We start from the raw sequence: 144,179 nt of genomic DNA on the forward strand, positions 1-144,179 counted from the left end.
CAATATTCGAGGATGACCTCGCCCCTACGTAGGTATATATGGATATTTCTCCATCTCAATTATCTGGTTCCATGACTGCAAGATTATACTTATAAATACAGGTATTAATTGCTTCCCCATACGAATCGTGTGGTAAATGGGGAATTCGATCTCCAAAAGAATCACAGAATCCACATTCTTCTCCCGCTGCAGTATCACAAATTTCACAGTTAAAATCACCTGCCCATATAAGTATATACTCCCCTCTCAATTCCTTTATAAAATGGTCCAAGTCTTCTTCTAGTGCCTTAATGACTCTTGATCTGGTGCTATCAAAACTGTTATTATAAAAATTAATCAGAACAATAGCCTGCTTCCTTTCCAAATATAAATGCACCAGCTGATAATACTGTGACTTGACTTTAACATTCTTTAATATTAAGGGCGAGGTAACGGCAATTAAAGCTGCTAAACCTCCTTTTACTCTCCCCATTCTAAAGGGGCTAGCATTAGTACAAATTGTCTGAAAACCATTAATAAAAAAGGGCTCAGTATTCCAAGTTTCCTGGATCAAGATAACTGCACACCCCTCTATCGTTTTTAGCCATTCTTCATTATTCATCTTGGGCCCGATTCACAGAACTAACTTAAGACAAAATCCTAAACTTACTACCATTTTGGTATTCACAGAAGGCACTTACTCATTTTGGTATTCACAGAAGGCACTTACTCATTTCGGTATTCACAGAAGTTAGGAGTCCTAACTTTAGGACTCCTAAATGCCTTCTGTGAATACCGAAAGTCTTAAAATTAGGATTTTTCTCAGTTTAATAGTAGTATAGTTAGGACTCCTAACTTTAGGACTCCTAAATGCCTTCTGTGAATACCGAAAGTCTTAAAATTAGGATTTTTCTCAATTTAGTAGTCCTAAATTTAGGACTCCTAACTTTAGGACTCCTAAATGCCTTCTGTGAATACCGAAAGTCTTAAAATTAGGATTTTTCTCAGTTTAATAGTAGTATAGTTAGGACTCCTAACTTTAGGACTCCTAAATGCCTTCTGTGAATACCGAAAGTCTTAAAATTAGGATTTTTCTCAATTTAGTAGTCCTAAGTTTAGATTTAGGACTACTAAATTGAGAAAAATCCTAATTTTAAGACTTTCGGTATTCACAGAAGGCATTTAGGAGTCCTAAAGTTAGGAGTCCTAACTATACTACTACTAAACTGAGAAAAATCCTAATTTTAAGACTTTCGGTATTCACAGAAGGCATTTAGGAGTCCTAAAGTTAGGACTCCTAACTTCTGTGAATACCGAAATGAGTAACAGCCTCATGCATCAACCCAAAATCCAGTCGGTAAAATACCGATTCGGTAATAGCTCCCGGTATTAAGTAAAATATACCCAATCCCAATGCATCAACCCAAAAGCAGAAATCGCTATTTAAGGAATCCTTAAATAGCGATTCTTTAAATAGGGATTCCTTAAATACCGATTCCTTAAATAGCGATTGCATTTAAGGAATCCCAAAGTGAGATTCCTTAAATGCAATGCATCAAAGTTAAAAAATTAGCGATTTCGCTAATAGGGGGAGCAAATTACCATGAAGATGAACTGCATGGTAATTTGCAAAAACTTTGAAAAATGCACTTTTGTGCATTTTGCAAAGTTTCATGTTGCGCACACACATGCCCTTAGAGCATGTGTGTGTGCAACATATGTGCACATATCATTTTCAGGGGTGCAACAGGGTGTCCTTTTGACACCCTGGCACCCTTGAAAGTGCTCCCGCTATTAGCGATTCGGTAATACCGAATCGCTAATACAGACTGGCTTTACATTCATTCCTATGGGCCTCCAAGCCCATAGGAATGAATGGGTAGGTATTCCTTATTACCGATTCGGTATTACCGATTCGGTAATAAGGAATATTAAGGAATCGCTATTTGAATAGCGATTCCTACATGCATAGCCTTTTGCTATTCCTTATTAGCGATTCCTTATTTTTCGCTAATAAGGAATCGCAAATGGCATTGTTGATGCATAGGCCCCCAAGTGCCTTCTGTGAATACCAAAATGGTAGTAAGTTTAGGATTTTGTCTTAAGTTAGTTCTGTGAATCGGGCCCCTTATTTTTAATTCCTGCCACATTCCAGGACATGATATTTAGAGACTCATGGCTTTGTGTACTTGATACGGCTTCCTCCAATTCTCTGGTAAGGCTATTAAAGCTATTATCCCTATTGTTAGCCATTGGTTCACTTCGGGCCTCCCTAGTAGTTTGTCCACAGGGCACCCCATCTAGCATATTAGTTGTAGAAATACACTCCGCGGTTCTATAAAATAGCCTGCCCGCATCCACCCTGAGTCAATCAATCTCACTACACCTTCTAAGTGATTCATACCTATTATAAGTAGGAACAGTTGGGATAGATTTATACATATTAAAAGTATTTAAGTTTCTATGACTTGGCCTATAGTAAAAACTCAGAGGGACAGCAGTTATGTTATTATTCTTATTAAAATTTGTAATTGTAGTGTTATTTAGGAAGATCTCCATCAGATTCCCTACCAACTCCCTGCTATGGAAATTCACCACTATACAATCACCTGGGCATTGTTTCATGGAACTACTCGCCCAGTTCACTCTCCTCAACATGATTATATTTTGTTGTAATACATTGATACCAGTATTAGTTTTTGCAGCAATCCAATGTATCACTTGATTTTTAATGACTCATATGATTCACTGTTTTTATCTTCCAATCTAGGCACATTTTAAAGAAAAATAACGTATGGAGTAGCCTGTTACCAGGTTGCATAGTCTTACTAGATTTATCTGCCTTATTGGTTTCTTCTGGTCGTAGAGGAGGGGCTTTATGTTCTTTGGCAGGCGTTTGGTCTTGAGTGGTTTCTAAATTAATGCAATCCCTTGCAGATGGCACGGAGAAAGTCATTCTTTGATTACATTGTACAAGGAGTATGGGGGTATCAGAGTCTTCCTTTGACTTTGTTGGTGGGTTATCAGGCAAGCTCAGATTTTTTGGAGATATTAATCCTGAAACCAGGTCTGTTAAAAATGTCACATCTTTTTGGACTAATTTTTTCTCTGACATTAATCGTCATTCAATTCTGTCCAATATGGGATGTAATTTTTTAAATAGTGTTTCAATATTTAGCGACCTTTGTAGAATATCCGTTGAATTGCTCTCCCCCTTCGATGCCCCCGTATTTTTCACTCCTTTATTTGCCTTTTGCTTTAATTTAGGCTTCACTACCAGTTTTTCCTCGAGGCCATTCTTCATTTTAGGTAGTTGTTTCGCTTTTTTTGCTGGTGGCGAGACTAGGGTGCCGATCACGATCCTGTAAAAACCGGGTACGAACCGTCGGACGGAGCAAATTCTCTGTCCGACGCGTACCCGGTCGTCAAAATGTACAAATATGGAATTACGAATCGCACGGAAACACCATTTCCGTACGAATCGTACAAAACCCCGACCGACGAAAAAAAAAATACAAATGCGATCCGGGAAAGCGCCGACCTGACGTCGGGACGCTCGCAGCCTGCCATTCACGAACCAGGAATTATGATTCGCACCGACGTCATCCCGCACGGTGAATATTATCCGGCAGCCAAAAACTGCCGGGAAATCCGGACGACGCGAACAAGGAGGACCAGTACGCGACGGACAGACAGGACGACGCGAACAAGGAGTACCTGTACGCGATGGACAGACATGGACCCGAACCTACGTGTCATCCCGGCCCTCATAGCAGTCGACCTCCTCTACAGGTTACGACGCAGACGCCGCAGAAGGTCAGAACAACAAAGGGAGGGGGGAAGGGGGGGGGGTGGCAGGACCAGGGCAGGCCACAAACCCCCCACCAAAGTCACACAGCACACATGCCCTGGACATACCTGACTCCCAGGCCCTGGTCACTACGAGGGGGTGGGGGCGTGTCCAGCTAAGCCAGCGACCGCCACAACGGAAGTTCTTGATGACGCGAACCGGCAACACAACCAGACAGGTACGTCCCGTACCCACGCCTGAAGAGCGTGGGTACGAGTCGTACCACGCCCACACCTACGTCACCCCAACAATGGCGGGACGGCTCGTACCCACGTGGCAAAGGCCTGGGTACGGGCCGCACAAGCATCACATAGCGTGGGGACGGACATGTACGGACCGTACCCCCACCCCGTATTCATGGAGCGTACCCCCCATGCCAACAGTGTAAGTATGACACGTACCCCCACCCGCGTATGCAAGGAGCGTACCACCAACCCCAACAGTGTAAGTACGACCCGTACCCTCACCTCGAATGCATGGAGCGTACCCCCATGCAAGCATTGTACGTACGACACCTACCCTCACCTCGTATTCATGGAGCGTACCCCCCATGCCAACAGTGTAAGTACGACACGTACCCCCACCCACGTATGCAAGGAGCGTACCACCAACCCCAACAGTGTAAGTACGACCCGTACCCTCACCTCGAATGCATGGAGCGTACCCCCATGCAAACATTGTACGTACGACACGTACCCCCACCCGCGTACGTATGGAGCGTACCCCCACCCCAACAGTGTATGTACGGACCGTACCCTCACCCGCGTATGTATGGAGCGTACCCCCACCCCAACAGTGTATGTACGGACCGTACCCACACCCCACCAGTGTACGTACGAACCATACCCCCACCCGCGTATGTATGGAGCGTATCCCCACCCCAACAGTGTATGTACGGACCGTACCCTCACCTCGTATTCATGGAGCGTACCCCCACCCCAACAGTGTAAGTACGACCCGTACCCTCACCTCGAATGCATGGAGCGTACCCCCCATGCAAACAATGTACGTACGACACGTACCCTCACCTCATATTCATGGAGCGTACCCCCATGCCAACAGTGTAAGTACGACACGTACCCCCACCCGCGTATGCAAGGAGCGTACCACCAACCCCAACAGTGTAAGTACGACCCATACCCTCACCTCGAATGCATGGAGCGTACCCCCCATGCAAACATTGTACGTACGACACGTACCCTCACCTCGTATTCATGGAGCGTACCCCCCATGCCAACAGTGTAAGTACGACACGTACCCCCACCCGCGTATGCAAGGAGCGTACCACCAACCCCAACAGTGTAAGTACGACCCGTACCCTCACCTCGAATGCATGGAGCGTACCCCCCATGCAAACATTGTACGTACGACAGGTACCCCCACCCACGTACGTATGGAGCGTACCCCCACCCCAACAGTGTATGTACGGACCGTACCCTCACCCGCGTATGTATGGAGCGTACCCCCACCCCAACAGTGTATGTACGGACCGTACCCACACCCCACCAGTGTACGTACAAACCATACCCCCACCCGCGTATGTATGGAGCGTATCCCCACCCCAACAGTGTATGTACGGACCGTACCCTCACCTCGTATTCATGGAGCGTACCCCCACCCCAACAGTGTAAGTACGACCTGTACCCTCACCTCGAATGCATGGAGCGTACCCCCACCCCAACAGTGTAAGTACGACCCGTACCCTCACCTCGTATTCATGGAGCGTACCCCCACCCCAACAGTGTAAGTACGACCCGTACCCTCACCTCGTATTCATGGAGCGTACCCCCACCCCAACAGTGTAAGTACGACCCGTACCCCCACCTCGAATGCATGGAGCGTACCCACATCCGTGTATGTCATGAGCGTACATATTGTGAAATAGGAGGGGTGTGTGCAGAGTTCTCCCAGCAGTGCCCTGAGACAGGAGGGGTGTGTGCAGAGTCCTCCCAGCAGTGCCCTGAGACAGGAGGTGTGGGGGCCTATCACTCCCAGCAGTGCCCTGAGACAGGAGGGGTGTGTGCAGAGTCCTCCCAGCAGTGCCCTGAGACAGGAGGGGTGGGGGCCTATCACTCCCAGCAGTGCCCATGGAACGCTAAGGGTGGAGTAGCCACAGATACCATGCCCACAAATGTCAGTCAGGTGCACAAAGACCCTGCAGTACATGTACCACATGTGTGCGAGGCTGGGAGTATACACATGCATAGCGCCGAAAAGAAAACATGTACACATGAAGTCATGTCAATAGTCCACATACACAAGTACAATGACTACCAAGGATGCCACGAATGATGCAGGTGGAGAATGGCTCAGCATGCATGTGCAAAGTTGAAGGAGTCCGTCACACACCCAGCTAATGTACACACAGCTCGGCGCTAAATATTGGGAACACCCTGCAGGGAAGAAGTCAGGGTACACAGAGGAAGGAAAACACCTTGGGACAATTGCAACATGCAGCAACTGCTTACATTAATTGAGAAAGCTAGCTAACACCGTGTGATGGCACACAGATCACATGGTCCCCCCTATGAGCAGCACACTACTACATTTCCCACACACCCAACACATGAACACCACCCACAACCATGTAGCAGCCCCACCGACAGCAATGCCAGCAAAGCAGGAGTGTTCCAAGGGCAAAAAATAAATAGCTTTATTCAGCATGATCCAAAAACTGGTATGTAGGAAGTTCAATATTTACAAAGCCCATAGGGCAGTCTAGGAGTCACAGCTGGATGGGGGACACAGTGGGATGCGTGTCCCCTAGCTTGCCTGTTACAAGCCGTTGTCTTCCACAGGGGTGAGGGCATCAAGTGGGGGGGAATGAACAGGCACCGCAGGGACAGGAGGGCGAAGGGTAGGCGACGTGGGTGCAGGGATGGAGGACTCCACCACAGGGGGTGGGGCAGGGCCAAAGGCGGATTCTAGGAGCGCGCTGCACACCTTGGCAAGGTCCTCCAGGGACTCCCCTGCACCCGAAGGAACCACAGGCCCCAAGGAGGGGGGGGGTCAGAGGGATGGGTCGCAGCGCCACTGGGGGAGGGTGTGGACAGGGGGGGGACTCAAGCACCCTGACCGGGGACTTCCTTGACCGCTTGCGGGGTGGTGTCACTGTGGGGCTCAGGGACAGAGCGGCCATGAAGGAGTCTTTGGGGGAGATGTGGCCAGGAGAGCTGAGGGGAGGGGATTTGGAGGGAGTGGATTGGGTGGAATGCGGACTCCCACTCTGGCTGCGTGTCACACGTTTGCCCCCCGACCCAGTGGGTGTGCCTACTTCACCCTGTGTGTGCGTGTCAGGAGGTGTGCGGCGGACCTTCCCTGCTGGTGTGGTGGGTGCATGCTTACGTCTGTGTGTATGTGGGACAGGCATGGGAGTGGGAAGTGTGGAAGGAGCAGGGGTAGGGGGTGGGACGTAGCGCTGCAGGAGACCCACTGCTGCAGTCAGTGTGGAGTCTATGGACCTCAGCAAGTTGCGTTGGTCAGCCTGCGATGAATGAATGCCCTCCAAGTATGCCTCCATGTTGTTGAGGACCTGGCTGTGGCCATGGAGGACATTAAGGATCGCAGCCTGACCAATCTGCAACTGCCGCTGGATGTCCACAGACTCAGCATTGGCGGCAGCAGTGGAGACAGGGGCAGGGGGTGCGGTGCCTAGCAGGAAGGAGACATGTGGTGACCGGGCACGTTGGGAAGGGACACAAGCAAGTGGGAGGCGGCTGATGCCAATGGAGGGGGCGGTGCGAGATGTAGGGCTGCTGTCAAATGGTGGTGCAGCCACCGCCCACTCGGAGAGATCATCCTCGGACCCGTCAGCTTCATACTCTGTTGTGCCAGTTGACAGGTCCCCGGGTTCACTCTCCTCCGCCTCTGTCCCACTCGAAGTGCCAGGCACGATGCCACCGCTGGCACTGGTGCTCGGTTCCTCCGCGCCGTCTGTGTCCATGTCTCCCTCCGTGTCCCCCGACGATGCTGTGGGCAGGGTGAAGAGACAGAAATTAATCATACACCTGTATACATATGTCACATGAGTCAAATCTACTTAGGTCACAGTGCATAGCCTGAAACAAAGGAAGAGTTACATCTACAAAACAAGGTACATATGTAGGCCATGCAAGACACAGTTTTTTGACCCACCATGCCATGGAAAAACTATGGAGAGCATGACACAATAGCAAATGAGATGACATGGAATTTTGACTGAGGAGCAAGGCCCTGGGGATAATCCAGCACTGCATCTGCACCACACAGCGTGGCAGGAAATAGGGATGAGCAGGGACCATAGGCAGGAACTAGAGGCACATGCAGCATAGGTAATACTGATAACATGCCCACCCTGACTGGCACACTGCACCTTGAGTGTATGTCCAGGCAAACATCACACACTGGCCAGTCCTAGCAAGGAGACATCAGGTCTTGACATGTCGGCCATGCCCGCACCACCCACCCCCTACATGAGACAAATCTATGGAGACACAGGAAGCACGTACATCTCTTAGTCAGGGTGAAATACACATGGGATGCAAAACTTCTATATTGCACACAAACTACCCAAGGTGCGGCTGTCCAAATCATCATGTACAAATGGGCATCATCAGATGATAGCAACAAGACACAAAGGCAATGGCCACCGTGAGTATGTAATAGGAAAATCAGGTCAGGCTGTACAGTGGACACTTGTAATACATCTCACGTCAATATACATGGTGCCAGGGGACAATAGCACAGAGCACAACCTATGCTGTAGACACAGAGATTGTCGACATTCTCGGATTACACACATGATACCTAGGAAAAGATGCCCCTGGGGACAGTAGTGGCCACACAACTCCATGCTCCTCAATGGGAATGACTGCAACACACGCTAACATCCCTGCACTATGCGTAACGCACAATCATGCACATCATGTCACAGGCCACCACATGGGACATGCCTGCTGGAAGGCCTCGCACTCGAGAGATTAACTCCCATGTCTGGAATCAGCATTAGTGCCAACTGACAGGGAACCCACAAGTCCAGAACTGGACAGGGCACAGGCAAGGACACTAAACCTGTTACACACCACCCCCACACATGATGCTGCAGGCATTGTACACTTGGAGAAGGTGTCAGGCTACATAACTTTGTGATGGAGTGACTACACAGAGACCAGGGAACACATTGCAAGGTGGGGAAGGGAGGCAGGAGAGCCCTGCAACACTGTGGGTAACAGGATCTGCACATCACCATAAACCATGGAAGTGTATCCATGGAACAGTGCACTTACAAATGCTGGTGAAACACAACAAACACACACATGTACCTACCCCCTTCCGGCTGCTGCATCTCCTGTAGGCGCCTGTCCAAGTCAGGAAAGACCACCGCCAGCACACGTTTCTGGATGTGGGAGAGACGGCGGCGCCCGCGGTTCTTATGGCTCTCAGGTGAGTCCCCCAGCAGGACCCGTGCGATCCTCCGCGTCCAGCACCGGATATCCTGCCAGCGTTTCCTCACCTGGGACAGGCGCCGCTTCCGACCATCCGCACTCCTCACGGCGCTGACGGCGTCCAGCCATATCTGCTCCTTGGCAGAGGCGTCTACCTGTGAGGATGGACAAGTGACACTACATCAATACACCTGGCACATGTCACAGGGACACAGATTAGAACACATTTGCTGTTTACAACAAGGCATAGTATGCATCCAACGCATTGCACCTTTGTCATAGGGACATGATCCTCTGGGGAAGGGCAAAAGCAGTACGTGCCATTGAAAGGACACAGGTGGAATGAGGGCAGCTACACAATCAATGATCCAGGCTCACACTGTGCATCACACCCACCCCTCCTGTCTCAGGGCACTGCTGGGAGGACTCTGCACACACCCCTCCTGTCTCAGGGCACTGCTGGGAGGACTCTGCACACACCCCTCCTGTCTCAGGGCACTGCTGGGAGTGATAGGCCCCCACCCCTCCTGTCTCAGGGCACTGCTGGGAGGACTCTGCACACACCCCTCCTGTCTCAGGGCACTGCTGGGAGTGTTAGGCCCCCACCCCTCCTGTCTCAGGGCACTGCTGGGAGTGATAGGCCCCCACCCCTCCTGTCTCAGGGCACTGCTGGGAGTGATAGGCCCCCACCCCTCCTGTCTCAGGGCACTGCTGGGAGTGATAGGCCCCCACCCCTCCTGTCTCAGGGCACTGCTGGGAGTGATAGGCCCCCACCCCTCCTGTCTCAGGGCACTGCTGGGAGTGTTAGGCCCCCACCCCTCCTGTCTCAGGGCACTGCTGGGAGACATCAGGCATTCCCCCCCCTGGGACCCCCCCTACAGTACATAGCATGTGTGTCACACCTGGACACAATGGCAGAAGTCACTGTCATTAAAAAGGGACACAGTCTGTGGAAGTGGACACTGCACTCACCTGATAACCTGGTCGCCCGTACAGCATGGGGTACCGTGGGAGGATCACATCCACCAAAGCCATGTTCTCCTCCAGGGTGAATGGCTGTGACCTCTCCACAGCCCTTGACATGGTTCCAGGGAATCAGTAGCAGCAGCTGGGTCGTGGAATACAGAGATGTGCAGGCAAGTGCTCCCTCATGGGACCTGGCTGCCTTATATCTGCCTTGCTGGCCCATCTCATGCACAGGAGTACAGAGTGATTGGTCACTCACATTTGCATCCTATGTTTCCTCCAATCCCTTCAAACCTAGCAGTCTGTGGGTTCTCAATCTATTTTTTTCTCCTGCATGATGTCAGCCCCACAAACACATTGCAACAAAGTAGATTCATTCCAACTGACTTCTGCCGTGCAGCTTCCTGAACAAATGCAAAATTTGAACTTGGTCTCCCTGACAACCAGCATGCATGTAGGCCTTAATACTTGTCCCTCATGTGTCCCCTATGTAATTTGGAGCTTCACACACAGGTACGGTGCGTTCCGGGGCCCTAGGGCACCCCAAATGCATAGCAACGGCCCGTACACGCGTGCCTACGTTCACTATCACTCTGGGTGTCCACGCGTATGCGTACTCGTAGTGGTACGGGCCGTACACACGCCTGTACGCTCCATATCACTATGGGTGTCCTCGCGTATGCGTACACGTAGTGATAGGGAGCGTACAGGCGCGCGTACGGCACGTACCACTACGAGTACGCATACGCGAGGACACACAGAGTGATAGTGAACGTAGGCACGCGTGTACGGGCCTACCACTATGGGTGTTCTTGCGTATGCGTACTCGTAGTGGTACGGACCGTACACACGCCTGTACGCTCCATATCACTATGGGTGTCCTCGCGTATGCGTACACGTAGTGATATGGAGCGTACAGGCGCGCGTACGGCTCGTACCACTACGAGTACGCATACGCGAGGACACCCATACTGATAGGGAGCGTACATGCGCGTGTACGGCCCTACCACTATGGGTGTTCTTGCGTATGCGTACTCGTAGTGGTACGGACCGTAAACATGCCTGTACGCTCACCATCACGATGGGTACACATACGGCAGCACTCCCATAGTGATAATGGAACGTACACAGGCCCTCTTAGCAGCAGTACGGCGGTTTTCACACATCACAGTGGTGACAGGCAGCACACAGGAAGGAATAGGGCGGACATACTTGTCCATGGATGGACATCAAGGCATTGTCTGTGCATTACTACATGTGTGGGGCACAGGTGTGACAGGCTGTGATGTGGAACATTACTCCTGAGTGGAGAAGGCACCAGATGTATGATGAGATGTGTACAGATGTAATGTGTGATGGTGCAATGTGTGCCAGGCATGCCCTTGACTCCTTTGACATGTGTGCATGTCGTACTGCACACTTGTGATGAGCGTCACTGGCATGGCACGGACACCAACACACGCAAGTGTCCCCTGATGGCCGGAACAGGGGTTACCACACCTGACTTGTCACTACCCACGGTGCACGATGTGACTATGTCATGTATGTGTGGGGGGTTCCCATTAGGTTGATGTTGGAGCACCCTCAAAAGCTGCAGCTGTTGCAGCAACCAACATGTGTATGTGTGTAGATTGACATTGGACACTGTTCCGCACACCATGCCACATGTGGTATCGGATGTGAGGTGCGTATGTATGCATGGGACACGGATTAGCGTGACAAGGACATGTCTGCATCCTCTCTATGAATGTGTGGTGAGTCATGACATGTGCACCTTCATGGCAAGGTGTGTGGGCTGTCCTAGTGTAATGTCATGTGACCTGTGTCTCTAGTGTTCCGCTACCAGTCTCTGCAATCGGCATCCTACTTCTGCTGATGTGTGGGTGTATGTCACTCCTGTGTTGCGTCTGGCTGTTCTCTTGCACTGGGACACAGCTAATCCCATGGCATGGCATGTGGAGGTTCTCAATCTCCGTGTGTAGCTGGGTCTTGGTAGGAGTGTCACCTGGCAGCCATACGTGTCCAGGGCATGTGGCACATACCTGACTCCATATGTAGCATATGTGTATAGACAGATTAACATGTGCTCAGTACAAATTATTTGTTGTTGTGGGGCACTCACTCTTCCTTGTCACTTCCAAATTCCTGCAGAGCGCCGCCTCTTCCTCGAGCAATTCCGGACTTGGCTGCCATGCGAGAGAATGATCGTATCCGGTGCTACCGCTTCCCCCGACGGTTGATTCTGGAGTTGACGGCGAGACTGGCACCACACCTGGAACCGCTGTACAGGTATCCTACGGCACTGACACCCAAGCTGAAGGTAATGGCAGCCCTACATTTTCTAGCCACGGGTACCTTTCAAAATACCATAGCTCATGTTGGTGGCATGTCCCAGAGCATGTTCTGCCGTGTGCTGCATGATTTCTTAGAGGCCATGTTGATTCACCTGGATGACTTCATCAAGTTCCCAACCCCTGAAATGTTGACTGGGGTCAAGCGTGGATTCTATGCCCTGGGAGGGATGCCCCATGTCATTGGGTCCATAGATGGTACACATGTAGCTTTGGTACCACCAGACGCACGGGAGGTAGCGTACCGCAATCGGAAGCACTACCACTCCATCAATGCCCTTGTGGTGTGTCTGTCCAACATGGTGATTTCACATGTCTGTGCTCGTTTTCCAGGATCAGCACACGATGCCTACATCATGAGGCGTAGCAGGATGCCTGAAATGATGATGCAGCTGCGCAACGAACGAGCATGTGTTGTTGGTGGGTACAGTCTGTCTGTCCTGTATTTTGCATAGCCTACCAGCACGACCGCTTCACCAGTTCTAACGATGTCCATGTGCGTCCCATGTAGGGGACGCTGGCTATCCCAACATGCCATGGCTGCTCACACCTATCCGCAACCCCATCACGCCGGCCCAGCTCCGCTACAACACCGCCCACGGCCGGACAAGGCGAGTGATAGAGAGGACGTTTGGCCTGCTGAAGAGCTGATTTAGGTGCCTCCACAAGACCGGCGGCGCGCTCCCATATGCCCCTGCGAAGGTCTGCAAAATCTTCATGGTCTGCTGCATGCTGCACAACATGGCAGTTGAGAAAGCTGTGCCACTCATCCTGGATCAAGATGATCAGGACCATCCACCCGTGGAGGACGAAGGGCTTGGCAATGGGGCTAGTGATGTGGAGGATGTGGAGCCGCAAGAGGACATCCGGACTCGGCTCATACGCGACTTCTTTGCTTAGTGGTGAGTACCAGTGTCTGAGTGTGCACACATTGCTCCACGTGTGGCATGTGTTGTGATGTGTGTCTCCACCTGCATGTATGGCACGTGAGTCAGAGGTGTGTGTGGGTGTGTCACTGGAGTGATGGTGGCAGTGATGGTTGTATTTCCCCAGTCATAATTGTGACCTAGCATGTTGTCATCCATACATGTGTCGAGTTCATGCACATGCAAGTGGCTGTGCTTTTTGTGGCTGACTTCTTGTGTGTCTCTCATCCCCAGGTACTTGCGCATGGCGTCTGCTGGTTGCATTGTTGTGGCACTGCTATTCCTCATGGACACGTCATGGTGTGCTGACTCAGCGTTACACGCACGGACAAGTTTGGAAGTCTCCTTAGGGTAAGGGATGCATCAGGAGTGTATTGGGTGTGGCAGTTGTTCACGATGTATGCACACTGCCCCTGTCGATGTTTGGTTCCTCTGCAGCCATGTAGCATCACCATGGGACACGACATGCAGCTGTGTACACCTGAATAGATGGTCTGACTGGTTGACAGTCATCAGTGATGGGATAGTGGATTGTGATGATGGCATCAATGTGTGTAACACTGCCCTCGGACACATACGGTTTGCATTGGCTTGACATGGTGTGGGACTTCTACATCAGCGGATCAATGGTGTATGGCAGTCTCTCCGTGTGCAGCTGTGGGTGTTTAGCTGTTAGCCGACAATTGTGTGCCAGTTCCATGGCTAACACGCATTTGTGCTGCAGAAGGGGGGTGCCAGTGTTGGACCCACATGTTACTCCACAAGAAGTGTTCATGTGTACTTCAAGTTGCCTCTGCAATCCCGATAACATGACTTATAAAGGTGTCCCTATGCCTCCAAGGTGCCTCTTCTCAGTCAATGCTGGTGTGTTGCCACGGTGCATCCAGCATGTCTGGCATGGTTTTCCCGGATAGTGGCTATGTGTCGATGTGTCGAGTAGCAAGATGCAAGCTGTGTGTGTGAGCTGAGACTGTGTATTGGGCATGATGCCCATGACTGTGTGGGTATTGTGACATGTGCCATCCCCATGCATCCAACGTTGGCCAGGCCCCCATTCTCTGCATCCACCGGACTCAAGCTTGCAGGACATGGTTCTGCCACCTGTCTACACATACCTGGGTGCCCCCCAGGACACTCCACATGATCCCTGACCTCTGCGCATGACTGTTGCTGTACTCAATGTGTCTGTCAGCACGGTTGTGCGGCCACCCCCTCAGCTGGTTGGGCCCATCACGGGTGTGTATGGTGCTCCATGTCTGTCTTGCCTAATACACTGTGACCCGTGTGTCCTGTGCCAGACTCAGGCCCCAGGGTGTGGATGGTTGAAGTCAAAAGATAACTCAGGCATGTTTAGACTTTACAACACACATGTAAGGTAATAATGCAACCAGCAGGCATCTTCTCTTCATGGTGTGATTTTTTATTTTTGTGGGGCGGGGGGGGGGGGGGGTATAACGTGAGGGGCTTTCCGGGAGTTTGGAATCCAAAGTTCAGTAGGGGAGTTGGTGTCCTTGCCATTGGAAATCCTCAGAGTCCATGCCACAGTCTTTGTCAACATTGGTCAGACAGTGACCAGCAGGGCCATGTGGCAGAGAATGTCTCTTGATGCTGTGATGATGTTGCGCCAGTGGGCCAGGTGCCAGGCCAGGTGTCCTGGGAGATGGTGATGTAGCGCCGACCCTCACGGTCCTTTCCGTGGACGACCCGGCCTCCTGCGGGGACCCTCAGAAGCAGGCCGTGACGATGTTTGGGATGCTCCGTCGGATGTCTCCTCCTCCTCCTGATCCCTCCCTGTGGGTGGTGATGTTCTACGCCGTCTGGCACAGGGAGGGTTGCCCATGTTGTCGGCCATCCGACGGAGTGTATTGTGAATCCCCTGGAACACCGTCACTTGCTCAGCCTGTCTGTCCTCCATCCTCCGTTGGTGTTGCAGTAGGCATGTTGCTCCGCATGTTGCTGGGCCTGCTGGGTCTTTATCTCATCGAGGGTCCCCTTGATCTCATTGAGGGTGGACACAACCTGGGCCATGCCCGTGGTGTCCTGCCGGTATGTGTGCAGGATGTTACGGACATGGGAATATACCGGTTCCACAGCCAACTGGTCAGGCTCGCGCCTCCGCCGTCCTCCACTCCCGCCACCCCTGCCCACTTGCACCTGGCCTGCCCTTGTGGGCACATCGGGTCTCCGGGACCCCTGAGGGGTGGCATTGGCATTGTCGCCTGCCTCCTCCTGGGTGCCCGGGACACCGTGTCCCTCCTGGCCAGCCTGGCTGCATTGTGGTGGTGGGGCAGGGATCCTGGGTGTCTCCTGGGATGTGGCAGGAGTGGGGGTGGTGGTTGGCACAGTTGTACCTGACGCAGGTGCTGCAGGTCGTTGGACACCAGAGGGGCCAGGTCGGTCGGGGTCGGGTTCGTCCACAGAGTGGTGAGAGGCGTCGCTGCCGGTGGCTCCGTCATCCTGCAGAGCCGGGTCCTGTGAGTCTTCCCCCCCAGTGTTGGGGGGTGAACCACGAGGTTGACCTGTGTGTGAGAGAGACAATGTTAATTTTGGTCCATGCAACATCCATGTTTCATCAGTTTCAAAGTTGGAACATTTCCTCTGGGAATTTGGATCTGTCTGGCATTCCACTCACAGTGCACTTGTGCATGGGTGTGTCCCTTGGGCACAGGTTTGGCGCCTTTAACTATGTGTGGCACAGTCTTACTTGCTGCGTCAAGTGTGACTGCAGTCAGCAGTGGAGTGGGCAGGTGTGGCGAGCCGTGCATTGGCGCCTTCCGTGTTGCACTGTACGTGGGCACATGAAGTAGTTACACACACTTCAATGATGCAGGTAGCTGTCATTGTGATCGTGCACAGGTTGTGACATGGCCCTGTGTTTTGCCATGGAGGAGAGGGGGGGTGCTGGCACTGGCCACCCTTGTCTACATGCACGCAGTCCACCTGCTGACGAGCAGACATTCCCACACACCAAAGGACTGATTTGCTCTCCCTGTGTCTCCCTCCCTCTCTGTCCCCCTCTCCCTCCCTCTCTGTCCCCGTCTCCCTCCCTCTGTGTGTCAGCCTCCTCCCTCTGTCCGTCTTCCTGTGTCTCCCTCCCTCTCTGTCCCCCTCCCCCTCCCTCTGTGTATCACCCTCTGTCACCTCAGCCCAGCTTCCTAGACACACACTTTTTCCAGTCCTTTGAATGGCCCTTGGCTTGTTGATGTGAGTTTGTTTCTGATCTCCAGGCACCCATTGGGTGTAGTGTCTGTGTGTGCGCTGCTGCTGTGGTGGTGTGTGCTGCCACTCTTTCACAGTGTTGGCTGTTCATTAGCTGCTGTCATGTGCAAAACAGTGCCTTCACCCCCATGTGTTGATGCAAGGCGTCCGCCATTTGCTGGCGAGTCTTTCCTGTGTGGGGACACACTGTTTGTCTGGCTGTGACCTGGGCCATATGGGCAGAGGGCATTGTTGTCTGCTTCTGAGTTGCACTATGTGATTTTTGGGGCCCACCCTCCCGCCATCCGGGTTACCGTGTCATGTGTTGGTGTCTTCTGTGGCCTGTGACTTGACATTGTCCAGCTGGGTGCATGGGGCATGGTGGCGGCAGTGGCATGTGCATGTTCATGGAGTGTGGTTGAGTCATGCGATAGGTTGGGGTGGTTGCGTGTCTGTTAGTGATTTTGGTTGTGGATGACGTTCCCCCCATGTGAGGTGCGTTGTTTGTGTACTCACCCGGGTCTCGGAGTCCTCCTAATCCTTCGACTGCCTCCACCGGCTGTATGGCCATCACCCTCTCCTCCCAGGGCTGGTAGTGTACGGGTCTGCGGGACGGCCCTCCTCCAGTGGCGTTGGCCTGGTTGTGTTCCTCCAGCATCTTGGCTCGGACCCTCCTCCGCAGATCGTACCACCTGGATTGGCATTCCTCCCTGGTCCTTCTGGTGTCCGCAACAGCATTCACAGCATCGACGATGGTCTGCCACATGGCTGTTTTTGCTGCCATGCTGGTCTGTCTGACCAATGTTCCAAAGAGCTGTGGCTCGACAAGGACCTCCAACTCTCGGTTACTGAACTTTGGATTCTTGTTAGTGGGCATGGTGAGGGGTGTGGGTGTGGATGGTGGGGGGTGTGTGTGGATGGTGGGGTGGGTGTGTGGATGGTTGTGGGTGTGTGGGTGTGGTTGTGCAGGTGTGTGTGTGTGTGAATGTGATGAGGGGGTGTTTGTGGAGGTGGTTGTGTGAAGGTGTGCAAGTGTAAGGTGTGGTGAAGCTTGTAGTATGGTGCTGTAGGTTGTCTGTGGTGTCTGGCAGCAGTGAGTCTGTTGCAAAGGCTCATGGTTTGTGTGTGTGGGCCCTTTTTATTGGTCCATTGGTGGGTGTGGCTGTGTTTGAAGTTTGGGTAGGTGTGTTATAAGGAGTGGTGGTGTATTGGGCCTCTGTTTGTTTTTGGCAGTTGCAGGTCAGTGAATGTGTTATTTTAGTGGTTGTTGGACATGTTTAGTGGCTTTGTGCCATTCAAATGGTGTATTCTTGTGTTGTTTTGGTTTGTGCTGGTTGTGTACGTGCGTTTTTAGCGTGTGTACGGTGTGTACATGCGCCATTTGGTTGTACGGTGCTGTCCTTGTGTGTGGCTTGGTACGACTCGTACATGCGGTTGTGATGTTGGGGCATGGGGTGCGCTCCGTACTTAGGAGGTTGTGGTGGGGGTGTGACTCTGACGTACACGGGTGTACATACAGGGGGGTACGACACGTACAGGGGTGTGGGTACACGGGGGTACGACACGTACAGGGGTGGGGGTAAGACTCGAACGTACAGGGGTGTAGGTCCACGGGGGTACGACACGTACAGGGGTGGGGGTACGACTCGAACGTACAGGGGTGTGGGTACACGGGGGTACGACACGTACAGTGGTGGGGGTAGGACTCGAACGTACAGGGGTGTACATACACGGTGGTACGACACGTGCAGGGGTGGGGGTACGGCTCGAACGTACAGGGGTGTAGGTACACGGGGGTACGACACGTACAGGGGTGGGGGTAGGACTCGAATGTACAGGGGTGTAGGTACACGGGGGTACGACACGTACAGGGGTGGGGGTAGGACTCGAACGTACAGGGGTGTAGGTCCACGGGGGTACGACACGTACAGGGGTGGGGGTACGACTCGAACATACAGGGGTGTACATACACGGTGGTACGACACGTGCAGGGGTGGGGGTACGACTCAAACGTACAGGGGTGTAGGTACACGGGGGTACGACACATACAGGGGTGGGGGTACGACTCGAACGTACAGGGGTGTAGGTACACGGGGGTACGACACGTACAGGGGTGGGGGTAGGACTCGAACGTACAGGGGTGTGGGTACACGGGGGTACGACACGTACAGGGGTGGGGGTAAGACTCGAACGTACAGGGGTGTAGGTCCAAGGGGGTACGACATGTACAGGGGTGGGGGTACAACTCGAACGTACAGGGGTGTAGGTACACGGGGGTATGACACGTACAGGGGTGGGGGTAGGACTTGAACGTACAGGGGTGTGGGTACACGGGGGTACGACACGTACAGGGGTGGGGGTACGACTCGAACGTACAGGGGTGTACATACACGGTGGTACGACACGTACAGGGGTGGGGGTACGACTCGAACGTACAGGGGTGTACATACACGGTGGTACGACACGTGCAGGGGTGGGGGTACGACTCGAACGTACAGGGGTGTAGGTACACGGGGGTACGACACGTACAGGGGTGGGGGTACGACTCGAACGTACAGGGGTGTAGGTACACGGGGGTACGACACGTACAGGGGTGGGGTTAGGACTCGAATGTACAGGGGTGTGGGTACACGGGGGTACGACACGTACAGGGGTGGGGGTAAGACTCAAACGTACAGGGGTGTAGGTCCACGGGGGTACGACACGTACAGGGGTGGGGGTACGACTCGAACGTACAGGGGTGTAGGTACACAGGTGGGGGTTCGACACGTACACGGGTGTACATACAGGGGGGGTGTACATTCACGGGGAGTACGACTCGAACGTATGGGTGCTGGGGGGAGTGTTGGGCGCGTATGCGGGCACATGTCTCCATGGTTGCAATGGGAGTTCGGTGCGGACGGTGTTTTTTACCATACGGTTGTGAGATCGGACGCACGGGTAGGATCGTGATTCCTCGGTCGTACTTCACTTTTCACGTTTGTACGGTAAATCGTCCAAGGACGTGTCGGACACATTTTCCGACCCGAGGACGTGTGGGGAATGATTCCCAAGGCGGTTCGTATGGACTTTTTACCATGCGAATCGTAATTGGCAGTTTGTACGGCACTTGTACGATTCGTACGGTAAAAAGACCGGATACGAGTCGTACGGGGACATTTTTTACCGGATCGTAATTGGCACCTTGGTCTGTATTATTAGATAGTATTGAAATCTCCAATGTGGTTGTTAAAATACACGGGTTGTCTACATTTGGAACTATGTCCTTATTGATTATATTATTAGTAGATGGCTCTGCCTCTGAAACTTTTTCATTCCCTTTGCACACAGGAGTCATTGTATCAACTCCACCCTCAGGTACAGATTCCTTCAGAGCGGCGTCTAGTGAGCTTATAGTAGCCGCCAGTTGTTCCTCCACAAGGACAATCTCACTATCAATCATCCCCACAGCAGTTTTTAGGTACTTCGTAATGGGGCATTGTCTGTATGTGACCTCACCACAGAGGACGGTAGTTTCCTCTTGCCCATTTCCCGTGAAGATAGAGTCTCAAATGGTTATAGGACAGAAATTGATTCTCCTCACCAGTCTCTCTGGTGGAATTCTTCAGGAAATCCAAGGGGGGTGGCCCAGCCCAGCCTTGTCCTGCTGCGGACGGGCCCAGACGGGCCCACCCTTGGCCCAGGCTTTGCCCGGGTGCGTCCCGTGCTGCGGGAGCCCTGGCTGTCCTAAAAGCGCCTCCTGGCGTGAAGCTGCTACGTCGACGGCGTCCTTGCCACTAGGCTACCTAGGAGCTGTAGTTCCTGCTCCAAGGTGATGCAGAAGGAAGTTGCTGTTCCTTTCACCTGGTCAGCGTGGCAGCATGGCAGCGTGGCAGCGTGGCAACAATGGCAGGCAGAAGAGCGCTCCTGCTCCCCACGAGCTGGTGGCAACAGAGGCTGTGTGCAGATAAGGTCTCCCGCTGCTCATGGATAGTATTTAGAAGCAATATCAGCCACATGTGACTTTTCAAAAACACTTTCGCATGGTAGATAAAGAGGCCTGAATACCATCATGGTACAGGTAAATATAGTCCTGTCCCTAAAATTCTGTAATTCTGTCAAACTTCACGTGCCAAAAATAACAACATGTTCAGTAATATCGCGGATGGTTTTTTCAGTATAAAATAAATTTTGCCAGAAACAAACAATGATCAGACTTTCATTGCAAATTTTCTAATGAAGTCTAAACGGAATAGAAAAAAATAATAAAAAGATACTGAATGTAGAAGACAAAGTCTAAGCAAGTGCCTACTGAATCCTATTTAGCCGAGTTCAAAATATATTTCATTCTAAGCAACACAATCATTCAGAAAATCGTATACTTCTTTACATACTATAAAGGGATACCATCACTGACAAGATGCAACCCTTCCTCTTGCATTCTCATTTTGGGTGTCATTCAGGGGCGGCTCCTCCTTTGGAGCGAAAGAGTGTAGCCCCACCTAAATTACCCCAAAGATGAAAAATAAAATGGTAATTCATTGCCATTTCAATTTTCATCCTTCCGACCTGAACCAAGCATTAGGACAGTGGTAGGGCCGCTGCTGAATGTCAGCAGCAGGGAGGAGTGTGGGCTTTTGTGCACTTTTCAAAGTGCGCATGTCCCTTTGACCGGCTGTCTTGTGCCGGCCAGCCAGACATGTGCAATTTGAAGCCTCTAACCCATCTGTCTTAAGACAGCTGGATAAATAGCTGGGTTAGAGTAAGTGCTGGCCTCCAGGGTGCTGGGGAGTGCCGAGTGAGGCCGCTCCCTTCAATCAGGGCGCTGCTCTCACAGCATGACAAAAGGGTAAAGGTGCCGTCAAGGGATTTGTTCAAAGTACACAGTGATACACTTTCAAATTCTTAATATAATATAAGCTTTCATCAATTGCTTATTAGTAAATTAATTCTTGAATTTCATTTAAACAATATCAATCAATTTTAAACACAAATAAGGAATTTTAGTCAAAGAATATACAAACACGGGTGTATATAATTTTTTTTTTATATTTTTCAAAGAGTTTTTTGAGGGTACTGTGAGTATACACATGCAATGTAACAAGAGGAAATACGATAATAATTCAATGGTCCTACAATATCACATTTGTATACACTTTTCCTTATATAAATGAATTTTCCAAAAAGTGTCTTAAGTCACTATTAAGAATTTGAAAGTGTATCACTGTGTACTTTGAACAAATCCCTTGACGGCACCTTTACCCGTTTATCTAACTTTGCTCAGGCCCTCAAGGGTAGATTGGGTTTTCCCATTTTCTTTAAACACACAGCATGACAGCAGCACCTGGATTAGTGCCTGCGCTGAATCCACTTCCTGAAAAGAGGTCCGGAGCGGAGGACGGAGGTTGTCAGTTCAGGTAAGTTTTTTAATATTAATATTTGCACAGGTCCCCACCCCCCCATAGATGCCAGCCGCCACTGGTGTTGCGGGACTTGTTATGCGGTATTCATACATAGAGGGGCTTATTTACAAGCCTCTTGTGCTGCCAGTGCGTCACTTTTAATATGGGGAAAAAAGTGACGTACCGGCGGCGCAAGGGGCTTATAAACAAGCCCCATGATTATCATAATTTGTGCTGGTTTTCAGGGACATATTTCAGCCAGTTTTCCTGGTGAATACATCCTCAAAAATATTCATTCAAATTCAGCCGCAATGGAGAGATATTACGGCGTGCGAAATTGCATCTCAGAATCCTGATTCGGCCGGTAAGTAACATTAGCCATCCAATCAGGTATCAGGAGAAACTCACATTAAAGGCTTTATCATAAATTGCTTTGTGAATCAGGCCCCAAATACTTAGCTGCAGGAATGTTGTCAAATATGAAGAGGATGTCCTTTATCGGTGGTAGTGAAGAAATTACCATACTGCATAACAGAGATGACAAGAACTGACCAGTTTTGGATTAGGGATTCGAAATGTTTGGCTCAGTTAATCTCTCCTGGCCAACCCTTCAAATCCTCCATTTAGCCAACCCCTTACTTCTTGTGTCAAGTACTCACTCGGGGTTCATTACATGCCTGTGGTTGCCCAACATGGTCCTTAAAACTATAATGAAAGTGGGTGTGTAAAGGGCAGCAAAGTTACTGGCACATGCATCAACAAAGACTTTTGCGATTCCTTAATTGCAATTTTTAAGGAATCGCAATTAAGGAATTGCAAAAGCCTATGCATGTTGGACTCGCTATAAAAATAGCGATTCCTACACATTCCTTAATTGCGACTCGTAAATTGCGAGTGGCAATTAAGGAATGCCGTCCCAATCATTCCTATGGGCCTCCAGGCCCATAGGAATGAATTGGAGATTGCATGAGCAAATTGCGAGTACCAGTAGGTACTCGCAAATTGCTCATGCAATTTTAAGGGTGCAAGGGTGTCAAAATCACACCCTATTGCACCCCTGAAATTGATCTGTGCACATATGTTGCACACACACATGCTCTAAGGGCATGTGTGAGTGCAACATGAAACTTTGAAAAATGCACAAAAGTGCATTTTTCAAAGTTTTTGCAAATTACCATGAAGTTCAACTTCATGGTAATTTGCTCCCCCTATTAGCGAAATCGCTAATGTTTTTACTTTAATGCATTGCAATTAAGGAATCTCAATTTGGGATTCCTTAAATGCAATAGCAATTTAAGGAGTCGCTATTTAGAGATTCCTTAAATTGCGATTTTTGCATTTGGGATGATGCATCCCAAATGCAAAAATACCGGTCGCAAAGGGGCAGATTCTGCATGTGGCCCTTAGTGCGCTAAATTACACCACATGAACAATGATGTTTGTTCTAATGTGAAATTAAGCTTGTAGTCAAATCAAAAGGTCTGCAACTGAAAATAATCTACCCATAATCATCATGATGTTGCTCCTTAACTAGACCTAAGTGAAATCTAAATTACACCATGATAATTCTGGTATGTTTGAGAACTTTGCGCAATGCTTGTCATGTTAAAGTCCCGAAATTATGTCATTATCCCACGCCACAAAAATTATGCCATCATTCGCGGCAAAATAATAGTACAGAATTACAGGAACAGTTTTTCTCACTATTTGTTATAGAACAAAATGCATTCTCAACCCAAAAATTGATGCAAGAATGCATTTTGCGCTAAAATATAGCTCTAAATAACTGATTTGGATTTTTCGTAAATAATGGATAATTTTGTGTCATTTTCCTGAAATTTCACATAATTATGCAAAATAAAATTATCCACATTTTGCACCCCCGATACATAACCTTAATGAAGATGCTTTGCTTCTGTACGCCAAGCTTTTCAGTGAAGAGCAAGACTTTGCCTTCATGCTAACCATGATTTTAATCAAATAAGAAGTGGACTGTGCAAAGGAAATTATGGTATGGCCTAAAAAAACAACATTGTCCTCAAAATTCACATTAGATTAACTCCTAAATGTACATCACAGGACAATGCTGGCTTAGCTGAACTGATTAGGTGGCGAATGTAAGACTCAGTCTCCTACATGAAGAGCATGCCTCAGGGACAGCTTGTGACAAAACTCAACTCACATGGGTGAGGTTGGAGGATTGCAAAACTCCCATTCCTGGCTTCAAATAACACCAAAGGTTAAACTTTCACTTTAAAAACCACACCTCAAAGGCTAGCTCCAGGTAAGAGTCAATTGAATTTCCCATCCTTCTCCCAATCGAGTCCTGTGTCAGGTAAGCCCACAACTTTAGGTATCATTCCGAAAACCTAAAGGCCTAGATAGCAAGGAATGGGGTGGGTGGAATATTCCATTCCTCTCTGCGGAATTTGGTGACTCCATGTTACTCTTGTACAGAGAAGTTCCAGCCAAATTCTGCCAAACGCCACGTGGCATAATTGTTTCCTGCCCGAGGCTCCAGAACAGTATGTTGGCGAGGGCGTGTGAGATTTGACATCCTCTAGCGCGATTTCCTGTAGGAGGACATCCAGCAAGATTTTTCTAATGCGGGCGGTCGCATATGGTCACAAGCATTCACGGTCAGAAGACTGCTGCTCAACTAGAGAATCTACTCGAGTAGCAGCAAAATCAACTTGAGTAGCTGTACCCTCTGGTGCTCAATGTGGTGCAGTTTGCACTGATTTTCCAGCACAGAACATGTTACTGGCGCGAAAGCAGATCATGAGCAGTGGATAGCCACCCATACTGCTCAAATGAAGCAAAGGGACTACAAAACCTGAAGCCACAAGAAAATGCTGGACAAGAGCCCTATAAATATACAAGTTTTTAATTGCAAGAGATACTGTCATCCCGGGGGTCGTGGCTTGCAACGAGCAAAGATGGCCGCTGCCTGAAGTGGCTCCGCAACTCAACCCTCAAGATCCCCCCGAAATCCTTAATAAATCCGAACTATACCCATGGCAGAAGGTGGAAAGGGGTAGCGGAAATGTAAGAGCAGCCCCGGAGAGCCGGCTGGCAGCTTCCATACCACCCAAGTAGGCTACGGGAGTGTGGCCTGTCTCGCCCATCTGGAGCCCCGGCCTCAATTTCAGAGGTACGGCGGACTCCAAAGATAGCGCCCGATAGCGGCCGACAAAAGGAGGCACGCATCAAGAGAAGCGGCAAGGGTAGCTGAGCAGGAGCCACAGAGAGAGCTCAGTGATCCTCGGGCGAACCGACTGCAGAGCAGGGGCTTCGGGTGGCCGTTGCATGCAGTGCAGTACCCGACAGCAAGAAGCCGGCTGCAGGGAAAGATGCCAGTGGGGCGGAAGGTAGGCCGGGGACGACACAAAAGGCTGGACGGTGCTCGGCAACAGACCTGGACGGAAGTTCACGGGGAGCGGCGAGGTGTGGCCACAGGAGGCAGTGAACCAAATTCTTGAGCCAGGGATTGTGGCGCGGCAGCATTAATAGACCGGGAGCCACCCGTGTGGAACCCCATCACAATTCTAGCTACCGAATCCTGCATTAAGTGGTGAGGGGACTCACAGATGCCCAAAAGATTGAAATGCATGACTGAAGCTCACCCCTGCTACTATAATGCGGCCTTGAGGTTCCCCCCAGGTTAAACACAGCCTGCAAGTAGGGAGTGCTACCTTACGCCTCCAGGGAGGTATTGCACAACAACCTGTGGGAAGTTGAGGCCAGAACTAAGTCACAGAGGGACGACCTGACAGGCCGCAGGGATTACCTAGGTGACTCCTGGCTGGCGGAAGCGGCTTTCTCTGTGTCCACATAGTCTCAGATCCTAAATTCAATGGAGGTCGCACTCCACCATGACAGGGGGGGAAATATGAAGGCCAGTCGCCAGACGAAACTGGACAAATTTACCCAAAAGGCGCAGAGGCCGAGGAAAATGCTTAGGAGCGCCTGCTCCCTGACTCCATGTCCGCCTCTGACAGAGATCCTGTTTCTCTCCACGACATCATGGCTGCTATCTGAGGGGTATAGACAGCCTTGGAGAACTGACTAGATTCAGTCTCGACTGAAGTGTCGCTGATTCGAGCAGACCTGCGCAATATGGAAACGAGAGTGCAAGTAGTCAAAAACACCATCAAAACTTCAATGCAGGATACTTGAGTGCTCAAGGCCCACATGAAGGAAATGCAAGCACCCCATTCCAACTTGGAGGCCAGGCTAGAAGATCAAGAAGGAAGGTCACAGCGCAACAACGTCCGAATTCTTGAGACCCCAGAGCATGCGGAGGGACACGAGCCTGACCTATTTGTTGAAAATCTCATCCAACATCACCTCCAACCAATGGAATTATCCTAATTCTTTTCACAGGAGAGGGCCCATCGGATACCGGGTGGACGACGCAGGCGAGGGTCATCACCCAGGCCAATCTTAGCGCATCTGTTTAATTATGGAGACCGGGATGTGATACTACAAAATGCCCGTGCTGCCCCACCAGTTCTATTTGAAAACATTCAGGTCCACTTCTTCCCGGACTTTACACTTAAAACCCAGGGGCTGAGACACAGCTTCATAGCAGTGAAGAAGGCACTCAGAGACAAAGGAGTGAAGTATTCTATGCTCTTCCCTGCACGTCTACGGGTGGAATCAAAGGAACACCGAAGGTGCCAGGAGCCCACCCAACAGAGGACACATACCTGGGGGAGGAAGCATAAACGTCTGGAGAGTGATTTATTGGGCAAATGCTGGGAGGATCAGACTGGAAGTTTCACACCCATTGAAGGACTTAAGTGTTCGCAAGTACAGTGGCCCGAGGGTTTTCTTCCCCCCCCGCTCCTATAATAATGGCAGGAATATAGGAAGATTTAAAGGCCAATGGGCTCGAACCTGGGGAGAAGCACCATCCTCTGACTGTATACAATCCATCTTCTGTGCGGGAGGAAATAGCCCAGAAACAAGGGGGGAGGGAAGAGTTGAATGGCAGGCACACGTTCCCTATGTTTGTTAAGTTGGGGAGGACAGAAACTCTACTGAGTTGGGGCGCGGGCAATTAGGGCTTCGTCAGGCAGGGATGCGGGGTGGGGGTGGATCAGGGGTAGGGAGGGGAAGTTTTCAGAATGATATAGCAGGTACGCTATGGAACTTTTCATGGTTAATAGGACAAACAGGGAGCAGCAATGAACAGGATTCAAACATAACAGTTCACACTAAGACTTTGGCGAGGATTCACAAGGATACAAATCCAGCAAAGTTACAATACAGTACTAGATCAGCAGAAATACTAACAGCCGGATGACAGGGCATTCTTCTGCTGACCTTAAATTAATTACCTGGAATGTAAAGGGTTAGGCAATAAGATCAAATGGGGTAAAGTACTGCAACATATCAAAAGGCACTCCCCAGATTTGGTATTGCTGCAAGAAACCCACCTCATGGGAAACAACTGTAACGCTCTCAACCAGTAGGGGTATGAAATGAAAATACACGCAGGGTACACATCAGGATCCAGGGGCACAGGGATCCTTGTAAGGAAAGATTTCCCCCTGATAATTGAAAACACGGGGTTGGATTGACTGAGTAGGTATGCAGGACTCTCAGGGACCTGGGCAGGAGAAGTGATAAATATCCTTTCTGTCAGGGGCCATGGAAAGTAGCCACTGCCAGGCATGTGAAACGGAGCACGGGAGAACTACATCTCCCAGCGGCAGCAATGGACATATGACGTCAGACGCACCATCGTGCGTGACGTCTGGAAACCACGGAAAACGGAGGATTCGGCATGAGACGCTGCCGACTATTCATGAAGGTCCTATCTTTTGTGCTCTCGAGGTTCTGGCAGACTTTGAGTATCCTGGTTGGGTAAGGGTGCCAGTGGGCACCACTTATATTCTTTTGTGTACTTTGGTCTGAGGAGTGCCTTTCAAAACTCTTTCGGTGTGGCTGATCATTCCTGCAGTCTTACATATATTTCCCTACGTTGGAGAGTCCTCGCCTTCCAGTCTCATGCGAGGCACATATTTTGATTGCTCTTGAGTGTTAGACCTTGCTCTTATCATTTAAGCTTAAAGGGGTTTCTCCTTTCTTTCCCTGTTGGCGAGTCCGTGGCTGAACTCATGCAGGGAGGGTTCTGTTTGTCTCATTATTGACCAGGCTTTCTACTCACGGAGAGTGATTACAAACTCTCATAACATTGTGCTTTGTTGCTTTATATATGGATACAGTATATGATGGTGCTATGAACTATGCCATGAGTGTATTTTACATGATTTCTGGCTTATGATTTTGAACCTCATGACAACGAGCATTGTTTCACTATTTGCTCCGTTTTGTGTTCATGTATACACAGGGGTGGTTCATGGCAGGTGGTTCTTTCTTTAGTATTCTCGGCCATCTTACGCAGATGCAAAGGGTAGGCGTTCCATGCAGGGAGAGGTATTTCATACACTAAAGGGATATTGCGGTAAGGTAGAAAGTATAACAATTATAATTCTCCTATCTTGTTTAATTGCAGTAAACTGTGTAAGGCAGCAAGATCACCTTCTCACCACCCATTTCTGCAAGGAAGCATTTTCTTTCTTTACAGGTTAGTTGAAGATGGGGTCCATGCAGTCCTTGAGGGAGTAGTCATAGATATCTCATATGGATGAACGCATATTATAATATATCCTTTTGTGTTCACAGGTCTCCCTCCGCTGTCCCCATCCTTCCCTTCTCCCGCTTGACCATCCTAAAGTCTGCGTGTATTCATATCCAGACTTGAGGCTGTCGAGAGGTGGACCCGTAAGAGCATCAGTTCGATCCTGAGGATACTTTCAGGCCTGGGACACTTTCGATATACGTCCCTCTGACTTTGAAAGACTCGACTTTGGCAGACGTGGGGACCCTAATCCTAGAACTCCCAATGGGATGCCTCCTCATGGAAGGCGACTTTAACATGACGGGTTGCGAGCGTCTAGACCGCCTACCATCTGAGGCCCCAAACCCCACCCAAACACGGCTGACGGGGTTTCTCTCGGCACTGAGCCTCATTTACATTTGGAGGGTGCTAAATCCCAACAGGCGGGAGTATACTTTACACTCAGGGGCACATGGGAGCCACTCCTGAATAGACTTCTTAATCTCTCTTGCCTCACATCTCCCCTACTTTACAGACATGAAGCATCTGGCTAGGGGGATCTCAGATCATTCCCCCCTATGGATAAGATATATGGTGGGGCACCCGCATAGAACGGGCCCAGTTACGATTAACCCCTGATATGTCAAGATGCCGACAATTAGGAAGGGACTTATTGAAGCCACTGAACACTATTTTCAGGAAAATACTCAGTCAGTCGCATCAGCGCAGGTATTGTGGGAAGCATACAAGCAGTGGTCAGGGGCCATGTCCTTTCCCTGACCTCAGGACACAAGCAAGAGAAGAGAGTAAAAGTGTATGAGCTCAAGCAAGACCTCGAACTTAAGATAGTAGAGAGGGAGGAAGATAGCTTGCAACATACATTAAAAATTAAACAACAAGACTATAAAGACTGGGTGACGGAGGAGACCAGAAAAAAAATTACGGCGACCCAGCATCAAGTGTATGATTGTGGCGATAAAACAGGAAAACTGCTAGCGTGGCTTGATCAGCGTGAGAGAGCAAACCAGTGGGTGGCATCCATCACTTTAAATTCCGGTGTGGTCCTCAGGGACCCCGAGGAGATTGCCGGACCTTTGCTGATCATTACTCGGCGGTTTATTCCTTTGGGACGAGGGCTATGGAACAAGACTCCATGGAGTTCCTGGTAGATATTCCCCTCCCAGTTTTGACGGGTGAAGAACAACAGCTTCTAGATGCTGAAATTACTGAGGAAGAAGTAAGGCAGGCGCTCAGAGCCCTACACTGGGGCAAGGTGATTGGCCCAAATAGTATCCCTATAGAATTGTACAAGCGCACAGCACCCATGACGGTATCAAATCTCCTGAAGATGTCTGAAGAGAGCAGAACACAAGGCTGACTCCCCACTGATCAACGGCTGGGTAGCATAGTGCTGATCCAAAAAGAAGGCAAGCCCAGGGACCAATGCACCTCATACTGACCCATCTCGCTTCTCAATGCGGAGGCCAATATTTTAGCAAAATTATTAGCCTTAAGGCTGCTTCCAGTGCTCACCACCTTAGTCCATCCAGCTCAATCGGGCTTTATGCCAGAACATTGTACCGCTTTAAACCTCAGTCGCCTACATGGGGTGTTGGGACGTGCCCATAGGATGAGGGAGGATGCTGCGGTTCTCTCCCTGGACGAGTGCATGACTTTTGACACAATCGAGTGGCCCTATATGTTCGCGGTGCTTAGACGAATGGGCTTTGAACCCTGCTTCCTCTCTTAGATCGGTCTCCTGTATGAAAGTCCCCTAGCGCAAGTGGTGGTCAATGGGAAGACATCAAGATCGTTCCCTCTGCGGAGGGGTACGAGACAAGGTTTCCCCCTATCCCCCTTAATAATCACACTGATGTTAGAGCCAGAGGCAACCTGGATCTGGGGGACCCATTAATTAGAGGACTTCGCTGGGTGGAGGACTGGGAAGACAAAATATTGCTATATGCAGATGATGTCCTCCTGTATGTGGCCTCACCCCGTTCTATCACCAGAATATTAAACATTTTTGACACGTTTAGTAGGTACTCGGGGTACACAATCAACTGGTCAAAATCAGTGGTGTATGTTCCCTAAGGCCAAAGGTTGTCCCTTCCCCCGGAAGGGGAAGCTCAAATAGTGATGGAGGGATTCCGATACCTCTGCATCTATGTCACTACAGACCCAGCCCGGTTTCAGGCCCGAAACCTACAAGGCCCCTTGACTCGACTCCAAAATGATGTCCAACACTGGCTGGCTCTCCCCCTGTCCCTTTTATGGTAGTGCGGCATTCTTTAAAATGATGGCACTACCGCGATTTCTCTACATTTTGCATAACACACCATTACCAGTTCTTGAGGCATATTTTAACTCAATAGATAACACGGTCCGAACACTCCTATGGAATGGGGGATCCCCTAGAATTGCACTCATCAAGTTGATCCGTAGCTGGTATGAGAGGGGAATAGCATTGCCCCACATACAAACCTACTACAGGGCGGCCAATTAGTAACTATAAATCATTACGTCCACCAACCGCCCGCGGAACCAGTCTACAGGATGGATCGATTAAATCTTCAGCCGAGAGGGTATCTGCAGGCGCGCTATACATAACCTAAACATCTCTCACTGGAAGGGCCCACTGCGCTGACTGTTGAGGTATGGCACTCAACCCTGGCCAAGCTGGGGTGGAAGAACAAAATTGCCAAAGAGATACTGTCATCCCAAGTCTGGGACAGTGTGAATAGAAGATATGAAGGTAATGGGCCAACAAGAGGACCCATGTGCATGACCTAAGAATGGACTAAAGACTCACCAGGAAGCTGCACAGAAGCTCCCCAGACCAGAACACACCAGGTCCCTCAACAAACCAGTAAACCCAAGTCACTGGCAGAGGCATTGTCTAGAGCATGAGCATGTGTCCAAGAGATCTGCACAAAAATAGGGCCAGGGTCATGAAGAGGACAGGCCACCACAACTCAAACTTCATACACCACGAACGAAGAGAGATAAGTCTTGCAAAGAGAGAGCAACATTCCAGCTCCCTCGGAAATAACTGGTATAGAATAGGGAGTGAAATATTCAAAACAAAAAGAATCCATTGAACTACACTGTCAAGACAATCCAAAGCTGCCCGATGATATACAGCAATGTCAGGCCCAGAGCAATACAACCACAAAGAACATTTCAGAGCATTAGTGACCATCATCATAGAGGGCCTAACAATAACTGAATGCCAACCAAAAAACCTGCATCAAGAACCAAAACACCCACTGAAGCAGAATCTTCAGGACCCAAACACCACTGAGAAAGAGCACCCACCAAATTTAGGCCCAGTCATCAAGGGGTACCATGGATATCTCCTGTCAACGTCGATATCCAACGGAAACCAGCAAGGGGGGCAGAAATAGGGCCATGGATAATGTCAGGATGAGAAAAAAAGCCCAAGAACTGCATAGACCCAACACAGATGCAGAGTTAGGACACAAATCCCTATATATCCCAAATCCATCATGGGATCACAGAAAGAGGCCAATGCCAGACTGTCGCTCCAACCAATGCAGAAGGGTTGATACTCTACACTGCCATCACAACCTTGCCTAAGGCAGGACCTAGAGGCAGACCCCCATCCAGCTTTCACAGGGAATGGGAGCGAGAATTAAAGACTCACTTGCAGGAGAAACGCATCGCTGAAGAACCAACCCTATGGCAAACCCATACCCACTAGCTTACAAGAAAAGTAGAGAAACAAGAGGTCTGAGATAGGACAACCATTACAAATGTTCCACAGAAGGCAAAGTGGAAAGCCCAGTGCCACAAAAAGGGCAACAAACATTTGTACCCCAAACCCTAAAGGAGGCAGAATGGTAAGTGCAAGCCCATGGACAAGGCAACAAACAGCACACCTCAAAGCCAGCAGGAGATATATTGACAATGTATACAAATGTATTTTAACCTTTTTATCTGAGCTTACAAGTGTTCACTTCTAGAGTAGGTACCTGGGGTGTACAAAGGATGTAAGAAACATCAAACATACATCAATAAAACAAATAAACAAACATATACAAATTACAATAATCACACTGAGTTGCACATACATAAAACATATATCAAATGCAAAACAATAAATGTGCCAACTAGAACATTTCTTTCTTCAGTCTTCCAGTTGTTTTAAACAGACATGGCTGTGTTCTTTGCTTCTTACACAGTCAATATAGGAGTTAGTCTGTGGAATGTACACACGTGGGGGGGGGCACTTTTGCCCTCTGTATCCTTGGTGTGTATCATGCAATATCTTTCCAAAGAGAATTAGCATTGGATAGACTCCTCCTATTGGAAATGTTGATGTGTTTAACCCTTAAAACTGAAGGCCTCTTCAGGATGTATGAAAGACGAAGTACCTAAAGGGATAATATAAATACATATATAACAATCAGCCAGGTGCATACAAAATTGGAAGGTGCACCAGAAATTGACGCCCAGGTGAACATATTTTTTAAAAAACACACTTAACCACCAGAGTCAGTTACAGTGAAAAATGGATTAAAACAACTTAAAAATCTTAAATACTCTCCTCCAGTTGTGTCTAGTGGTACATGTGGACCTGTGCTGAGAAGCTATTGTCTGTCAATCAAGACAGCAACACCCATGGAACGCCCCTTTCACGCAGAGTAATGCGTGAAAGGGGGCCATATTTAAAAGGGCATGGACAGTCACGCAGGATGGCATTACATGGCCTTGTAAATGTGGGCTTGCACACTGTGCTGTGGGTGCGTCAAAAAAGTGACGCACTGGCAGCACAATGGGCTTATTTACAAGGTTTCCCAAACCTGCGAATGTGTCAGATTCCTACGCCTCCCCAGGAGAAGCGTAAGGGAGTTGCAATGAGGAGAAACACCTTTATTTCTCCTTGTTTTTTCTTTTTTTTATGTGTGCTGCAGAAAGAGGAAAACACCTCTTGGGATTGTTTTTGCACAGGAAGGTGCCCTTTCCTGCACAAAAACCAATCACCCGTACAACGCACCCACCCTTGCACCATGGCTCAAGGGTGCCTGCGTTGGGTCGTGGTGCGCCAGCGGAGGGGAGGACAGGAATGCGCCCTCTTCTGTAGAAACGGTGCATTCCTGCCCTTTTCTTTTGACACACGGCAGCGCAGCAGGAAGGATTGCGAATGAGGCTCTCAGATTACAAAAATGAAAAAGTTCTGATAAAGTGAACGGCAGTCAAGCTGAAGACTGGGGCCCTAGAAGTGATCCAAACAACTTACAGGCATCTGACTCCATTCAGAGATCTACTCAGCCTGTTGGTTTGCAAACAGAAACTAACAGGCTTAGGTGCCCAAAAGCATGCAGGACCAACTTAACACCAATGACTCAGAACCCACTGGCAAATACCATAGGAGAACTTCATAGAACTACTGGAGCAACACCCCAAAGTCACTGCTGCTACATCCCTCGAACCAGGACCAGCGAATGGCAGCGCTTACAACCATCGGCTTACTTATTCCAGGATTAAGCTGTGCCCCCTCTAGGAATGGAGCCTGCAGCCCACCTGGTGGCAGAGAACCCAAGATGTCAGACAGGAGGTTGTGCAGAGCCCACTCACCACCAACAGAAGCGAGATTCAAAGGAGAAGCAGCTATCATTGTACCTGGGCTGGGAGATCAGCAACAGTTAACACTCACCGGCTGAGCGCACTGCTGGTTCAGCTCACGTACCAACGACGTCAGGAAAATTGGCGCACTCCACTCACAACTCTGAACTGGTCAGAAAGGCGCCTGGGAAACGAGCCCTGCTCCCGGCAAAATGTTATTTCTTAGCTAAGATTGAGTTGAACAATAAAAGAAAGCAACTGACATGAAGGCTAGAAAAAGGCCTGGCCTTGGCAGGGCCGTTGATACCTCGGTGGGATGCAGACAACAAAAACAAGATGTTGGGCAGGTAGGCCTCGCTTTCATGGACCCTGTCAGAGGGAGGGGACTTCGGAGGAATGTCAAACGAAGGTGTAAGTTTTTTTTTTTTAGATTTAAGTTACATGATGCTGAGGGGAGGTGGGCAGACATCATGTAGTAAGGAATGGGATGCGAAAGTGTCGAGGATGTAATCATGAGGAGGATGTTGGACGTATAGTTGCACGTGCCTCTCTTCTGCTGACGTCAGGTCTGAGGAAATGCAGAGGAACGAGGTGGTCGGAAGAGCCTCGCGGATGTCTGCCCCCCCTGATTATCTCTTGTTTGTCGAGTCCCGGAGAAAATACGTTCATAAGAAGCTGAAGCACCTTCCCCTGCTGGGGACTGGGGTAAGTTGTACGGGTGCCCGCAGGAGCTAGTCTGTCACTTCACTTTTCTTAGGAAGGTGCAGATCCAAGGCAGCGAAATGCAACTTCGATCCACGCGACGTCACAACACGTGACGTGCACATCAGCTGGTGGAACAGCTGCTGCCAGAACACTTCATCATGTATTGATGGATTCCCATGCACAACAAGTGTCAGTGGTGTGCAATGTGCATAATATAGCAATTATTATCACATTAACTACAGGCTATTCTGTTTGCGGTGCATGCTATACAAATGTCCACTATTATTATTATTGTCAGCGGTTAGTCACCCAAATGTCTCCTTTTATTATTATTGTGAGTAGATAGTCACCCTTACATGAACAGATGAGCTGATTCACAAATGCTGGGAAATGGCTTGTGCTGGATAAAAGGAACTGTTCCCAGTTGCATCAGGGCTGATTCATGAGCACAGCACCAGCTGGTGCGGCTGTTCAAGGAACAGTAACAGATGTAGCTGAAGGGTGCAGTGCAGCTGAAGCAAAAAACAACTATGTGATTCATAGCAGCCAAGCACGAGAGACCAGGATACCTACCATTCTACAGCATTGCCTCCACTTGGACATATAGAAATATCTAAAGGTGTCAAATTGATAAGTACAGTAGGCAACATTTTAAGTGGGCCCATGTGGCTAATTCCACGCTCTCCTAAATAGTGTATTTGTTTAATTGATTCCTCGCCTGGAACTCTTTATGCATATTCATCACCTTAAAAAGAGTAATGGATTCAGTAAAATTCATACAATAGCCATGGTCTTCCTGTGCGCGTCAGGAGTCCTGCACGCACTTCCTGTGTGAAATCTCTTTCAGCGAGTGCAATGGATTCTGTCTTCCTATTGGCTCTTGGGGCAATCTCCAGGAGGGTGGAACAGGTGCAAAAAAATGAGGTGGCAAGAGTTTCCCGCTCAAACACTGCATACAGGCACCAAAATTAAGATAAAGAGGCAACACTACCAGGTGGAACACAGTTAGCCAAAAAGTACAAAGAGGAAACCTAAACAGGCATTCAGCAGGACACAGGTCAACCAAGGAACAAGTGTCCGGATGTACAAAAAATTATTTGCAAAAATTGACTGACTTTTTGCGAATCGATTCTGATTTTGTGAATAGACCTATGTGCTATTAGGCTGTTTTGCAAAGTCACCATTCGGAGTGGGTCACAATTCGACCTACCTTATCAATATTCTCGAGATAGGTTGCAAATGGTGACTCTTATTGGATGCCATCACAATGATGGTAGCCTACAATCTACACTTTCTGAGATCGCATTTAAATTAAATATGCATCAATATTTTTTTTTTGTGATTACCAAATAGCGATTTTGAAGAAATCGCTATTTGATAAGCGCAAAATGCAATGCATTAACACAGGCAACAAATAGCGATTCTCTAATTGCGATTCCTTAAGAATCGCAAACACAATTAGGGAATCGCTATTTGCAATTGCGACTTCATTCTTTCCTTTGTGCCTCAAGGCCCATAGATGAGAATGGTTTTGCATTACCTAATTGGTAATCGCAAATTAGGTAATGCAAAGGCCAGGGTGCCCGGGGGCATAAGGCTCCCTTGAGGCACCCCTAAAAAAAAGGTGCACATATAAGGCACACACATGCCCTAGGGGAATGTGTGCGCCACATGGCAGTTTTCTGCATTTTTCGAAGTATGCACATATTAGCATCAACTTGAAGGTGATGGTAATTAGCGTTTCCTAAATGCACAGTACGCATTTAGGAAAGGCTTCTTGCATTAGCATTAAGGAATCGCAAATTGCGATTCCCTATTTGCATTCACAATTTAGGTCATCACAAGAAATTGCGATTACCTAAATTGTAAATATCTAAAACTGTAATGCATTGCACAAGGCCATTTTGCGATCGCAAACGGCCGATTTTTGCGAATCGCACTGTTTGTGATCACAAAATACCTTGATGCATGTGCCCCTAAGTATTTTTTTCAAAACTGCAGCTTGTCTTGCTTAAAGGAAAAGGGTCTACATTTAAGAATTTTTTAAAAGTTTGTTTAAGAGTTGCCAATGGTCCACTGGATCACTGCCCACTCCCAAACTAGCATTTTTAAAAAAAACAAAAAACAAAGAGAAAGGGGTCCCAAATGGAACCTCTTCCCCTTCGCGAATTGGTTACCACCTCCATTGAGGAATTGTTAACCTATCAATGCTTTGCAACCAAAACTGTGATTGCAAACCACTGATATGAATCGCAATTTCGAAGGGACACCCTAAACACGCCCCTTTGAAATTGCAATTCGGTATACATTTCTGAACCCATTTTGTGATTTAGTCACTTGTTACCAAATTGCAAACTGGATTTAGTGCATTTAAAAAAGCCATTTAGCGGTTGCAAACGGTGCGATTTAGTGAATCAAAGACTTTGCAACCACTGTATGGCTTCGTACATATGGCTAGTGGCGACCGGTACTTTGGCAGGGAGGGTGTGGGTGCAGACACGCACATATACCCTCACTCACACCCATGCATTCACGAACGCACACACATACCCATTTACAATACTCACTCACAACAAATTAACACATGTATACATACACGCACCAAAAATCCAAAAGCATATAACGTATCTGCACTGTAGCTCCCAGAGGGGAAAGGCGTGGAGGTCTTAGTAGGGCTGGGACTGCGGCCTTCTCTCATTGGCTGATCTTAGGTCAGCCACTAAGCAGAGGCAGCAGTTCCTCACTCATCACAGAGTGGGATGGGGTCAGTGATACTTACTGACCCCACCCCACTCTGTAATGAGGTGTCACTGATTGACACTCTTCCCTGGGCACTTCAGGGCTTAGAAATGAAGGGCCCAGGCCTGAGGCAATCAGTGTTGGCCCCCCTCATCAGGCGTGGGAAGGCCTTGAGTCACTTTTGCCATGCTGAGGAGGTCATCCTCACAGAGCTGCGAATAGGGCTTTGGGGGGGGGGGGGGCGGCCGACCACCGGGAGGCATGCCCCTCCCGGGAGATTTTGGGCCGAGGGTGTAGCCAGAGCCCAATTGGGCTTGTTGGGCTTCACTTGGGCTAGGTTTGGGCTGGGGGCTACTTAGCCGGCCATTTTGAGCCACTGGCCACCATTTCGGTGGTAGTGACACGCCAGCCGGCTGGGTAGGGCAGGGGAGCGATTTTGCGGCATTTTTGTGTGGCTGTGCCTGGTTTGCAGGTTTTTTGCGTGTTGCCAATTGTCAGCAGCGCGCCATGTGTTTCGTGGAGCTGCACGTTACTTCAGGGGTGATCCAGCAATGTCGTTGAAGGTGCTCCGCCTCTTGACAGAATCGGGCCTCATGGACAGGCTGCGGCCCGCGATCGAGGTGAGACCCCCCAGGTGGGCTGTGAGCGGTGTCGCAGTGGCAGTACTGGCTTGCTCGCTGCCGCGGACCCTAAACGCCGTTCGGAGGTGGAGGGGGGCGCGAGCGCACTGCTATGGCGGCTGTGCCTTCAAGGGAGGCAGGGGGGCGCGGCCACACTGCTATGGCGGCCGCGCATGTGAGTGGGGCAGGGGGGCATGGCCGCTATGCCAAGGCGGCCGCGCCTTCAAAGGCTACGCGGGGCAGTAGGTGGGCCGTGAAAGCACGGCCCGTGTTGAGTTTCAAGGCTGGGGCTGGGGGGGGGGCACCACTGGCACGGCAACTGTTGGAAAGAGGTCGGGAAGCTGGGGGCCTCCCCCACTGAAATAGGCAGCAGCAGGGCCTCCCCTCTTTTGATCGATAGTAGTGGGGAGGAGGGCCCCGCAGGGGGGGAGAAGGGGGTGGGTGCTCAGGGTAATCGGGGGGGGGGACTCTGGGGGAGGGGCAGGGCGGCATTCTGAACGTGGAGGTGTGGGAGGGAGAGGGTGTCCGGATGGGTGGTGGGGTGGGATCACGGCCAGCGGACACCAGGCGGGGGCACGGCAGGAGGGCGGGTGTGGGTGTCCCTGGGGCATGTGATGCGGCGGCGGAGGGGGGCCCTCGATGGGGACCGATGCCGTCCCTGGAGATTGGGGTATGGTTGGAGAGGGCACGGGAGGGGCTCAGGAATAGGTGGACGGAGCGGGATAGGTGGGGGGACCCTGGGGTGGAGAGGGGTGTGGAGGATGGTGGGGACCTCAGGGGTCTGGTGCAGGTCAGCCGGGTTTGGGGCAGTGGCGCTGGAAGGAGGGCGGTGGACGCCTTGGAGTGGAGGGACGCGGAGGGGGAGGATCTTGGCTTCCCGGGGGTGGGGGCATGGGGTGCCTCGGTGGGGGGGTGGGCCGTGGTCCCGGGGAGGCTCACTCTTCAGGTACATCAGGCGCGGGTCGTGTGGCAGACAGTCGGTGTGTCGGGGACTCGGGGTTTGGGGGTCAGCGGGCAGGACTAACCCCGGCATGTCAGACTCCACTTTCTTTTGGCAGGGGCGACAGACGAGGTGCTCGGGAGAGTTGCATGGGCTCCACTCCACCGAGAGGATGGGCTGGCTCTGCCTCATGTGGGCGGCCGCACTCCCACGAGGGACGTACAGGAGGTTGCGTGCGGGAGGAGGGGCGACCGGTCGCCGGTGCTCCAACCCAGATGGGTCGATGCGGCCCCAAGGGGTCAAGACCAGGTTACCGCGAGTACATTCAGGGACACAGGCAATAAGCATGCAGGGCAGAGGAAAGGGAGGTTTGATTTAGGGGAGCTCTTCGCACTTGCAGGGAGCGGGCGGGCTTAAGCAGGCTAGAGTCCACGGAGGGCAGCCCTTTGCCAAATAGGGAATGTGCATGGGTGTCTGAGCTGGAGTCTGAGGAGGACGGCCCCTTGCTGCTGGGCTATGACGAAGAGAGCGTGGAAGAAGGGGAGATTGTAGAGGAGGGGCATTGGCAGGCAGGGGGGAGGCGAGTAATGTTGTGTCTAGTCTCTTGCAGAGCGATACGGCCGGGCGGAACAAGGTGGACAGCGTGGCAGCACCCCCCTTCACGACTGGTTAGGTGGCGGGATCCGGTCAGGACGCCGACCTTCATGCCAGGTAAGGCATGGGAGTACACGCGTGGGGAATGGGAGGGCATATGACTGAGAGGGCGGACGGGGAGCCGTCAGGTGCAGGGCTACAGGCCATGGTGTCAGTGGGCACAGACGCTCGGGGGGAGGAGGGGGACGTGAGCTTACAGAAGGGGGCGTATGTTAAGGATGCAGGAGTGGGGACTGATGCACCGCGGCAGGTGGCGGCGACGGCTGGTGCCTCGGATGGTCATCGGGGGCGGCCGCCGGGGGTGGTACGGAAGACGGAGGGGTGGTGAAGAAGGAGGGTAAAGAGAGTCATGACGTGCCAGTTAAGAAATTACCGTACATGGGCATCACGAAACCACTGGGGGCCCATCTTACTTTGGCCACCAAAGAAAAAATTCGGAAGGGCGAATTCGTCGACATGCTGAGGCTGTTGCATAGAGAGCTTACAGCGAAGGAAGGGTCCAAAGAGGAGGAGATAGAGCTGGCTAAGCGGCTGAGGGTGCCCATGACCATTGAGAATTGGTTGGCGGCTTTTCTGATTTTTGCTAGTGTGTACTGCGAGAAGTACCCCGCGAGATCCGTGGCATTGTTCAAGTACATGGACGTGGTCAGGTGAGCGCAGGTCACATATGGAGGATATGCGTGGTCGCATTACGATGAGGAGTTTCGAGCCCGGTTGGCTTGGGACCCGGAGGCAAAATGGGGGGAGATAGACTCGGACTTGTATCAGCAGACCATGGGGGGGGCCAAATTCGGGAAAACGATATATACAGCAGGCGGTCTCCCTCTCGCTCCTCGCCCCTTTCTGAACCGCCCCACCCGCGGGGGGTGGGGTCTGCGGGGAACAGCACCGGTGGTGCAGTGGGAGCATGCTGCGATTTTAACAAAGGCACGTGCGCAAGGCAATATTGCAAGTTCCGGCACAAATGTTCCAAGTGTGCAGGAAAACACCCCGTGGTGCAATGCTGGGGGACAGGAGGAGGGGGACAGGGGCAGCTGTCCAACCAGGCTGGGAAGCAGTCGACAGGGGGGGGGGCGGAAGGGGAGGACAAGGCACTTTGGGCAAAGGCTCGTACGCCCATTAAACAGGGCTGTCTTGAGGAATTTTTGGCGTCCTATCCACGGACTGAGGACGCAGCACTGTTGCGACTGGGTTTTCAAGAAGGATTTCGGCTGGGCTATGAGGGTCCGAGGGCGGCCAGGGGGCAGAGAATCTGAAGTCTGCTAAATCGCACGGTCCGGTGGTGCGGGACAAACTGTTGAAGGAGGTCCGGGAGGGGCGCATGATGGATCCTTTCAGGAGTAGCCCCATTCTGGACCTGATCATATCACCAATTGGAGTGGTGCCGAAGAAGGAATCGGGACAATACAGGTTGATTCAACACCTGTGATGGCCGAAAGGGGCGTCAGTTAATGATTTCATAGCGACCAAGTTGTCATCCGTATCCTACTCGTCAGTAGACGTTGCGAGGCAGTTGGTCACGACGGTAGGGACAGGCGCCCTCATGGCAAAATGCAACATAAAGTTGGCATTTCGGCTGCTCCCAGTGCATATGGAGGATTACGAGTTGTTGGGGATTCAGTTCGACGGGTCTATCTTCATAGACAAAGCACTGCCCATGGGCTGTTCCATATCTTGTGCCTTGTTTGAGCGCTTCAGCACATTCTTGCATTGGGCGTTTTCATGGCGCACCGGCAAAGAGACGGTAACACACTACCTGGATGACTTTTTCCTGGTGGGATTGCCTGGTTCTGCGGACTGTCAGCAGCAGCTGGCTAGTTTTGAAGAGCTCATGGGCTACCTGGGGGTGCCCCTGGCACCAGAGAAGACACAGGGTTCCAGTACGGTGTTGTCATCTGCGCATTGAACTCGATTCAGGGGCGATGGAAGCCTGTTTGCCGGGGGAAATAAAAGTGCATATGCTGTTGTTGATCGACAGTTTTCTGGCCAAAAAGAAGGTGACAGTCAGGGGGGTACAAGTCCTGTTGGGACTCCTGAATTTCGCGTGAAGGGTGGTGCAAGCGGGCGCACGTTTTGCAGATGGTTGGGTTTGTCTTTGGCTGGTTTGACCCTCCCGCACCATCATATGCGCCTGTCGGTGTGCACTAGGAGGACATGCGCATGTGGCGGTCCTTCTTGGAACACTTTAACGGCATTCCCATGGCACTTCCCGTGGACTGGGAATGAGATGTTACCATCTCCTCGGACGCGGCGGGGACAGGAGGTTTTGGCCTCTACTGACAGGGGCTTTTGTGCGCAGAAGAATGGCCGCCACATTGGAAAAACAGGGTTAAGAGCACTGCGTTTCTGGAGCTCTTTCCGCTGGTGGTGGCTGTGACAGTGTGGGATTTGGCGCACAGGAAGGTGATCTTTAAGGTGGACAATATGTCAGTCGTGCAGGTTGTGAACAGGCAATCGGCCAGATACGCTCAAGTTCTCAAGCTGTTGAGGTTTTTTGTGCTGCGATGTTTGGAGCATCATATTCTGTTTCAAGCCAGACATGTGCCAGGAGTGGACAATGACATTGTGGACGCTTTGTCTCGTTCACAGTGGCAGAGGTTCCATGGGCTAGCCACGGAGGTGGACGAGGTCAGGACGCCGGTTCCAGCGGGGATGTGGTTGGTAGGAGACAGAGGGTCGTTCAGTTGGTAAGAGGGTCGCTGGTCCCCTCCACTTGGAAAGCGTACGAACAGGCGTGGTGATAATTCCTTGACAGTGGCGCGACGCTGCGCGGGCAGCACTGGGTGCGGGAGGAGCAGGTAGTCCAATTAATTTTGTCCATGATTGACAAGGGTCTGTCCAGAGTGACAATAGCGGACAAATTGTTGGCTATAGCTTTCATGGGTAAACTGTGGTGGGGGTATGCGCCTTCGGTCGGGGAGTTGGGTACTCGACTGCTGGAAGGTTGGGCGAGGGAGAGGGTTAGCAGACCACAGAGGAGGAGCCCCCCATCAGCCAGGATTCTGTCTGGCTTGATTCGACTTTTGCCCCTGGTATGCCACAATAAGGAGGAGGTGGTTCTGTTTTCCACGTTAATGTCGAGGATGTACTTCCGGGCCTTTCGGGTTTCAGAGTTGTTGGGTGCAAGGGGGATGAGGGGAGTGCGGTGGGGGGAGGTTGAATTTTGGGGGGATGAGGTGGCGGTACAGCTCAAGCGCTCTAAGATGGACCAGCGGGGTTTGGGGACATGGGTGGTCATGGGACCGGTGGTGGACAGGGCAGTGTGCCCCGCAGCTTGGGGGGGAAGTTGGCCGGGGGGTTGGAGCGGGACGACAGGGAGGTTTTTCAGCACGAAGGGGGCTACAGGGTATCAGCGTCTCAGCTACTTTGGGTTTTGAGGCAGGGATTGGGGGAGGATCCCGGCCAATATGGGACTCATTCTTTCCGCATCAGTGCGGCCACGGACGCAGTCAAGCAGGGATGGCAGAGGTAAGACCTTATGTGCTTGGGGCGTTGGAAATCGGATTGTTTTAAAACATATATCCGATTTTTGGGGCTCTGGGGAAAGGGACGCATGTTGTTCATTTCCTTCCTCATATATGTGTCTTTGCAGGTGCGGTGGCGGGGCTTGCGGAGGCGGCATTGTCCATATTCATCGTAGGACACTCGTTTGTGAAAGGGGCTGAACGTTATGAGTATGGGAAAGGAAATGGTTTGAATCTGGGTTTGGACTCGCAGTTGTTTCGGTGTCATTGGCGGGGAAAAGGGTGTATGAGATGGCATGAGTTGTTCCCAGTTTTGAATGGGGCGATCAGAGGTGAGATTTGCCCGGATATGTTGCTTATCCACTTGGGGGAGATTCACCTGGTACAGTGTAAAGGTCTGGCCCTGTTAAAGCAGATGAAAAGAGACCTCTTAGAGATCAAACAGCAGTGTTCGGGGTGTTAAGTGGTTTGGTCAGAGTTTATTCCCAGGAGACAGTGGAGGGGAGCGGAGCGGCCAGCCGTGATATATAAAGCGAGGAGGAAGATCAACCGGGACATGCGTTTGTTTTGTGACAGGGAGGGTATTGGGAGAATGGAGCATCCGGAGCTGCGATATGCGGCAGTCTATTTTTTTAGAGAGGATGCGGTGCATTTGTCCCGATATGGGATGGAGTTGTCTATTATTCAGATCAAAGAGGTTTTAGACAGGACGTTGGACATCCAGAGATATCCACGGCGACAGGGTCCCTAGTTGGGGGGTCAGAAAAGTCTGGGGGGCAGAATTTTCTGAGTGGCGCTTTTCCTGGGTAATAGTTGGTAGGTCTGTTTACAGTTACAGTTTATGGGTTGGGAAAGATCACTCTGGGAGCATGCAGGAAGGGGAAGTAGCATAGGATGGTTACTTAGATAACTAGGTTAAGAAGTTGCAAGTTTATTTTTTTACATGGTTGCAAAGGGGAAACTTTAGGGGAGGGGGTGGGGAGTAAGGTAGGTGGAAAATATTTAGTGAGGTTTAGTTTTGTACGGCACAGGCCAAGGAATTTGTTTTGTAAGGTGCACCTGTCTTCAATAAAGCCGCCTTTTTCACACTGACAAGCTGGTTTGTGGTCTGTGCTGCACCCCCTTGTTGGCCCAATTACTCAGCCTGGCAAAGTTCAGCACAGGGAGCCAGGAGCCTGTGCATTTAGCGCATGTCTAGCTCCTGGCTGCCTGACCTGAACAAGAAGAGTGTATGTCAGGCTGACTTTTACTCAGCCTGATAGATACGGAAGAAGGTGAGGGTGTGTGGCCCCTTCGAATGTATGGACGGGCTGCTGCTGCATATGACCCTAGAATAACTTAGAGTTAACACGCTTTTTCTCTAGAGAATTGTAGGCAATGCCTGGGTTAGAACGTAGGTGGTCAACGTGTTTCAACATTTGAGAATTAACTGGGAGAGAGCAAGTGTGAGAGAAAGACTAAAAGGTAGAGGGTTTTAGAGAAAAAGAGAGTAAGAGCAAATGGAGACACATGGAGTGCGCTCTAAATTGAGATGTTTGGGAGGAGAAGGGGGAGAGGGACTGAACGAAGGGCAGAGAAAAACAGAGAGAAAGGTAAAGTAAGAGAGGGTTATACAGTAGAAAAAAATGGGAGGATCCGAAGGAAAAATGAGAAGGAGAGTGACAGAACAACTTCTGGATTTAGGTACTCAAGCCATTATGATATATCCAATTGCTTGCAAGTTATTGCATAAAGAAATATTAGGTCATAGTTGCAGGTACAGCAATGATAAGTAATAATCCCCTCCTTTATTGCTCTGAAATGACTGCCAAGCAGCATGAGAGCTATTTAAAAATTTCACTGTAGAAATAAATACAATATTTGGAACTGCATTTGGGGTTGAGAATGCTATATATCACCACACGTTCAACAAATGTTGAAAACAGTATTCTGGCAGATGGGACTGCAGCGCTATTTCCAGAGGTAATGGGCTATCTATCTGCAGACCTGACTTTAGATATCTCTTTTATTACTGCATGCTCTGTGTAGTTCTACAGCCAAATGATTCCAAATTAAATCCAAATGGTACGAAGTCACTATATATGTCTGATCGCCATTATGTGTCTATTCATCGTCCCATTTGTTAGTCTGGGTTCAGACAACTTGAGGTTTTTGGAGACCACGTGTTATCAATTCTTCAAAAAAGTCCAATTTAGGAAGTACATAGGTGGAGAAAGAGGTCTCGGGCCAGTTCACTCAGTCATTGGCTTTTATGTGCTTTCATTGGTTTGCATTGCTTTCATGAGCTGCCGATCAAAGCTGGGGAATTTTGTGGATGATTGCATTGTCCAAGTGTGTTCCCATTAAATTTTAGTTCAAGAGTGGCAGGTTGTCCTTTTGTTAGACTGCATATTCAAAATTATGACTAGCTTGTGATTGGTTGCTTTGTGTTCTTTGAAGTATTTTCCTTGTGAGCAGGAGGTGCCTGCTCTTTGGATGCCTTAGCCTCTCATAAAGAGACAATGCTAAACACTAATTGCCCTTTCCCATTCTTTATATTTACTGCCATGATAACATGCTGTTGACAATATGTATTTTTGTTCACAAAGTAAAGAGGTGTTTGTACAAGCTTTCTAAAGAAGCAACAAAAATGCTGGGCTTTGCCAAAAGTATCTTCTATGTAATATTTTGCTGCGTACGCCTTTTAAGGTCGACACTTACAATGCAAACGTCATCTTCTAACTAATTGTCATAACACTCTGGCAGTCATCCAGTCGAACTAAGCAACGCGGCCCTACTCCCAGTTCCCATATTGCTGTAGTCCAAGATGGTTCTTTATTATGGGATTCTCTTACATAGACAGCTGGAGAAAATACACACATTCACCCAACTACTAAAAAATACATCCACTGGCAAAAAGCCAGACCTATTGGTGTTTACAGTACTTGCTAATTGTGTGTTCCCAGTTTAAAACCAAGTTTGTGTCATGTCTCCTCTCCTGCCTGGTTGTGCTTCCTTCTTAAGCCGCTTTCTTACACCATGTTGTACTCCAAGTCTCTTTATCATATTCATACTCATACTGGTTTTGTTATCCCTTTCTCACTATTTTCCTATCTTTCGCTTCCTTCTTTTCGCTTCTCTGCCTTTCTCTCTCTCTTGTTTGTGTCTAAGATTGATGATGAAAAATAGGTAAATAGGTTCTGGTCCCCAATACTGAGCGCTTGGGCACACCACCTGCAAACACCTGTAGAAATTTAGCACCAGGCCTAGGTGGACTGCGAGAACTATGACCTCACCAAAGGCGAGCAGCATGTAATGTTGCAAACCCATGAGCAGTGGCTCTTGGCAAATTTGGCAACGGCTCAGGCTCTGATCATGATAATTAAGGGGATCAAATTGAGACAAAAGGTATTGAACCAAGAATAAATGTGACCTCATTTCCGAATGTGTCAAATGCATCAACGGTCTATGAGGCAGATTTTATTGCATTTTGCATACCATACAAAATAAACCTATGGATGATCATAACATGGTTATCATAGGGAATCAGTTTTCTTAAAGAGTGGTACTAACAAAACAATGGTGATACACCTGAACTCCACACATCATCACAAAGCTTGCATGCCATAGCTAAGATCTGAGATGGAAACTAAAATAGATAAACATGACAGATTTATAATGGAGTTCTTGGAGTACATAGAGGATGCCTGGTAAACCCGCTTTTCAGTGGAAACTCGTTTTGGTTTTCACTATTCCTTGGCAGTGGCGGCTCATCTGCTATGGCGGAGGTGCATTGCCCCACTGCTTTTAAGCAGTGCAACGTAAAGGAAACATAAAATGATAATAACTTTGCATTATTTTCATTTGATGTGTCTGTGCTGCTTAGTTTGCGGGCGGGTTGGTCTGCTCTGCTCTCGGAGCAGCGCAGGGGAGGAATGGTTTGCCCACTCCTAAATGCACATGACTGTTTGGCCAGCCCTCTTGAGTTGCCCAAAACAATCATGTGCACTTTCCCCGTTCCCCATGCAGGCATGCCCAGCCCCCCATTCCCTGGCTGAGCCTCGAACCAGGATGTTCAGACCAATCACAATGCTGCATTGCAGCATGTGATTGGTCAGGGGAGCCTGGGTTCTTACCAATAACAACACTGCATTGCAGCGTTGTAATTGGTCAGGGGAGTGTGGCTGTCCTTCCTGTTTCTCGAGTCAGGAAGAGGAGAGCAGGAGCAGAGATTTGGGACCCGGCGGAAGGTAGGTGGTTATTTTTTTTTTCACATTGCCCACAACCCGGCCCCCTTTTTCACCCCTCCCCCCATGCCCGCCCTGCCACCCGCGAGCCATGCCGGCTGCCACTGTTCCTTGGTGGCTTTGATGTACTAGCTGTGGTGTGCTGAATACCAGTGCAGAGGATATAACAAAGTACTTACCTTGAAGGGCTATGCTTAGTTCATTCCTGGCTATCCACAGGGATCTCAGCATGGTTTGCACGTGGGCATCACAACAACGATATCCCGTTAGGATGTTAATCCACTTTCATTGCATTTCAGACATTCATCCTCTTTTGTGGCATTTTGGTTTTTACTCAGTGACCAAGATTTCGGGCATGCTTCTAATGTGATCAGATGTACATGATCTTCAATGCCAATACTTGTCTTGTATTCTGATGTTGTCATAGAATACTGGAACAAGTATTGTTATTGAATGTCAAAACTGCATGCCTGGACATAAAGTGCTCCCTTCTCAGTCCTCGGGAGGAGGGCATGCTCTGAAAGAGTGGTATCGGGGATGGTGGCCATATAAGTACAGATGGAAGGTTGCCACTCGCACCTGATGGTAATGACCATTTCTGATTTACAAGTATCTCTATTATGTGTCCATGAGAGCTGGGCCTCACAAAGGCTATTGGTTTTTAAGCAGTTTTTACTGGTCCTGATGAAGGACAGTTCTTAGACCACATGGGCTGTCATTCACAATCAGCCAGCTCCTATGACTTGGCCACGTCTATGTATTTAATGGTTAAATCTTATTGTAGTGCATATTTGGTCACCTAATAATTTTTACAGTTTCTCCATTCATATCCATTCTGTTCTGTTTCTGGTATCGGGTTTGGTGGCAGTTTTAAGACTCAGCCCAACCATTGCTTGGATAATATGTTTCCAAAGAATTCAAGCTCGCCGCACACGTACTTCGATGTAATGTCTGGCAACAATTGCAGACTCATGGGAGTACTGCACATACACTGTGATGCTGAGATGGTGGCGCATATATAAAAATATTATCACTGGTGTTCATTATATCTTACAGACTTGTGCGAACCTCACAGATTGCATTCTGGGAAACATCTGCAGTGAAGTAAACCACTCGCTGGCAGACTTCAGAAAGAGACTCAAGACCTGGCTCTTTGACAGAGACACAGCGCCCAAATACCTCTAGGGGAGAATGTCGTGCTTTACAAATGCTGTTTGATTGACTGATTGAAAGTTCAGTCTTTCATTGTGCCTCAACTCTACATTTGCAGAAAAGGTAGTGATGTATCTACTGGCTTCTTCTGGCAGCAGTTAGTGCCAGCCAGTTTTTCAGTTTTTCAGTCTTTTATTCTTGTATCATGATTCTGCTCTTTCACCACCTTGGTTTTGCACTATGGTGATGGTGTCCACATCAATGTCCAATCATTGTGTTCTGCCATGAAGCCACAAACCTTCTTTGATGGGTAAGGTTCCATCCTAAGCACAATGAAGCTTTGGTTGAAGCTGTGGCAAACTCATGTGACGAGGTACATTCAGTCACGTGAAGAGCAGTGCCTACTCCCTACTGGGCATATATTAGCTCTGTAAGTTTTAATCACACATTGACCACATGTCCTATAGGCCTGTTCATGCTATTAGTTACTACTATTCAGGGGGTGTGCTACAGTCGATTAAGCTAATGGCATTATCTGCATGTGGGAAAAGATTATATTTTGGTTCTTGCTTGATTGTCATGTGTGCATAACAAAGAAATGAAATAAAAAACACCAACCAGAGGCCCGAGGAATTGCAACTTAAATTTGTATTTATTTATTTATTTAGGCCCCATGTGGGCAAATTGGATCCCCTTTCCCTCAACAAGGATTTAAGGGGCAGGGTAGCCCTACCCTGCTCCCTTATATCTTTAAAAAAACAATTCTCAGGACAGGGAACTAAGTTCCAGAGTCCTGTCATAGATGCCACAACATGTTTCTTCATGTTGTGACCACCAATCAGAGAGCTTGCTCCTGTAGGAACCTTACTCTAGTGGGAGCGAGTAGCCTTAACAAAAAAAACCCTGGGCTAATCAGAGTGTTCAATTTTTTTAATTATGATCGAAAGACTCTTGCGAGGGTCCCTCGAATCTAACCGTCCAGATATACAAATATTTTTAACCCTTATTTCCTTAAAAAATGACTTAACGGATTTACACCAAATAACAAAAAGCACTCTTTCTGGACCTAGATCTAATTTCCTTCCAAATTTGGTGTCATTCCAGTCAGCAGTTTTTGCAGTAGTGCTGCCTAAAAAAGTGTATGGAAAACGCATTGGCTATTTTGCGTTTTGAGACCTCCTTTTTCTCTGCCCCAGCTTGACGAATCAACCCCAACCTTTCAATGAAGAAACCAGTCATAAAAAGAGAACCTTTTAGAAAGTTTCGTGATTTATGGTGAAGTAAGGCCAAAGTTATTAGCAAATCAAAAAAGGCATTTCATTTGCAAATGTAGATCTAACTATAACTCCTCACTCGCAAGAGCGAGCTCTTTGATTGACTGACTGAAATATGAATATATATATTACTGAAAAAACAAAGGTTAAAGTGATGTTATGGTTAGGGGAAAAGGTCAGTTAACATGTAACATTTTAAACTAAAAAAAAACACTGACATTCACCAGTTATAGTTAACTGAGATAACTATAACAAGTGCCCCACCATGTCCAGTGTCATTAACAATGTTGCTATTTGAGATATCAGTAACGCCGTCAATGATGTATTTGTACATATCATGAGTGATGTAATCTATGAGGTTAGAAGGGGAGCATGGTGCGCACACAAGTTCTAGTTAGCTCAGTAAACTATAACTGGTGAATTTCATAGGTTTTTCGAGTTGAAAATGTTGCTTTTTAACTGACATTTTCACCTAAATATACCGTCACTTTCACCTTTGTTTTTGTCAGTAAATTTCTGAGGTTTTTTTTGTAAAGTAAGATATTAATACAATACCTAACTTTAACATCAAATTAACATTTGTTTTTTCAGTGAATTTCCAGGGTTTTTGTAAAGTAAAGTTAGATCTTATTACCATAACCAACCCCCAGCCATGCACAGCCTACTAGCCTGGAGTTGTGAGCTGGGCCTGGCCTGTGGTCAGGTCCTGTGGCCATCCCCCCACCTATGGACGACGTATCCCCCACCGCACAGAGCCTATGGCTGTGCGTAGCATGCGGGTGAGCGCAGGACTGTGGCCTGTGGCTAGCCCATACACCCAATCACCTCCAGTCAGCAATCCCCCTCCACAGACACCCACCCCACATATCTTTTTAATTCATTTTCCTGGTCCCTCAAAAGTCCTGGCTGGAGTGCCACAGGACTGCATTGACCCCTAAACATTTGTTTTACATTTAGGCACTAAGAACAACCCCCAACAAGGACCAGGGGTCAGGATACCCCTACCCTGCCCTCTTATGTGGAATTTTTCAAACATTTTCATGAGAGGGCACATGGGGCCAGATGTATAACCCACCAATTTGCGAGTCGCAAATTACTTCGCATTTGTGACTCGCAAATTGGGATGCATAACAGTGTCTGTGATATTGTTTGTGATTCCCAATGGGGTCGCAAATTGCATGCCTCATGCAATTAATGAGGCTGTCACAATATGCGGCCCAATTGGGAATGGCTGGCACTCCCAGGGATGGTGGTCTGCTGGGGCCAGCAGACCACCATGTCTGGGACTGCTTTTAAATAAAGCAGTTTTTTTTAGAATGCAGCCCGTTTTCCATAAAGGAAAATAGGATGCATTTAAAAAATAATAATGAAACTTTTCAGTTTAATTTTTTAAGGGCAAACAATGGTTCCTGGGACCACTGCCTGCCCTTAAAAAATATTTTGTGAGACACTCACAAAAGGAAAGGGGTCCCCTGGGGTCCCCTTCCCGTTTGCGAGTGGTTTACCACCCTTCTGTGAAGGGTGGTAAACTGCGACTGTTTTGTGACCGCAATTGCGGTCGCAAAACAGTCATACATAGCTTCAGGAGTCGCTATTAGGAAGGGACGCCGTTGGAACGCCCCTTCCTAATAGCAAGTCGCTAATCCTATTTTGCGAGTCTCAAATTGATTTGCGACTCGCAAAATAAGATTAGTACATGGGCCACGTGTTTTTTGCGGTAGCAAACGGGTCTAAAACCCATTTGCGCCCTCAAAAAACGTTAGTACATCTGGCCCCAAGTCCCTGAGTTCTGTAATGGACGCACCAACGTTTCTGTTCAAGTTGTGGCCAGTTAATCCGAGCAATTACTCTAAACAAAAGCTGCAAGCAATCAGAAGAGTTGAATTTATGAATTTCAGCTCAACTGCTTACAATATCTTTACATTTTGAATTTTAATTTCTCCAAAACTACTCAAAAGATCTACATTAAATCACAAAAAGCACAGCAAAACTGACAAGAGATTGCATGTAACCATGACTTTGCACAGGGAAATATATCTTTTAATAGGCATAAGGTCTCTTCAGTGTGATTTTACAAAACTGTACAACTTTAACCCTTTGCATCCTGGTTTCTGTTAAATCATTTTTGTTAAAACAAGTATACATGAAAAATGCCATGACATAAACTATAAATGCAGGTGCCCAAAGTATAATATGCTGTTTATTACCATTATTGTGGGAGGAGATGGGCATTGTGACTCTCATGTAACTTGGTGGGCCTTAGGCCCTTATATTGGAATAAAGGACAACACTGACGCTACTGTGATAGGTGATAACTGGCCACGAGCACGTGCACCTGGGCCCTTTTATTAACAGGGTCACCTGGCTGGTGACGCCTGTGTTGGATGGGTGTGGGGTGAGTGGGAGCACTGCCCCTAGGGAGGGGCTCCTGCTTGACATGTCCTGCAGTACACTATATTCCTCCCAAAATCCAAAAGAAAAACGATGAGTCCAAACTGTGGAACCAAAACAACACCAAACTGGATACCACTGGGTTCATCAGTCTCTAGAGTCAATCAGTAAGACAGTAGTGTGCATATAGGCTGAAACGAACTGCAACAGGACATCTCCCTCACACTCATAATTTAACCTGAGTGGTTCAGGACACAAACACTGGCTCAGAAACATCAGGGACCTTCCAGCTGCATGCTGGTTGAAGTCAGGTCCCTTATGTGGAGTTGACCCACTCTGCTGATGCTCCAGATGATTTGTGGTTAGCGTCAACAGTTCAAAAACAGTGAGCGTCAGGAGCGTTCCCGGAGTCTACTGGCAAGTATCCATCATGAAGCATGCTTTGGTGATATTGCCTAGCTCATTAAACACATCTGCGACCTGTTGAGGTCCCCACTGCAAGGCCATATCACCTCCTGGTGTCCAAAGGTGGGGCAGTGTCAAGTCCATCTCTTGCGCTTTTGGAGGCCTCTTGGATGTTTTGCTATGGGACTGCATGTGATCTGTGCTCAGGCCGCGTATGTGCCGCGTCTGGGCCACTGCAAGCCTGAAGAGGAGCCACTGCCTAGTCGCTCATGCACACCGCAGGGGTAGATGGGTCTTAGTCAAGACTCGCTCTCACCACCGGGATCAGGGTGCAGGCAGGGTGAGCAGGTTGGCTCTGGTTGACTGACTCTTCTGAGTGTCACTAGTGCTTCTTGTCTGTAGTTTTGATAGTGGTATTTGACTCCACTCGGGGTGTTCGATGCTCCGTGGATGGCAGTGATGACACACCAGACAGGGACTGGCATGATGGGGTTTCCAGTCATGTGGTGAACCTGTATGACAAGTGGCGACGACTTGCATTGATGGTCGCAGCTTTCCTTCTCGGGTAGTCAACAAATTGGAATGATGGCGCTTACATTCTTTCTTTGTGGAGGTACCTGTATCTTTCAGCCTGGATACTCTGTGGAGATGAGCCGCCATTTACAATGGTGGGATAGTTATGCTGGGAAGAGTGGGGCAAAACATTGGTACATAGCTTTGCGGTCGCTATTAGGATGGGAATGCCCCTTCCTAATAGCGAGTTGCAAAACAGTATTTTGCAAGTCGCAATTTATTTGCAACTCGCAAAATACTGTTTGTACATGGGCCCATGCCTTTTAGCGTGCACAATTGTGCACGCTAAAAAGAGTCGTACAGCTGGCCCTTTGTTCACACATGGATTGTGGCTTACTCTCGCTTCTCATGCTGTGCTGTCACCAGGCCGTCTTCGTTTCACCTCACTGGCTTCATCGTGTGGATAGATGCCTTCCATCTGTGCTCAAGTTCTCTCAAGAGCATCTTCCAGGCCTGGTCACTCTTGATCTTCCCTCCTTTTGAGTTTGGTCAGTCATTAGGTTTACCACTGTGAACTGGCAGGTCACACTTCCTTCTCCTCTTTCTCCTTGGTGGCTTCAGCATGCACATTCTTGCCACTTATGCTGGTGAGTACACCATCTTCAGTACTATGCGGGTGAGACTTCTAGTTGCTTAAGTCTCTACTCTTTTTGGGTGCAGCAGCATGCACCTTCTTTAGGGCTGGCCAACAGTGCCTCTCATTGATCGACAATCTCTGTAGTCCGGCCACTGGCCTCAGCTGTTGTCTTCCGGCTTAGAAAATGATCAGGGCAGTCGCTGATCTGGTTCTCCTTTTCTTCTTGAGTGCGGTGTGGCATCTGGCAACATGTCTCGTGTTCCCTCATCAGAGAAATTCTTGGAGCTCCTACTCCATAGATCGATATGTGTGGCTGGCCCTCTGCTTTGAGGGTCTGCCCTCTGCCTGAGGGAGGAGGGTTGGCACCTGTGCCCAGGATGTGCTTTGTTTCAGGACCCTGAGAGAGGGAGGCTCTCAACCCAGGGATTCAAGAACATGTCTGGGGGTGGCTGTTGCCACTCAGCCAGGACACTAGAGTTAAGTCTTTTTTCACAGGGTATCTCTAAGATGCCCTCTGAGTGCATTTGGCACTAAATCCCACACTGGCATCAGTGTGGGTTTAATGGGCTGAGAAGTTTGATCACAAACTTCTCAGAATTCAGTAAAGCCATTATGATGCTGTGTAGTTTGTAATGACAAACTCCCAGACCATATACTCTTTATGGTTTTACTGCACTTACAATGTCTAAGAATGGACTTAGACACCGTGGGGGTACAGTGCTCATGCAACTGTACCCTCACCAGTGGTATAGTGCACCCAGCTAGAAGGGGTCTGACCTATACCATACGCAGTGGGTTGCAGGCATGGCACATGTGTGCCATGTCGACTCCTCACTTTTCTCTGCACCACAACAGGCAGCCTACAATAGCAGTGTGTGTGTGTTGAGGTACAGGGTCTCTAAGGGTGGCACAATATGTGCTGCTGCCCTTAGAGGCCATCCCTGGTCACAGTACCCTTGGTGCCCATGGTACCCTTTACAAGGGACTTACATGTGGCCAGAGAGGTGCCAATTGGGAGTACAAAGATACCGTTTTAATGAAAGAACATGGGCACTGGGTACCTGGTTGGCAGGAACCCAGAGCACACTTAGTCAAGGAGCATCAACATAAGACAAAAAGTGGGGGGCAACCATGCAAAAAGGGTCACTTTCCTACATTGTCTTTCTTTGGCTGTCTAGGCAGGCGGTGGCTTGGTGCAGTGGCACTGTTTGGTATTAGGAGTAGTATTTGATGCTGTGGCTGTATGCCTTGATGGTGGTGTAATATAGTCAGTTTGTGGACTGAGGAGAAGAGCGGCTCACCCTTTGCTTCCATAACTGCCTGGTGGCCGTGGGACTGTAGTGCCCTCCTTTGTTTGTGACCCGGGGAGTCTGTGTCCACCATCCTATGTTTCTCATTCGGATTGTGCTCCTCTCATCTGGTGTCCCAAGGTCTTTAGATTGGACTTCCACATTTTGTGGCGGGTAGTGCTCACCTCTTTTCTCTGTTGCTAGTGTGTTGAAGGTGCCAAGAGCCTTTCTATTAATTGTAACTCTGTGTGCCCCAGTGAGTTAGTGTTGACAGTACCTCTCTTGGGTATGCTGCAGGTGTGCAAATATGCTGCTGCCCACCAGGAATTTAATTTTTCTTTTTGTGCCTTGGTAAATGATGGTGGGGGCCGCACTCTTCTTGACCTTCCACCATGGTCCCATGTATAAAAGCTTTTTGCTGATCTTTTGCTGGTATCTATTTTTTTTTTTTATTACAGCGCCATCTAGCAGTCACCTTCTGTCAGCCTATATGTTTGATTTGTTCTGCATTCAACCCATCATTTGTCTGTCTTTAGTTTTATTGCCCTAAATGTCCCGAGTATGCCCAGACATGGGTCCTGGGCTCACTGTGCCAATGGATTCAAGCTAGCGTGGCTGATGAGGGGTGATACCCTGAAACCGGTCCCAGGATGCTTGTTTCTGGTCCAGGGAGAACCTGGCTTGGCAGTTCAGGCTGGATTGTTCTCATGAAAAGCAGAGTCAAGACTGATTTGAATCTGGCTGGGACTGAACAGGGGTGGCATGGTGAGCAAAAGAACAATGGATTTAGGTTTAACCCAGATTTCTTACAGTGGGTGAATGTTTGATTTGTTCTACATTTTGTCTATCATTCGTGTGTCTTTTGCTTTCTTGAAAAAAAAGGAAAAGAAAGTGAATGTGTCCATCTGCAATGCAGCTGGGGCTCATGTAAAGCGCTCTCAAAGCTTTGGGATGAATTTATGCTACATACAACTGCAAAAACAATTATAATAATTGCGCCGGGTATACCCAGATGTGGGTCCCGGGTTCACTGTGCCACTGGATTCAAGCTACCCTGGCAGATGAGGGGTGATACCCCGAAACCAGTCCCAGGATGCTTGTTTCTGGTCCAAGGTGGACCTGGCTTGGCAGTTCAGGCTGGAATGTTCCCTTGAGGAGCAGGGTGAAGACTGATTTGCATTTTGGTGGAACTGAAGTAGGGTGGCATGGTGAGCAAAAGAACAATGGATTTAATCCAGATCTCTTGACTGGGAGTGAATGTTTAATTTGTTTTGCATTCCATCCATCATTTGTGTGTCTTTTACTTTCTCGCCCTAATTGCACCGGGTATACCCAGACATGGGTCTCAGCCTAACTGTGCCACTAAATTCAAGATAGCCTGGCTGATGAGGAGTGATATCGCGAAACTGATCCCAGGATGCTTGTTTCTGGTCCACGGAGGACCTGACTGGGCAGTTCAGACTGGATTGTTCCAATGAAGAGCAGGGTCAAGACTGATTTGAATATGGCTGGGACTGAACTGGGCCGGTATGGTGAGCAAAAGAACAATGGATTTAACTTAGATCTCATGAACTGCAGTGAATGTTTGATTTGTTCCACATTCCGTCTATCATTTGTGTGTCTTTTGCTTTCTCACTCTAAGTGCTCCATGTATGCCCAGATGTGGGTTCTGGGTTCACTGTGCCACTGGATTCACGCTAGCCTGGCTGATGAGTGGTGATACTCGAAACTAGTTCCAGGATGCTTGTTTCTGGTCCAGGCAGGACCTGACTTGGCAGTTCAGGCTGGAATTTTCCTATGCGGAGCAGGGTCAAGACTGATTTGCATATGGCTGGGACTGAACTGGGGTGGCATGGTGAGAAAAGAACAATGGATTTAACTCAATCTCTTGGCTGGGGTTGAATGTTTGATTTGTTCTGCATTCCGTCCATCATTTGTGTGTCTTGCTTTCTCGCCCTAAGTGCGTCGGATATGCCCAGACTTGGGTCCTGGGTTCACTGTGCCACTGGATTAAAGCTAGCCTGGCTGATGAGGGGTGAATCCCCAAAACCGAACCCAGGATGCTTGCTTCTGGTCCATGGAGGACCTGTCTTGGCTGTTCAGGCTGGAATGTTCTCATGAGAAGCAGGGCCAAGACTGATTTGCATATGGCTGGGACTGAACTGCGGTGGCATGGTGAGCAAAAGAACAATGGATTTAACCCAGATCTCTTGACTGGGGGGGAATGTTTGATTTGTTCCACATTCCATCCATCATTTGTGTGTCATTTGTTTTTTTCAAAACTACATAGATTGGCCCGGTATTGTTTCTCTATGTGTGGCGGGCCAACGTGCGCTGTCACTCTCTCCTCTACCTGGGTTGTTGCCACTGCTTGTGTTGCAGTTATGTTCCTCCTGGGCTTCACACAGTGCTGCCTACTGTTCTTCTCATGGCGACAGTATGCAAACCGGTTCCTTTCTGGGGCATCACCATAGGCAAGCAGGCTTGGCAGAACTCTCCTATTTTTCTGGGTGAATGATTCAGCAAGCAGGGCCGCCTTGTGAGGTGAAGGGTCTCCTTTCACTGGTGGTGCTGGCAGGTGGCCACTAGGGGTACTGTGACATGCCCGTCACGGCGTTATATTTGTCCTGCAGGAAGCTGCTCCCGGCACTGCAGGTACTTGGGTTGGGTGGGGAGAACAGTGCAGCTTTGTCCTAGTGCCACTTTGTGAGTTGGTTGAGGCCCAGTTTCTTCCACTCGGCTCGATCCCTCTGGCACAGACCTCTCTCTCTTGGCATATGTACTGGCACAGCGGGGCCTCTCTCTTCCTCTCCGGCATATCTGGTGCCCTGCCTCACCATGGGCAGCATTGCTAGCCCATTTCGCCCACCTGAGGGCCTCTCCAGAGAACATGTCTCCTGGGCTCACCTCCTTATCAAGGCACTGTCCTTTCGGCCATGATGAGAGGCCTCAGCGACCCTTGGCTGTCCTCATCACCAGTGTAACGTGGGGGGCCCTAGGCCCACATATTATAATAAAGGACAACACTAACGCTAGTATGACGGGTGATAACTGGCAACGGGCACGTACACCCAGGCCCTCTTATTAACAGGGTCACCTGGCCGGTGATGCCTGTGTTGGATGGGTGTGGGGTAAGTGGTAACACTGCCCCTAGGGAGGAGCTGCTGCATGAAGTGTCCTGCAGGATACTACAAGGCCCTCCCCTCACTTAACAATAGCAATACATAGCATATTACTGTCTTCCAATTTGCATATATATATATATATTTGTGCCACTTCTATCTAGAACAGAGCAGATGTTGGGCTAGCAGCGTCATGTCTCTAGTCATGTAAAGTGGCCTGAGGTATTTTATTTATTATATACAGTGTTAAAGCTGGAGTGATTATGCTTGCATTAACAGGGACTACTTCATCACTAAATAATAGAATAGAATCACAGTACAATAGAAGTTTCAATCTCTCAGGTTGTGTCTGTTTGCTACTTTAAGAGTAAAACCCATTGTTCGTTGATTAAATAGTTTCTTTAACATACTCACAATCTGTTCTTTGCCATTTATGGATGCATTAGGCAGTTTGCGCCAGGCCTAGTGAAATTTTGGACATTTGCTAATTTCATTTCACTGGCGCCGGGAAATTTGCGCTGAGAAAACTTGAACTGACCCCAACCCCTAGTTAGTACTCTGGACCGCAAACCAGTCCCTGTTTTTTGCTCACTGTGCTACTACAGTAATAATAATAATGCCGTTTTTGCATGTCGTCCCATAACTCACTTCTAACGTTTGTAGGGACCGTAAATAGGAGATGCTACTTTTACTCAGTTTAATGCTACTCAATTTATGGACCTTGGCAAGATAGAAACCCTTGCTGAGCTTCAAATTGGGGACCTGCTGATCACCGCATGTGCAAAAGTCAGGCAATTAACTCACTGAGCCATCCTGCTGTGGACCATCCAACTGTTCCAAATTGTTATTCTTTTTACTTTCAGGGACTGCAAATATTGAACTGTGTGTCATCAATGAAATAAGACTATTTGTCTTGATGCAACTAGCACCATTGAAGCAAAAAGCTGTGAATGATGTTTAATAAAAAATGTATTATTGGGGGAGGGGACGGGAATCATGATCCTCATGATGCCCATCCCCTGCCTCAATAATATATATCATCAATGACATTATAACATTGAGTCGCAGTGACTCATGTCATTGAGGGAGGGAGTCCCCTACCTCAATAAAATTAGTCACAGCCCCTCCCCTCACTCAACAATGATAATAGCATATTACAGTATACATATATATATATATATATATTATCATGGGCCACTTGTATGGCAAAACTCGCAGATGCTCCAAGGTATTGGATATTCAAGGGCCCGCCCCAGAACTTGACCGAGCCAGGGGCCGCTGCAAGCCGCAGTCCGTCATTGATGGAGACGCAGGATCATTGCACCTGCATGTCACGACCCGGTTTGATTCTCGCTCTGGTGGTGGTGGTGTTGGGGACCCGAGGCAGCCTTCAGCACATGAATTGGGGGATCAACTTGGCACGTATTTGCCCCTTCCCTCCCTTAATTGGCATATCTTCAACGCAGCTCCGCCCAGGACACTTACCTGACAAGTGCATGCTGGGATTCGAAGTCCTCAAAATCGGACAACAGGTGCGAAGCGGAGCATGCGTCGTTCCAGCCAATAGGAACGCAGCACGAATTATAAAGGTGGGACTAAGTGATTCCCTGTGGAAAAAGGCATCTGAGGAAGGCATGTAGCCGAAATGCATTATGCCAGCAAGCCACGGTGAATAAAGGTCTGCCACTGAGTACCCCGCTGTGTCCTCTGGTCTTTCTTCTGATCGACGTTTTCGCATTTCTTCACGTGCTGGCCAGTAGCGCGTTCACAGAGGACCCGCCATACAAGTGGCCCATGATAATATTGGCAAAACTCGCAGATGCTCCAAGGTATTGGATATTCAAGGGCCCGCCCCAGAACTTGACCGAGCCAGGGGCCGCTGCAAGCCGCAGTCCGTCATTGATGGAGACGCAGGATCATTGCACCTGCATGTCACGACCCGGTTTGATTCTCGCTCTGGTGGTGGTGGCGTTGGGGACCCGAGGCAGCCTTCAGCACATGAATTGGGGGATCAACTTGGCACGTATTTGCCCCTTCCCTCCCTTAATTGGCATATCTTCAATGCAGCTCCGCCCAGGACACTTACCTGACAAGTGCATGCTGGGATTCGAAGTCCTCAAAATCGGACAACAGGTGCGAAGCGGAGCCTGCGTCGTTCCAGCCAATAGGAACGCAGCACGAATTATAAAGGTGGGACTAAGTGATTCCCTGTGGAAAAAGGCATCTGAGGAAGGCATGTAGCCGAAATGCATTATGCCAGCAAGCCACGGTGAATAAAGGTCTGCCACTGAGTACCCCGCTGTGTCCTCTGGTCTTTCTTCTGATCGACGTTTTCGCATTTCTTCACGTGCTGGCCAGTAGCGCGTTCACAGAGGACCCGCCATACAAGTGGCCCATGATAATATTGGCAAAACTCGCAGATGCTCCAAGGTATTGGATATTCAAGGGCCCGCCCCAGAACTTGACCGAGCCAGGGGCCGCTGCAAGCCGCAGTCCGTCATTGATGGAGACGCAGGATCATTGCACCTGCATGTCACGACCCGGTTTGATTCTCGCTCTGGTGGTGGTGGCGTTGGGGACCCGAGGCAGCCTTCAGCACATGAATTGGGGGATCAACTTGGCACGTATTTGCCCCTTCCCTCCCTTAATTGGCATATCTTCAACGCAGCTCCGCCCAGGACACTTACCTTACAAGTGCATGCTGGGATTCGAAGTCCTCAAAATCGGACAACAGGTGCGAAGCGGAGCATGCGTCGTTCCAGCCAATAGGAACGCAGCACGAATTATAAAGGTGGGACTAAGTGATTCCCTGTGGAAAAAGGCATCTGAGGAAGGCATGTAGCCGAAATGCATTATGCCAGCAAGCCACGGTGAATAAAGGTCTGCCACTGAGTACCCCGCTGTGTCCTCTGGTCTTTCTTCTGATCGACGTTTTCGCATATATATATATATATTCACTGAAAAAACCATAGGTTTCACACACGTTATAGTTAGGAATTAGCATTTAAAAAACCTTGCAAATTCACTTAAAAAGCCATAGGTTTCACACATGTTATAGTTAGGTGGATATTTCACTCGTAAAAAACCAATGAAATTCCCCCGTTATAGTTAGTTGAGATAACTATAACTCGCGCGCCCGCAATCCTCTGCTCATGACGTCACATATTACATCACTCATGACATGGTCAGTGGCATCACTGATGACATCACTGATGACATCATCCTTGTGATAGAGTGGCGGTCGCGCGAGTTATAGTTATCTCAACTAACTATAACGGGGGAATTTCATTGGTTTTTTACGAGTGAAATATCCACCTAACTATAACATGTGTGAAACCTATGGTTTTTTAAGTGAATTTGCAAGGTTTTTTAAATGCTAATTCCTAACTATAACGTGTGTGAAACCTATGGTTTTTTCAGTGAATTTGTACGGTTTTTTAAAGGCTGTTATGTATGTATTATTATTTTTTTTATATATTTATTTTACAATAAACTAAGTATTTTTGGGGGGTTTTCACCGTGCGCGCACACCCCCGCGATTTAAAAAAAATAAAAAAAATTTAAATTTTCTGCCTTCGGGGTCCTTCAGGGACCCCCTGACAAAGGCTAGGGGGGTCAGGAACTCTCTACCCTGCCCCCTTTTCACGTTCGCTACCTTCCTTTTTCACTCTCGCACTGAAAACAAACAAAATGGCGGCCGACACTTCCTGATTTCGACCGATTCGAACGTTGACTAACATGTAACCACCAATCAGAATTACGCTCGCGCACGTTAGGGTGCTCGCACGGTGCGTGACTATAGATATGTATATGCTTTTAAATGCTATTTTCTCAGGAACTACTGAACAGATTGACACCAGACCTGCAAAAGGCACTTCCCTGACCTGATGACTACTTCTCTGCCAAATTTCAAGTAATTCTGTTCAGCCGTTCGGGCTGTACCTTCGACTAAAGGTCCTATGGAAAAATGCATGGGGAAAACGCGTTTTGGGACCCCCCTTTTTTCTCGGCCCCCGCTTGACGAATCACCCCGAGACTTTCAGGGTAGGAGCTGAGCGGAGTGCCCCATTAGTTTTGAAAATTTTGCGAGGATTCGTCAACCGGCGCCAAAGTTATTTAAATAGAATTTTGAGATTTCCTATGGAAACACGGTCCTAACTATAACTATCTACTGGCGATATACATAGAGAGAGAGATAGATAGAAATATATATATATATATATATATATATATTCCCCCGTTATAGTTAGTGCAGGCAACTATAACTCACGCGACCGCAATCCTCTGCTGATGCTAATACTGTATTTAGACACTTATTTGCCCATGTCTTCTTCCATAAATTTTTAGCTATACATATATTAGAAATATTTTTTTTTCATAAAGACACATATGTCATCAGCAGAAGATTGCGGTCGCGTGAGTTATAGTTGCCTGCACTAACTATAACGGGGGAATTTCATTGGTTTTTTATCAGTAAAATTTCCGCTAACTATAACATGTCTGAAACCTATGGTTTTTTCAGTGAATTTGCAAGGTTTTTTAAATGCTAATTCCTAACTATAACGTGTGTGAAACCTATGGTTTTTTCAGTGAATTTGTACATCGCCCAGAATGCCATAAGGCCACGCCCATTGGGGCGAGTGCGATCAATTTAAGCAGCATACAACCTGAAAGACGTTTTCCTCAGCCTATCCAAAGCCACTGAAGAAAGGAGAAGTTCCTGAAACGCGTCTGGCGCAATCTTGGATGTTTTTTTCCTGTAATGTTCCTGCTGGCAAGCTGTCATTAAAGGATTTACAGCTTTATCTATCTCCGTGTGGCTTCATTCCGAATGGGTTACCTGTAAGTTTTGGATATATATATATATATATGTGTGTGTGTATATATATATATCTACTGTAGTAATAACTAGGGTTGGGGCCAGTTCAAGTTTTCTCAGCGCAAATTTCCCGGCGCCAGTGAAATGAAATTAGCAAATGTCCGAAATTTCACTAGGCCTGGCGCAAACTGCCTAATGCATCCATAAATGGCAAAGAACAGACTGTGAGAATGTTAAAGAAACTATTTAATCAACAAACAAGGGGTTTTACTCTTAAAGTAGGAAACAGACACAAACGAGAGGTCGTAGATTCCATTGTACTGTGATTAGATTAGATTATTTATGGATGAAGTAGTCCTTGTTAATGCAAGCATAATCACTTTAGTTTTAACACTGTATATAATAAATAAAATACATCAGGCCACTTTACATGACCAGTCACGTGACGCTGCCGGCCCGACATCTGCTCCGTTCTGGATAGAAGTGGCGCGGGCACAAAAGAAATAAAACGTCCGTGTGAACTTGTTCCTTGGGCTGTTATTCTGTCGCACCTCTGGAATTTCTGGTGCATAGATTTCCTTTTGAGGAAGCACTCCGTCTTACACTCTTTCTTCCCTTTTTACCGCCAGCAGCCTTTGTTGCTGTGTGTGAGACCCGCAGAGGGAGAGGGGACGCCTGCTTTGAGCGGGCTTTGGCGGGGTTTGGTGCGCGCACAGCTGTGCGTCCCAAGCCTTCGGACAGGCTGTGGGTATTGTCCAGGCCTACCCAACGCCATTGAGCGCTGAAATCTGGCGGCAGCGCCGCATCAAAAGCCCTCCAGATGGCTGTACATTCCACGGCCCCGCAGCCTCATCTGTTACCAGAAGCCTGCAAGAGGCATGGGAAACTTCCCGGAGAAACATTGTGTAATTCTGGGAAACGTCATACACCTACCGCTCGTTATACCATTATAGAAGCAATGAATGCCAAATAATTAAAATTGGTAGGCACGGCACGGGGACGGCAGGTCGCGTGAAACCTTTTAAACGCCTAGACAATGTTACTGTGCCGCGAGGGCACTCTTAGCGTTTTAAAATACTTTCCTCTTACGACATTCGAAGTCATTCTATTGTTCCAACGGTTCTATCTATGGGCTAACTTAGAGAAAGCAAAGTGTGTATAATATATTTTCAAGAATATAGAGCCAAGATCTAACGTCACGCAGCAGTGGAGCACTTTACGCACAGTTGCGTAGCAATATTGGGTCCTGGTGTAAGCAAGGAAAATGGCCATTTTGACTGCTGTTGGAAAGGTAAAGTATAGCAATTATCAGGGTTCAGGGGGCCCCGTAAGGCTGTGGGCCCTGGTGCCACTGCACCTGCTGCATCAATTGTAGCTACGTCCCTGTTTATGCATATTCCCCTCTCCTCCATATCTAAACAAGAGGGCTTTACTTAGAAGAGCGTGCTGTGTAGTCTGGTGCAATCAGGACCTCCAAACTCGTGATATGGGAGAGTGAGCATGGGATTGGAACATGCAATAAAATATTCTTTGTATGTAGTGCTTTTAGATTTTACTGATATTTTGATCATGGTACTTTTTCACTATTTATGTGATAAATAGTTATGCAACTGGTTTTGCTTTAATAGGTGGAAAGTAGTAGATTTAATGATCACATTTTAGAGTCATATGCTTTTTTTTTAAACTGGTGAGTGTATTGTTACTTGTCTTTTGAGATCTCAAGCAATCCAAATAAAGTCTTTTGAAATTGTAGTGCTTTATTCCACATTGTTGCTCTTTCTCAGCACTTTAAATACCAAGGGGCAGATTTATGTTGCACTTGCGCCACTTTTGCGCCGCCGTTGCGTCACTTTTGTGATGCAGCAGCGGCGCAAATCCTGCGCCATGGTGCGGGGTATTTACAACGTGACGCATCTGGGAGATGCGTCACGTTGTAAAGCCCTGCGCCACATTTAGGCGTTCCAGGGCAGGTGGGGGCGTTCCGGCGCAGGAACCCCTCCTAAAAGTGGCTGAGTGAAATCTACAAGATTTCACTCAGTCACTTTTAGGCCCATGCTGCGTCAAAACCCTGCGCCTGCTTGAAGCAGGCGTAAGGATTGACGCAGCATTGTACAGATAGGGCCCCCCAGAGCATTGCTGGAGCTGCGTCGCGCTTGCGACGCAACTCCAGCAATGCGCCACTTTTACGGCACAGATGCGTCACGCATCTGTGCCGTTTTTGCCCCATGGTGCGCCGCATTATACATGCGGCACATCCATGGTGGCGCAGCTGTGGCGCATAATAACTGGCGCATCCCTGCTGATATGCAGGGATGCGCCAGTTATCATAAATCTGCCCCCAAGTTTCCTTCTTAACGGATTTAATGGTACAGAACTTTTACACTCTGCACATATGCCTACATAATGCATATTACAATGTTGGCAGTACAGAATCTCTCGTTTAGTTAGTCTCTCAGCAGGAAATATGGTTTATGACTATGTAACGAATGTGGCACCTTTTAGCGAAACAGTGTGAGTCTTTCTAAAAGTTTGACGAAGCTCTTTCATGGGAGCACATATTTATTTATTTTGTTTATTTATTTTGAGAGTTTTAAATAGCGCTGGCTAGACCCGGAGGTATCAGAGCGCTTTACATAAGGTTCCACAGAAATTACAAAATTACATCAGTTACACGTTACATCAGTTACTAGAAAAACATTTCAAAAGTGTAGAAGATGAAATAAATGGAGCTTAGAAGGGTAAGGGGGTGGGGTAAGGGGTAGGAGGTAGATAGGATGGAGAGACGAAGGAGAGTCTGCCCAAAGTCCGGCTGGGTAGGTGACGGCCGAGGGGGAAGTCCACAGCCCAAATCCTCTTTAGCTATCAGGTAGCTCCACCGGGCATCAGCCAAACAGCTAGGTCTCAACAGGAAAATAATTAAAGAGCAAAGAGGAGGGATAAATGGAGCGTAGAGGAGAAAGGGGGTGGAGTAAAGGGTTAGGAGGGAGAATACAACGGAGAGACGAAGTAACTTCTGTCCAAAGACCGGCTGGGTAGGTGACGGCTGAAGGGGCAGTTCACTGCCCATCTCCTCTTTAGCTATCAGGTAGCTCCACTGGGCATCGGTCAAAAAGCTAGGTCTCCATGGCCAGAGGTAGGTACACAGATTCCGTATCATGATGGGTAGGACGGATGGGGGATGTGTTCGAGGCATGATTAATTCTGCCCAGGTGCCATCTTAGGGTCAGGCGGGCTTGGGTGCTTACTGCTGCCTTTTCTGCTGTGAAAAGCCGGCTTCCAGAGGGTTTAAACCACCCTCTGCCCCGCTGGTGTAAACTCGGTGGGCCAGCCCATGTAGCCCCGTGTGGTTCAAGGGGCTTTTCTTCTTGCTGTGGTCCGGTGGGGTGAGATGGGGGGGAGGATCAAGATACTGCAGGGCTGGGCGGGTGAACGTCCTCCGCCAGTCAGCTACCTACACCCCAATCCCCCCCTGCAGCGGGTGCACTCACCAGTAAAAGTCGCTCATGGGATGTGCCCGGCTTCTCCATGTGTCTTCTGCCCATTACACTGCGATCAGCGCTAAAAACGGCATCTAGGCGCCATTTTGGGCCTGCAGGTGGATCTAATATATATATATATATATATATATATATATATATATATATATATATATATATATATATATATATATATATTCACTGAAAAAACCATAGGTTTCACACACGTTATAGTTAGGAATTAGCATTTAAAAAACCTTGCAAATTCACTGAAAAAACCATAGGTTTCACACATGTTATAGTTAGCGGAAATTTTACTGATAAAAAACCAATGAAATTGCCCCGTTATAGTTAGTGCTGGCAACTATAACTCACGCGACCGCAATCTTCTGCTGATGCTAATACTGTATTTAGACACTTATTTGCCCATGTCTTCTTCCATACATTTTTAGCTATACATATATTACAAATATTTTTTTTTATAAAGACACATATGTCATCAGCAGAAGATTGCGGTCGCGTGAGTTATAGTTGCCACCACTAACTATAACGGGGCAATTTCATTGGTTTTTTATCAGTAAAATTTCCGCTAACTATAACATGTGTGAAACCTATGGTTTTTTCAGTGAATTTGCAAGGTTTTTTAAATGCTAATTCCTAACTATAACGTGTGTGAAACCTATGGTTTTTTCAGTGAATTTGTACGGTTTTTTAAATGCTAAGTTACTTTACGCCATTTGAGGCGTGCGCGCCCACTTAACGCAGTGCGTTCCGTGCACGGTTTTTATCAACTTTAATAAGCCCTGTACATTTGGTGGCCTTCGGCCACCAAAAGCACAGGGGGTGGGGTCAATGTGGATAGTGTTTTTTTTATTTCGATTTTATAATTTCATGTTGCCAAAATATAGTTTTTTTACTGTAGTAATAAGCCCTGTACATTTGGTGGCATACGGCCACCAAAAGCACAGGGGGTGGGGTAAGTGTGGATAGTGTTTTTTTATTTCTATTTTTTACCGTACGCTTACGGTAAGCGTACGGTAAGCGTACTCGGCGAAATTGCCGAAAAAAAAAAAAACGTTTTTGCACTTGGGGGATGTTTGGGGACTCCCTCAACATGACTATGTGGGAGGGAGTTGTCAAAACAGCCCCGTAACATGTTTTTGGGCATCATGTTTGATAAATAACACTCAGTGCGAGAGACAAAATGGCGGACGCCGCTTCCTGGTTTCGGCCGATTCGAATGTTTACTAAGATCTAACAGCCAATCAGAATCGCGCTCGCGCACGCCACCGTACGCGTACTGTAAGCTTACCGTAAGCGTACGGTAAGCGTACCGTAAGCGGGCTCAGATATATATATTGATTTAAAGGCTATTTTCTCAGAATCTACTGAACAGATTTACACCAAACCTACAAAAGGCACTTCCTTGACCTACGGACTACCTCTCTGCCAAATTTCTAGTAATTCTGTTCAGCCGTTCGGGCTGTAGCTCGTTCTAAAGGTCCTATGGAAAAATGCATGGGAAAAACGCGTTTTGGGACCCCCCTTTTATCTCAGCCCCCACTTGACGAATCCCCCCGAGACTTTCAGGGTAGGAGCGGAGCGTAGCGCCCCACCTATTTTGAGAAATTCGCGAGGATTCATCGACCGGCGCCAAAGTTATTCAAAATAGAATGTTGCGGATTTCCTATGGAAAAGGGGTCCTAACTATAACTACCTACTGGCGACCGCCAGTAGGTAATATATATATATATGTTATGTTATGTTATGTTAGGGGCATTTGTAGTGCGCACAGCTGCCCCAGCTAAGGGGCGTCCTGGCGCATGACAAGGTAAACATAGCAGCACCTAACAAGAACAGAAAAAAACAAAGGACATGGCACATAGAGGGAACAGTTAAAATAACAAGGTTTTTATGGCTTTACGAAACAGAAAAAGATCCTCCATCAAGCGTATCTCCATCGGGAGAGAGTTCCACAGCAACGCTGCTTTTACCCGAAAGGACCGACCTCCCACGCGACTGAGCCTAAACCTCGGGACCACCGCAAGCGCTTGGCCCAATGATCTAAGAGAGCGGGTAGGTACATAAGAGGACAGGAGATTCGAAAGAATCCGAGGCGCTAGGCCCTTCAAGATCTTAAAGGCCAGGCATAGGACTTTAAAGTCGATTCTAGATTTGACCGGTAGCCAATGCAAGGATCGAAGAGTACCGGAGACAGAGCAGGACCTGGGCAAGCCAACTATGGCTCTGGCAGCTGCGTTTTGGACCCGTTGGAGGCGGCTGATTTCTGCCTGGTTTTCCCCTACCAGGAGAGAGCTGGCATAATCTAAGCGAGATATTATTGTTGCCTGGACCACCAGCTGCCTGGTAGGGGGATCAAAAAACTTCAGGACAGATCTTAATCCTCGAAGAACCCCAAAACAACAGGCCGCGGTTTTCTTCGAATGCCCCACAAAACTGAGAGTGGGCTCCAGCCACACTCCCAAGTTTCTCAGCTCCGTGACTGGAATTGGAACCGGCCCAAGCTCCGGTGGCCACCATCTCTCCCCCCAGAGCTCCTTCCCCTTCCCGACAACCATAACCTCGGTCTTCTTAGCGTTGAGCTGGAGACAGTTTGCATTCATCCAGCTCGCCACCGCCCTCAGTCCACTCTGGAACCTGGGGGCATCGAGCTCAGCGTCCCCGCTGATAGTGACCGCTAGCTGAGTGTCGTCAGCATAAGAGACCATAGTCATGCCCCACTGCTTGACGACATCAGCCAGCGGCCTCATGTAAAGATTGAATAGCGTGGGGCTCAGCGAGGATCCCTGCGGCACCCCCAGGCCCAGAGGATGGAATTTGGACTGATGCGGTGGTATTGCAACGCAAAAGGATGCGGTGTGAGACAGTGTCGAAGGCGGCGCTCAGATCTAATAATACTAGCGCCGCCGTCTGTCCCACATCCAGCACCATACGCAGATGTTCGGCCATGGCGAGGAGGGCTGTCTCCGTGCTATGCCCAGCACGGAACCCATTCTGGGTATCATCCAGAATGTTGGCTCGAGTGAGATGGTCAGAGAGAGCCTGGTTGACATGAGCCTCCATAACTTTTGCCGGCCAAGGAAGCAAGGAGATTGGCCGGTAATTCTCCGGTTTCGAAGGGTCCAATGAGGGCTTCTTCAAGATAGGAGAAACCACTGCCCGCTTCCATTTGGCTGGAACCATACCCATCGCTAGCGAGATGTTAATGAGCGAACGCACTATGGGGCGTCCCACAAAAGACTGATCTCTAAAGAGGGCCGGTCTTAATGGGTCTAGAGGTGACCCAGATTTAATTTTTTGGGTCACCCTGTCAAATTCCTCAGGTAGAAGCAGAGGAAGAGACTCCATGGTAAGGAGACCGGGGATGATATCCAGGGTCCCCGATGGTGGCCCCACAGAAGGAAAAGCCCGATAAATACCTTGCACTTTTTCCAAAAAGAAGGATGCCAGCGCCTCGCAGTGAGAGGTAGAAGCCAATGCCGGAGAGGAAGTTCTTTTGGCCAAAAGATCTTTGAGGGTCTTGAATATTGATTTGGATGGATTAGAGCTGTTGCGGAATTCTTCCGAGTAGAACGCCGCGCGAGCTCTGCATATGGCACGATGGTAAGCCTTAACGGAGGTCAGATACAGCGCTTTCTTAGCCGTGTCATAATCCCTCCGCCACTCTCTCTCAGCCCGCCTACAGGTGCCCTTCAAAACACGAAGGGCACTATCATACCAGGGGCTCGATTCTCGAGAGCGAGATTTACTTGCCATGATGGGAATCAATGAGTCAAGCGCCCTGGTAATCCACTGACAAAACTGGTCATAGCCCACTTCAACATTGTCCAGGGGTCCCAGCGGATCTACAGCCAAGACATTGTGTAAATCCTCTAGTCTAAGTTTATTCCAATGCCTTCTAAAGACTGATCTAGCAGGAAGAATAGAGGGAGTCTCCGGCAAGGGGATCCGAATGGCCACTAAAAAATGGTCCGTCCACCCCACGGGTGTTATGGAAGAGACTGTAGCTTCCATAAGGTTAGTAAAAAAGGGATCCAACGTATGCCCTCCTGCATGGGTGGAATGTACTACCTTTTGGGACAGTTGAAGAGCCTCAAGGTCAGCTAAAATATTATTAACAGCCGGCGTGCTCTTGTTATCAAAGTGGAGATTGAGATCTCCCAAGATAGAAAAATTGGCACGGCCAATTGCCAACGAGCTGACGGCATCAGGGAATGCTTCTCTGAATGCAACGTCACTGCCTGGGGGTCGATAAACCACCATCCCCGAGATCGAAAACTGGGGGCTGATCGAGATCTTAATAGAGGCGCTTTCACACCCAGCAATATTCAAAACCGTCCAACTACAGGGGAAACTAGATTTGACAGCAAGGGCAATGCCCCCTCCTCTAGTTGAACGATTTAGAGTAAAAATAGAATACTCAGGGGGGAAAGCCAAGTTAATAATAGCTGCATCATGTTCCTGCAACCACGTTTCCGTGATCGCAAATATATCTGGAGACTCCTCCTGAGGTCGAAAAAGGCTAGATGATGTTGAACCAAAGATCTTACATTCAGGCTAAGTATACGAAGTACAGGCACCACGCCATTACCTCGAGAGGTTATAGCGAGAGCCCCCTTGCGGGTACAGACAGGAGAGCCAAGTACCCATCTCTTACATGCGCACCGATAAGGGCCGCTTAACGGATGAATATGTGTCTGGTCACACTTCAAAGTGGTTAATCCAATAGACCGCAAAGTGTCATTGGAATAGGTGATCATCACAACACCCAATGCGCAGGAGCCAATGTAAAAGCCGCGGCGCCCCGTGCGTCCTAAGCGCGGACGAGCGCAGACGGGCAGGACTCTGGCACGACTCCGGCTAAGCGACGGTGTCCCACTTCGCGACCCCGCTGCGCGGGGGAAGTGACTTTAAATAGGTGTCCCGCGAGGCTGTCCGAGCGCAGGAACGCTCACAATGGCGCCCGCCGGGAAAAGAGAAGCCAACCCAACCAAAGATGGCGCCCAACCAGGACTACGGACCCACACGTGACCCGGACCCACCAAAACGGCGGTGCTTATACAATTTTAAGTGCGGTAAGAGGGAGGGGAGCACCCTACCTAATCCCAGAGTAAAACCAGGGCTAACAAATTAAATTAAACAAAATACAAAAACGGGAGAATGTTTAAAAATGTCACAGCAGTCGCAGCAGCGCCAGCGCAGCTATAACAGTACCTTGTTTATATATATATATATATATATATATAAAATAGGACATCTCAAAAGTGATTTTCCCCATGTTAAGTTGTATATTATAGATAGTGTTATGTGAATTGCAAAAACCACTGGATGGATTTGCACCACACTTGAATGAGGTGAAGCTTCCTGGCCTGCTAAAATACGTTTTTGGTTTTGTGAAAGCCACCCTAATGGTTTTTGTAAAAAATAAAGGTCGGGTAGGTAAAAAATGTATACATATTTCAAAAAGTTGAAATCGCTAATTTCAAATCTAAGTTCGTATCAATGAAATTTTGAATTTTTGAGAAAAATGAATGTTGGAGGAAAGTCTTCAATTTAATTTCCCCCCCATTTTTCAATGACAATTTCAGTGGGAATCATGACTTCACATTACAGAAACCAAGGGGCAGATTTATACTTCTTTCACACTGCGCAACACAGCAAGCCTCCTTGCTGCGATACGCAAAAGGGCAGGAGTGCACTGTATTTACCATTATGTGGTGCATTGATGTCCTTTCCAAGAGTCAATTCACTTTTGGGGGCTAAGTGCCAACACAGACACCATTTTTGCATGTTGCAAAGGTGCCTGCGTTGTAGGCAGGATTGTTTTTTTGCAGGAAGGGACACCTTCCTGCACAAAAACAATCCTGAGAGGCATTTTCCTCTTTCTGCGCGTGCGGTAAAATGCAGCACACATAGAAAGGAAAAAATGAGGGGGTCGTAGCATTTTGACACATTCCCAGGTTTACCACTAATGGAAAAACTGGGAATGCAGCAAAATCCATGGATGGTTTCGTGGTAACACCCACGCATGGAACGCCTCCCTACCACAGAGTAATGCAAGGAAGAGATTTGCGGTGCCTTGCGTTACTCTAGATTTATCAAGTCATTCAGAGCCACGCACTAGATTTATCAAGCAATGCAGAACCACTCAAGGTGGCCTTGCTTGGCTTGATAAATCTAACTTAGATTTTGCATCACTCCTAGGCCCCCCTGCATGGTGCAGGGGTGGTGCAAAACCTTGATAATTATGGGCCCAAAATGAGAAGAGTAATTACTATTATTTAGCTGTAAGATGGGTTTGGACTGTCCCCAGAAAAAAATAAATTTGGAGCTACAAAAAAGTAATCGTCAAATTTTGACATCATAGCTGGTTGAATGGTTACATAGGCCAGACACAGGGCCTTTCCAAAGGCCATGTTTTGTACCAGTAGCACGAGGCTAAAAGACATGCACAGTGGACTCTGTGGAAGATGTGATACGTGATGTCACCAATGATATAATTGATAGTGCCCTTTGGGATGTCAACCTTGATACCATGAGTCAGGTCTTGATAACTGAATTGGTTGACTAGGATTGCTCAGCTCATCATAACTGGAAAATGCATTGGGTTTTAGGTTTTGGTTTGCAAATCTGCATCAACTAGCACAAGTTGTTATAGATTTTATTTAATAGAAAAACCTACCAATTAAAGTTAAGGTTATAATGAGTGCAGAATACCGCACCTAAAAAACCAACAAGTATCTAAATAATCTAGTTATTATATTTAAAAAAGAAAAATGCAGCAATGCACTACACTAATATCTTAACTTGCAGTGTGTCTGTCCTTTTCAGCATTTGGCAGGGACAATTTGTTGAAAGCAGAAACCATCTTGAAAGAAGGCGTTCTCCACTCAAAGCAATGCATTTAACATGATAGTCAAATGCTTACTTGATGTATAATCTAATAAATCCTGTAAGTGTGTGGTTTTCATTTATGCTACTTGTTTTTGTTTTAGTGGTGAGTGTTACCGTTCCAAGATGACGTCTGCTATTCTGGAGCATAGCTTCAATGACGAGTCACTGACATTTTGGATCAAGCCTCAGGAATATTTATTCTTGATTACCGCTCTGCTTATTCAGCAGGTTCACATCCACGCAGACATGAATTGGAAACAGCTTCCAATGGCGGACTCCAGCTGAAGAGATCAGACTCACCAACACAGGGACCACATCACAATCATAATCCAAGCTATTTTCAGTTTAAAGAGGACACGGGGCATAGAAATAGAAGATGGACATGCTAGGCTGGAGTCCGAAGAGCACACATTTTGCAATTGTAGTTGCCATCCTTGAACTGATGATTCATCCGTGGAAATTGATGACGAACCACATATTTTCATTCAATTAATGCTAAAAAATAAATTTTTAACACTTTTTCACATGTAAATAGTCTACATTCTTTTAAATGTTTTAATGTTTTTTTCTTATTATCTAAGAGTGGAATAACAGGTCAATTACTGAAGTCTTTCTTCGATGCCTCTAGGCTAGGTACATATGTGCTGGGAGTGTCTCTCAAACATGCACACTGAGGGCTGTTAATAAAGGAGATAACATATATTCAGACACAAATTATTTACATTTTGCTGTTAATAATTTTCCACAAGCTCTATGTTGATAGGTAAGGTGTCTTTGGGCTGGGAGTGTCTCCTCCACAAACTACCTGGTGAAAGTCCATAAGGTGAGACTTTAAACCTGAAAGAAGATTTTACTCTTTATCAACTCAGGAACAGATCACCAAAGACCGAGCTTCATTGCTTCATTATCATATCTAGTCATCACTAGCCAAAATGGGGCCTCGGGGGGAAGCGGACGCGAGCCGTCTCCCCCCGGGGTTTTCGCCCGCATGGTGCAGGCGACCGAGGGATGATTAGCGCACGCAGGGGAAGATAGTAGCGGCGCGCGGGTGGCGGGAGGCTGTATTACGTGAAAGGATAGGAGCGGCGGCGGGAAAGCACGGTGACGGTGGGCGTTTGCTCTCGCCTCAGCTGTAATGGCGGATGAGGAGCGTCTGCGTGAGGCGCTGCGCTTCATTAATGAAGCTGGACGGGGAGACCTTTTGGTTCCAGGTTGGCAGGAGGTGGAAGTGGTGACACGGCGCCCCCCGAAGCGGAAAGCAGCAGGTGGTGTGAGGAAGGCGGTGGAGGCGTGTTTACCGCCCCCTCCTACGCAGAAGGCAGTGAAGAAGGCAACAGTTTTCAAGGTGAGAGCGCCTAGTGAGGAGAGGCCAAGAAACACCTTGAGAGCCAAGGGGGGGCGCAGAGTGCACTCGCTTTCTCCAGCAGCGCTAGCAGAGAGGCCAGTGGATTTGGGTGCTTCACCGTTGTCGAGAGGAGCACGGGAGTTGCCTACAAATAACGCTTTTGAAGAAGAGGACCAGACAGTGGGGAAACAGGCAGGCTATGTAAGTCGGCCGGTAAGGGGGAGGGGCAGAGGAAGGGCAGGATGGCTGCAGACTCAAGAAAAGGGCTTTGGGAAGCAAGCACTGGCTGAGACAAAAGGTCACAGTACTTTTCAGGAGAGAGAAGTGATGGCTGGGCAAAGTCGCGGGACTAAAACATTAATGTTTCAAAAGCCAGCCCCCCTGGTGGAATATTCTAGTGGCAGTGAGTTAGAGGAGGAGGTTGGCCCTGGAGATGAAGAAGCGCGTTCAGACAGTGATGGGGGAGAGGTGGAGATTTTGGGGCACGAGTTATGAGACAGGCATTTCGGCCTGTTTGGGGTACAACAACAGCATGATGGCGAAGAAGAGGAGCAGTCTAGGCATTTAGTGAGAAAAGTATTTGGATTAGACAAGGACAGCGGACACAAAGTTACTGAAGGCATGTTCAGGGAGGGACAAGAGCAATATGATTACCCAGACTTTCATAATTATATGGTCAAGCATGGATTGCAGGGCACTCGCTTTAGCCAGGAGTTTATTTTCCCGAAAGCGCGTCAGCCGCCTGGGGGGAACAAGCCGCAGGAGGATGCAGAGAACGATGTTGGGGGTCACTGGGTATGGGAGGAGCACTCGTCGGAACCTGTGCAGCGGCAGGGGAAGTCAACAAGTTGTTGTGGGCAGCGCCAGGGCAAAGACGTACAGCGGGTTCTTGGGAGCAGGAGCGGCTTTCATGAATTTCAAGCTGGTAAGCTGCCACATTGGCAAAAAGAATCAGGAGGTGTAACAAAGCTTGTTTCCGGAACGGCCTCAGATAAGAGTGCCTTTACTAGCGGACCACGAGCGGGTCAAATTTTTACGGACAGACCACTTGAGCGGGGGCCTGTTTTAAATTGGAGGACTTACGATGGGGGAGTGGGTGATGGCGAGCTCCCGGGGGGTAGTGCTACCGGTGGGGTTTCTGCAGATGACCGGAGTAGATTTACAGGTTTTCACAAAGATAAAGAAAAGGGTGTTAGGCCACAATTTGTAAGCATGAAAGAAGGTGATGTTGGGGGAGCGGGGGGGTTGAAGGGGGCAATTATTTCTGCTAGCTCTTTACAGGATTCAAGTGCTGGTCAGGAAGAGAACACAGAACGTCGTCGGGAATATCAAGAGCGGATTTCTCATACGGACTTCCAGAGGAGGGCGGACCAGCTGTCAACCGGTAAGCGTTGGTGGGCAGCTTGGGAGGAGGAAGAAAGGGATTTATTGGGCATAGGTACTCAAACTATGAGGAGGGCACGTGAGGCTGAGCCAGTAATTGGGCAAGTCGGGGAGACTCAGATTAAAGACAGACCCGAGGTAACTCCAAGGTCGACAGCAGAAAAGGAGGGAAGGGTTCAGAAGAGGTTACCATATATGGGTCTAGCTATGCCGCTAGGGTCACATCTATCACTAAAAACCAAACAGCGCATATGGGATCACGAATTTGTCGATGTATACAGGTTGCTGCATCGGGAATTGCAGGCTAAAGAAGGGTCCAAGGAGGAAGAACTAGAGCTTGCTAGGAGGCCTAGGGTGCCTCGTAGTATAGAGAACTGGACGTCAGCCTTTTTTATATATGCTAGCATTTACTGCGAAAAGTATCCGGAAAGGGCAATGGCATTATTTAAGTACATGGATGTGGTGCGTAAGGCTCATATGCATTTTGGAGGTTTTGCGTGGCTTAACTACGATGAGGAGTTCAGAGCGAGGATGTCTATTTGTCCGGCTAAAACGTGGGGGGACGTAGATGCAGAGCTCTGGTTACAGTGGATGTCGTCAGTACATCCTCCGGCTACGACTCATACTGCAAGTGGTTTGCCTGTGATGTACCGGCCTTTTCTCGGGCGTCCCGCCCAGACTGGGGTGGGTTCTTTGGGAAAAGATCAAGGAGCAGGGTCAGGAGCGTGTTGGAATTATAATCGAGGATATTGCTCTAGGCAATTTTGTCGATTTAAACACGAATGCTCACAGTGTGGGGGAAAACATGCACTCTTACAATGTTTTGCTAGGAACTCAGGGGGTGTTGGACAGAGATTTCAAGATCAAGGGCAATGGCCGCGGGGTGGAGGAGGAGGACGGGGAGGAGCTGGCTTGCCTTATGCAAAGGGCGCATACTCCAATTAAGTGGGAGAAGCTGGTTTTCTGGCTAAATAAATATCCCGATGGGAGAGCAGCGGCTAAGTTGTTTTGGGGGCTTAAGGATGGTTTTCGGATAAGTTATCAAGGTCCTCGGCAACGTCGGTGGGCAGATAATTTGAAGTCAGCCAAGCAGCATCCGGAAGTGGTAAGGGCGAAGCTCGAGGAAGAAGTGAGGTTGGGTAGAATAGCAGGTCCCTTCAAAAGATGCCCACTACAACGGTTGATAGTTTCCCCGTTGGGAGTCATTCCAAAGAAAGTCCCAGGTGAATTTAGAATGATACAACATTTGTCCTGGCCGGAAGGAGGGTCGGTGAATGACTTCATAGCTCAGGAAGATGCAGCTGTTTCGTACACAACGATTGACGAAGCATTAAAGATGGTAACTGCTTTGGGGAAAGGTACATTGCTAGCGAAGTGCGACATTCAGTCTGCATTTAGATTGATTCCAATTCACCCGGCCGACTTTGAGCTGTTGGGGATCTACTTTGAAGAACATTACTATGTTGATAAGGTGCTGCCCATGGGATGCGCTGTTTCTTGCTCCTTATTTGAAATGTTCAGCTCCTTTTTCCAGTGGGTAGTGAGGCAGACTTGTTTGAAAGGCAATTTATGTCATTATTTGGATGATTTTATGTTTATGGGCAAGTCTGGTGCTGATGATTGTGCAGTTATTTTGGGTCATTTTCAAAGGATGGCTGCTTACATGGGAGTTCCGCTGGCCCCAAATAAAACGGAAGGCCCGGCCACAAACATGGTTTTTTTGGGAGTGGAGATTGACACCGACCTTATGATGGCCAGGCTTCCCATGAATAAACTTAATGAAATAAAGGATTGTGTTCAACATGCCTTGGGAAAAGGTAAAATGCAATTGAGACAAGTTCAGAAGTTACTAGGGTATCTGGCTTTTGCATGCAGAGTGGTAAGAGCTGGGAGAACGTTCTGTAGGCAGTTGGGTTTCGCAATGTCAGGGGCCACGTTGCCCCATCACAGGGTGAGGTTGACGTCTGCCATCAAGGAGGACTTACAGATATGGTTGCATTTTCTAGAGGATTTTAACGGAGTACCGTTGAGATTTATTGAAGACATCACCCTGTGGCAGGTGCAAGTGTTTTCCGATGCATCGGGGGCCCATGGTTTTGGGATTTTCTGGGATGGGAGGTGGTGCGCGGAACAATGGCCACAAATCTGGAAAGTGCAAGGTCGCAGTATAGCTTTTTTGGAGATGTTCCCATTGCTAGTAGCATTAGCAGTCTGGGGAGAAGAGTTAAAGAACAGAACAGTGTTATTTAATGTGGATAATATGACGGTGGTCAATTTAATGAATCATCAAAAGGCCAAAGACTTGAGAGTACTCCGTTTACTCAGAACTTTTATGTTATTCAGCCTTAAGTTGAATATGGTATTTAAGGCTAAGCATATTCAAGGGGCTAAAAATAACATAGCGGATGCCCTTTCTCGTTTCCAGTGGTGCAGGTTCCGGGAATTGGCTCCTGGGGCAGATGCAATCAAAACGGTTGTTCCCTCCAACATCTGGGCCCTAGGGGACTGAGAGTGGTGCAACTCGTGGAGAAGTCCATAGCGAAGTCTACGCAAAGGAGCTACGAGCAGGCTTGGAAAGAGTTTACAAGTTACGTAACTCGTGACACTGACATGGGACATACGAATGTAGACACTCCCAAGGTTCTAGATTTTGTGCTATTTTTAGTGGGCAAAGGTTTATCGCCTACCACGATAGCGGGAAAATTGGCAGGAGTTTCATTCTACGGTCAGCTACTGTGGGGAAAAGACCCTGTAGATAGTGTTTTGATAAAGAGAATTTTAAGAGGCCATGGTAAGGAGCAGCTGAAAAAACCAAAGACTCGAAAACCCATCACTTTTATTTTGTTGAGACAGTTAATTGAAAGTTTAAAGGTTATTTGTTACAATAGTCATGAAGTGCAGGTTTTTAGATTATGTATGATTTGGCTGTTTTTCGGTGCGTTTAGAGTATCCGAGTTGCTGGGTTTGACAGAAGATTTAGGTTTGTCAAGTTCAGATGTTGCCACATCGGGCCATACCATTAGGATTTGGTTGAATAGATCCAAGACCGATCAGTTAGGGAGGGGAACATGGATTCATTTGAAAGGTTCGAATGTGGATGAATGTTGCCCGGTGTGCGAATGGAGTACGTTCAGATTGAATAGTGCTTTTAAAGAAGGTCCAATTTTTGTTCACGCCACGGGTAAAAAAGTGACGAGTTATCAACTGTTGAGTGTGTTGCGAAAAACACTGTTATGGGTGGGGCAAGATCCCTCAGCCTTTGGAACACATTCATTTCGCATAGGCGCAGCGTCAGAGGCTGCAAAGTTAGGTTTGGGATGGGATACCATTAAACGCATCGGAAGATGGAAATCTGATTGTTGTACAAGATACGTTAAGAGATAATGGGCACGGCAGGTGGTGGTTTAACTGTTAGTATTATTAGTTATGTTGATGTTCTTTCTTTCTCACGTAGGTGACATTCGGAACATCGGTGCCCATAAACAACAGATTTGGCTCTTAGGACATTCGTTCATCAAATGGGCAGGGATATTTGCAAGCCATCAGCATTATGGACGCTCCCTGGGAATACCTAGTGCGAGTCACGAAGTTCTTTGGTGTGGTAAGGGGGGTATGACGTGGGATTGTTTATTTCCATTGTTAGTTAAGCTTAGCCAAGAGAGAGGTCATCCCGATCTATTATTGCTTCATTTGGGAGAGAACGACCTGGTTTCGTTGTCAGGTTTGGTTTTAATTAAGAAAATGCAGCTCGATCTGGCAGTGTTAAAAAGCAATTGGCTGGGTACGAGCATCGTGTGGACAGAATTTGTTAGTAGACAAACATGGAAGAATGCACGGAGCAACACGGCGATGGAAAAAGCTAGGAAGAAATTAAACCGTGCCATGAAAGTGTTCTGTGCGGGAATGGGAATTAAAGTAATGGCACACGAGAACATCACTATTAAAGAGCCCCATTTGTTCAGGGCTGATGGGGTGCATCTGTCTGACTTTGGACTTTCATACTACATTATGGAGATTAGAGATCTGTTGGCACAAGAATTAAATGTTAGCTTGTGGTGTGCGGGTAATGTAGAATAAATGTTGTGGGCTACAAATTTAGCTGGGGGGGGGGGTCAGGAAAACTCAAGGTTTTCCTGAGTGGCGGAGTTGGGGGTGGGTCAAGTCAAGAGCGGATTTTGATCACCCTCACAGGGGGAGGGGGGAGGAGGGGAGGGGGGAAAAGGAGAACAAATACGGTAAAGGGAAAAGGGGAAAAGGTTTGAAAAGAATGCAATGGAAGTTTACTCAAGTTACAAGTTTAAAGAAAAATGAAATAACACAAAAGGTTTGGCATTTATGGTTTTGGCTGTTTTTACTAAATTGATTGGTTTCGGATAAAGTTTGTCACCTAGTCTTAAATAAAGTGGCCTTTTACCTACAATTGGTTGTTGGAGTCTGCATTATTTTTGGGCGATGGGGCCTCGGGGGGAAGCGGGCGCGAGCCGCCTCCCCCCGGGGTTTTCGCCCGCATGGTGCAGGCGACCGAGGGATGATTAGCGCGCGCAGGGGAAGATAGTAGCGGCGCGCGGGTGGCGGGAGGCTGTATTACGTGAAAGGATAGGAGCGGCGGCGGGAAAGCACGGTCCCACCCGCCCACCCCATAAATAAAAAAAAAAAAAAAAAAAATTAAAACAAAAATGGGTGTGTATATAGGTGTATGTATGTATATATATATATATATATATATATATATATGTGTGTATATATATATATATATATGTGTGGGTATGTGTGTGTATGTGTATGTATGTATATATATATATATATATATATATATATATATATATATATATATATATATAAATAATAATTAAAAAAAAAAAAAAAATGTAAAAAAAAAAAAAAAAAAAAAAGGTGCAAGGTCTGATGCACTTTACATTGTCATGACGGTGATTTGTTTGTTCTTGCCACGGTTAGGACAGGTGACATACCACAGAAGCTACAGAGGCGGAGTTGGGGGTGGGTCAAGTCAAGAGCGGATTTTGATCACCCTCACAGGGGGAGGGGGGAGGAGGGGAGGGGGGAAAAGGAGAACAAATACGGTAAAGGGAAAAGGGGAAAAGGTTTGAAAAGAATGCAATGGAAGTTTACTCAAGTTACAAGTTTAAAGAAAAATGAAATAACACAAAAGGTTTGGCATTTATGGTTTTGGCTGTTTTTACTAAATTGATTGGTTTCGGATAAAGTTTGTCACCTAGTCTTAAATAAAGTGGCCTTTTACCTACAATTGGTTGTTGGAGTCTGCATTATTTGTGGGCGATGTGGGTATTACATTGTACGAGTAAATGTTCTGACAATATTAGTGCAATTGTTTTCAATGACTGTTGAGCCACAAGCTTGAAAAGTCCTTCACTACAGATACTCGGCTCTAGACATAACACTTAAATGACATGTTACTGTCACTGCCTTCTTTAATGATTGGTGTGCAACAGCTGTGAGTTTTCACATCAAATTTAAATTGAGGAAATTTCGAGTTAGGAGTCTGACTCCCATTGCTTTATAAAATGCACAATAAAGGCAGTAAATGTTGAAATACATTACTGCACACTTTCCAATACCATTTGATTTTTATGCATAATGTCCCCAATATTTCTAGTAAAACGCAGCTTAAAATTCCGTTTTGAAAAATCATTCCATTAACTATGGCAGAGCAGCAAAACCATCACGTTTGTTGATTTAGATGCTGTCTCTTTGTATTTGTCGCTTTAAGTAAGTTGCTTTTATGGTATACGAGAGTATGTCAGAGTTCTTGTAGTTATTTTGCGTGCTCGTGTGCTCTTGTCTGTAAACGAGTGCTTGAAGTTAGGTTTCTGTCTATGTGTTTGTGTCTACCTGTATCTTTTAATCTGTGCATTTGTACCAGATTATATGTTGAGCTGTTTGTCTTTATGAAAACATTTAGTTGTTATGCAGTACATTTGAATGGCTATGTAGATGTAGTCTTTTGTGTGTGTGTGTAATGTATATATGCATATTTTGACTTTGTGTGCCTGCAAAGTCAGATCAATTGGTTTTACCAATGCTCGATTTGACAATGTTGAGTAATCTAGATGAGATAAGGGTTTTCATTCTAAACCACCTTAAATGATGTATTTCAATACTTTTGAGGTGACCTTTGTTTTAATTATTATTTAATCTCCACTCGTTGTTCCTTAATTTCCATTGAAACTGGTATGATAAATGGTTGACTGTGATAACGGAAGTAGACATATACTGTACACAGTAAAGAATTGTTTAGTGCTTGAGCGTGGAATATTATATTTTGTCTGATAAACATGCTTTCATCTGCGGATCCTGTGAGAATGCACATTAATTTATGTGAATGCACATCCAATACTTTAAATATGTGTTCGTTGATGTGACTGGGTATTTGTAGACGCAGATTCTTGTGTGTTTGAACAAATGTGAACTGGTGTGAACGAATCTACATTTAAGTGTCAAAATCAATAGAAGACATGTACATTAATTTCTGCTCAGTTCCGGCTGTTCCAGGAAGTTAATGATGTGGATAACTTAACACCACCTTCATCACATGGTGTCCATTTCATTTTGGCTGAATGGTAACAGCCTTTGAGAACTTTAATTACTTATGACTTTATAGAATAGTGGGGTTGGCATACTGAATTCCCAAATATGTCTTGGACATATACAATATGCTTTACTTCCGGGGCAGTCTCCCATATTTTGAGCCCAGTCTGAGCTTGTCAAGACTGGTGAAATTTGATGCAACTTTGAAAAATGTTTGCTTTAAGTTATTCTGTGACAAACCCCATGTTAAAATAGTGCTCAACGGTTGACTTCAAAACCAGATTTTAATCTATGATATTCTTGAACGACGTTTAGGAAACTATAAATGTGAATGGCTCTTCAAGGTAGCCCTTAGAAATTGGTTAAACTCTTGTCAAGGGTTTCAAAAGTATTGTAATTGTAATTGTATTTATACAGCGCTTACTACCCCTGATGGGGCGTTAAAGTGCTTATCAGCGAGTAGCATGCTACTCAGGAACCTAAAAAGGATTAGTATAGGAAAATATAAGTGGTTAATTTGAGCGGTGGACATGTGAGTCCGTTAGTGTGATTGAATAGGATAATGGAGGAATAGTGGAGGAAAGAGTCTAGAATGTGTCATTTGGGAGATCATAGTAGTAAGATGAGGTTTGTGATGAGTCAAAGGATGGATAGAGGAGGGAAGAGTCTAGAAAGGGATTATGGAGATCATAGTCATAAAATGAGGTTTGGGAGGAGTCGCAGTAGGGACACATGAGGGAAGAGTTTAGAAAGGGTTATTTAGGAGATCATAGTAGTAAAAAGAGGTTTGGGGTGAGCAGAGGAGGATATGAGGTTTGGGATGGGTAAGAGAGTGGAGGTAGAGGGTATATTGAGAGAGGTATAGGATGAGACATAGAGTAGTGCATTGAAGAGAGTCGAATTTGTTTTCTACAGTAGGAGTAAAGTAATAAATATATAGATACATAACTACATTGAAAATGTACACTGTTTATGGAAAATAATCTATTGAGATATAAAGTTGTATTACATAAAGTCCCATATTTGCATGTGTGGATAGATAGTTAGAAACTCAGACTTTCAAGTGTTGCTGTACGTGATGCAATTTTTTAAAATTTATTTTATTTTTTATATTTTCCTCAATATTCCAATAGTGAAGCAATTATAGATACAATTGTAAAACTATACAATTTTAAGTGTTATAATAGATTTTGAATTCCCTACAGAAAGTATAACATGACCAAGACATCTCTGCTGGAAGAGTGGCTCAGTGAACTAAAACTCTCACTGCTGACATTTGTAACGATATACAGGCCAAAAATGTGAATCCTGGCAATGGCAACTCATTCTTCTATTCTTTTGAGGTCAGTAATCTAAGAGCTATTCAAATGGGTAACAGGAGCATCTGTTGCTAATTGTGATTACAATGACAGAAATGCAGTATGAAGCACTATCCGAAAGACATTATTGTTGTGCGACTACCATATGTGTGTGTGTTATGTGTTGTGTGTGTGTGTGTGCATGTGTGTGTGTGTGTGTATCAGCATATTTCTGGCAACATCCTAATAAACCAGTCGTTAGTAAATGTCACAAAGTTCCTGCAACGTTACCAATTTTTTGTAACATGCTTTCGAAGTAATAAAGTGTGTGCTGAAAACTGTATTAATGAATGCAATTGTGTTAGCAGTCAGCTGTACTAATTACAAGTTTACCAGATTTACTTTTGTTTAAAATCTGTGATTTCGAGGAATAATGGATTTTCCATTAATTATGGACAGTAAATAAGAGTTTGAGCAATAACGTTAGCTACATTGAATAAATGTTTCTTTAAAAGAAACACATTAGAAGGGACATTATGGTTTAGGTTAAGACCCAAGCACTGAATTAGTTTAAATGCGGTTGGTTATGCAATCATAAGGCTACCCCAGTTTACAGTTCTTGCACTTCAGACATGTCCTGCACCCAGTAACCTTCCTGTGGAACTAACTGGGCCAGCTAAAACACCTAGTGGCACAGGAGATGTCCTTAGCTAGATTTCTCTGACTATAGTCCCAACTATATATAAATGAGTGTACGCTGTGGGCATATGGCATAGGTCATGCGCAATTTAATTTCCCAAAAGCTATTGGATGGATTCAGGCGTGAACTACCTTTTGCCCCAGAAACTGGATTGCCAGACAGTACTTTGACCTTTGAAGCTTATTAATGCATATTAAGGGACGAATCAAACATGTGCATGGTCCTCTCAGGTGCAGATCCCGGCATCTGGGCCAAGGCACCATGAATGATGGTGGAACAAAGAGCTTGCATAGGACCTGACATGGGATTTTTTGATTAGATGTAGAACCGTTTTCACACGATTTGCATTCATCTCATGGGGTGCAGACCATTATTATATACGCAAAAGCTTACAATACGCCATCCTGTTTTCGTAATTTGGAGAATAAAATTAGATCTCCAAATTTTCGAAAAATGAGCAACATTATTGTTTAACCTTTTTAGCTGTTTGTTCTCCAGTTTATAAGATTGTTTATTAAGTGTGGCGTAAATACTTCGACTTTGACGCCACTGAAGAAAATGCACGCTTCTTGGCTCTTTCTGTGCTATACTACAGTCACCCATTCAACAACCTTTTGAACATAAATGTACAAACAAATGAAAATGTAAATACCAGAGCACCTAATGAGTCAGTACTTCCTGTATTTGGGGTCAACACTGAGTCAGATTACAGTAAATTAGGTGAGACATTTAACAATGTGACTTTGCAATCAATTGATCTTATTGTCTTGTTGAAATGAATGCCTACATCTGTTGACTCACACCCTTCTTTTTCTCAGTTCATCTGCATTTCTTCCACAATCTAGCCCAATGTGGTTTCAGCATAAGAGCAGAGAGTTGTGGGTCTGAGGCAAATCCTTTTTTGTGGATCAACCAATTTATTAAATCACCACCTTGGTTACTAGTATCTAGAGACAGCAATATATGTTAAATGTTCTGGAGGGCAGTAAACTAGGTACAACAGCTCTGAAGTTCTGCATCACTAAAATGTGCAATCGTTTTTTTTAAAATGAAGAATATCTTTTTCTGTGTGTACTCTAGGGCTGAACAGTTTTTGAAATGCTATTTGAAAACAATACTAGAAGCTGTTCAGTTACCTTTTCAAGATGTAATACTTGAGATCTGTGGCCACTTGCCAAGACAGTCGTAGCAAGCCCATGAAAATCTGTGAACGTAATACCAGCATTCTTTGGTCTCATTCTCTGATAACTTCAGATCACTGGGTGTGCTGAGTGATCCTCGATAGACAGTAAATGGAAACAGGGGCGGCTCCTCCGTTTGAGCGGAGGATCGCCGCCCCACTTAAAAATCCCACAAAGATGAAAAATAAAATAATTTTTTTTTTAAACTCTTTTTATTTAAAGAAACTACACCGACATCAAGGCATAGTATCACAGCATTACAGCATAGGCCAATGCAAGCACAAGGATTTATCAATACAAAGTGTAGCGACATTTTTGAAGTCATGGAGAGGGGGAGACATCTACATCTTGAAGTCTGGGGGGGGTACATATTTCGCCTCTATATAAGTTCCAGGGGGTCCAAATCTTGGACCATTTCTGGGGGCAGCCCCTTGCAATGAATACTGATTTTTCTCGTTGCATACACCAGTCAAGGTCCTTTTTCCAGTCTTCAATCAATCAATCAAATAATCTTTATTTTCGATCATTTAGATCATCAAAGATATAAATGCATAGCAATTTTAAAATTGTAAAATTTTCGTTATTTTAGCATTTACATGTAAACAATGGCCTTCGAAAATTTCATAATACAACCATTAAAAGCATGAAAAAGTATTCTAAAATCTTTTGGCATTATACAACCCCCCCCTCTTTTAAAAGGCGGATTCGAACATGCCACATAGCCATTAAGTACTTTGCCACTGCAAAAACAATCGGAGGTGACAGATCGGTTTTTAGAATTCTGAACGCAGGCAAATATTTCCTGAATCCCATGTTTTTAAGAATGGGTACGAGCCAATACTTCCTCGCTCTTTGGTAGGCTTTACAAAAAAGGGCCACATGTAAATCACTTTCCTGTGGATATGCACAGGCTGGGCATTGCTCTGTTGTTGGGGACTGGGACCAAGAGCTGGTAAAGGCCCTCAGAGGTAGAGAACCATATCTCCACTGCAAATAGAGCTTTCTTGCCATCACAGGAGCCATACCATCCAAAACACTTTCCATTAGGTAAGAATCTTTCAATTGTATGAATGTATTAGACAATGAACCGACCCGCATACTGTCTAAAGCAGTGGTCAGCTTTGACTGGTAGTAGAGTTGTGAAAGTACCTTTCGAGGGGTCCTCCTGCTTGAGTTTACAGGGTCGGTCCATAGATCCACTAGACCTAAACTCTCACATGATCTTTTTATATATCTTAACCATGGGATGTTACTGATGTTTGGTAAGGTAGGAAGTCCTGCAGCTCGCTTCTGTAGTCACTAAGTTCCTGGCTACTCCAAAGTCGTTGCCAGAAGGTTAAAGGTTTTAAACCAAGTTCCTCGGAGATTGGCCTGAGGCCTAGGTCCAATCTCAGAGGAAGCAACGGCGTACTCGGGGGGAGAGCCACCAACTGCCTGAGAAATTTGTTCTCTGTGCTTGTTAGGTTTTTAACAGGAGTATGACCCCATAGTTCACCCCCATATGTAACTGAGCCCCGAGCTTGAGATTTATAGATCTGTATCAAGGGGCCCAGCGGACGATATATAGATTTGCCCACCATTCTAATGATACCACCCACTTTCTGTGATAGTTTCATATTTGCCTTGATCATATGTGTCCCCCATGTCATTTTCTCGTTCAGGGTTACCCCCAAATATTCGAATGTGGAAACCCTCTCCAATCGCACTGTACCTAACAAGGGGTTAGGACGTGTTGAGGGGGTAGGGTTCAAAATCATATATTTTGTCTTGGAGGCATTAATTTCGAGGCCCCTCTCGGTGCAAAATTGCAAGAACCCATCCACTATCCGTTGAATTCCCATGGGGGATTTAGACAGCAGCAGGGTGTCATCTGCAAACATTATGGCGGGCACCCTGCTGCCATTCAGTTTAGGAGCGTCAATATCTTCTATCCTGGTCAGGTGGGCGATTACCCCGTTGACAAAGAGGCAGAACAGGGTGGGTGCAAGCACGCATCCCTGCCTCACCCCCCTGTCAACGGGGAATCTTTCTGTTAAACTCCCCATCCTGCCACACCTGACCCGCGCAAAGTTATCCTGGTGTAATTTAATCAGAATAGCCAGAATATCTGGCGGGACTCCCAGGTCATCAAGGACGCTCCAGAGTTTGGATCTCGGCACCAAATCGAAGGCGGCACGCAAGTCCACGAACACCGTGTACAAGCTGCCCCCCTCGATAATTGCCGTCCTCCAATAAATAAGGTTAAGGCGGAAAATTTGGTCCGTAGTAGATACCCCCTTTCTAAACCCGGCCTGGTATGAGCTCATGGTGGCAGTTTCCTTTATCCAGCTCTGGAGACGATCTAGAATGAGCCTTCCAAAAAGTTTTTGCGACACATCTATCAGGCTAATGGGCCTGTAGTTGGATGGGAGCAGAGGCGAGCCTTTCTTAAAAATCGGAACCACCTCTGCGCCCAGCCAAGTACAGGGCACCTCCATACCCTTCAGAACTGCATTAAATAGTACCAGGAAATAAGGGGCCCATATATCTGGCTCCTGTTTAAAAAGGTCACCCGGGAGACCATCCAACCCGGGTGCCTTGCCAGTTGACAAGCCTGATATAGCAGCCCGGACCTCCTTTTCAGTAAATGGATCCCCTTCCAGATAGTTATATTCAGGTGGGGTTGTACAACCTCCATGCCCTGCTTCCACTGTATAAAGAGACTGGAAGTGCTCCTGCCATATCTTGGAAGAAATGTTTGGTTCTATTGCCGGAACAAGTTCCTCGGACCCTGTATTAGCAATTCGCCAAAACTTACGGGAGTCCATGGTGGCTAGGGAGCTAGTGAGTTCTTCCCATTTATTCTGGTCCCACTCAATCTTGGCATTAACAACCAGCTTCTTATATTCACGTCTCCTGGCCTGTATCTCAGGCCTACTTTTGCGATTCTTGATGCTCGACAAGAGATCCCTCCTTGCCTTGCGGCAAGCTGCATTATACCATGTGCACTGGTTCTTTCCACCCCCCCACCTTGGTCCATTATTAAATAAATCTGCAGTCAAAGTCTTAAGGACTTCTTCATGCGCCAACCAAATTTGTTTGTTTTTCTCCCCTGAACTGGGTTCATCACTTAAAGTGCCTATTTTTTCCAGTATAGGAATGAGATTATTATAAAACCGAGGGAGCTTATCTGTGCTTGCGACTAATTTCTCCCACTTAATTCTCCTCCTATTGTTTTCAAGGGCTAGACCCGGATTTGTCTTAGGCGGTTCTACGTCCCCATGATCCCGACCAGGAAGGAGAAAGTCCAATTCCAGGGCGTTATGATCGCTGTCTTCTCTATCTATTACCCTAAAGTCAATGACATGCGACCACGAAGATAATTGCACTAAAATATAGTCTAATCTTGACTCCCTTCCCTTCTGGTTGAACGTGGGTTTACTCGGGATATCAGATTTAACACGCCCGTTACATGCCCTCACCCCATGATTCAGAGTTAGGGCGGTAATCTGGAGTGCTAATGGGGTCCAAGCTTTAGGCGATGTAGATACTGTCGGTGGTACTAGCCATCTTGCATCTTCCTCTAAGGAAGCCCCATCTAAGAGAACAGCTAGGGGCTCAAAATGTGAGTTCAGATCCCCGCCCACTACAAATGGGATCCCCTTGGGGAGTTCGCCAAGAAGATCCAACAGTTCGTCAATGGTGGAGGATTCCTGCGAAATGGTAACCGGCCTTGAATATACATTTACCACTGCTAATCTGCAGCAGATGGACCATTCCAGCAGAACCACAAGTATGTCCTCTGAGGCCACTGGGAGACGCGTGGCCTGACATCCCAAGTGGACTGCGACCCAGGTTGCAAGGCCTCCCGATGGGCGCCCTCTCCCCCCCCATTTCGCGGGAATGGAGAATACTGCAAAACCCTGCCTCGAATGTTCCTCCCTCTCCCAAGTTTCCTGGAACAGGCATAAATCTTTAGAATCAGTATATTCAAACCATTCCTGACATTCAAACTTGTTTCCCAGGCCTGCCACATTCCATGACAGTATTTTTAGTAGCGGAGGTCTATTGTTCGAAATAGTAGTGTGAGTGGAGACATTCCCTTTTTCACTAACCATGGTCACTGGATGTGTTAGAGGGTGACTTATTGCTTCCCCCACGTTATTTCGTGGCTCACCAATAGAATTACCCAGATCTCCATGATGTAATAGGACATCGGGCAACTCAGTCTCTAAGCTATTTCCATCCACACCCTCGCATGGTACAAAGTTGTACTTCCTGCTTGTACGTGTGAACAGTCAATCTACCATGTCTAGCTGACTATACCTGTTCGAAGTTGGAAGGTAAAATGGCTGGAGAAATCTCCGGGGATAGTAGTCTTGCTCACTAGCCCCCCAGTTGCCTCCCCTCCTATGACAAATTTCCCATCCCTCATCATCCATATTTTTCGTGTGATGGGTTTGCTGCTGCCTTCTGTAGTTGGGGAATTCGCTCCATCCTCTTGCCAACCCCCCACCCACTCTCTCTGGATAGGTGCCCTGTGCATTAATTTCAGGGTGCCCTTGGTATTGGCTTCTGGGATGATAGAAGTCTCCCCTTCTTCTGCTGTCTCCCCACCCACCCGGTCTTTGCGTCCGAGCCCCCCAACTTTTTCCAGTCTGTTATTGTAGGTGCCTTGGATGCCCCCCAGAGCTGGGCGATATTTCTCTTTGCAATCATGCAAGCAAGCGTAACCCATTGTACTGGATAGGCATTGAAATCTGTGGGTTCCCAGATATTTAGGAGGCATCTAGGAGCCTCCGGCCGGATTTCAATCTCTAGGGTTTCACTAATGATAGAGTGAATCTTGTGCCAGTATTCCTGAATGAACCTGCAGTGCCAAAGGATATGTATGAAAATGCCCGGCTGGGAGCACCCCCGTCTACAGGACCCGTCCGTGTGCCCCCTCATGTGCATCAATTGAGGCCCCGTTATATATATTCTGTGCAGGATTTTTAACTGTACTAGACGGAGTCGTGCCGAGATTGCTACCGTTTTAGGGGACAAGGTCGCTGCCTGCCACCCCTCGTCGTCCAGTTCTATTCCGTCCTCGGTCCACTTCTCTCGCAAAAGAGTCAGGGGGTCACTCATGTTGTTAATTATTTTCTTATACGTAAGGGATATGGCCCGCTCAGGTAGGTACCCATCTAGGAGTCGGTCTTCCAGCGGGGAGTATTGCGGTAAGGCGTCACCCCTTGGTATCGAGGCCTGCAGCGCATGTCGGACCTGAAGGTACCTAAACAACTCTGAATCAGCAAGTGAGTATTGAGTCTGGAGTGTGCTAAAAGGCTTGACTGCCTCCGCAGCCCAAAGATCGCCGATAGTAGATATACCGATAAGGTCCCATTTGTCAAACCCATTTGAGTCGCCCAGGTACCCTAGTTTTTGTGAGTCCCACAGTGGGGTCGCTAGCGTTAGTCTGTTAGCCCAACCCAGTGATTTTGCCGCGTCGTGCCATATCTTAACTGTGTGCTTGGTGGGCCCTGTTAAGGGGAACCCGCCCGGCGCGGAGTATAATGCTCGGCCGTAGGTCCCGCCGGGAAGGAGCCAGCGGTCCATACGGAAACCCGGGGCGTCGGGGGGGCCATAAGTGCCATGGTTAATGCCTATGAGATGGGCAGCCCAATAATATTTTTTAATGTCCGTCAATCCGATTCCCCCGTCATACCACCCAAGCGTGAGCTTTGGTAGGGCAATTCGAGGCCGGCCATCCCAAAGGAGGTCTCTCTGCAGGCCTTCCACCTCTTTAAAATACGAGGCAGGTACAGGGTCAGCCGTGTTTTGGAGTGCATAGAGGAAGCGAGGCAGGGACATCATTTTGAACAACGCAGCCTTGCCCAACACGGAGATAGGAAGTTTCCTCCAGTGTGCGATATCGCGTTTAAGTCGTTGTAGGGGTGGGATCAAGTTGCGTGTGTATCGGAGTGCCGGATCAAGGGAAATAAAGATGCCTAAATAGGTGAATCCGTCTGTGGCCACAGACATCGGGCAATTGCGAGGTAGTTGCGGGGAGTCTCCACTGAGGACATATATGAGAGACTTCTGCCAGTTGATCCGGAACCCGGAATATCTGCCAAAGACGTCAAGGATGTCGAGCAGCACAATAAGGGATCTCTTGGGGGAGGCAAGATAAAGGAGAACGTCGTCTGCGTAGAGGGATATACGATCTTCCCATCCCGGCGCCCACTTTAGCCCGCGGATGACAGCGTCGTTTCGTATCCACGCTGCAAGGGGTTCGAGGGCCAGAGCGAATAGTAGGGGAGAGAGGGGACAGCCCTGTCTAGTACCATGACCAAGTACGAATGGGGTGGATTTTTTATTATTAACGACCACCTGCGCCATGGGCTCAGCATAGAGGAGTTTCACCCAACTAATAAAGATCGGGCCAAGTCCGAATTTCGTTAAGACGGCAAACAGGTAAGGCCATTCAATGGTATCAAAGGCCATAGTAGTGTCTAAGGACGCTATGACGGCATCTTCACGTATGGTAGGGGCCCTACCCAATACTCCGTGGACCCTGCGCAAGTTCAGGGCAGTATTGCGCCGAGGCATGAAGCCTGATTGGTCAGGGTGGACAAGGTCCCCTATCACCTTGATCAGTCTGTTAGCGAGCACTTTAGCTAGGATTTTGGCCTCGGCGTTCAGGAGAGAGATGGGCTGATAGGAGGCGCAATCCGTTTTGGGCTTACCTTCCTTATATATGGTGACTATGGTGGCAAGGCGCTGATCTACAGGCAGCGTCCCCGTCTCAAGACTGGAAATATGAAGCGGAGATAATGTGCCAGCTTGTCAGGGCGGAGCTTGTACAGCTCGATAGGGATACCGTTGGGGCCGAGCGCCTTACCGGGTCGGAGTGTTCGAATTGCCAGAGCGATTTCTTCAGCAGAGAGGGAGCTGTCTAAGAACTGGCTATCAGTCTCCGATAGGGTTGGGAGGGAGATATCTCTTAGAAGCCCGACCGAGTCCTCCAGTGTGTGTGGGGCCACAGACCTGTACACCACCGAGTAATGGGCTGCAAATTGAGTAGCTATATCTTGGGGGTCTGTAACGGAGTGACTGCCTGTCCCATGCAGCTCTGGCACCAGACGGCTAGCACGCTCTCTTTGATCAAGCCAGGCTATTAATTTCCCAGCCTTGTCGCCCCAGTCATATATACGGCCCAGTTTTTCTTGCCCCATGAGTTTGGCGCGATCAGTGACCAAGGCCTTGTATTCATCCTGACAGAGGCGTAATTCATGCAGCTTTTCGGGCGCGGGGTGTGAGTTAACTGAGTTCTCCAGTCTGTGGACTCTATGCTCTATGTCGGAGATATCTTTCAACCTTTCCTTCCTTGCACCCGCTATGAGAGATAAAGCCTGCCCTCGGATCACAGTTTTAAACGCTTCCCAGAGTGTTTGCGGGGAGTTAACTGTGTGTTCGTTTTCTAGAAAATAGGCATCGATGGACTTGACCAGTTCCCTGCGTATCTTGGGATTTTTGAAATGCCACGGGTTTATGGGGGCGACACGACCGACTTGCGCATGATCTAGGATGAGGTGAACCCAGAGGGGGGAGTGGTCAGAAATGCCCCTAGGTAAGTGTCTGATCTCGTGGATATTAGAGATCTGGGAGGCGGGGGCGATGATATATTCCAAACGGGAGAGGCTGCGATGTGCATGGGAGTAAAAAGTATGCTGCATCTTGTCTGGGTGGTAATTTCTCCATGCATCCACTAGGCCCAATGCGTCCAAGAAAGTAGAGAACAAATGTGCCGCTAGGGGTAGGAGACGCGGTGGACGTCTGTCTAGCACACCTGATACGACCGAATTGAAGTCCCCGCCTATGACGAGCTGCCCCACAGGTAATGTAAGTAGCAAAGCACTAAGGTCCGTCAGCGTGGTCAACTGCAGCCCTGGAGGTGCATAAACTGAGAGGAGGGTTACGGTTTGGCCCTCCCATGTACCTGACACACCCACGTATCGCCCAGTGCCATCTATGTATTTTGAAACAATTGACATCGGGAAAGATTTTTTAACCATGATTCCCACACCCCTCGATCCAGACGTGAAGCCCGCATGTGCCACCATAGTGTATCCCCATCTGCACATTGCCCCACATTTTTTACCTATCAGGTGTGTCTCCTGGAGGAGAACAATATCGGGGGAAAGCCGTTTAATGTGTTGGGTCACCACACTACGTTTGATTTGATCCCCCAATCCGTTAACGTTCCCACTCAAGATTTTAATTTCCTTGTTACGTTGCATACCCATTTGTGTGTCTGTAGTGTAGAAGCTGGTGCGTTGCAGTTAGGAACCATGTCGTCGGTGACGTGAACAATAAGAACAACCAAAAGAAGCAACAATCCCTCCCAACTCCCCCCCTCCCTGCTTCCCTGCAATCTGGGCTTCAAACTGCCCATACAAACCCAAGCTGCAGAGTGCCTGTCGCCCATCAGAAAAGGAAGAAAAGAAAAAAACTAGCTAAAGGAAGAACGTGGGGGGAAGGCAGTAACAGTCCCCCGATCCTCACTCCCAGGTATACATACATCTCCAGCATTATGCAGGGAGGACAGGTCGAACTATTTCAGGCAGTATCTGAAAAAAGGCACCCGGTTCTGCACCCGGCCCTGCCACGGCGCCCCCCAAGGAGACGCCGCCCACAGCAGGAGTCCGTGACACCAGTTTCGCACAGGCATTTCAATGCTGTCACCCTCTGCAGCTCAGTTGTCCGATGAGGTATGTCCCCGGAGAGCCCCCCGGGCGTCCAGCCACTCCGACGCGGAGTCCGGATGATCGACGAAATACGTTTTCCCCTCCTCTTCCACACGCAGTCGTGCAGGGAAGAGCATGGCATATTTTAGGTCATTGGCTCGTAGTCTTTTTTTAACATCCTGGAACGTGCGCCTATGCATCTGGACCCCTCGGGTAAAGTCCGGGAAAAAAGTAATGGTGGCATTATCCAGGCAGAGTGGGGGGGCAGCCCTAGCAGTCTGCAGGATAATGTCTCTGTCTCGGTAGTTTAGAAGACGGGCCAGAATTGGGCGAGGCGGGGCCCCGGGCCTCGGGCGGCCCCCCGGCACCCTATGTGCCCTCTCAACAACAAAGAGCTTGGAGAGGCCTTTAGGTTGTAGATTGGTCGTAATCAAGTTCTCGATGAAGAGGTCGACGGCAGGGCCCTCCATTTTTTCAGGCACCCCTAAGACGCGTACGTTGTTGCGCCTCATCCTCCCTTCATAGTCGTCGAGCTTGTCCTCTGTTATTTTTCGGAAGGCCTGCAGCTCCGCGACCTCGGTTTGGAGCTGGGAGGTAGCGCCCAGGAGTCCCGTTGTGGTGAGCTCGAGCTGCTGCACCTTCTCCCTGCATTTAGCGAAGTCGGCCCTGATCAGCGTCATCTCCGAGGATAGAGCGTCCACGGATGCACGAACGCCAGTGATCGCTGCCATAAGGTCTTTCAGCATGGGCTCAGACGGGCCCTGCTCCGCGCCATGCTGGGGCACCTCACCCTGCACTCTCTTTTCAGGTAGGTCCGTTTTCGTACATGTGTACCGATCTAGTTTACTTTGTTGGGATGCCCTGGCTCCCTTAGAGCTAGACATCCTGGAGCCCCCCGTTAGGCCAACAGAGGCAGTGAGGGCGGTTATTTTTGTTTTGTGTTTTGCTTTTTCCCAAAGTGATCAGAGGGAGGTCAGAATCGAGCCAGCGCAGCAGACACCGCCCCAAAGGGGGCACCCTGCGCTGTGGCGCAAGATAGCGCCTCCCTGTACACCGCACCCCCCGCTGGGCAAACAAGTCCGCAATGAACCACTCCCAACCAGGAAGGGCTGTCCAATGCACGTATGCGGGGGCCCGGAAGGGACAGCCAGTCCACCAAAGTTCGTCAAGCTCCCAGCCGTTATATACTCGTGGCGCGAACGGCAGGCGCAACGGGGAGTCACCACACACCAGAACGTCAATGTTCCCAGGAGGTCGCGGGTGGCAGGCCCCCCTCAGCGCCAGGGGCACAAGTCTCGTTGCTGATGTTTCAGGTGGGGGGCTTTAGAGCACTCCGGCCGCGAGGCAGCACAGGCCAGAGCGCCTCAGCCCAAGGTCCCCCGTCGCTGCACCCCCGCGCCGTACCTGACACTTGAGCCCGAAGCAGTCCGCTCCCGTGGATCACGCCGCCACGGCGACCACCAGCAGTCTCACGTCTGCAGTCCACGGGCAGCAAAACCAGGGGCTCCGGAGAGGCCTCCAGACGCCGGGGGGAGGGGGGGCAGCGGACGCCTCCCAAGTATTCAGGCCGCCTCCCGTATGCCTCCGACGCGTCGTGGGGATGGGGGGGCAGCCTCGATGATCAACAGGGCATGCACCCCCCACCTTCCGGTAGCGATCGTAGCTCAGACGCCTCTCCACCGCTGCCCCGGGAGCCTCCGGCAGTTCTCATCCGCCCATCAATCGCGGCGTGCCCACGTCAGCCGTACTTTAGTCCCCTGCTTCAGGAACACCCCCGGGCCCAAGGTGACGGGACCCGCAACTTCAAGGCATGGGCAGCGCCGGGCATCAACAAGCCGGGGCAGGCTCCTCCAGTCACGGCACAGCCAGGGGAGGCGAGAGATGTCAGGATTAATTACAGGATAGTGTATCGGGAGGAGGTTATCGGCGGAGCCGAGGCACTACGCGTCCATCCTGCCTCGCAGTTAGGCCACGCCCCCTGAATAAAATAATTATTTACCATTTTATTTTTCACCCCCCCCACCCCAACCCGGAGCTGAGCGTCAGAATGAGGGCAGGGCTGCTGCTGAGTGACAGAAGCATATCACTGAGCAGGGAGGAGGGTGGGCTGATATGGCACTGTTTAAAGTGGGTATATATTTTTGGCCAGCCACACATGTCCACTTTAGACATCTCTTACTCAGATGTCTTAAGACAGCTGGGTTAGGGAAACCTAAAGCATCCAGAGCACTGTGGAGCACCAAGTGAGGCCACTCCCACCAATCCTAGGGCTGCTCTCATTCTAGTGAGAGCAGCCCTAGGACTGGCTGAGGGAGTTCTGCTTCCAGTTCCTGTTTTGAAAGAAGAAGTCCAGAGCGAGGATGTCGCCAAGTCCAGCTAAGTTTTATTTTTTTATATATATTATTTTAAGCTCGCACATGTGACCGCCCACCCTCCCCCTGTAGTTGCAAGCCACCGATGAAATAGAAATACTATTTATAAGCTGACTGAAATAATAATTAAACAGAAATTGTATAGGCGTAGTGCAGAGTTACGTCATAGCCCTAATTGTGTAATCATTAAAAAACACTTTTCCACAAACAAATTAAAACCATTCAACTAATTGGAAAATGGCAAATATTCAAAATCATAAAAAATGTCATGCTATGTATTTTTTTTTTGTTCAGGAGATGGCCGTGCCTATGGAGCAGTGGCCCTGTACCTCTTTGGTCTTCATTTCAATATTTCTTTCTGACCCCACATATTTTCCTCTTCTGATGGTTCGTGTCACTAGGCCCATGGCAGGTGTTCTACATGCTTTGGAGCAAGTTGTTCTCCAACAAGTCATCAACTCTCTTGCAGGCGAGGCTCACTCAAAGTGAACCCCTTTTTTGGTATTACCTGCAGACAGCGCATGCACTATTTGCTGTGAGAGGTATTGTTTACTGTAAAGGGGTTGAGGCCTGCCAATTGCTTCAATATCACTAGAGAGACAGAAAGGCTGAGATCAACCCCACACCTCTCTCTAGTAATATGTCAAAACACAAACTGACGAAGTGGCCGACTTGATTGGCACATCTGTGATTCATGCTCCGCCAAAGATTTGTGTCTACCAACACAAATTCCCTATTTCAAAACTGGGCAATTCCATAAATTGGATGAGGTGGGCTCACTCATGTAATGTGGCATGCTTCATCATAGGCCACCTCATCCCATCCTGGTAAGATGGTGCTACAAGAGTGGACTCAACCTCATGTGGGACTATCATGAGGGAGTTTTAGAAATTACTAGTCTGGATAAATCTGAGATCCAGGTATCTAAACAATATCTAGGGTAAACCACAAGGATTCCTGTATTGGGTGGTACCCCTGGTATGTATAAAAAATCTTAGAATAGTATTTTCAGGGGACTCTCTTAGGTGCCATGGCCCTTACGTACCCCTGCGGTGCCAACATGTTTCTGCCCTCTGCTAGGATAGCTAGATCTAGGGCATACGTCAGGGTTTATCTTAGAATCACTTTATTTAATCTTTTTGATAAATCAAAGGAAAGTACCTAACTCTCTTTATGAGAACAAAGGTAATTTTACCTAATTCAGGGAGAAACTGGGCCTCATGATCTATTCAGGGGTGGACACTTCCATCAAGGAGAACTGCCCTCTGCATTCCTACCCTGCCCTTAACAGCCTTCTGGTTACCAATTGCTTACCATTCAATGGCATCATTGTCATTCTTCTTTGTTGCCTCCCAAAAGACTAGCGCATGCTGGCTGTCACTTCGATTTATTTCTGTAGGGCAAAAATCAAGCATAGATTGATTCATCTTAATAAAGGTCCATCCGATGCTCGCACTGTGATTGAGGTGCTATTTCTTCGTCCCATCCCACCTCTCTTTTCAGTGGTGCTTCTTCCCCCTCCCACCCAACCCCTCTCCATGTTGCTTCTTTGAACCTAGCATCTGAGAGAGTTGTCATGGAATTCCCTAACTTTCAACTCTGGAATATCGTTGGTTTAAACCAACAACAGGCTATTCAACAGCAATTAATGCAACTTTCCATAACTTTCCATAACACACAATATCAATCCACACCCTGCCACAAAATGCCAATCCATCCACTCCACAAAATACAACTCTGTTGGAAATCAGGACCTGTTTGCAGTGTCCTCCCCACTTTGCACTCTATTTGAGACCCCTGGATGCTGCTTTTCTGACTCTGAGAGTGCCCTGGGCTCTGCTGGAGAGGCCCAGGGACAGTGCTAGATTGAAAACATTCAGGGGCGTATTTTATAGCCCCTATCGCCACGACAACGTCACTCTCAGTCATGTTGTGATGGCAATAGGGGCCTTGCCTTATTTACAAGGCAGCATTAAGCCACTTAATGTGGCTTAACGCTGCCATGTAAATAAGGCACTCTTTCACGCTGTATTTAGCTTGAAAGGGGAAAGCAATGGATGTTGTGGTGGGTGTTCCACCGCAACACCAAGTGATTTTGATGCTGCTTCCTATTTAGAAGGGCAGCATAAACAGGAGGCAGCACCAAAATTAAGATCAGGGAAAACCTGGTCTTAAACAGACAAAACGAGGAGAAATGCTTTATTTCTTCTACTTTTTGCTGTTTCCATGTGTGCTGCCTTGTGCAGCATACAGAGAAACAGCAAATTACCTACGATTGTTTATGTGCAGGGAGAACCCCTTCCTGCACATAAACAATCATTTAAAAAAATGCAGTTTTGCAACTTCTATGTATGCTGCATTAAGCAGCACATATAGAAGTTACAAAACGACATTTAAAGATTGTTTATGTGCAGGAAGGGGGACCTTCTTGCACATAAACAATCTTCCCCCCAACCCAGACACCCTTGCACTATTCTTGTGAATATGCCACATCCCTGTGTTTTCAGAATGGAGAAGCGGGCGTTAGCAATGTTTGCTTAACACCACACTTCTTTATTCTGCTGAAAATATTCCCCTCAATGCTATGTTGAACACACAGTGAAACCACACACATGCATTAGGGTACACTATAATTGGCATGACCTACCCTATAGTACATAATAGGGCAGAAGATTAAAATACCTATAAGTCCCTAGTACATAATAAGGCATGGCTGTTTAGAGGCCAGCAGCCTTTTCTGCACTTGCATGTGTGCACTGCTGACAGACTGAGGTCATTTTAAAAGCAGCCCTGTGTTGCAGCACTGCTTTTAGATGTAAATTGAGCACAAACTCAACTTTGGTGGTAGGGGCACTGAAAAAGTGATAAGATACAATATTTCGACATTTTAGGTACTCCAGGGTCTCCACTAGGTGTCCCAGGGGTGGGATGTCATGTCATTATAAAGAGGGCCCTTATAAAAGATGTTTTATATGCCCTGGGGATAGAGAGATTGCACATTTCACATACCCCATTCTAGCAATGGGGGAAGTGAAGTGTGCAATTTCTCTATACCTAAGGCATATAAAACAACTTTTATAAGGACCATGTTCATAATTACATGACCCTTTACCCTTGGGACACCTAGGGGGTAGTGAACATGCAAACATATTGAAGATTTTCACTTCCTAAGTGCCCTTACCACCAAAGTAAAGTTTGTAGTTAATTTACTTTTAAAAACAGTGCTGCAATGCAGGGCTGCTTTTAAAATGGAATGGCCTCAGGCGCTCAGCGCTGCACACATGCAAGTGCAGAAAGGGCTGTTGGACTCTAAACTGGCATGCCCTATTATATACTAGGGACTTATAGGGTAGGTCATGCCAATGGTAAGTGTACCCTAATACATAGTGTCCCCTTTTGTCTGTGTGTGTTTTCACTGTGTTTTCAACATAGCTTTGACCTGATCCTGGTGAGACAGAGCCCAGGGACAGTCAGAATCAGTTACCAGCAATACCAGCCAGGTAAAATGGGGGTGCACAGGGTACACAGCATGACTTCGCAACATCCGCTCTATGCCACACAATGCCACTCCACTCCATTCCACTCCACTCCACACAATGTCACTTAACTCCACACCCCACAATGCCACTCCACTCAAAACAATGACACTCCACTCCAGTCAGTGCCACTCCACTCCACAAAACACAATGCCACTCCACTCCATGCCACACAATGCCACTTCACTCCACAACACATGTTACTCCACTCCACCTGATATGACACAGTGCCACTCATCTCCATGCCAAAGAATGCCACTCCATTCTTCTCCACTTCACTCCACACAATCCCATTATATTCCACACAATGCCACTCTTCTCCATGACACACAATGCCACTCCACTCCACACAATGCCACTCCACTCTACACAATGCCACTCCGCACAATACCAGTCCACTCAATTCAACTCTATTCCACTCCACTCACTCCACGGCACTCCACTAAACTCCACTCAAATCAGTGCCAATCCAGGTCACTCTTTTCAATTACACTAAACTCCACTCCAGAAAATGCCATTCCACACCACTCCACTCAATGCCACTCCACTCCATGCCACACAGTGCTACTCCACCTTACTCAATGTCACTCCATTCCATTCCGTTCCATGCCACTCAACTCTGTTCCACACCACACAATTCCATTTCACTCTACTTCACACCACACAATGTCATTCTACTCCACTCTCTACAGTGCCACTCCACGCCACACGATGCCATTCCACTCCCCACCAAGCCACACAATACCACTCAACTCCAAACCACACAATGCCACTCCACTCCATGTGACACAATGCCAGACCACTCCATGCCATTCCATGCCACACAATGCCATTCGGCTCCACTCCATGCAACACAATGCCACTCCACTCCACACAATGCCACTCCACTCCATTCCTTGCCACATAATGCCACTCCACTCCACTCAATACCACCTCACCTCACTCCGCTCCACTGAATTTTAATTGTATCTATATAGCACTTACTACCCCTGACAAGGTGTTGAAGTGCTTTACAGCATGCCACTCCACTCTGCTGCTCTCAGTGTGAGCACTCCACTTCACTTCGTGCCACATAATGCCACGCCACTTCACACAATAGCACTACACTCAGTGCCACTTTACTCCTCACAATGCCTCTCCACTCAGTTGTAGTTCACTCTACACCACACAATGTCTTTCTGCTCAATTCCACACAATGCCTCTCCACACAATATCACTCCAGTCCACACCATGCCTCACAATAGCACTCCACGCCACACAATGCCAAACCCCTCCATACCACACAATGCCACTACACTCCATGCCATGCAATGCTACTCCACTTCATGTCACAACACTCCACATCACTCCACTCCACCAAAGCCAATAAATCTCACATAGTCAAGACCTATTAGGTTTGCCAATGCTTATTTCATGAGTGATTACTGCTCCCATGTCCAGGCTATGGCAAGGTGGCAACTGATAGATATTGTGTCTTGTAGTATTTTTATTTTCCTCTGCTCTAAAATATCTGAGGGTTTGTCCCATTACACCCTGATAAATATGTGCAGTTAGTCATAATTGTAACCCCTGATCTTCCTGACTGGGAGACATGTGTGTGCAGAGGTCTTGTTTGTAGATAAGAAGAGATTGGTCAAGGATTTGACCCTCTAACTGTCCACATATAGAAGACATGGCCACACTCCACGACCAAGAAAGCCTGCTGTTGCTTGCACCTGAGGAAAAGGAGATAGACAGCCCAGCAAGCTCCTACACTGCCAGTATGAAATTGGGATCACTTTCCTGACTTGCTTTAGGGCCCATGACACCCTCGCTATTCCATCACTGTAAAATACTGCTGGCAGCTTGAGAAGAACATCATGGGTAAGACTGGAACACTGCTGCTGCTGCTGTCTAGTCCAAGCCTACAAGGGTAAATCTCCATGAAGATCATCTTCCCCTGCTCTTGCTACATTTCTCAGCATGAGACCAAGATCTTGGTGTGTAGCGGTGCTGGTGGGATGGTCAAGAAGCCTCCGCGGCGCACTACAACATTTTGGCAGGACTGCCCAGGGTGATCTTCCTTTACTTTGCAACTGACTCTCCTTCGCAAAAGAGCCATACTTGAGCTCTCGCCTTGTTTTCCGCTGGCCTCTTGCTGCAGGTACAGATCACATTGCTCCTGGACCCCTATTGAGAATGTAGTCCCAGGCAAGCAACTATGCCTCGAGCTTTAGCAAAGTGGTTCTACAGGAAAGGGAACACATGCAAGACAAAAACTGCACCATTCAAGACTTGATGCTTGACTTCATATGAAATGGCTCAACTCCCAGCCAGTGACCACTACCTAACAATGGAACCCATCAAGACAGCAAGGTCCCCCTGAATGTACCGCCATCCCTGTGCAGAAACCAAACCATTTAAATTTTATCACAAAGCGTGCAGAACATTCTGAACTTCTTAAAGAAGAAAGGATGCAGGCAGTGCCCAGGTGGTATTTGGTGCTCTCCCTGGTCCCCTTTTAATGGGTTGCTGCAGATAGCCTTGCTATGGCAAAGAATAAGTCAGAGGGTCCTCTAGTGCAAGTAGAATTATTTTTAACTAAATAGCTAATGTTTTTATACTGAACATTTGAACTGATAATGGAACAACATTCGAATTTCCTTTTCACCCTAATATAACTGACAAGGGTTAATTACATTAGGGGCATATTTATGAAAGAGTTGCATCACCCTTGCGCCACGCAATGGGGCCCAACAGTGACTCAACTCGTAAGTAAGATTTATCAAGCCACGCATGGCCACCTTGCGTGGCTTGATAAATCTAGAGTAACAGACCACAGTGCACATTGCACCGCAGCGCAAATCGCTACGTTGCGTTACTCTGCCCCAGGGAGGTGTTCCATGTTCCCACGTATCCACCCACGGATTTTGGCGCATTCCCAGATTTACCATTATAGGAAGATCTAGGAATGCATCAAAATGCTACACCACCCCAGGTGAGGTGTAAGGAGAAGTATCTTTATTCTATTTCTCCTTGTTGCGTCTTCTTTCTATGTGTGCTGCATTTTGCGCATACCCCATCTCCAGGCGGGCTGAGTACTCTGTTGAGGAGAAGCTTGTAACATATTTCATGTACAGCACTAGTCAAGGAACTCATGACACCAGCCTTCTGCGCTGATACCCAACCGGGTCATTCTACAAAGTTGAAGAATAGTAATGCAGGACAGGACTATTTCAATGTTGCAGTCACTAGTTAACAGGATGTGTATCACACAAATGAATGGCTTGTGTTTTTGTTAGTACTGATCAATATCAGATTTTCTGCTTTGTAGTCCTTTAAATACCACTATAAAAACAGTTTTTACGAGTTATTTGACTACCAGGAGTTTTCCTTGACGTAGCAGGGCTGTGAGCAGAGACCCCCATTTGAAAGTCTGGTTCATCCCTCACCAGCATGGATCCCCATGGGCTTTTCACTGCTGTGGATGAGGCCTGATATTGACAGCAAAAGAGACCTGTGAGACTTCAAGATTCTGGGAAGTTTGTCCATGTGTGCTGCCTAGTGGCAAGCAGGCTGCAGGGAGCCTGGATGTTGTCCCAGAGTAGTAATGCTAGGGCAAGGCCACATTGTTACTTTTACCCAGTGTTTTTCGATGTAAGGATGTAAGGATGACTTTGGGGCGCCGCAGGAGCCTTCTTGTGCTCCCCACAAATCATGCATTAGACACAAAAATTCTGAAAACGTATGGAATTAAATGCAAAATTGATTAAAATATTTTTTAAATGAATGGCCAACATTTAGGCATAAGAGAGCCCGGGTACAATTGTATGTCCTTTGTGTTTACCATGACAAACACAAGAAGAGGCAAGAGAGACAGAGGAAGAAGAAGGAAAATGGACAGAAATGCAAGGAGGGAAGCAAAAGGGTGACAAAGAAAGAGGAGATATGGAGGGAGATATGGAGGGAGAGTGAAGGATTGAAATGCATTGTTGGTACAAAAAAGATGTTTTGCAAAGTGGAATCGGGAGGTGGGCATGGAGAAAGGACAGGAAGCATGATGGGTAAGAGATGGGCAGGAAAATATGAGGAAGGTGATAGGATGGATGAAGCAAGGGAGGGTAATTAGTGGCAGAAAAGTGAGCATGAGGGTCTACTGGTGTGAAGCCTACAACCTTTTAGCAAGCTTCCGCATGGACAAAATCAAGAAAGAAACACTGCGCAGGGTGTCAATTTAGATCAGAGGTCTTCAAACTTTTGTATGTTGAGCCCCCCTTAGATGTTGTCCCCCCCCCACCCCCACCTCCACCGGAAAGAAATTTCTGGAATTGACCGCAACGCGCATATTGCGGGCATATCCAGCAAATAATGTTCAGTACAATAAGAGTGTTTAGTAAACTGCAGGTTTGTGAGCGGGTATGGTGAAATGACAGAGGCTTATTACACAGCTCAAAACACCACTTTAAGATAAAATGTGCGCAGATTGTTTTTACTAGGATGCTTTGTTTTACACATGACATAGATTAATATTAACACCCTCAACATAAATGTGACAAGGTGTGCCTGTTTTTCAGAGACGATCAGTCTGTGGATGGATTTTTGCTACTGCCATCCTCAGATTGTGCTCCACATCCAGTCTTGAACGGTACTTAGTATTTAACACCGCAAGTGCTGAAAACCCAATCTCACATAAATAGGACGAGCTGAAAGGCAAGAGAGTTTTGATAGCAGTTTCTCCCAAAGCTGAATATTCTGCAGACATTTTCAGCCAAGACAGGGACGGTAAGGGAGACAGTGTTAGATTTTTCGAGCACTCCCTAGCTCAGAGCTCATACACGAGAAACAATTATTCTCTAGAATCATTAACAAACATTTTGGGCAGCATTATAATGGGATAATTGCCCACCAACCAGTTATGGATCCGAAGACAGTTGAAAGTCCACACGAAAGTCCACACGAACACCTAATTGAGAATTCCTAAGTAGTACGATAAATTGCTTGCCTGAAGCAGTGGGAGTTTTGGACACGTGAGGTTTATGTTTAAAAAAAATAGAACTAATAATAAATTAATGATGTTGTCTATTTTACTTCAGGGTAATGTTGTCTGACAGACTTTGTGATGGCATGGACATGTTAGTAATTTTGGGTGCCCTGGGCCAAAACTATTTTGGGGGCCCCTGTTCAGTACAGCTTTGAGTTTAAATGATTTACTTTCAACTCTGCAATACCCTATTTAGCCAGGCTACTAACGGTGCACAGGCACTGTAGTCGAAATTCTAAAACCGTTTACATCTAATATTCCGAGATAGTGATGTGTTTTCACTGTTGTAACAAAGCAGCAGCCCACTCATTTTACAGTGAATAATATCTGTGATATCCTCCAATTTCTTATATGTGAGGACTCGCTTGGAGCAAACTTTTTTATGGTTAACGTTTTTATGGTTGTTGCATGAAACAAACACATTTCTCTGCAAATAGTAATAGACTCCCTCACATCAATCACATTAAAAAGAGATTAAACAAAACGGTATTTGCAAGAATCTGTTTAGGAATTATTCCAGGCCATCAAGGCAAAAACAGAACTGTCTCTATCAAGGAGCCCCTGGAAGGCTGGATTGCAGTGCATTTAGATGTCTCCTTTTGTAATTTAGGACGAAAACCTTGATGGGGCAGGACATGCCCATACTTGTGTACAGGGGTGAGTGAGGTGACCATATGAATTTGGGTGCGCATTTTGGTGCAGAGTGGGACGAATGAATGTATGGTTAGTGGTGGGCTTATTTGAGTGAGATTGCAGATTGAACAGTGAGGGGGACAGTTGAGTGAAGTGTCACGAGTGCAGGTTGAGTCGTGGGCTCGTGTGACTGCAGGGTGAGGTACAGGGTGAACAGCGCAAGTGAATTGTGAGTGCAGAGGGACCACTGTGAGTGGAGGGTAAATGGGTCAATGGTCTGAGTGCATGGTGATCAGTGTGAGTGCATTGTGATCAGTGTGAGCGCATTGTGATCGCTGTGAGTGCAGAGTGATCACTATGAGTGGAGGGTAAGTGGGTGAATGGTGTGAGTGCATGGGGATCAGTGTGAGTGCAGGGGGAGCGGGTGAATGGTGTGAGTCATGGTGATCAGTGTGAGTGGAGGGTAAGTGGGTGAATGGTGTGAGTGTATCGATCAATGTGAGTGCAGGGTGAGGGTGAAAGTGAAGGGCGAGACTGAGGAGCGAGTTGTCTGAATGCAAGGTGCAATCCCAGACACTTGAAGTAACTCAGCATGTTATTGACCGCAGCGTAGGGTTTCAAATGTGTTAAACTATTGCTATTATGGCAGTAACCAGGGATCAGGGTGGAGGAAAGAAATAGTTTGCTGATCCCTCAACAAACTTCCAGTCTTGTGATTAGGGTAGCCAGCTCATTATTTTGATGTCACAGATGGTATAAAAATAAGCAGTCACCTAAAGCCGTATTTTCAGCACTTGTTTGTGCATACTTTGAACAGCAAATATAAATAGAAAGAACTTTTAATTGTTTTCTAGAGCTGCCTGAATGATCCATGACTGGTAATAAAAGGTAACAAAAACAGAAAAGTCATATTACAAATTAATACATACTACTTTATTTATAACCATATTTAGTGTCAAGACAAGCAATTTGCATGCTGTTTAAACACCACATGGCTGGCTGGCATTTTGCGCGCCTGCCTGTGTAATTTTAAACGAAACTTTCAGGGATGTTTTAAGGATTTTGAGGGCCCTGGGCCAAATGTATTTTGGGGGCCCCTGTTCGGACCAGCTTTGATTTTATGATCCAGTCTCAGCTCTTTCATGCCTTCTTTGGTCAAATACTAAATGTGTGTACATCTGATATTCAGGGATAGTGATGTGTGTTTTCAGTATGTAACACAACAGCACTTCACTAATATTACTACAAATAATCTCTGTCACACCCTCCCATTTCTCATATGCGAGGTCCTGTATTGATCTAAAATAACTTTTTATATGGACGTTACATGATGCATAACCAACTTTTGGCTGCAAAATGTCTGTAATAGAATCTTCTTTACATTAAAAATGAATGATAGAAAAACGTTATTTACAACATTGTGTTTAAAAAAAATGTCAAGGTCATGAGGGCAAGACTCTGTAGAACAGAGCTGGCTCTTTCAGCACCCCTCCCCCCCCACCCGCTTTAAAAGGCTGGGGCCCTGGGCCAGAGCCCACCTTGCCCATGCCTTAAAACATCCCTGGAAACGTTGTCTCCTTTCTGGGATGAGCTATCTCTCCCAGGAGGGGGTTAATTCATAGACCTGAAATGCTTCAGCTGCAGTGGGAGGCAAGGGGTCTCCTCTGCTGTGATATCAAACGCGAAGGAACAGAACTGTTCCTTTGCTTTCGGTTTTAGCAGAGGAGACATCCTGCCTCCCATTACAGCTGAAGCATTTCAGCTCTATGAATTAACCCCCCCTGGGAGAGTTAGCAAAACAAAAGCATGGGATCATAAGGAAAGCTTAGAGAGGAGTGCGTGCCCCCCCTGAGATGGTGTCGCACCCCCCCAGGGGGGCGCGCCCCACAGATTGAAGATCTCTGATTTAGATAGTGGGCATATGCAACATTACATACCTCCTCAATGGAGGAAAGGGAGTAGTAAAGCTTGAAAATAAAAAAAATATATATAAAACTGCATACTAGCAAATCAACATCCGCCTACAAAGTTCTTTTAACAAAGTCACAGCTCTCTGGCGGGGGCGGGTTCAGGGTACAGAGTAGGTAGGATTAGCACAAGCGGTACTTGGCACATGAATCGGTGGGAACTGTGAGCAGGTGAGCATTAGCAGATTGCAGTGATCAAGTTGAGGTGTGATGGGTGAGGGTCCAGGCCATAAATTGTTTTGAAGATTAGGGCAAACGATTTGAGCTGGTCTTTGCCATTGGCTGAAATTCAAACACCCTAAAGGCAGGAGAGGGAGATGGTTTTTTTATGCAAAAGGGAGAAGAATGTTCAGGTTGAGAAGCTGATAGCGTTGTCAATGGGAGAGAATGCATCCTTGTTGATTTCCATGAACAATCTAGATTTGTAATGGGATTTGTAATGGGATTTATAATGGGATGGAAAGGAAGGTGATGCTATATTTTTCTAATGCTTCGGAGCTGATACTCTGTCCCTGGCTAAGTAAGTAGCACAGAACATTTAAAGATCAGAGTAAGGATTCACATAAAATAAAAAGCTACATATGTGGGTATGTTGGGCACATAGCATGACGTGAAGAAAAACATTAATTTGAGAGTGTGAAGAAGGAAGATGGACACCCTGCAAAACTATGTAGATGTACAACTATACAGATACTAATTTAAACAGATGTATGTGAAAATGTAGAAGACATGGTGTTAGAAGATGATTACAAAAATAATAAGAAACATGGGAACATGGTTGACATCCAGATGATGGCGATTAGAAATCGGATGGATAAAGCACTCTGTGTTGCTCATATATTTGAGAGAAGCATTGAAGCTTCTGTAGCTTATACACACTGATGAGCAAAGAATCATATATGCTTTATGTATCTGATGATGAACTGGAATTGCGATAAACGGCATAAGCTCAATTGAAAGTATGATCAGAGAGGTGATGGAAACAGATCACTGAATAATGTTCAAATAGTGGACAACTGCATGCATGTAGTTGAAATGAAAAGGAAATTAATGCAAAAAGGGCTGCTGATTACATGGGATGATGTATGCACAGAAAGGATTGATAGCATAAAAAAACGATTACGAGTGCAGTTCCTGTGTTGGTAATTTGGTGCCAAATGTCACACTACGTTTACATTGGATTCAATGTATTCTAGTAAAGTATGTTTTGGAGGTTTTGACCCAACTAATGGGAGAATTAAAAAAAATTGCATTTGTCTCTAGGGGAGTGAGTGGTGACATACGGTATTCTGCATTGGAGATAGAGGCATTTGAATATTGTTGGTTAAATAATTCAGTTGAAAGCAAAACTGATCCCAAACCTATTACCTACATCTTTCCGTATTTGATGGATGTGTAGCTATCAGAAGACCAAGTGTGGATCGTGGTGTATAATTGTGAGGTACAATAAGTGAAATGATGACAAAATGTAGTAGCTGGTTGCTTAATGAGATTCCTGAGCAACCAAGCAGGAGATACAATGGAGGACAAAAACAGAGAAGCAGTTAGTCATGTTGGGAGAGGAACTAGTCCAGAGTAATGGGAAATGAGATGAAGTGATAAGGAAGGACCCTTCATGATTTCCATTAAAATAATAGTGGATTGTTTGACTGATGGAGATCAATTTCCAAAAGTGAAGAAGTTTCAATCCAAATACCAGACTAACATGTCCACTACTCACATTAATTTCATATTTCCCTATACTAACTCCCCTACGTCCAAAATCCCCATCCTACAGTTATAAACTCCCTTCGCCCCCCAAAAAAATTATTTCTAGACCCTTCCCTCTTTTATCCCTCCACTATTCCTTTTCAATCCAAATAATAGACTAACATATCCACCGCTCAAATGACTTATAGTTCACTATACTAATTTACCACTAATCCTTTATGGGTTGCAGAGTAGCGTGATACTCACCGAAAATATGCTTCAACACCTCATCAAGGTGTAGCAAGCACTTTATAAACGCAAACCTTTTACCTCCACTATCCTTCTCAATCCAAATAGCAGACTAACATACCCACCTCTCACATTACTTTCATATTTCACTATACTAATTCACCACTAATCCTTTATGGGTTCCAAAGTAGCGTGCTACTCGCTGAAAAAGCTCTACAACACCTCATCAGGGGTAGCAAGTGCTATATATAAATGCAAACCTTTTCCCTCTTGTATTCCTCCACTATTCTACTCAATACAAATAACTAACATATCCACCGGTCAAATTACTCTCATATTCCACTATGCTTACTACACTAGTAGAGTAGCGTGCTACTCACCGAAAAAGCGCTTTGACGCCTCGCCAGGGGAAGTAAGCACTATATAAATATAATTACAATACAATACAGTTTTCCTGGGAAGGCACAGGATTAGATCATAGATTATATCTAGTCTGGCCGGACCAATCAGGTGCCTCATTTAAGGAAGAACTTGTAGTGGTATTAACCCGTGAAGAGTCGTATGTCTTAAGGAATAAGGTCTTTTGACAGGAGTCTTTGCACAGGGGAAGCAAGGTTCAAATGATATTTCTATAGGATCCACAGGGAATGGAGGCCAGCCAAAAGGATTCTTCGGATCACTGGACCTAAGTCCTTCTTTCTTCACATAGCTAATCCCTTGTCTGAAGATTCATTCCTTGAAACTGTCTTTTCATCTCTATGAGCAGTTATCAGAGTTCTGTTCATGTAAAATAGCGTACAAGGATGAATTTAATCAGAAAGCCTGAATTTGCTCCCGGGATGTAAATAAAGCGATGAGGGTGTAAGGACATTGTATTCTATCAACAACCAGCACAGTGTTTTTAATTATACCAGGGACACCCTCTATTAAAGAGATAGATATGTGTCCTCTAGGTATTTTTAACCTAGATTAAGATCCATGTAGGAGAAAAGCACAAGTGCTCCCTGGAATATGCTTGAGCCTATTCTGATCTTTAGGAACGAGGATGAGACCCAACGATGAAGCATGCCACTAAGAGAGTGGGTGAGAGTCTTCAGTAACAGCAAGGGTGGTTGTCTAGGGTTTTTATACTTCACTAGCATCTAATCTCCCACAATGGTGTCTGATATTCAATTTTGACGACTGGCAAAAGCACAGTCATTGTAGCATCATCATCCTCTTAACGGGTCTTCTTCATCAGGTGGAGCTGGATACCAGGTAGGGTTTTGTGGGATGGTATTCGCAACCATTCTCCCCATGCAGTGCTGCACAGGTGGGCACCTTGGTCAGAGGTGGAGTATTGCAGTATTCCCTCATAAATGAGCATGATAATTGTGAACTGTTTTGTATAAAGTTTGTATGAGTGTGTCAGCCGCACTACTGACCTGAGTTCACCTGTGTGTGACCTAATTTTTTTTGATCTTACGTGAAGTGAGGCAATCTGCCTGCTCTTGTCTTTAAAATGATGGACCAGGAATAATGTATGGCTCCCTCAGCAGCCCAAGGGTGGCCAGGATCTTTTCTGAATTCTAAATGACTTCTTCAGCAGAGGTGCCTGACATGATCTCTACTTCTAGATATGTGGAATAGTCATCCATGTATCAAGAATGAGAGATGGGGGGACCAGGAGCAGATTATGGTCCAGTGTCTGTGCTCCTAAAGTCAAACGTTACTTCAAAATTGGGGAGACACTGTTCCAAATGAGGGGTGCAGAGTGTCACCCACTCACTCAAAAGGAGTGTGAGAGGAATTTGGGAGGGTGGTGTCCTAGGTCTAGAGCCCAATAGTGAGAGGGAAGAACAAGTCTTGCCTCATGTTGCCTTCACACACCCTGAAGGATGCCATGCTTCATCATCGTGCGTTTGCTCCTCGTCGGGTCGACGCTGCAATGCCCGACGGGTCCCCCGAAGGGTCGCTTTAGCGGAGAACTTTTGCAAATGCCGTCTGGTGCATGCGGGTGTGAGGGGTGACGGCTAGATAGGAGGTGGGACTAATGACACGCCGAGGATGTTGTTTACTGAGTCGAAAATTAGGAACCAGAAATTAGGAACCAGAATTCGGCAATCTTGGGGCAGTCCCACGCTACATGCAGAAACGTGGCAGGGGTATATCTGCAGTGCCAGCAGCTGTCGTCTTCTCTGATGCCCATGCAGATATTTAAAGTGGATCAATCTCAGCTTGTAATTAGGAGAGAGTTCAGTGAGTTGCCCACAGCAAAAGGCCCATTGGGCTTCAGTCAATGGGGTTGAGAGTCTCCAATCAGAAGTTTGAATTACTTGTTCTCTTCTTTCAGATCTGGGCTTTCTCATCAACACGGAAAAATCGATCCTAATTCCTTCCACTCAGATAGAATTCTTAGGTTTTCTCATTAATTTCACCACTGCAACACTTTATTTACCCCTGTCCAAAGTCAAAGCCATCAAATCAGAGATTCTCCAAACGCTTTGAAGTTTGACCATTTCTCTCAGATCTCTGGCAAGAATAGAGAGTCTTTTGTCTTCCTCAATACAGGCCATTTTTTCGGGTCCCCTCTATTATCGAGCACTCCAGAGGCTCAAGATTCGTTACTTATGCAGGGGTCTTGCTGACTTGAACTCCATCAGTCTACATTCAGAAACCCAACTAGAACTCAAATGGTAGATAGAGCATTTATAGGCCTGGAATGGCAGAACGATCATCGCGTCAGCCCCGGTCTTGTATTAGAATTCGATGCAAGTCATAGAGGGTGGAATGCCCAATGTTGTCCGTTCTCGAACGGAGGTATATGGTCTCACAAGGAGTCCAAATTACATATAAATTGTTTAGAGATGTTTGCAGGCTCCTTTGCAGTCAGAAGCCTAGCAAAAAACAGAATTCATTGCTCCATCCTTCTCCACATGGACAACATTCAGCAGTTTGCTACATCAATTATCTCTGCAGCACCAGATCCAGACCTCTGGTCAAACTGTCAAAGAACTTTTGGGAATTTTGCCTTCACCACAAAATATCAGTTAACACAGAGGGGCAGATTTACAAGCCCCCTGCGCCACAAGTACGTCACTTTTCGTGACGTACTGGTGGCGCAGGGGCTCCTCCATATTTACAACGAGAGGAAAAGCCACCCTGCGTGACTTTTCCTCTCCTTATAAATACGGCCCCTTCACACACAGCACTTTGCGTTGAAGGGGCGTTCTATGGGTGTTGCTGTGGGTGTTCCCACGCAACACCCAAGGAACAAGACACATCTCCAGATTTACGATTTCTCGTAAATCTGGAGATGCGTGTGAATTCTACACCACCCTAGAGGTGGCATAGCAAGGCGCAACGAGGAGAAATGTTTTCATTTCTCCTCGTTTTTTTCCTCTTTCAATGCGTGCTGCATTCTACAGCATGCATTGAAAGAGGAAAATGCGTGTAGTGATTGTTTTTGTGCAGGAAGGTGCCCCTTTCCTGCACAAAAACAATCTCCCCACGACGCAGGCATCCTTGCACCATGGTGCAAGGGTGCCTGCACCGGCGAATGGCAGCAGTTTGTGCGCCAGTGCAGGGGGAAGCACAGAGATGCAACATATTCTTGTAAATATGTCGCATCCCTGTGCTTCGGAAGTGCCGCAGCATGGCGCAGCCAAAGGGATTGCGGTGCCACGCTGCTGCACTTCCTCGTAGATCTGCCCCAGAATATCTGCCAGGAGATCTCAACACCATAGCTGACTGGCAGTCATGTTATCTTCGTGACTCAAGCGACTGGAGGTTTCATCCTTCAGTATTCAGATCTCTTCTTCGCAAATGGGGACATTTCCACATAGATCTTTTTGTGACCAGACTTAATTGTCACCTTCCCCTTTTCTGCAGCTGGCACCGAGATCCTCTAGCTTTGGCTTCTTGCCAGACTGGTCGCATGCAACCAACTACACCTTTTCTCCTTTTCTTTTGATCAACAGGGTTTTGGACCAAGTAAGATGTCAAAAAGCAACCTTGGTCATCGTAGTCCCATTCTGGCAATCACAGGTTTGGATTCCGCCTCTACTAGAACTAGTAATAGATTTCCCAGTCCTGCTACTGTCACTCCCTAATCTCATTTTGGTTCTACAGGTCCTTCCTCACATTCTAGTGCTAGACAACACCATCTCTCTGTTTCTTCCTGGAAAATAGCAGGAACTCTCAGTCTCTCCCTTTCATTTTGCCAGAAGCTACAGAGTACATAAATAAATCCTGGGCTCCAGGTACAATCAAGGCTTATAAATCAGCCTGGTCTTTATGGGCAAGCTTGTGTTTGTGAAAATCTGTCAATCCCTTTTTAGCGGTTATAACTTACATTGTCAATTTCCTTGCAGGCAAAGCTAGTGAAGGGAAAAAATTCCATTAACCACCCATATATCAATGGAAAACCCATGGAAGAACATCTACTCATCTGTCATCTTTTAAAGGGAGTAACATTTTACAACCCTCCTATTCCAAAATACAGTGAATTGTGGGATGTTAATGTTGTTTTGAAATTGTTTATTTCCTGGCCTGATAATAGTGATTATTCACTCAAAATGTTGTCTGCAAAACTTACAGTGCTGTTAATTTTGATTTCAATAAAACATCTGTCTGATTTTAAATCATTAGACATTTCTTCTCATCATTTTACTCCCACCGGTGTTCTTTTTTCAATAAGGAACACACAAAAACAACGCTAACTACTGTATTTTACCCTTATCTTCCTGATCACTCCAAAATTTGCGTTGGAAAAGGTCTTAAGGTTTATGAACAAAACACAATACATTTCAGAAAGTCCTCAGACTTCCAACTCCTCATTTCCTTCATAAAACCTCACAAACCTCTTTCTTCCCCTCTCTTGCCCATTGGGTTAAGTGGGTCATGTCTCTTGCAGGGATTGATACCTCTGTCTTTGGTGCTCATTCTTCCAGGGGAGCTAAGTCATCCAAAGCCTCCTGGGCAGGTTACTGTCTTGAGGACATTCTGCGATCAGCTGATTGGTCTTATTATAATGTGTTTCTCATCTTTTATTGTAAACCTGTACACACTGCATTTTCTGTTGTAATTAACATGCTTTAAACAAGCATAATAAGAGCCTTCAGTCTTGCAATAAAGATATTCTTAGTAATTTATGAAGGAATGACTTAACAACTTAATTTTATTAAAGACACAGAAGTGAGTGTTATCCCACTTCAAAACTTCAATAACTTAGGGCCTAATTATGACTTTGGCGGTGTGGGAGTGGGCCACTACGCTGCTGCGCTGCTCCTGCACTGCCATAGCTCACTGCCATTCGCCACCAGATTACAAGTGTTTTTGAAGTCTGGGGGTGTCCTTTGTCGTTGCCACAGCAGTGCCTTTCAAAAAAGCACCGCAAAGGGAACATCAAAGGCTGTTCCTGCATGGAATGGACTGTTAAGTCCAAGCCGTGCAGGAACAGAGGGTGCATGCAAACAGGCGGGCACACCACGGGTCCCCCTGCATGTATCCAGGCCCAGAGGCTCACCCTTTGTTTCCTCCCTGCCTCACTTTTCATGGCAGGCTCACTGCTGTGAAAAGTGAGGTGAGAGGAAACTCATAATATGCTTGGCGTGCCACAGCCCACTGCCGAGCATATTGCATATATATAAGCATATATCCCCGGCCGTTGTGGCGGTCCCCTCGCGGTCCCACTGCAGCACTGGTAATAGGGCGGTCGGATCACTGGTGTGGCTGTCCACGAAGGCCACAGCAACTCCACCACGGGTTGACTGTCAAACTGGTAATCAGGTCCTTAGTGTTTTTTCCCGCACTAATAGTTACTGCTGCTCCACCGTCTTCATCCACATAAGGACATTCCACCAGGCAATCGCTCTTCTCCTTCAAAACCTTCAGATGCTGTTATGCCTGGTGCCTCCAATTCTACCAAGTTGCTGACTTTTCCTCTGGGACACAGCTTTACAGACTTTTTCCAATAACTGTTTACTTGTACTTTGGCAATATCCATTATGTTTTCTATATTTCCTTTGTTTAATAATTATCTTTAACTTCTCGCTCATGAAAAGAGGACTGTTCGCAGTCAAAATAGGTGTTGTAAGTTATGTTGTTTCCCCATTGGCCGTGCTTTGTATTATGTTTTGGTTTCTCATTGCCTAGTTGTCCCTATGCCTCATGGGATTCGTAGTTTTTACAGTTCTCTTGACTGCTGCTATCAAAATAAAAGCAAGATCAGAGAAACATAATACACGCTTCAGTGTCTTTAATAAAAACTAAAACTTTCCTTCATAAATTACTAGAAGAATCTACATTACATGAGATCACAGCAATCTTGACGAGATTAGGCAGGATTATGCAAGGAATGTAAACCAGCATTTAGTACTATTTTCTTAGTGGAAATTGCAACCTTGTGCCCAAATTGAACCAGGGAATGCATTTTGTACTAAGAAAATAGCACTAAATGAGACAGAACATGAACAGCAGCAGCCGCTCCGGCTCTGATCCCGTGCTCTGGCAGTAGGCATTCCCCCCCCCCCCCAAATTACCCTAAATTACTAGTGGGGGCACAATTGCATAATTTTGGGTAATTTCATGATCCAAGAGTAACGAGAAATTACTCCGATTACTCCAGCGTAATTAACCTTTTACCCAGGCTAGTTTAAATTCCCTTGTGATAATAGAGGCTGGAGGATCACCTGGATAGCTGCTTGGCACACTTGGCATTCTTTTATTATTGTTTGTACCATGTCTTTGAGATGGGGTAAACAGACATTACTTTTTAATCTGGCTTTTGTGTATTCTACTTCTTCGTGGCCTCCATGAGCCATCCAGAGGACAACTGGTTATTAGAAGCTATCCATCTGGGGTTGCAGCCTGCTCATTCCTCACATGGTGCAAACAGCTTAGGCTGGCCACCCTGCATAGTGCAGTGTGCGTGATCTTGTATCATGTCTTTCCATGATCCTTCACATATTGCTATTTGCAGGCAGTGATCACCTGTGGAAGCTGTTAGGGTGAATATCTGGCTATTTCTAGTATATAAATACCCCTTACCTTATCTCACTTTACCTCTGCCCACCCCTTAATCTGAAAACCCTGTATTCCACTTTACTTCTACTCGCACCTCAACCCGGAAGATCCTCTTACCTGCTCCATAACCCCCAAAAAACTCTTAGCTACATATACCTGTACCCTCCCATGAACTCTAAAAATCCCTTACATCCCCTTACCTCTACCCACCCCTAGTCCCTAAAAAAACACCTTACCTTCCTTTACTACGACTCTCCATTGCCCTTCCACAGGGGAGTAGCCCAAAAATTAAAATACCCCCTTCGATCCGTACCTTCAATGTCATTGGGTGAGCGAAGTAGAGTAAGCCCTACTCACCCTAGAAGAGGTTTTGTCATACCTCCCTCTATCCATCTATCTCTGCACCCTTTAAACCTTTCATCCATCCATTCTTTCACCATTCCATCCATCCATCCTTTCATCATTAGTCTTTCTTCCATCCTTCCACTCACACTTCCAACCATTGATCCACCCTTTCTCCTATTAAACCATTTTTTTATCCATCCATTATTTCACCCACCTTTTATCAATCCAGCCATCAATCCTTTCACCCGTCTGCTCAGGTTTCCATCCAACCATCCATCCATCCATCCATCCGTTTATCCAGCCTTTCATCATTCTGTCCATTTTTTCACCCACCCATTCAAATGTTTTTTACCTTTTCATCCATCAAACCTTTCACTCTTGCATCCATCCTTTCATAATTTTTACACTTCCTACTTAGCACGGTTTCCTCCTTTCTTAATATGTCCTTCCGTCCACCCATCATTCTTGTCCCCCCCTTCTCTTTCTCGTTCTCTCTCTTTTTGTCGGGCCTCCGTTACTATGGTTGGCTTCTCAACCCTATCCTCTGTTATGAATTTACATTACTTTGGGTTTTTAAGATCTTTTGTCTGCAGAGGTGCAGACAGATCAGGCTCATAAATAACTTATCAGCATTTCTAGTATCAACTCTTAAGGTACTAAAGAGGGGAGTTCACAATGACTCTGCCCTTTCCCATCCCTTAACCCTTGTCCATTCCTTAACCCGTACCTATCTGTTAATCCTGAAATGTCCCCTTTTTTAAATGACATATTTTCAATTAAAAAAAAACATACTTACTTGCGTAGTAAAGTACCACAGGCTGAAGTAACAAAAAGGTGCCTGCATGGTGCTTACCTGCGTGGTAACATCCTGTGAGTAAAGACCACAGGGTAAAGATTGCACTCAGTTAGCACATCAGACAGGACACTTATAGAGGTTGCCAGCCATGTACCACCAGCAAGTCATATTCTTCCACCTCTTCACTAACCTCCACACCTGTGTCAGTTATGGGATGAAGGTTTCTGTGAAGATATCTGCCTCGTTGTTGGAGCCTAGCAGATGGATGACAATGAAAGAATGCTCCTTGAGTTTTAAAATCTACTTTTTGATCCATGAAGGAGAACTTGAATGATACCCTTGAAAGAGTGGTATTAGCGGTATAGATGAATATTTCTGCATCCCCAGTGAATTACAATAGCTTCTTTCTCTGTTTGAGAATTTCTCTTCTCAAGATGTGAATGCTCATCTGGCTAGGTTCTTGGCCACATTGTCAACATGTTTGTTTCTGGAGGAGAACTGCTTAAAGTCCTTTTGGACTGGCATCGATGACTGTTCCATACCCATACCAGTGTCAAAATATTGAAGCATGGAGTCTGTTCAGCGAGCGTCATTGAAGGCTGGAAAACCTTGTGGTTGTGGACTTGTCCCTTCCCAGGCATGCATAGATTTTATAATATTTCTCAGTGGTTCTGTGAGAGATGTTAGATTCTGAATGAAGCTGTCACACTACATGCCCATGCTTACAAAACTTTGCACTTCAGACACTGATGATGATGGAGCAACCTAATTAATGCCCTATATCACACTTAATTTGAGATGGAGGTGATGCATCTTGACACTGGGTCTAGGAGGAGTTGGTAGGACCCTAAATTGTTGTTTACTTTGGAGACCTAGCAATCTACATCACATTTAACAGCAAGGTGCTGTCTATGGTTGGTTTGTGGTTGCGTTCACTCTCATGGTCTAGTGAGCGCATTCACCTGTGGTTGAGGGACAGGCGAGGAGATGCACCCTTTGATGGGTGTGCAGTTCTTTTAAGACAGAAGAGTTCTGTGGTGCATGTAGAGTTTGGCATTGCATGGAGTGAGGCAGCATTTGCGATGCACACTCTACCTGGCTGGGGTCATGACAGGCTACAAGTCCCTGATTACCAAGGGAATCTCACAAGACTTGGAATGGTGGAAGCTATCCATGTTGCTGTCTTGCATTACTCTGTGTTGAGAAGGCATTCCACGGGTAGATTGTGGGCATTCCCACACACCCACCAACAGATTTTGGTGCACTCCCAGATTTACTAAGAATAGTAAACCTGGGGATGTGTCAAAATGGTACACTATCCCAACAGAGGTGTAACGAGGAGAAATATGTTTATTTCTCCTTGCTCTTTCCTCTTTCCTCTGAGGGTGTCCCTTTCTGCAGAAAAAAATTAATCCTGTTTCAAATTCAGGCACCCTTGTACTATAGTGCAAGAGCTCCTGAATTAGCGCTAGGCAGCACACATTGTGCCAGCACAGATAGAGAACAGTAATGTGCCATATGTTAGTAAATATGGCACATTCCTGTTCTCTCCATTTGAGGTAGTGCAGAACAACACAGCAAGTTGTCTTGCTGCATTGTTTTGCATTGTGTCAAATATTAATAAATCTGGCCCTTAGTGTCTCTGTTTCTCTCTCTCTCTCTCTCTCTCTCTTGTCCTACTCCTCTTTCCTCTGACCCACTGGTGACCAGCATAGTAACCTGTTTCAGGAAAGAGTGGAGATTGTTTTGATCCAGATTAGCAGGTTAGTTCAAATCTGACATTCACCGCTGATGCTGGTGTTTGAAAAACGTATGTCTGCCTAGAGGCAGACTTCATCTTTTTTTTTTTTTATCTTATTTTTATTGGCTATTAACTGATACATACTGTTACTGCTGCCCATTATTTTGGGTTTTAATACAATACAAAATACGTGCCCATCCCTGACTTGCACTCTCAAATGTACTCTAGACTAAACATCACATAAGCAACGGGGTGACCTCAGGTCCACTGATTTTCCAGCAGAACAGGAGAACAATCAATCTTGACATAGTAACAAGATAAAAGGGAAAAGAAAAAAAGAAAAGGGCTAGAATCATTGTCTAGTATTTGTCAGTGAAAAAAGAGGGGAGAGACAGTGGCAGGGCTTAAGACCAAGCACTCCTTGGTTCCCCTTCCTCTTCAGGCTCCTCCGGTTGACTCAGCGGACTTTTTGGGTGCATATTGGAGCAGTCCGGGGACCTGCGCTCTCTGCTTCTGCATGGCATGGCATATCTGCTGCCATAAGTGCCTAACCCACTAGTTAAGGGTCACATTCGTGCTCTTGCTATGACATTAGTCTAGTCGAAGTATGTAGTATTGGCCTCTTATTAAAAACGAAGCCAACTTGAATCTGTTTCAGGGGTAGTGTACCTTTCTGATATGACTATGTGTGTGGGGGGCCACTAGGACGGGCACCACAGAAGAAAGTACGGGACGACGACTGCTCATTGATCTGGCAACCTTCTGTTTGTATTTTGTGAGGGGGATAGGCCCAGGTGCCACTGCGCACAGCAGGCCCTGTAAGAGTGGGCTTGACCGCCACCCTTGCCTAGGGAACGTTGGTGAGCCTCCCATGGCATGGGGATTTCAAACTCACTGTCCCCTTGGGAGCCATCAAGCGGATGCATAGTACCTGAGGGAAGTTCCCATTCATCAGCCACTTCCAACCAGAGGTACGCTATTGGTCTCCTGGGCATCCAATGGGCTTCCTCCCTTTGTAGATCTCTCTCTTCTGCTTGGGCCCACATGGTGATATCCCTGACCCAGATCTTCACTCTATGCCTCTCACTGGACTTCAAGGTATTACTGTGTGTCTCTTAGCCAATATTAGGGTCAAGTCTAGGAACCTGTTTCAGACCTTCTTGGGTATAGGTCGAGGGAAGACTCCCAGTATACACACCTCCATATCACTCATTATTGTTCGATTAAGGGTTATGTTTAGCCTTGTAAGGACCGTCCCACAACATGTCTGGAGTTAAGCGCACCCACGTCATACGTCTAAAGTCTGCATCCAGGAACGCACAACAGGGCACTTCCTAGACTCGCCCCATAAATGGCCATGATTTTGTGTGGGGTCAGGTACGTTGTGTGTGTAGTTAAACAGACTGTAATTTAGACGGGTGTTGAAAGACTCCATCTGTGGATATGCCAGAGTTCTATCCCATTCAGGATCAGTGATGTTGTGACCCAGCACTGTTTCCCAATTTGCCCTACGTGCATTCAGAGGTTTCCTAACCATTGCAATTAATGCTTTGTAGAAACAATGTGGTCAGGTGTCTACCTGAATTCATCATTAGCAGTAACTGGAGTACCGCATGGGTGGGGGTTCTCTTATTCCCATGTCCACAGCTCCCTCAAAGTCAGTAACAGTGCCTCGAAGGTGAGGAACTGGACTTGTGGCAGGTGAGATTGTGTGGCCAGGTTTTCTAGCGAGATGGGGTGCCCATATGATAGCGATTGCTGACTGTCACAATCCTGCTTCTGTCAAAGCGGCGAGTTGCCCTGCAGTAAAGAAGAATATAGGATCCCCGTGCAGCAGGCCCACCAATGACAGTGCTGCTGTGTAGAGTACCTGGCGCTCGATCGCTTGGCACAACTATCTCTACGCAGCACAGTGGACAGCAGGAGGCCCGGCCACGGGATCTTCAGGGCTGGCCTAAGCAGTGTGGCTAACAAGGCCCCCTGGCTCGGGTCCACACCAATTGTGCCTAACTTCAACTGTTTTGCCCCATCGAGCCATTGGACAATCCACTAGAGCTGCACCGCTACAAAATGAAGCTCAAAGTCTGGGGCTCCCAAACCACTCACCAGTGTTGGGCAGCGGAGAGTGTCAAATGAGATCCTGTGGTGGCTCTCCGTCCCAAACTAACTCCCAGAGAAGGGAGTCTAATTGTCTGAACCAGGGAGCGGCATCCTCACTGATAGGTTTGCAAAGTTGTGTGGGAGCCGTGGGAGCATCACCATCTTGTAGACCACTATGCGTGCCATAAGGGGTAGCCGAAGCGATCTCCAAAAGGGAACACAGGACTTGATGGATCACATTGGAACTCCCAGATTGCCCTCTCGCAAATCCTCCTTCTCATGAAAGATATGGATACCCAGGTACTTAAAGGTATGTGGCGCCCAGAGTATGTCAGATGGAAATCCTGTGGGCCAAAGGGCATCACAGACCACTGGAAAAACCGAGGTCTTCGACAAGTTCACCCAGAAACCCGAGGAGGTCCCAAACTCCTCAAGGAACTGCAACACGTAGGCTTTGTCTGCTTCCTCATTCATTATTTAGTCGTGAGAGGTCCCAGCAGGTGAGCCGGCAGTGCCCGACGGATCCGGGAAGTGTCCCCTCCAGACGTCGGGACTCCCCCTCATGCTTTGGAGTAATATTCCATACTCCCTAAGGTGGAGAACTGTGTCTGGCTTCTTACTCTGGCACCAGACGCCTGCCTCATTCGGTCATCTCCTATTAGCGGGGAGACCCTTCGCCCCATCGGGGTGTTTCACCCATCACTCTGGTCCTGTAGAAGTAACGCACAACGGTTGGGCATTCATGACATGAAACATGTTGACCACACACTTATGACGCTATATTGGTACCTTAGGACCATTAGATAGCGCCACTGTTTTTACGAAGTCCCGGTCCCACTGATTCGAATAAATTTACTTTCCCATGGGATCCGGTACCTTTTTTAATCACCTATTCACACTTTCACAACCACTGCCTTTTGCCCCACTGACTTCACATATGGCATCCTCAGATCAGAAGATCTCCGCCAAAGAAGCCACCAGGCCCTTCAGACATTGCAGCGCCGGTCTGACGAGGAACGCCCTATGATGAAGCATGACACCTTAACAGGTGTGTGAGGGCATTATGATCTGAAAATTCAGATCCCCCAGCGACATAACCATCAGCCAGGTAGTACTAAGTAGTGCACTGACTTTTGAGAGGAACTAACTTCTTCCCGTGATATATATGCTTCCTCGTTCGTCAGGTAGATCAGCAGGTCATCCGCATAGAGGGAGATGATGTACTCACTCCCCTCCACACTGTGATGCCTCTGCCCCTGCTACCAACCAGATCCTCTCCATTTGGCTCGATGGCAATGACAAATAGGAGGGGAGGGAGAGGGCACCCCTGTCTCATTCCCTAGTGCATATCATACGGGCCAGAGATTGTGCGTCCTGTTTTGACCCTGGCAGTGGGACTCATGTATAGAAGCCTCTCCCATTTGATCCATTGCCCTCCCAGCCCCATATGGAGCATAACCTCCTCGGGAAAGTCCCACCTTATGGTGTCAAAGGCTTTCTCCAGACCCACCGACCTGATCATGATTGGTCCTCAAGTCAGGGTTGTAGATGATGTTATACAGCAAACAAAGATTAAGGGAGGTGTGTGCCAGAATGAACCCATTTTGGTCTGGATGGATCAGCTATCACATATGCAGCAGCAGTCTGGTTGCCAGTGCCTTGCTATATATCTTAAAGTCCATTTTGAACATGGAGAGGGGTTGGAAGATAGAGGCCGTGGCCCCCGAGGCATGGATTTGGGCAGCAGAACCACCAGCGCCTCTCTGGTCAAAGCTGGAAGGAGCTTCAAAGCAAATGCCTCAGGGTACAGCACCTTCATCCTTGAAGACAGCACACAGGCATATGTCACATAGAACTCCACCAGCAGTCCATCTGGGTCCCTCAATCTACTGGTAGCCATGTCTTTGGGGGCCTCACAGGCCTGCTGCCTTGCCATCGAATAGGCATGAGAGCATCAGTCAGTCCAAAAGGGTGGGGTGAACCCCCAGCAGGGCGGTGTCTATCGGTCAGTATAGTGTGACATAGTAGTCTCAGAATGCTGAGTTAATGTCTTTGGGAGTGTAGAGCGCAACTCCTTCCAGGGAAAGCAGGCTGGGGATGGGATACCTCTGCCTTCTGGTCTAATGAGCCAGGCCAGCAGTTTCCCAGCTCTGCCCTCCTCCTCATGAGCTTCGTTAATGTATTCCTTATAGTTATGACATCTAAGGTGTTTCAGGGCTACAATGTATTGTTCCCTGGTTTCCAACAACTGGGGTAGAGTGTTCAGCTTAGGGCCTAATTCTTTATCCAGCCTATGAAGTAGCCTATCTAGTTGTGTTAGTTTCTGGTCAAGCTCGTGACAGACCCCCCACTGAAGACCTCCCACTTAACTGCGCTGTTTGAGGTGGTCTCTTGGTTTATTGCAAAATATTGCAACATCATGTCTTGCAGTGGGTCTCGGTACAGGGTGTCCACAAGGGCTGCTGAGTGCAGCTGCCATACTGGGATTGTGGGTGCTCATCTACAGGTTGGAATGTCAGTAGGAGTGGACTATGGTCTGAGAGAGTGCGGCCAAGATATTCGGTGTAGGTCACATACTGGCAGAACCCTCTTGAGCAGGCATTGTGGTCAAGCCTATTGTGGACCCTATACATGCTAGATAATAGGAATAGCCCCTGTCTGAGCCATGCGGTGTCCGCCAGATGTCCTCCAACTCCCAATATGCCATCCAGTATCTAATGCCCTCAGTCGTCCTATGGACAGGCGCCCCAGGCAGCAGAGGGGTAGAGCAGTTCAGGGTGATATCCACTACACAACTGAAGTTCCCCCTAGAAGCATGGCCCCCTGGGCTAGGCGGCTCAGCTGCACTGTCAGAAAAGGGACGTGGTCCTGATTGGGCGTGTACACACTGCCCAGCTCCATCTGTCTGCCCCACAAGCGACCCTACACTAGGACATGTGGTCCCTCCTTGTATATCCTGGCAGTTGTGACCTCAAAGGGGACTCCCAGCCTCACCCAAATCAGCACCCCCCACCCCTCTCCCAGCATAAGCCTAGTAGGTTGTGGTATGAACCTGCCCTTGCCAGCGATGCTGTAAGCGCTCTGCCTCCACCTTTGTGAGGTGCGGTTCTAGTTGCAGGTCTTGCTCTTTGCTACTGGGAAGTAGACTGCCCAGTCCCTGTCTAGCCATGCCTCTGCAGGGGTATCATTTACTGTCTAGGCACATTATTGTTGTCTTCTTTCTGGGTATATCAATCAGTAATATTTCCTGAAGGCATTGTGACATTCTACCACTGGGCTTCACTATCTGAGGCAATATTGATATGCCTTCGCCCCCTGCAACATGCCTTTCCATGTTATCTACCAATAGCAATCTCCCATCCATTCATTTTTGGCCCGAGTTGAACGTGAAGGTGCAAACATGGAAAACAAGGCAAATAACAGCTATGCCATTAATAGCTTGTGGCATTATTGTTTTTTTTCTATATCGAGCATTATTGGAGTTTACTGTCTGGGTTTATTAAACCAATCTGTCTGATGCTATTATTAAATTATACTGACCGTCTATTGTCTATGACCATTACTGGATTTTATATTTCAGGTATGAATTAAAATTGCGCTCGGGGCGAATTATTGATTATTAATGTTTGGGAACATTACTCGGTAATTTTTTTGTGTGCAGATTTATATAGCGCTAACTCGACCCAAAGTATTGTAGTGCTTTACATGAGCACAAATTACGTTACACAAGGACACATTCATTTTTGTTAGGCACGGGGAGATTAAGTGATTTGCCCGGAATCCCGAGGCTCGAACCTTGGTTTTCCAGCTCCAAGGTCGGCAGTCTAGCCATGAGACCACATCCTACTACTTCCTGCATCGCTTTTGTAGTGCTAAATTATGAACATACACATAAAAGGGCAATCAAGTCCCAGTTAGGCAAGCAATGTGCAGGCATTACTGAATATTTCTGTCTGGGGCCCTGTTCTGTTTAAGTCGTGGGGCACTGCTGAATTTCACTGTTTGGGGCATGTTAGGCTTTGCAGTCTGCATGCCCAGGTAGGAAGATGGTAAGTAGTGTACACTTGCCTCTGGGTTGCTGTGGCCTTCGCTCACCTACACGTGTGGCGGGTATGCTTTTCTGAGTGTCCATGTAAGCACTTTGCTGCGGCCTGCTCCAGAATCCTGTGTGGCAAGGGCAGTCTCCATCCCTAGTTCTTCTGTCTTCTTGCAAGTGGTGGATGGAGCATTCTTTTGCCAATGGTCGCAGTGCGGTCTTGCGGAAATAGTTACTCCATTCTTGCTGGGAATGGGGAGGTGGGATGGTGGTCATGTTTGGCTCGGCAGGTAAGTAGAAGACACCTAGAGTGACCACGATGCGTATCTTCTCCCTATCCGATTGTGGTGTATGGCAATTCCTCGACATGCCCTTCCACTCACTCTAAAAGTATTATGGCAGCAATGTTAGGAATAGAGAGTTTCTAAAAATTGGATGGGCACCTTAGTTCTGGAATCTGATTTCCTCTTCATTTAAGCTGCATTTCTAGTTCGAGACCTACAAAAAGTACCACTGACCAGATGGCATTTGCATCCCAACACAGTCAAAAGTGATTTTTCCTCGGGTTTACCACCTCCTTTTCTCTGTAATTTTCTTCTGTAATTACATGTCCTTCAGTAGGTCAAAGAAGATTTAAAAATATTTTAATTCCCATTTCCTTTTCAGACCTTTTAGGGCTTCTCAGTCTCAGTGCTTGACACTTCCCTCATCCTTTGACCTCTTTTCACCTTAGCTCTTGCCAATAAGTGTTTTGCCCTTGCAGATTTTTCCTCCTTGTGACCCTTTCAAGGAGGCATCTGTTTCTTCCACATTGTTTTCAAAGCTTGGTACAGCAAAGTGCCTAATGAAAGGAGTCAACCCTACCTCAGACAAACTACACAATGATATATGGTGAGTATTGCACGATAGAACAGTATTGCATTTTAACTGCCTTCCATTTATTGAATATTGAGATGTGGGGGCATTATCCAATATTAATAATCGTGAATGAGTGGATTTTGCGCATTAATAAATAATTGTTTCTAGGTTGTAATTCTACTTTGTAATATTATTACCTCTCACATTTTGGGAACTCGCAAATGTTAATATCAAAGAGCAGTGATGCATTGTAATGTCTGAATATTCATTGAATTGTATTGTCAAGTACTTAATTGAAATTACTGTCTGGTGTAACACTGCATTTTATTTCCTGGAGGCATCATTCAATATAACAGGCTAGGGCATTCTTTTATGTGAACCTGTCAGTGCACACTGAGGACCTGATTCACAAAGGACCTTCGCACTTGTGGCGGAGGCCCTGCAGTTGTGGGGGAGTCTATGTACTCGGGCGGAATCTGCAATGAGAATTTTCATTGTGGAGTTTCCGCCCCGATTGCTTAGACTCCCCATGACTGCGGGGCCTCTGCCACTAGTGCGGAGGCCCTTTGTGAATCAGGCCCTGAGTTTTGCTGTCTATGTGCAATATTGGAATGTCTTGTCTGGGAACGTTATTGAATTTGGTTCCACCTTCTTAGCCGGTTGCTGTGTAAATAGAGAATTTTCTCTACCATTTACCCGGCCGCTGTTTATATGGTAGCAATTATGCACTGTTTGTCCTACAGCAATTTAAATGAAAGAAAAATTCACTATTTTTCTGATTGCTAGCTAGAATGCAGAGATTGTCTACTGTTTGGCTAACAGCTGCAAAATGCGTGCAACAGTAGGGACAGTGTTGGATATCAGAGGGGTAAAAATTCCTATTCCCACTCCAGTGAGTGCAACAGTAGAGAAAGTGTTGGATAGTTGAGGGGTAAAAATTTATGTTCCCATTGGAGTCAGTTCAAAATTAAAAACAAACAAAATGTCAACTACAACACAAAAGATTTTTAAAAACAAAAAATGAAAACATATATAAAAATTTTAAAAATTTACAAAAGATAGAAACATATTATAATGTTAAAAAGATCGTATAAATACCTAGAAAGATTATTTTAATTATTATTTTTTTTTTACAAATAAATAACTATTTTTAATAGAAATTATTTATAATCAAAAACATGAATTATTACATAAATGTAATCTTTTTTCCCTACCCTGTAACATCATACAATTCACAACACACATATAAATAAAAAAAAATGTACCTCCATAATTAACGTAATTAATTATCAATTAAAGAAATATTATTAATTAAAAAACAAATTAAAACAGATAAAAATTAGTTTACTCCCCAAAACGTTACCCCTATTAAACCAAAAACCCACACACAAAATAAAACTAAGCAATTACCATAAATATTTATGAATTGATGAATTAAAAATAATAATCAACTAATTAAACATAAATTACTTTCCAGCCTCTACCCCAATAAACACCACAACTCACACCTAAAAACCATTACACAATTTCCATAACTAATTTTACAATAATAAATTAATATCAATTAACAACAACTTAATAATTAATTTAAAAGAATTTACTTCCCACCCTTTACCACTATAAACCGCACAACTCGCATCTCAAATTAATTGCCATATTTAAATTTTAATTAATTACCATTAATTAACAAATAATTAATAATTCATTATAAATAAATTACTTCCCACCCTATTCCCCTATAAACCCACAATTAACATAATTACCAATTAATCAATAATAATTAACAAGCAATTGATAAGTAATTAATATTAAATTAAATCCAACAATTAACACTTTAAAATATAAATAAATAAATATTAATGAATAAAAAATATAAATACATTTATTATAATTAAATTATTTCCTACCCAATTCCCCTATAAACCTAAAACCTGCTCCTAACAAAATGACAAAATGAACATAATTGCCAATTAATTAATTAATAATAATTAACACCCAATTAAAAATTAATTATTAATAAATTAATTAACACTATAAAATCTAAATTAAATAAATACTAATAAATACAAATGAATAATTAATTTATTATAATTAAATTACTTCCCACCTTATTCCCCTATAAACCTACATCCCACTACAGAACTAAAAAACGCAAATTAATTTAATTAAAATAAAATTAATAACGACTAAAAATTTAGCACTAATATTAAAAATCAAAAGCAAAACTTATACAAAAAAAAGGTCACATACTTTTAAAATACATACTAAAATACATAACACGGATTAAAACATCGATATTTTAAACAACTATATTTTTGCAAATGATATTATTGACTCTGATATTTTTTTAAACAATATTTCTTACCTCCAAGTCGATATTCTTGACCACAATATTCTTGCTGTCGATATTTCTGCATCACGATATTTCCAACTCGATATTTGTGTATGTCGACATTTCCAACTCAATATCCTGTCCTTGCACCGTTATAGGAGTGATACCAGGGATCATTTAGTCTAGTCCTGATGAAAAGCTTTAAGGGATAGGCTTGAAACATGTAGACCAGGTGACACACACCCATCATGGAGTGTTTCTCCTCCTCCCCCATTTCAAAAATACCAGCTACAGGATTTAATAAAACTCAGGTTCCACGTAGCCAGGTATTTTTTAACTCACCTGTCTGACCCTTCTACTCCCATATCACTAATCACTTTGGTGCCAATTACGATCCGGTAAAAAATGTCCCCGTACGACTCGTATCCGGTCTTTTTACCGTACGAATCATACAAGTGCCGTACAAACTGGCAATCACGATTCGCATGGTCAAAAGTCCATACAAACCGCCTTGGGATTTATTCCCCACACGTCCTCGGGTCGGAAAATGTGTCCGACATGTCCTCGGACGATTTACCATACAAATGTGAAAAGTGAAGTCCGACCGAGGAATCACGATCCAACCCGTGCGTCCGATCTCACAACCGTATGGTAAAAACACCGTCCGCACCGAACTCCCATTGCAACCATGGAGACATGTGCCCGCATACGCGCCCAACACTCCCCCCAGCACCCATACGTTCGAGTCGTACTCCCCGTGAATGTACACCCCCCCTGTATGTACACCTGTGTACGTGTCGAACCCCCACCCGTGTATGTACACCCCTGTACGTTCGAGTCCTACCCCCACCCGTGTACGTGTCGTACCACCGTGTATGTACACCCGTGTACGTCAGAGTCGTACCCCCACCCCTGTACGTGTCGTACCACCGTGTATGTACACCCCTGTACGTTCAAGTCGTACCCCCACCCGTGTACGTGTCGTACCACCGTGTATGTACACCCCTGTACGTTCGAGTCCTACCCCCACCCGTGTACGTGTCGTACCACCGTGCATGTACCCCCCTGTATGTTCGAGTCCTACCCCCACCCGTGTACATGTCGTACCACCGTGTATGTACACCCCTGTACGTTCGAGTCGTACCCCCACCCCTGTACGTGTCGTACCACCGTGTATGTACACCCCTGTACGTTCGAGTCGTACCCCCACCCCTGTACGTGTCGTACCACCATGTATGTACACCCCAGTACGTTCGAGTCCTACCCCCACCCGTGTACGTGTCGTACCACCGTGTATGTACACCCCAGTACGTTCGAGTCCTACCCCCACCCATGTACGTGTCGTACCACCATGTATGCACACCCCAGTATGTTCGAGTCCTACCCACACCCGTGTACGTGTCGTACCACCGTGTATGTACACCCCTGTACGTTCGAGTCCTACCCCCACCCGCGTCGTACCACCGTGTATGTCCACCCCTGTACGTTCGAGTCGTACCCCCACCCCTGTACGTGTCGTACCACCGTGTATGTACACCCCTGTACGTTCGAGTCGTACCCCCACCCCTGTACGTGTCGTACCACCGTGTATGTAAACCCCAGTACATTCGAGTCCTACCCCCACCCGTGTACGTGTCGTACCACCGTGTATGTACACCCCAGTACGTTCGAGTCCTACCCCCACCCGTGTACGTGTCGTACCACCGTGTATGTACACCCCTGTACGTTCGAGTCCTACCCCCACCCGTGTACGTGTCATACCACCGTGTATGTACACCCCTGTACGTTCGAGTCGTACCCCCACCCGTGTACGTGTCGTACCACCGTGTATGTACACCCCTGTACGTTCGAGTCGTACCCCCACCCGTGTACGTGTCGTACCAACGTGTATGTACACCCCTGTACGTTCGAGTCCTACCCCCACCCGTGTACATGTCGTACCACCGTGTATGTACACCCCTGTACGTTCGAGTCGTACCCCCACCCGTGTACGTGTCGTACCACCGTGTATGTACACCCCTGTACGTCAGAGTCGTACCCCCACCCCTGTACGTGTCGTACCACCGTGTATGTACACCCCTGTACGTTCGAGTCCTACCTCCACCCGTGTACGTGTCGTACCACCGTGTATGTACACCCCTGTACGTTCGAGTCCTACCCCCACCCCTGTACGTGTCGTACCCCCGTGTACCTACACCCGTGTACGTCAGAGTCGTACCCCCACCCGTGTACGTGTCGTACCCCCGTGTACCTACACCCGTGTACGTCAGAGTCGTACCCCCACCCGCGTATGCATGGAGCGTACCCACACCACAACATCCTAAGGACGGAGCGCACCCCAGGCCCCAACATCACAACCGAATGTACGACACGTACCAAGCCACACACAAGGACAGCACTGTACAACAAAAAGGCCCATGTACACACCGTATACACGCCAAAAAACGCACGTACACAACCAGGACAAACCAAAACGACACAAGAATACACCATTCGAATGGCACAAAGCCACAAAACATGTCCAACAACTACCAAAACAACACATTCACTGACCTGCAATAGCCAAAAACAAACAGAGGCCCAAAACACCACCACTCCTTATAACACACCCACCCAAAGTTCAAACACAGCCACACCCACCAATGGACCAATAAAAAGGGCCCACACACACAAACCATGAGCCTTTGCAACAGACTCACTGCTGCCAGACCCCACAGACAACGTACAGCACCAAACTAGAAGCTTCACCACACCTTACACTTGCACACCTTCACACAACCACCTTCTCAAACACACCCTCATCACATTCCCACACACACCTGCACAACCACACCCACACACCCACAACCATCCACACCCCCCCCCCCCCCACCATCCACACCCACACCCCTCACCATGCCCACTAACAAGAATCCAAAGTTCAGTAACCGAGAGTTGGAGGTCCTTGTCGATGAAATCCTCAGAGTCGAGCCACAGCTCTTTGGAACCTTGGTCAGACAGACCAGCATGTCAGAAAAAACAGCCATGTGGCAGACCATCGTCGATGCTGTGAATTCTGTTGCGGACACCAGAAGGAACAAGCAGGAATGCCAAGCCAGGTGGTACGATCTGTGGAGGAGGGTCCGAGCCAAGATGCTGGATGAACACAACCAGGCCAACGTCACTGGAGGAGGGCCGTCCCGCAGACCCGTACACTATCATCCCTGGGAGGAGAGGGTGATGGCCATACTGCCGGTGGAGGCAGTCGAAGGATTAGGAGGACTCCGAGACCCGGGTGAGTACACAAACAACGCACCTCACATGGGGGGAACGTCATCCACAACCAAAATCACAAACAGGCACGCAACCACCCCAAGCTATCGCATGACTCAACCACACTCCATGAACACGCACATGCCACTGCCGCCACCATGCCCCATGCACCCAGCTGGACAATGTCAAGTCACAGGCCACAGAAGACACCAACACATGACACGGTAACCCAGATGGCGGGAGGGTGGGCCCCAAAATTCACATAGTGCAACTCAGAAGCAGACAACAATGCCCTCTGCCCATATGGCCTAGGTCACAGCCAGACAAACACTGTGTCCCCACACAGGAAAGACTCGCCAGCAAATGGCGGACGCCTTGCATCAACACATGGGGGTGAAGGCACTGTTTTGCACATGACAGCAGCTAATGAACAGCCAACATTGTGAAAGAGTGGCAGCACACACCACCACAGCAGCAGCGCAGAGACACACACTACACCCAATGGGTGCCTGGAGATCAGAAACAAACTCACATCAACAAGCCAAGGGCCATTCAAAGATCTGCTAACAGTGTGTGCCCAGGAAGCTGGGCTGAGGTGACAGAGGGTGACACACAGAGGGAGGGAAAGGGGGACAGAGAAGGAGGGAGAGGGGGACAGAGAGGGAGGGAGACACAGGAAGACGGACAGAGGGAGGAGGCTGACACACAGAGGGAGGGAGAGGGGGACAGAGAGGGAGGGAGAGGGGGACAGAGAGGGAGGGAGACACAGGAAGACGGACAGTGGGAGGAGGCTGACACACAGAGGGAGGGAGAGGGGGACAGAGAGGGAGGGAGAGGGGGACAGAGAGGGAGGGAGAGGGGGACAGAGAGGGAGGGAGACACAGGGAGAGCAAATCAGTCCTTTGGTGTGTGGGAATGTCTGCTCGTCAGCAGGTGGACTGCGTACATGTAGACAAGGGTGGCCAGTGCCAGCACCCCCCATCTCCTCCATGGCAAAACACAGGGCCATGTCACAACTTGTGCACGAGCACAACGACAGCTACCTGCATCATTGAAGTGTGTGTAACTACTTCATGTGCCCACGTACAGTGCAACACGGAAGGCACCAATGCACGGCTCGCCACACCTGCCCACTCCACTGCTGACTGCAGTCACACTTGACGCAGCAAGTAAGACTGTGCCACACATAGTTAAAGGCGCCAAACCTGTGCCCAAGGGACACACCCATGCACAAGTGCACTGTGAGTGGAATGCCAGACAGATCCAAATTCCCAGAGGAAATGTTCCAACTTTGAAACTGATGAAACATGGATGTTGCATGGACCAACATTAACATTGTCTCTCTCACACACAGGTCAACCTCGTGGTTCACCCCCCAACACTGGGGGGGAAGACTCACAGGACCCGGCTCTGCGGGAGGCCGATCCCACCGGCAGCGACGACTCTCACCACTCTGTGGACGACCCCGACCAACCTGGCCCCTCTGGTGTCCAACGACCTGCAGCACCTGCGTCAGGTACAACGGGGCCAACCACCACCCCCACTCCTGCCACATCCCAGGAGACACCCAGGATCCCTGCCCCACCACCACAAAGCAGCCAGGCTGGCCAGGAGGGACACGGTGTCCCGGGCACCCAGGAGGAGGCAGGCGACAACGCCAATGCCACCCCTCAGGGGTCCCGGAGACCCGATGTGCCCACAAGGGCAGGCCAGGTGCAAGTGGGCAGGGGTGGTGGGAGTGGAGGACGGCGGAGGCGCCAGCCTGACCAGTTGGCTGGGGACCCGGTATATTCCCATGTCCGAAACATCCTGGACACATACCGTCAGGACACCACGGGCCTGGCCCAGGTTGTGTCCGTCCTCGAGGGGATCAAGACCCAGCAGTCCCAGCAACATGCGGAGCTACATGCCTGTCTACTGCAACACCAACGGAGGATGGAGGACGGACAGGCTGAGCTCGTGACGGCGTACACGGGAATTCACGATACACTCCGTCGGATGGCCGACAACATGGGCAACCCTCCCTGTGCCAGAAGGCGGAGAACATCACCACCCACAGGGAGGGATCAGGAGGAGGAGGAAACATCCGATGGAGCATCCCAGACATCGTCACGGCCTGCTTCTGAGGGTCCCCGCAGGAGGGCGGGTCGTCCACGGAAAAGACCGTGAGGGTCGGCGCTACAGCACCATCTCCCAGGACACCTGGCCTGGCACCTGGCCCACTGGAGCAACAGCAGCACAGCATCAAACGACATTCTCTGCCACATGGCCTTGCTGGTCACTGTCTGACCAATGTTGACAAAGACTGTGGCATGGACTCTGAGGATTTCAAATGGCAAGGACACCAACTCCCCTACTGAACTTTGGATTCCAAACACCCGGAAAGCCCCTCATGTCATACCCCCCCCCCCCACTAAAATAAAAAGTCACACCATGATGAGAAGATGCCTGCTGGTTGCATTATTAGCTTACATGTGTCTTGTAAAGTCTAACCATGCCTGAGTTCTCTTTTGACTTCAACCATCCACACCCTGGGGCATGAGTCTGGCACAGGACACACGGGTCACAGTGTATTAGGCAAGACAGACATGGAGCACCATACACACCCGTGATGGGCCCAACCAGCTGAGGGGGTGGCCGCACAACCGTGCTGACAGACATATTGAGTACAGCAACAGTCATGCGCAGAGGTCAGGGATCATGTCCAGTGTCCTGGGGGATACCCAGGTATGTGTAGACAGGTGGCAGAACCATGTCCTGCAAGCTTGAGTCCGGTGGATGCACCTAATGGGGGCCTGGCCAACGTTGGATGCATGGGGATGGCACATGTCACAATACCCACACAGTCATGGACATCTTGCACGATACACAGTCACATCCCACACACACAGCTTGCATGTTGCTACTCGACACATAGACACATAGCCACTATCAGGGAAAACCATGCCAGACATGCTGGATGCACCGTGGCAACACACCAGCATTGACTGAGAAGAGGCACCTTGGAGGCCTAGGGACACCTTTATTAGTCATGTTTTCGGGATTGCAGAGGCAACTTGAAGTACACATGAACACTTCATGTGGAGTAACATGCGGGTCCAACACTGGCACCCCCCTTCTGCAGCACAAATGCGTGATAGCCATGGAACTGGCACACAAGCGTTGGCTAACAGCTAAACACCCACAGCTGCTCACGGAGAGCCTGCCATACACCATTGATCAGCTGATGTGGAAGTCCCACTGCATGTCAACCCAATGCAAACCGTATGTGTCCGAGGGCAGTGTTACACACATTGATGCCATCATCACAATCCACTATCCCATCGCTGATGACTGTCAACAAGTCTGACCATCTATTCAGGTGTACCCAGCTGCATGTCATGTGCACCATGGTGATGCGACATGTCTGCAGAGGAACCAAACATCGACAGGGGCAGTGTGCATACATCGTGAACAACTGCCACACCCAATACACCCTTGATGCATTCCTTACCCTAAGGAGACTTCCAAACTTGTCCGTGCGTGTAACGCTGAGTCAGCACACGATGACGTGTCCATGAGGAATAGTAGTGCCACAACAATGCAAGCAGCAGACGGCATGCGCAAGTACCTGGGGAAGAGAGACACACAAGAAGTCAGCCACAAAAAGCACAGCCACTTGCATGTGCATTTACTCGACACATGTATGGATGACAACATGCTAGGTCACAATTATGACTGGGGAAATACAACCATCACTGGCACCATCACTCCAGTGACACACCCACACACACCTCTGACTCACGTGCCATACATGCAGGTGGAGACACACATCACAACACATGCCACACGGGGACCAATGCGTGCACACTCAGACACTGGTACTCACCACTAAGCAAAGAAGTCGCGTATGAGCCGAGTCCGGATGTCCTCTTGCGGCTCCACATCCTCCACATCACTAGCCCCATTGCCAAGCCCTTCGTCCTCCACGGGTGGATGGTCCTCGTCATCTTGATCCAGGATGAGTGGCACAGCTTTCTCAACTGCCATGTTGTGCAGCATGCAGCAGACCATGAAGATCTTGCAGACCTTCGCAGGGGCATATGGGAGGGCGCCGCCGGTCTTGTGTAGGCACCTGAATCGGCTCTTCAGCAGGCCAAACGTCCTCTCTATCACTCGCCTTGTCCGGCCATGGGCGGTGTTGTAGCGGAGCTGGGCCGGCGTGATGGGGTTGCGGAGAGGTGTGATCAGCCATGGCATGTTGGGATAGCCAGCGTCCCCTACATGGGAAGCACATGGACATCGTTAGAACAGGAGAAGCGGTCGTGCTGGAAGTCTACGCAAAATACAGGACAGACAGACTGTACCCTCCAACAACACATGCTCGTTCGTTGCGCAGCTGCGTCATCATTTCAGGCATCCTGCTACGCCTCATGATGTAGGCATCGTGTGCTGATCCTGGGAAACGAGCACAGACATGTGAAATCACCATGTTGGACAGACACACCACAAGGGCATTGATGGAGTGGTAGTGCTTGCGATTGCGGAACGCAACCTCCTGTGCGTGTGGTGGTACCAAAGCTACATGTGTCCCATCTATGGACCCAATGACATGGGGCATCCCTCCCAGGGCATAGAATCCACGCTTGACCACAGTCAACATTTCAGGGGTTGGGAAATGGATAAACTCATCCAGGTGAATCAACATGGCCTCTAAGAAATCATGCAGCACACGGCAGAACATGCTCTGGGACATGCCACCAACATGAGCTATGGTATTTTGAAAGGTACCCGTGGCTAGAAAATGTAGGGCTGCCATTACCTTCAGCTTGGGTGTCAGGGCCGTAGGATACCTTTGCAGCGGTTGCAGGTGTGGTGCCAATCTCGCCGTCAAATCCAGAATCAACCGTTGGGGGAAGCGGTAGCACCGGATACAATCATTCTCCCGCATGGCAGCCAAGTCCGGAATTGCTCGGGGAAGAGGCGGCGCTCTGCAGGAAATTGGAAATGACAAGGAGGAGTGAGTGCACCACAACAACAAATAATTTGTCCTGAGCACATGTTAATCTGTCTATACACATATGCTACATACGGAGTGAGGTATGTGCCACATGCCCTGGACACGTATGGCTGGCAGGTGACACTCCTACCAAGACCCAGCGACACACGCAGATTGAAAACCTCCACATGCCATGGCATGAGATTAGCTGTGTCCCAGTGCAAGTGAACAGCCAGAAGCAAAACAGGAGTGACATACACCCACACATCTGCAGAAGTAGGATGTCGATTGCAGAGACTGGTAGCGGAACACTAGAGCCACAGGTCACATGACATTACACTAGGACAGGCCACACACCTTGCCATGAAGGTGCACATGTGATGACTCACCACACATTCATAGAGAGGATGCAGACATGTCCTTGTTACGCTAATCCGTGTCCCATGCATACATACGCACCTCACATCCGAGACCACATGTGGCCTGGTGTGCGTAACAGTGTGCCATGGCCATCTACACACAGACACATGTTGGTTGCTGCAACGGCTGCAGCTTTTGAGGGAGCTCAAACATCTACCTAATGTGAACCCCCCACACATACATGACATAGTCACATCGTGCACCGTGGGTAGTGACATGTCAGGTGTGGTAACCCCTGTACCGGGCCTCAGGGGACACTTCCGTGAGTTGGTGTCCGTGCCATGCCAGTGACGCTCATGCCAAGTGTGCAGTACGACATGCACACATGTCAAAGGAGTCAAGGGCATGCCTGGCACACATTGCACCGTCACACATTACATATGTACACATCTCATCATACATCTGGTGCCTTCTCCCCTCAGGAGTATTGTGCCACATCACACCCTTTCACACCTGTGCCCCACACATGTAGTACTGCCCAGACAATGCCTTGATGTCCATCCATGGACAAGTATGTCAGCCCTATCCCTTCCTGTGTGCTGCCTGTCACCACTGTGATGTGTGAAAAACACCGTACTTCTGCTAAGAGGGCCTGTGTACCTTCCCGTATCACTATGGGAGTGCTGCCGTATGTGTACCCATCGTGATGGTGAGCGTACAGGCGTGTGTACGGTCCGTACCACTACGACAGTGCCCAGACACAGGAGGGGTGGGTGCAGAGTCCTCCCAGCAGTGCCCAGAGACAGGAGGGGTGTGTGCAGAGTCCTCCCAACAGTGCCCAGAGACAGGAGGGGTGGGTGCCTATCACTCCCAGCAGTGCCCAGAGGCAGGAGGGGTGGGTGCCTATCACTCCCAGCAGTGCCCAGAGTCAGGAGGGGTGGGTGTGATGCACAGTGTGAGCCTTGATAATTGATTGTGTCTTTGCCCTCATTCCACCTGTGTACTTTCACTGGCACGTACTGCTTTTGCCCTTCCCCAGAGGAGTATGTCCCTATGGCAAAGGTGCAATGCGTTGGCTGCATGACATGCCTTGTTGTAACCAGCTAATTTGTTCCCATATGTGTCTCTGTGACATGTTGCAGGTGTATTGATGTAGTGTCACTTTTTCATCGTCACAGGTAGGCGCCACTGCCAAGGAGCAGATCTGGCTGACCGCCGTCAGTGCCGTGAGGGGTGCAGATGGTCGGAGGCGGAGCCTGTCCCAGGTGAGGAAACGCTGGCAGGATATCCGGAGCTGGGCGCGGAGGATCGCACGGGTCCTGCTGGGGGACTCACCTGAGAGCCATAAGAACCGCGGGCGCCGCCGTCTCTCCCACATCCACAAGCGTGTGCTGGCGGTAGTCTTTCCAGACTTGGACAGGAGCCTACAGGAGATGCAGCAGCAGGAAGGGGGTAGGTACATGTGTGTTTGTTGTGTTTCACCAGCATTTGTACGTGCACTGTTCCATGGGTACACTGCCAGGGTTTTATGGTGCTGTGCATTTCCTGTTACCCACAGTGTTGCAGTGCTCTCCTGCCTCCCTTCCCCTCCTTGCAATGTGTTCCCTGGTCTGTGTGTAGTCACTCCGTCACAAGGTTATGTAGCCTGGCACCTTCTCAAAGTGTACTATGCCTGCAGCATCATGTGTGGGGGTGGTGTGTAACAGGTATTGGGACCTTGCCTGTGCCCTGTCCCGTTCTGGACTTGTGGGTTCCATGTCAGTTGGCACTAATGCTGAGTCCAGACATGGGAGTTAATCTCTCAAGTGCGAGGCCTTCCAGCACGCATGTCCTATGTGGTGGCCTGTGACATGATGTGCATGAGTGTGCGGTACGCATAGTGCAGGGATGTTAGCGTGTGTTGCAGTCATTCCCATTCAGGAGCATGGAGTTGTGTGGCCACTACTGTCCCCAGGGGCATATTTTCCTAGGTCTCATGTGTGTAATCCGAAAATGTCGACAATCTCTGTGTCTCTGTGTCTACAGCATAGGTTGTGCTCTGTGCCATTGTCCCCTGGCACCATGTATATTGACGTGAAATGTAGTACAAAATTCCATGTCATCTCATTTCCTATTGTGTCATGCTCTCCATAGTTTTTCGGTGGCATGGTGGGTCAAACAACTGTGTCTTGCAGGGCCTACATATGTACCTTGTTTAGTAGTTGTAACTCTTCTTTTGTTTCAGGCTATGCACTGTAACCTAAGTAGATTGGACTCATGTGACATATGTATACAGGTGTATGATTAATTTCTGTCTCTTCACCCTGCCCACAGCATCGTCGGGGGACACGGAGGGAGACATGGACACAGACAGCGCAGAGGGACCGAGCACCAGTGCCAGCGGTGACATCGGGGCTGGCACATCGAGTGGGCCTGAGGTGGAGGAGAGTGAACCCGGGGACCTGTCGACTGGCACAACAGAGTATGAAGCTGACGGGTCCGAGGATGATCTCTCCGAGTGGGCGGATGCTGCACCACCATCTGACAGCAGCCCTACATCTCGCACCGCCCCCTCCATTGGCATCAGCCATACCTGTCCCACATACACCCAGACGTCAGCATGCACCCACCACAACAGACACAGGCACCACACCAGCAGGGAAGGTCCGCCGCACACCTCCTGACACGCACACACAGGGTGTAGTAGGCACACCCACTGGGTCGGGGGGCAAACGTGTGACACGCAGCCAGAGTGGGAGTCCGCATTCCACCCAATCCACTCCCTCCAAATCCCCTCCCCTCAGCTCTCCTGGCCACATCTCCCCCAAAGACTCGTTCATGGCCGCTCTGTCCCTGAGCCCCACATTGACACCACCCCGCAAGCGATCAAGGAAGTCCACGGTCAGGGTGCTTGAGTCCCCCCCCCTGTCCACACCCTCCCCCAGTGGCGCTGCGACCCATCCCTCTGACCCCCCCCCTCCTTGGGGCCTGTGGTTCCTTCGGGTGCAGGGGAGTCCCTGGAGGACCTTGCCAAGGTGTGCAGCGCGCTCCTAGAATCCACCTTTGGCCCTGCCCCACCCCCTGTGGTGGAGTCCTCCATCCCTGCACCCACGTCGCCTACCCTTCGCCCTCCTGTCCCTGCGGTGCCTGTTCCTTCCCCCCCACATGATGCCCTCACCCCTGTGGAAGACGACGGCTTGTAACTGTGCAGGCAAGCTAGGGGACACGCATCCCACTGTGTCCCCCATCCAGCTGTGACTTCTGGACTGCCCTATGGGCTTTGTTACTATTGAACTTTCTACGAACAAACAATTTCAGATAATGCTGATTAAAGCCATTTTTGTTTCCTTTGAACACTACTGCTTTACTGATATTGCTGTTGGTGGGGCTGCTACATGAATTTGGGTGGTGATCATGTGTTGGGTGTGTGGGAAATGTAGTAGTGTGCTGGTCATAGGGGGGACCCTGGTATCTGTGTGCCATCACACGGTGTTAGCTAGGTTTCTCTGTCCATGTACGCAGTTGCTGCATGGTGGAATTGTACCACGGTGTATTCCTTCCTCTGTGTACCCTGACATCTTCCCTGCAGGGTGTTCCCAATATGTGGTGCTGAGCTGTGTCTACATCAGCTGGGTGTGTGACGGACTCCTTCAACTTTGCACATGCATGCTGAGCGATGTCTCCACCTGCATCATTCGTGGCATCCTTGGTAGTCATAGTACTTGTGTGTGTGGACTATTGACATGACTTCATGTGGACATGTTTTCTTTTCTGCGCTATGCATGCGTATACTCCCAGCCTCGCACACATGTGGTACATGTACTGCAGGGTCTTTGTGCACCTGACTGACATTTGTGGGCATGGTATCTGTGGCTACTCCACCCTTTGCGTTTCATGGGCACTGCTGTGAGTGTTAGGCACACACCCCTCCTGTGTCTGGGCACTGCTGGGAGGAATCTGCACACACCCCTCCTGTCTCTGGGCACTGCTGGGAGGACTCTGCACACACCCCTCCTGTCTCTGGGCACTGCTGGGAGTGATAGGCACCCACCCCTCCTGCCTCTGGACACTGCTGGGAGGACTCTGCACACACCCCTCCTGTCTCTGGGCACTGCTGGGAGTGATAGGCACCCACCCCTCCTGCCTCTGGGCACTGCTGGGAGTGATAGGCACCCACCCCTCCTGCCTCTGGGCATTGCTGGGAGGACTCTGCACACACCCCTGCTGACTCTGGGCTCTGCTGGGAGGACTCTGCACACACCCCTCCTGTCTCTGGGCACTGCTGGCAGTGATAGGCACCCACCCCTCCTGTCTGTGGGCACTGCTGGGAGGACTCTGCACACACCCCTCCTGTCTCTGGGCACTGCTGGGAGGACTCTGCACCCACCCCTCCTGCCTCTGGGCACTGCTGGGAGTGATAGGCACACACCCCTCCTATTTAACAATATGTACGCTTAGTACATACACGTGTGTGGGTTCGCTCCATGGGGGTACGGTTCGTACTTACACTGTTGGGGTGGGAGTAGGCTCCATACGTACGCGGGTGGGGTACGGGTCGTACTTACACTGTTGGGGTGGGAGTACGCTCCATACGTACGCGGGTGGGGTACGGGTCGTACTTACACTGTTGGGGTGGTGGTATGGTACGTACATGCACTGTTGGGGTTGGGGTACGCTCCATGCATACGAGGTGGGGGTACGGGTCGTACTTACACTGTTGGGGTGGGACTTATATGTACGCGGGTGAGGGTACGGGTCGTACTTACACTGTTGGTGTGGGGGGTACGCTCCATACGTCCGCGGGTGAGGGTACGGGTCGTACATGCACTGTTGGGGTGGGGGGTACGCTCCATACATACGCGTGTGAGGGTACGGGTCGTACATACACTGTTGGGGTGGGCTCGCTCCATACGTCCGCGGGTGAGGGTACGGGTCATACTTGCACTGTTGGGGTGGGGGTACGCTCCATACGTACGCGGGTGGGGGTACGGGTCGTACTTACACTGTTGGGGTGGGGGTACGCTCCTTGCATATGCGGGTGGAGGTACGTGTCGTACTTACACTGTTGGCATGGGGGGTACGCTCCATGCATACGCGGGTGGATGTATGTGTCGTACTTACACTGTTGGCATGGGGGGTACGCTCCATGCATACGCGGGTGGAGGTACGTGTCGTACTTACACTGTTGGCAGGGGGGTACGCTCCATGCATACGCGGGTGGGGGTACGGGTCGTACTTACACTGTTGGGGTGGGGGGTACGCTCCTTGCATATGCGGGTGGGGGTACGTGTCGTACTTACACTGTTGGCATGGGGGGTACGCTCCATGCATACGCGGGTGGGGGTACGGGTCGTACTTACACTATTGGGGTGGGGGGTACGCTCCTTGCATACGCGGGTGGGGGTACGTGTCGTACTTACACTGTTGGCATGGGGGTACGCTCCTTGCATACGCGGGTGGGGGTACGTGTCGTACTCACACTGTTGGGGTTGGGGGTACGCTCCACGCATACGGGGTGGGGGTACGGTCCGTACATATCCGTCCCCACGCTATGTGATGCTTGTGCGGCCCGTACCCAGGCCTTTGCCACGTGGGTACGAGCCGTCCCGCCATTGTTGGGGTGACGTAGGTGTGGGCGTGGTACGACTCGTACCCACGCTCTTAAGGCGTGGGTACGGGACGTACCTGTCTGGTTGTGTTGCCGGTTCGCGTCGTCAAGAACTTCCGTTGTGGCGGTCGCTGGCTTAGCTGGACACGCCCCCACCCCCTCGTAGTGACCAGGGCCTGAGGGTCAGGTATGTCCAGGGCATGTGTGCTGTGTGACTATGGTGGGGGTTTTGTGGCCTGCCCCTGGTCCTGCCCCCACCCCCTTTCCCCCCTCCCTTTGTTGTTCTGACCTTCTGCGGCGTCTGCGTCGTAACCTGTAGAGGAGGTGGACTGCTATGAGGGCCGGGATGACACGTAGGTTCGGGTCCATGTCTGTCCGTCGCGTACGGGTACTCCTTGTTCGCGTCGTCCTGTCTGTCCGTCGCGTACTGGTACTCCTTGTTCGCGTCGTCCTGATTTCCCGGCAGTTTTTGGCTGCCGGAAAATATTCACCGTGCGGGATGACGT

The sequence above is a fragment of the Triturus cristatus genome, chromosome 5_2 (assembly GCF_964204655.1).
Source record: "Triturus cristatus chromosome 5_2, aTriCri1.1, whole genome shotgun sequence".
NCBI classification, from domain to species: Eukaryota; Metazoa; Chordata; class Amphibia; order Caudata; family Salamandridae; genus Triturus; species Triturus cristatus.